A 144,179-nucleotide genomic window follows, 5' to 3' on the forward strand; every position below is an offset into this window, starting at 1 on the left:
ATGTAAGTAGCTCAATACATTTATTTGTAAGTGTAAGAATCAAAAGCCTGATGTGTTCTTTATTAAATGTTAAATAATCAAGTAATGTATTATTTTGACTCCATATTGCACAAAGTTCTCAATAATTGGAAGAGCTTAAACAGACCTAAATAAAACAAACATTTAAAAAAATGTGACTCTATAAAAATCTATGAATTTATGATTTAGTAGGATTAGTGCTGATTAGTGCATATTTTGGAGAAAATGTCACCTTAAGTTTCCCACATCTCCTCAAGGTTCGAGATTGGAGGAAGGTTGGTTTGTGGTGTTTTATAAATAGATGCATTTCACATTTGGGTCACATTTAATGGTCAAGGGCTTCACATCTGACACTAGATGATACCCGTATTTTAATGTGTATAGACCTTGGGATAATTAATAAAAAGAAATGCTATTCTTCACTATTATTTTTACTAGGACAATTTTACTGATTCAAATATGTACATAGAGCATGTGGGACAAACAATATCAAACAGTCTAGTACATTAAACCACATTTGTAGTTTCTTAAACGTTATTTTAAGAAACCAGTCTGGTTTCCAAAGACAACACGATTAGTAAAATTACAATGTTTATCAGGTCTTTTGTTTTTAAATATTAAATCATTTAGCCATATACTGTAGTTCACATATTATAATAGTTGGCTTCTGCCCCTCAATGTTGCTGGAACTTGCTCTCTGTCAGGTTTAAGCAGGTTTCATTCAGCCTTGTGATGATAGCAAGTGAGCCTTCAAGCAAAAACAGATAAATCATCTGATTAGGAAAGCTTTGGTTAAGAGGAGTCCTGTGAGGAAAAAGAAGTACAAGGTTCCTTTAAAGTTCTGTAAAGTCAGGAGGTTTTCGGTTGGGGCTGGTCTGTATCTCTTGCGGTCATTGGACGAGAGTTAAGGTACACCCTGGACACTCATATACATCCACGTCATGCCTTTGCCTCGTCTTTCCAGAGTTTTTTTTTTTCTTTCCACTTGGTTTTAAAGGCCAAAAAGCAAGTCTACATCATTAGCTTTCTCTGCTTCAATTCAGGAGAACACAGCTATCAGCCCGGGGTAAATCCATGCTGCAGTTCCTCCCTCACAAATCAAGTATTGTATAAGTTTTCACATGCAGCAATAACTGACAATCAATCTGACATTTTATTTTTCACACTGAAAAACCTGATAAGTAAAGTAAATTCACGCCATTTATGGACACTTAAACCTTTTAAAATTTAAGATTTATAAAAAGGTGCAGTTTAAATATAATGTATTTATGGAGTTAATGTGAGGTAAACTTAACTTCACTGATATATAAAATATATGACCTATTTAACAGAGCAATTAACAGAGAAGCAGACTGCTGGTTTTCTGGTGGTTCCTTGAGTTTCTAAACTTACAAGTTATCAGGGTCCTCTCCCAGCTGCCAGTTTTTGTCAGTGAGACAGATACCCTGTCTACTCTTAAGACACGGATCCGGTATTTTTTCCTACTACTCTCCCATTATGCATTCTCTGCGTTAACTTTCGGTTCTTTACTGGGGGTTTTCTCTTCGTAAAAGTTAGACTTGGCCTTGCCTTTCTGCTTAACTGTGACACCTTTCTGGATGGGAGCCATTGACTGAGCTATTGTTGCCAATAATCTCTTTCTATAGATGATGCACTTGACCCTGTCTTTCTGTGTTAAATTCTGTCTCTCTCCTAGACGCAGCAATTGAAGAAGTTATTGCTGCGACCAACTCTATTTTCTAATCTGTGTATTCTATTTTTTATGGTATAAATTTTACTTCAGGCTCAGTGCCTATATGTTTAGTTGTGTTACTCCACGAAAGCAGTTACTGCTGCCATTAACTATTAACTTGTTTTTTAACATAGAAAGTGCACATGGACCATTACTTCTGTGTTTTTTTTGTGTGCCTACTCTGTCTTCTCAAACCACCAGTCATTTGAGGCAGATGGTCACTCACACTCAGCAAAGTTTTTGCTGGAGATTTTATTCATTGAAAGCTAGTTTTCCTTTTCACTGTTTCCAAATGCATGGTCTGCTGGTATTGCTACAAATTTATAGACTTTATGCAATTAAATGTCTCTTGTTGCTACATGCTTGTTCAGGAGGAGGGAAGTCAATGTGTCAATGCAATCAGCTGGGTTTTCTTAGAAAATGTTTTAACCAAAAGGAATATCAAACCGAACTCCATGAAAGTGAATCAAATTGGAATGTATGCAATTTATTTTGAATGTGACTATATGATTCGATTTAATTGACTGTATATTTCTGTATATAAACTGGATTTATTTGGATTTAATGGTTTAAATTATACCTGATGTTGCTAATTGGCATTATGCCTGATTATATGTCTGTTGTGTTACCAATCTCAAGTTGATGCCTGACAGAAAAAGAAAACTGTATTTTTTGTATTTAATTTTAAATAAATTCACTCAGTAAGTGATTAATCTTCGAAATAAATACAAAGCCGTCATTTTGAGATTATAATATTTTTTTTCTGTCTCTCCAAGCACAAATGTTTATTAGCTAAACTGTAGTCAAGATGTTTTAAGAATACACTGCAAAAATTTAACATCTTAAATAAACAATGTGTAACTAAACAATTTTAAAGGTTTCATTTAGAAGATGATTGCATTGCATGAGATGAAATAATTCAATAAATCCAGTTAGGATAGATTTAGTAACGTATAAAAACAAACTTAAAAGAAGCAAAGGCAGAAAAGTGATCAACATGAAGAAGTGAATGCCTCTGCTCCAACAGGTTCCTAGTGCTGAAAATGAACAAGGGGGGGTCTATGTGACATCTGAGTGAGGGTGGTGACTGAAAGGGAGAGCTCAGTTTAAGATTCTTGTGAAGTCAAAGATGTGTTAATAAACAGTTATGGAGAGCCTTGGGGGTGGTAGGGGGTGCTTTGGGGGTCTTAAGGGTTAAAGCAAGCAAGCTAGAAGGAAGGGTGGGGGGGCTTTGGGTGAGCTAGCCCAAAGGGGTGGAGGGACACTGGATGTGTTTGGAAGTGGGGGGTCAGGATCATGGTAGTCAAATCGTTGTTTCCTTCCAGGGAGAAGAAAGGAGTTAATGACACCCTAGAGCTTCCCACCCCATTCTGCCGCTCCACCCTCTCCTTTATTGAGGGTGATCGGCACTCACACAGTCATTTCAGAGGGGAAGAGGCCGGGGAGACAGCAATCCCTCCGCCCCATTGGGAAGAGGCTTTCACAAAAAGGGAGGAGGAGTCGCGATAGCTGTGATTATTATTACTAAATATAATATAAAACAGTCAGAGTGGGAGCACGGGAAAAGAGATCCACCCATCCGCCCACATGCTCGCTGTTTAAAACTCTGCCGAGGATGCAGGGATAGGTTTAAAGACAGCGCCTTTTCAATGTAGGGGGAAGAGGGAGGGGTTAATGAGGGGCTTGGTGAAGGAGCTTATGGCAGGGTGAGGGGTGAGAGAAGCAAGAGGTGAGCGGGGTGGCAGGGAGGGATGCCTGGCTGCTATGGTGTCAGTGAAGGAGATGGTGGAAGCAGACCTGGAGAGAAAGCTGAGACAGACCCCACTGTGAGCGTTTCTTCTCACCCACAAACGAGGGACAATCAGTAACAAATATGTCACACCATTTTGAGCTGTAATTGTAGCTTCCTCTTTTCGGGAAGGAAGTGTGACTTTTGAAAAGGTGAGGCACATCATTTCGGATTCTGTCAAAACACAAGAGAGAGGTGAAAAAAGAAATGAAATCACATGATGGAGAATTGAAAAGATACCCAAGTGTCATTTAAATAATACCAGAGTGCAGTTGATGTGCATGTGTGATGTTTTCACTGTTCACTCCTCTGAAACTTGATACTAAATTTTCCTAGGTTTTGTGAAAGTGGAACACTTATGACAAACCAGTGACCAAACAAATAAACTGACACAGAGGTCTTCCTTGAGTCACAGAAGAAAGAAACTGTTCATCTTCTTTTCTCATCTGCTTTCAATAAAAAAACAACCTCCTGACACTGACTGAGGACGCGTTGGCCAGTGGCAAGTGAACCTCAGACCACGCAGCTCTATGTTTTAGCTGTATTGAACCTGAAAAATTGTGGATTGTAAAATCCTGCTTCGTCTTTTAAATAAGAGTAATCTGGATTCCCTATGATAAGATTTATCTATTAATTCAGCCTACATCCATTTGACTGTCAGGCACATTGCTGCTCATTAAAAATGCAGCTGCCAGAGTTTTGCAACCAACACCTAAAAATGTATCACATATCACACCCATCCCTAAATCACTGCACTGGATTCCTCTTTGTAAATGGACAGAGTTTCAAAACTTTTCTGTTGGTCTATGAACCACTGAATGGTCTTAGGCCAAAACACATTTCATTACTGTTAACTAGCTATGAACCACGAGGACCCCCTCAGGATATCAGCGACCTGTTACTAGGACCAGAACTAAACAAGGGTGTGCAGCATTTAGTTTCAATGCTCTTCAGCTGTGAACCAGCTCCCTGAAAGCTAGAGTTATACGAAAACTGCTTTAAATCTGTAAAACCTTACTGTTTCCACTAGCTTTCCTATAAAGGTTGAAGGTTTTGTTATCAGTTCATTTTCTCGTGTCTTAATTATTTTTTTAAACCTGCCTTTTCATTTGTCTCTATATGTGAAGCTTAGATTTAATAATATTCTTTATTGTGTTGGTTTTTCTTAACCATGTCCCTTTATTTTCCTATAAAGTACTTTGAATAACCTTGTGTAAGAATAGTGTGACACAAATAAACTTGCCTTAGATTGAAGGTGTGCATCATGGTCACAGCAAATCAGAAAAGAGGCCACAGTTTTGCCTTTATGTGCTGAACACAAAAACACTACATGTGTGAACCTCCAGTAAGGGATCTTAGGGCTATAAACTGTCTTTTATCTGTGCAGAGTCATTAACAGTCACACAATGTGGCCAGTGAAAGCAGAAGTAGGGTAAAAATGAAAGGGCATTAGTTGTGAGCATTGGTAGACTGTGGAAAAGGTGGGCTGGTGGGTGGTGGGGATTTATGCCTATTTTTCGGATAGAAGTCCAGGGATATGGGATAACTGGTTCTACTCCATTGTAGTGTGAAATTATAAAGCGTTACCTGCTTTAATTTTCCAAATACAAATTAAATCCTCAGTAAGCTGACTTTAAATCAATAGTTTCATTTAAGAGGCCACGCGATTTAACAAAAATGAAAACTAGCTGGTCCGGTCTATGGAGCCAGGTCATAAATCAAAGGGCTTTGGGAGGCAAAAAGCCAATTTGACTTGTATATGGAGCAGCTGGTGGCCAGGGGGGAGCGCAGCAGGGAAATGAACTCACGCTTTATTAGGACTCATATTGACCTGCGTCTCCTCTACCAGCACCGCCGCCCCTCTCTGGTATCATAGCGTCATGCCGTATACACCCCTATTAAAAACCAAGAGGTGTTCAAGTGGAAAACAGTTATTCAAATGGAACCCAGAGTAAAATTTCTGTTTTTTTGCTCTACCATGCAATTAGCTTTCTTGCACAAGAAGAATAGGGCGGGGGAGAAAAAGCAAGAATAAAACAATACAAACTTTTAAAAAGGTGGGAAAAGCTAAGACTTGAATCGAATCTGAGAAAAACAACAAAAACAACAAATGTATTGTCAAAATGCTGGAAACAAAAAATTATGTCTCACCGGTGAGGATTTTATTTGTACATCAGTTGAGTATGCCAACATCAAACATTTAATGTCAGCCGTTCTTCAGAGACGGAGACGAAAGGCAGCGAGATGCAAGGCTCACATTGTCATCAAACAATCAAACAGTCATCCGCTTCTCCAAACAGCTTGCAGCTCTGCTCAGCTGGCACCAGACACTCACATTACAATAAACATTTCTCCTAATATGGTGCTCACACAACGCCATGCTTTCACACACACACACATAAAAATATAATACTCTGTTTAATAAGGCAGCCTGACAGCTGGAAAATGGAAGTCAGAGGAAGACGTGCGCAAACCCAAACACGAACATGTTACGATCGGCACCGAGTTGGGGCCGCAGCATTGTGCTTGCTTGTGAATGAATAGTTCAGACTGCCACAGTAAATCCATTATCAAGTTGTTATGTCATACTTAAATTCTCCTCCAAAGTGTTCCCATATATCTTGTCAGTGGTTCATTAGCCATTTGGAAAGGTAGAGTTTTCTGTTCGGCCCACAGCTGACCCCACATTCTGCCTCTGTGTTCCACTTAAAATAATGGACATCCCCTGTCTCATATCCATCAATCACCCCCCAACCCCCCCCCAGGAAATACTTTGGAGGGGTTAGGAATCCCACTTACAGCAGCATTCTGACTCGGGATAGATTAGCCAGACATTAGCGGTGTTTCATTAACCTTGCGTTAAGTGACATCCTCGCATGATTAATGGACATTATTAACAAAAGGGAGATTGTATTTCCGAAAATTAACCTTTTGTGAAATGTCCGCCGCAGCCTTAATAGGTTTGTTTACTAATCATTGGTAGCAGAGCCCCTTCATTTTTGAGCTAGTGATACATGGAATGGCTACGATGGAGACTGACAGTAGCTCTCATTGAGCTCCACACAGATTGCAAGCATTTATCTTCAAGTGCACACTTGCATTCCAAGTGTTTTCACTGCTTCCTTCGGGCAAAGGCTCATTTGAAAGTACATGAGGGCGACGACTTAAAGGGACAGTTCAAGATTTTTGAAGTGAGGTTTTGTTAGAAGGTTATAAGTGTAGATAACTCGCGTTGTTGTTCCTGCAGACTGAAGCTAACATCTTGTAAAAGAGGACCAAAGCGTACTTCTATTGTCTAAAAACAACTCCAATCTCTAAATTGCTACAGTGCAGAATGCAAACACTCTTATTACTGACCTTCAAACAGTCTTGTTTGCATTGGCTGCTTATTTATAGAAAAGCTGATTAATATTTAAGTTGTAAATGGAGATAGGAGACAGTGCTCCACCAATGATGTTCCATACTGTCAATGAAGCATGTAAAGTGACTAACAGCAAAGGTAGTTTAAACCAAATCTATAAAATGTTCCTCACTTAAACATCGAGACCATTTTTGCTTTTTACACAACTTCACTTTTAAATCAGTCACTCTGATCTGAATACTCCACATGTTCCTCTCAACACGGGTTTCACTCAGGAAGATTACTGGTGGTGCACCAACTCCTACCTCCATTTCCACATAGCCATCTACTTTTCAGTATAGAAGCACCAAATGCAAGCATGACAACTGTTTAATGTTTAAGTAAAAAGGATTTGCTTTGACTGTTATGACATGTTTTAGATTAGAGTTGTTTGAAGGGAATAGAAGTCCAGTTTGGTATCAGCTCAGGTCAGAAGAACTGTTAGCTTCAGTATCTTTGATCAACTAATCTGGATTCATGCTAAATAAAGATGCCAAGGCAGTTATGTAATACTGTTCTATTTGATAATCAAGCAGTAAATGTAAATATGTGATTATTTTGAATTCATTTAATAATTTTTACCGTAAAGGCTGAGTCCGGCCTCGACAGAGGAAGCTTAGTTCATTTGCTTATATCTGGGATCTTTGCATCATGATTCATATGTCATGAGGAGAGGGTTGGAACGTTGATAAATCACAAATCTGTAAATGTTTCATCATAATAGACTAGAGCAGTTCTTACAGTAGTATTTTTAAACATCCAAAATAGAAAAACAGCAGAGCAAAACAACAAATATTAAAATGAAAATAAAACATTCTGCTTGCATAATAATATGCCATACTGATAGGTAAACATTTAAAAAGTCTTTTTTATTGAAACAAGATTTCTTTCTATCAACTGAAAAAATAAGTCAACATATAAAAATTTATTTAAAAGTTATTCCAAAGCATAAATCAGTCTAGATCTAAAAATCTAGTTTAGTTTGCTGTATTTTGAATATTCCTGGCATATCTTTTTTTTTATTTTAAAGAAATAGAATAGTTCTATATTTTTAGCAGGCAACCCAGCGCATCCATTTGGCTCGGGAAGGAAATGTCAACAGACCATATGAAGTACATCCAATATATGTATATATAGATATATAAAACTTTGCTGTCTTTGCATGTCTTTCCATGACGTCAGCCAGAGAGGGCAATGGGCTCACACCAGAGACAGCCTGTCCATCACCTCTCATCCTGCCCAGACTCTTCTGAGGCCTCCTGTCCTGGGCGGTGAGGAGCGAGCGCTGGGTGAGGCTGAAAGTGAAGAAAGAGGTAAGACTCAAGTGGAGTGGTGGGGGGTGAGGGGAAGGGGGTTTGAGGTGGATGGCGCGAGACGAGGTAGGGCTCAAAGGTGCTGCTGTCCACGCCCGCTGTCCTGCTGTCTTGAAACCCACTGGCCACATGGGAGCTCAAGGTGCTGTCAGATGACCTGACAAACTGGGCTGCCGTCAACATCTTCTGTGGACATTGGAGGCATGAGGTGCAGCTTGGTTTGACTGTGCACCTGTGTATCCCCCTCTTTCTATGTGTGTGTGTGTCCTTAACTGTCATATATGATTGTTAGCAGGCAGCTTTTTTCTGTGCTCCTTCTGGTCTGACATTCTTCTCTCTCCTTGCTTCTTAAAGCAGCAAGAAATTAGATAAAAATGCAATTCTGAGCAAGAGGTCTGACAAAAAAAGGAGCTCCGTCATCATGGTGCCACCTGTCGAACATGCAAACCAGTCAGAAGGACACCTGCAGGGATAATACAGGGGTTTAGAAAAGGTCCTTTTAAATGGAGAGCCGTTTCATTCAAAATTAAATAAATACTGCTATTGATAAATTATTAATAAATATTGTATGAAATAAATAAATATACCCATGAAATAAAACAAAATAATTATGCTAAAAGAAATTTTTATCTTGTTTTATTTAATTAATTTCAAGATTTATTTAATTTACTTAAGGATTTATTTAATTTAACTTAAAGATTTATTTATTTCATCATGCAGTTTTATTTTGTAACACTTTTATTTTGTAAAGCTACTTTACGTATTTCAGTGACTTTTGCTTTTTAAACCCCGTTTTTTATTTTAAGGTCTTTTTATTTCATGTTCTTATATCCAAATGAGGGGGCAGAGTTTTATCTTTGGGGCTCAGTTCGTGGCTGTGGCCGGCAGAAGACATGCCGCTGCCTGCCAGAAGACAGCATGCAGGAGGGAGCCAGGCTCCCCTGGTGCCAGACTGGCCGTAGAAGCCTGCCACTGTGGAAGCTGTTTGTGCAATAAGTCTTCATCATCATTTCAGCACGTCATACACACATATATTGAACGTAACTAAAACAAAGGAGATGATTGTAGATTTAAGAGAAACAAGAATAAGTCAAAAACTATTTCTATCATGGGAGAAGAAGTGGAGGTGGTGGAGGAGTATAAATACCTCGGTGTTCACCTGGACAACAGACTAGAGTGGAGATGTAACTGTGAAGCCATCTACAAGAGGGGACAGAGCAGACTGTACTTCTTGAGGAAGCTTAGGTCCTTTGGTGTTTGCAGCAAGATGCTGCATATCTTCTATAAGTCTGTTGTGGAAAGTGTGATCTCTTCTACCATCATCTGCTGGGGAAGCAGCATCAGAGCCAGGGACTTAAAAAAGCTCAACAAGCTGATAAAGAAGGCTGGCTCTGTTCTTGGGAATCCTCTGGAACCTCTGGAGATCATTGTGGAAAAACGGATTCTTCATAAAATGAAGAACATTATGGAGAACCCTGAGCATCCTCTTCATGAGACTGTCCTACAACAACAGTGTCTTCAGTCAGAGGCTTCTTCAGATCTGCTGTAAGACGGACCGCTACAGGAGATCCTTCCTGCCCACAGCTATCAGCATCTACAACGGCTCTTTGAAGAAACCTTCATAATGAGCTACAACAACATTTAATTTCCCTTTGGGATTAATAAAGTATTTTTGAATTGAATTGAATTGAATGTAGTGCTCTTTATTATCCATCTCAAGTAAATACAGCCACCTTATGTTATGGGTCTAACGCAGTTTATTAAATAAAAACCAATAAAGACGTCATCATTTAAAAGTAACAATAATGACATCCCATTTGTGACAGGCTTTTACGGCCGGTCTGGCACCAGGGGAGCCAGGCGCACTGGCGACACTGGCGGCAGCAGCTCCGGCATGCTGTCGAACTGAGCTCGGCCCTGCTGTCCCAGCGCCACCCAGCAGATAAAACTCCGCCCCCTCATTTGGATATAAGAACGTGAAATAAAAAGAGCTTAAAATGAAAAACAGGGTTAAAAAATAAAAGTCACTGAAATACGTAAAGTAGCTTTACAAAATAAAATTGCATTATGAAATAAATAAATCTTTAAGTAAATTAAATAAATCTTGAAATTAATTAAATAAAATAAGATGAAAATTTATTTTAACATAATTATTTTGTTTTATTTCATGGGGATATTTATTTATTTCATGGAATATTTATTAATAATTTTCCTATAGCAGTATTTATTTATTTATTTTTTGAATGAAACGGCTCTCCATAGTTCAAATTTGCTTTCTTTTGAAAAGTAGAAAAGGTCAAACTTTTCTTCTTTTGCATAGTCTAAATCTTTAAAATATAATTTCTTGCTCAGATTTTTTTTAACTAGGTTGTGTAATGTTGGGTATAACATTTATTTATTATTTATATATAACTTAATAAGCAAAACTTCCACTGTGCTTCCAAAGTGCTTCTTCACAGAATATTACACATTATTGTCATTCTGCTTTGTATAGGGTAACAATGGGTCTAAAAAGCTAACAAGCTGGCAAACCAGTGGGGCTACTTGCTCCAGTTAGCCAGCCTGCAGGCAACTGATTTACAGACATGCAGCTTATATGTTGCTAACTCTAGTTGTCAAACAATGTTAATACGAGTGATCGGTGGAGCTCCTTCCGTTTCCATGCCATAACCATCTATGTTTTTTAAACCTGGAAATAGTTCCAAACACCCAAATTAGTTTTTTTTTTTTTTTTTTAATGTGCCCAGGGGTGAGTAGCATACTTTAAGACAGCTGGCTGACAGTGCACAGCAACAGATGGGGGAGTGTTCTGTCACTCGATGCTCCATACAAGCCAGGTAACTAGCAGTGTCCCTGTCTTCTCATTAAAAGGACTTTTAACTGTAGAACATTTTGATGGAACATTTGTTTTTGTTTTGAAACTGTAACTTTTCAGGTTAATGGCCCATGCCCATACCAGAAGGAAATACACCCCTGACGGGGTATTGTAGGGCATTAGAAAGCCACTAGAGGTTGCCTTGAGGTGTTCAGATTGGAGGAAGTCTGTATGAATGTGAAACTTTTTTTTTCGTCTTTGTCTGAATTGTTGGAACCATATCATCCAACGCAGCACATCTGGTGGGGTTGCACAGAATCCTGTCACTCTCCCCTATAAGAGCAAGACTCTGGTGATCAAAGTCCACCCCTCTCTCCTCCCTGCTCCTCTTCCTCTTCCTCATCGTCCCACCACCCGCTGGGAATGACTGACGCTGTCAGAACGTCTGGCACTCAAACAGACCGGCTTCTGACGGGTGGCGGCAAACGCGATGTGACACAGCCAGCAGTATCTGGTTTCTCCTGCACCGACTCCATTTCTTATGGCTCAGAGGGGCTTAGAGCGGCCACGGGGAGTGAGTGTGTGTGAGTGTGTGTGTTTGGCTGTGGGAGGTAATCGAGCAGATGTCAGGAGAGACTCTGAGAGGGGCTGTGTACACTGAGGGACGACTGAAACCTGTCACATTGATTTTCAGTGCTCTTGTAGCATCCGGGGTGTGCTCGCATGTTTGCCTTTGAGAAGTGTGTGTGATGTTTAGAGTCTATGTGTGTGTGTGTGTGTGTGTATATCTGTTTGTATGTGCTGACATACACTTACATCCACCTCCACGGTGTGTGCAGACAGTATGAAAACAGAGAGCGAATAATACATAGGAATAATAAAAAAAACTTTTTAAAATATTCATATCAGCTTGTCCTCATTACATGTGTGAATATAAACTGTAATATTGGCACATCACAGATCATAATCTATTCAAAGCGAGCCTATTTCACATTTTTAGACTTGTTTTTGTTTTTTTTATTGTGATGATGATAATGTAATAACTCCCAATTAACCCAGCCCAAAAAAGGCATTTCAGTTTGTTTAGACTGGGAGAGAAAATAGGTTTTATACAGGCATAAAACTGCTTCACAGGTGTAAAAAAAAAGAAAGATTAAACAAAACCAGAAAGAGACAATTCAGTGTGGATTAATGAGGATCTTTCCTGGCAGTTTTCTTTAAAGATGATGTATGAAATGATCTTTTCCACTCCTCCTCCTCTTTTTCTTCTATTTTAACCACAGGAATATTAACACACAGTATAACGTGCCATCTGGTTAGTCAGAGCATTTGTTTCCTCTGCAAGACGTTAAACATAAGAATAACCATTACTTCTATCCGTGTTCACAGATTGCTCTGCAGCTCCACATGTTCTTCCAACACAGTGAACCCGGGGCTGTGAGATAAAATGTCACAGCTATATATCCTGAGGCTTGCTTAAGTGTAAAAAACAAAAAGATGAAGAAGGTAGTCACGGCATGGCTTGTTGAGCAACATGAGCAGAAGCGTGACATCCGTTCACCTACCTGGCTTCTTCTTCTTCTTCTCCATCCTTGACTCCGAAAAGAAGCAGAAGATTCCCAACAGAGGAGACACAGGATGCTCTTCAGGTTCTAGGTTAAATACAGACAGCCACGGCCGCCTCGATGCTCATCACAACCTTTCTCCTGCCATACAGAGTGTGCCATCTTTTGGCTGCTTTTAGAACTGCCGCATTCATTTTTCTTTTCTTTTCTTTCTTTCTTTCTTTTTTTATTTATTTATCTACCACTCTGTGCAGGGAAAGATCATAAAATCAGTGAAATAAAGTGAAATGGTTGTCTAGGGATGGATATGTCCCTTGCAACGTGAAGTGGAACTTGAGGAAATCGCCGGATCTCCTGCAGCTTTGCGGAGGACGATTTCTGCGGGGGCTACTTTTTTTTTTCCAAACCTGTGCAATTTATGCTGGCTCTCCAGCCATAAAAAAACAAGAAACAGAAATGTTCTGCCTTCTGATGTCGTTCCTGATGAGAGGACTGGATGAATGAATGAGCCCAGAGCTCAAAACTAATTATGGCAGTTAGAAACAATTAAAGATAAATATCACAAGTTTTTGTAAATGCACAAGTACTTGCGTGCATATATATTTAAAAGTCCATGTGTGCCTGCATTCATTCTCATGTGCAAAAACACACACACACACACACAAAAGAAAAACAGAGATATTCACCTTCGAAGGGTCACTCTCCCCTTCCTGGCTCATTAAAAACAGCCCCATTAGCGCTGTTCCTTCAGAGGCTGACAGTTATGTGAGTGAACGTGCATGCACGCGTGCGTGAGCGTGTGTACGTTAGCAGTAAAGACGTGCAACGTTTTGGAGGCCTCTGGGTTGCAGAAGAATACATTAAAAAGCAAAGAGCCCCTCTCTTCCTGACTGACTCCTGCTGGGACTACTTAGCATTTCTGTGGTGAAAACTTCTGCAGCAAGGTTGTCAGACACTATATACAAATTACGGCAGCGCTAAATTGCTCCTGTATGTAGTTATTTAACATTTGTGTGTGTTTTGTGTGCATGTGTTTGCCTTGGCCTGATGAATGCCGTATTCCCTCGATAGATGACGGGCAACACTGTCGCTGCGAGGGAGGAGAGAGCGAGGGAGAAAGAGAGATCACTAAAATGATTAAAAAGAGAGAGAGATTCGGAGCTACAAATCCCTCAAGAATCCAAAACAACTTCACAGTCGTTAGCTCATGAAAATTCTAGTGGTTTTAATGTGTTTTTAGGTCACAGATGGTAAGAGGAAGTAAAAACATCTCTCTCTTCTGCACTTATTTTATCATGATCCATTGAGAATTAGGCAGAAAACCTTTTAAATTAGATTAAATGCTAATTACAGTCAGACCACATGTAGGTTTCACCCCAAAAAAGTTAACTGAAGGCCTCAGATCAGGGCAAATATTGCAACAAAATGTGTCTATTTTTTTTAAATGTTTTTTTCTTTTCCTCTCCACTTGACCTTTTTTTTTTTGTGCAGTTGAAGAACATCTCAGGGAAGTTTTCATATGTGTGTTTGTGTGTGGGTGGTTCATACTTTCTTGTAGATGAGAGCGACACAATATATCGAATCGCAATATCAATGTGTGCAATGTCGCAACGACAAAGGTCTGCTGTGATTACTGATGTACTCTGGGTATTAATAATATCTTTTGGGCTGGTACCGGGCTGGCGGATGCAAGCATTTTTGTATCGTTTGACATTAGACCCCTGCAGGCTTGGCCCTGACAACAAAAACCTTTCACTCGAGATGAAGTTGGTTTTCTGTCCTTTAAGAGAAATTGAATTTTTTCAATATGAATTATAATTTCCAACCTTACTCATAATCAGTTGCAGCACCACTGTAACTTTGATGATAACTCAGTCACCTTCATAGCACATTGCTATCTCTGCATCACAATGTGACATATGACATACTTTAGAAAGTCTAAATTCATTCCGTTCTATAGAAATACCAATAAAACTATGACCTGAGCACACTTGACCTAAGTTGACTACGATCACATTTGACCTATATGTCAAATGCGCACCGGTTTTTGTGCACCTGTATAGCTTATTTATAAAAAGCAAATTTGGTCACATCCCAATCTGCCCTTTTTTTTTTTGCTTGTAAATCTGAGATAAAACATGTTCACATTTAGACCCTAATAGACAAATAACCCCTGTTGTGTTTTTCTGACACTTTGGTTTTTAGAATTTTATCCCAATTTTTATCTTTAGATGTTAATTTAGACATTGTTATTTAGACAAAATTTAGACAAAATTAACTTGGTTAATAATGAAAAAGGAGGGTTTTCAGACCCAAATCTGAATCACAACACATAAACTTTATAAGATATTTACATCACTTATACTGAAATATAATCCAGATGAGACCTGAAAGAATTTTTAGAATTCATTTTAGATTAAAACTCTTCCCATTTTATGTTATAAACAGTGAATTAAACAATTATTCTTGTTCAGGATGGGGATGGAGCGTTCCTGGGGTGAGTATCCATGGATGGGGTCATGAACAAAAGTATGTGCGGTTGGACCTGTCTCATAGGGGTGATAACAAGTCGTCCGGCTGCTCACCGCCACCAGCCATCCATTTAAAGTGAATTAGGATTCAAATACTCGACCCATCAGAGGTGCCAATAACGAGCAGCACCGTTGAAAATTACAGGGGGAATTTAAGTCTGCTGGCTAATGGCATTGGCACCGACACTTTGCCAATACACATTTAGCTGTGTGCGGGTGCGCCTGGCCCGGGGTGCCGGCAGAGACTGACACATCTCTCTTGAGCCTGTCCAGACGGAAGATTGGCCTGTCTGTCAGCGGCCAGGCCACTGCCATTACCCCATGATCACCCCCAGCTCCTCTTCAACCTTCTAACCCACACCACCTCCACCCCACTCCTACGGTGAAATATTCTCTCCTTTTTCTTTTTCCTGTATATATTTTACTGGCAATGCTTTTTTTTTTCTATTCTGGTACTAAACCCATGTTTTAGAGGTAAACAAACCTAAAAAAGGTTGCTTCACTCTACCCTCAAGTCGATGACCTTAATGAGACAAAACAACTGACTTAAAGATCAGTTAAGCCAGCAGAAAAAGCTTTAATTAGTGGGCTTTTGTGTATGTGATTAGGGGTTATTGTTATTAAAATTTTAGTTGCCCTCAGATCACAAGTAGCACTGCTGGTTTACACTTAATAATGAATGAACCTAAGCACAAGTTCTCAAACTTTTTTCCTTTCAGACACTGGAAAATGTGAAGGTCCAAATTTTACCAACAGTAAGTTACCTGTAACTGATGGTTGTTGAGGAAACTAATTTATGCGCTCACCATAAGTGATTTTAACTTGTCTCACTGTAAAACCTTGAGTTCCTGACACTTATTAAAACGTGACAAATGTCTGCTTCCAAATTTCCTATCTTAATTCTCATGTTTTCTGCAAGTTCCAACTTTTGATACCGTTTTCAGAACTTTTTGATGACTTTAAAAAACTTAAGCAAGTCAAGTATAACTGTAACCAATGTTACCTTCAATGTCTTTTAATTGTATACAGTTTGCTGTATAATAGTTTTTGATAGTTAGTGAAAAAGCTGGTACTGAATAACCAAAGAATGTTTGGATTTGAATTCCCTAAAATACTACAATAAGTATAACCATATTTAATACAGTTTGGGCCTGATCTTCAAAGATACCAAATAGCGCGTGCTAATTTGTGTGTACTATAAATAAATTGCACGTGCAATAAGTGAGCGTGTTGCGTGCGATCTTCAAAGATTGCTCGTGTAATGGATATTACATGCAAAACAGGTGCAGACCGCCCAATTTAAATGAGCAAATTGCGTGTGCTACTGGCTGGCTACTACTGGCCGGAACAAGAGGAAAAGCAAACAGATCCTCTGTTGTGTTGCTGGAAATATGCAGGGATTAATCCAGTTGCTAATTTTTTTCCTTCCATTCCGTTCGGCCCTTGCTTTTCTGGACTATTACACTTAACTTTGGTTGTCGTGACAAGATATTTCTCCTATCTTGCTTGACGTAACTTGCAACAAATTGCCAATCAATATTAACAATATAACATACAACCATGTCTGTTAATTAATTTATTACAGGTTTGCCTCCCTTGATCTTTTAAATGTTTTCGGAGACTCACCGGCTTCTTATGTTTCTTTGAGAGTCTGTGTTTGAAGAGTTCAGAGGTAATGATAAACAGCCACAATATTTAAGCCCGAACGTATTATTAGCAACATAAAAATAGGTTGTTGTAGGAGTTGGCAATCTGTATGTTATAGCTCTGCTAATTTTAAAACATAACATTATAACTGTCCTGCAAATAATTTAAATTGAACATTTATGTACATAAAAATTTATTATTTTTGATTGATTTTACTGAATTTGTTTTGTTTGTTTTGCCAATATTTTAACGATATACAACGTGTTTGATTGTTTAAATTGTTTTTTGGTGACACAAAATAATTTTTTTACGGTGTAAACAAAACCTTCCCCTGGCATAAGTTCACATTTAAACAACGTAATCAAACCAGCTCCGATTGCAATGACACAATGTTACTGTCAATAATGCAATGTGTTTAGTTTAGTGACAAGGTTAAACCATACAGTCTTTTTCACCACGTGGAAACGGTGTCTTTAAATGATGATTTTTCAGCTGCTAAGAAATGATTTTAGCATCTAGTTTGCAAATGAAGGATTTAATCTGCCCTATAATGTCTTTATTTATTTCCTATTAATTATATTATCAACATCAAAGCACAGTGGGACTTTTGCATGATGTGTGATTACAGTTAACAGGCTGTGCGCGCTTGATTATTAATGTTCATATTTGCCATTATCTTTGTGCGCATTCAGCAGATGATCTCACTGACAGCGACGTTACGCTGGAATGATCAAGACGCAAGAAAAAAGCGTTTCGAGGAGTTTCTATATCATGGCTTTTGTTTGTGATTGGCTCCAAATCAGAGTTTAGATAATCCTATATAGAATCCTCTATTCTCATCTAACCCAACTCTGTTGGCACATTTACAGAAGATTTTTTTCTCCACATTATCTGCCATTCTATCTGCGCCTCCTTCTGACCAAAGACAGCAGACATTTTTGCATCAACTCCTCCCATAAATTTGTGCGTTTTGGGTCATAATCATGTGTTTTGCATATTCATGAAGGCAGACACACTAAGAGGTTTGCGCCCGCAGTTATGCTAATTTTGTACACGCAATCCGGATACCACGTCATTTGTAGATCAGCTTTGCGTACACAAACAGGTTTGCGTGTGGTTTAGTACACATAAACATTTTAAAGATCAGGCCCTAAGTTTTAGAATCAGAATATTTTGAGGTTTGCTAAATAATCTGGATGAATTCATACCCTTTAAGGCTTTAAGACCTGTACATACTTCTCAAGAACTAAGAAATTGGTTTACCTGAAGTGGCAAGAACAAGTTTGTTCTGCCCAGGACACTGACAAACCCAAGAGCAGAACCCCGGGAAATCCATGGAAACAGAAAAGTGTTGATAACTCAGTAACTTTGAGGCCAAATCACCTGTTATCAACTCTTTTTCCTGATGTTGTTTAAAATTGACGTGAAAGCACATATTGTTACTCTACTCAGCCTACTGCCACCAGTCCCTCCAACACTCACAAGTTACCCGGTCCTCACGGAAAAGTCCTGTCTTGCTGCATTTAGAGTTCAAATTCTCACATTCAGGATGCTCATGAACTGCATTTGTATGAAGCTGCCATTTGTTTAAGGAGCAATACACACTGGCGGTGTCAGACATTCCTAAAACCTGGTAAACAACACATACCAGAAGTGTCTGGTTGGTGGCCAACCTTCCAACTTGTTCTATTCAGAAGCATTGATGCTTTTCTTAAAACTATCTGCAATTAAAGCATAGTATTTTTTTTTTTTTGTCTCAATGCACTCCAGCAGGATATACCCAAGGTTTAAAGGCACCAGCTGATGCATTTCTATGAACATGGCACACTGTGATGCTACTAATGTGCATTCGCCTTTCTCTTTGAGGACACAAGATTTTCTTTGACTAAAATAAAACAATGCACTGTAGTAAATTAATGCATTTCTACTGTCTGCTGGCTCTGGTAAACCACACAAGAAAAAAGTCCTGACCAGATTATGTGCTGAGAACAAGCTATGAGAACTTCTACACCAGGCCATGTTTTGTGCCCCAGCCACGGGATGAAACATGGACTGAACAAAAAGGCTGGTAGGAAACTGTGCATCTTTGATTACACACATTAACCTACTCTTAATACAGCCCAAGAAGGTGCAATCACAGCTGGAATCCCCATGATGTCATGGAATCCCTGAACATAAATCTTCTCAAGCCAATCCTCTTTCTATCCTGCTGTCTAGCAGCTAGACGGAGAGGTACCGCACATCTGCTCCAGGTCTCTGAAACTCGCTGGCAGGCAGTACTTCAAAGTATCCTTGGATCCATAGTTGACTACAATCTGGTGTTTGAGTACCTGCCGATTGAGGACAACAAAAGTTAAGTAAGGCTGTTTGAGCATCTAGTGTTCATGCTAAAAAGAGGTAATTAAGAAAAGCTTGTCTTGAACTTTTCTTTCTGAGCTTCTCTAAAAAACAAGTCTGAGCCAGAGATTTCCTCAGATGAGATGGTGTCTCTAATCATGTCGAGTGAAGCAGTTTTCCCTCTGCCTGAAAGAAAACAGCATAGAAACCGCCAGCATCGCACGCCTTCCTACGTGCCGGTCCGGGTAGCAGGGGATTATATTTCGGCAAATAATATTTCCTTAAATATTATCTTTACTAAAATAATGGTGGCTAATTAAAACAACATTAAGAATCAATTATCCAAAAAGGCTATTGACTTCTAGTTAGGCAAATTATTCTTTAAAATGCTATTTTATTAAAATAATGTTTTACTAATTTGCATTGTGACAGGTTGTTCCAACACATACCAATTTTCCTTAATTAGTTTTAAATCTAATTTGTCCTCATTTCCAAATTCCTCTAAATAAACCTTGGTTCTTAAACATAAATATCCACATTGAACTGAAAACTTGAAGTTGAAATGTTTTTGTTAATAAATTCTTATATTTTGGAGAGAAGTTGTGAGTTTATTCCATCTGTGTGCAGAGTTTGCTGTTTTGAGAATGCCAGTCCTCGAATCACTTTTTTACCTATTGTTCTAATACCACTGCCATATTAGGCTGGTATTTACAGGACAATACTCAACAGACTGAAAGTTATTTATTTAAATATTAAATAACTTAAGCATGTTATTGCAGCTGTAAGAGCAGCCTAAGAAGACTGAATACATTTGCAGACAATTAAGTTTAATTTGAGACAATTAAACTTAAGGATTTCTAAGAACTCGCAGAACGTGTTTAAACTCTTTTTTACACATTACAGGGAAAACAAATCAGAAGTTAATTCTAGTCAGAAAGTGAGTTTTTCTGTTACGTGAACCACTTGTTTAATTTAACTCACAATTTTATTATATTTGGTGAAAAACAGGCAGAATAATAATTCCACACACCTTAGACTGGAGTCAATAGTTGAGCAGGTAACCATGCAGCCATTATATAACAAGGATTCACACATTAAATTAATAAAATATGGTTATGAAAAATATGCTACATTAGTTTAAAACTGTCCAACCCTTTTATTTCAACCCCTATTTCAGCAACATTTCTTACCATTAAATTGCAGTCGCACCGTAAAACCTTGGAATGCTCATTTTGAATCCCTGTAGCTGCTGAAAGAATTTGGTGACCTCCCTTAAGAAACACATGAGAAAAGCCCACCGCCCTTGAACAAGGTTGCAGACCATCACTAATTACAGGAGAGGAGGGCCTCCCCGGCTGGTTGAGCTTGTTGTTTGGTAGAAACACAATGTTCATCTTTCACACAATAATATCCTCTCTTCTCAATGTACAGATCAGAGGAAAATATATAAATACCTTAGACAGCGCTTGTTTCAACAAGAGGGGCTCGGGATGACAGAATGGGTGTTGAGCGAGAAACTGCTTAATCTCCTGCAATGCTCGTGTCAATTGGTGCAAAGGGTGTGACCGATAGAATAGATTTCCAACTTAAAACGCTTTATTACACTGCCCTTCCTCCTTCTACTGAGATTCTTTAATTCTTGTTGTGTGTTTGTAAGGGGGCAGTGAAAAGTGAAGATTGAAAGAAAAAAGGGCGACTGAAAGATTCCTGGCAGAAGTGTAACGTGATATTTAAGCTGCAAGGAGAAGGCGCCCGACATTAGCTGCTTAACTAGCAGCAGAAGAGAAGGAGTAATGAATGTAGAAAGGGGGAGACATATGAAATGTCATTAACGTTAATTCTAATCACTTTTTGGCTATTAAGCACAAATTAGTGAAGGCGATGTTAAATGTCATGCTCTGTCCTGGGATTCACTTGAGAGAGGGTGGGGGCCACCGAAGAGGTTCTCATTTACATTCTTAAGATCCAACTTAATTCTCAAAAGGGGTGATTGGAAATGAGGCCGAGCCGTGAACCAATAGCGATGACACGCGGCGTCGGGGAGGAACACAAACGTTTTCTGCCAACTGATTCCTTATTGTTCCTGCTCAAGGTTATTTTCTTGAGCCCGTCGCCGAATGTAATTCTCTTAGATAATTCTGCTCAGGCTTTTTTGCTCCCTCAGGCTTTAAAGGTTTGTGCTATTTAGGAGCAATCATGTCAATGTGGAGAAGAATTTATCCTGTTTAAAAATATGTAACACGACTACAATGCATGTTAACAGCAGAATCTGTCGCTAGATAAAGACTTTTAGCTTGGTGGTGCTGAAAGTAGTTGAAATAATAACTGTGTGGGCTAGATCTCAAGAGGAACTCATTGTCAAGTTCAGTTCCAAACTCACTGGCGCTTGTTTTCATGTAGTTAATCAGTATCTGTCAAGCCCTCAAAACCCTGGAAGAGAATGTAGGCAGTGAACAATACACCAAGTCGAGCTAAAGCCCCACAAAAACCATGTCATTTAATTCATTGTGATAGATAGATTAACCTCAGAGCACCACAGAGGCCTTTGCATTCTTGTCCACATTGTTCTAAAGGCAGCCCACAGTCTTTGGAATTATCCCAGTTTTATTTATTTTTTTGTTCTGTCTGTGTTTTTTTTTTTTTTTTTTGCTCCTCTCTTTCTGTCCTCTGTGGCTACAGTTGACTGTGGGAGAGTAAATAACATTTGATATGCATAAACAGCTCCTTCCTATTCATTACTGTCAGAGCGTTGGAGTGCAGGAGGCGGAGGTCAGCATGTGAAGGTCCTCCTCAGGCAGGAGTAACGCCTGTGGTAGCTGTCACTCCTCCTCCCTCCCACCTCTACCACAGCTCAACCCCCAGCCCTCCCTGCCTCCCACCTCCTCCTCTCTCTTCTCCTCTCCTCTCCCTCCCTCACCCCCTCCCCTATTAGCACAGGCTCCAGGTCATAACCTTTCCGTGGCATTTTGCGATTCCACAACCCTTTGATTAGTGCAATATTTACATATCTCACAGTGGAGAGGGCGTTCTTGTGTCGCAGACACTTGAAGTGTTGTAAATGTGTTTGGCCTTTTGCCTGAGAAATGCGGAGGAGTCAGACTCTCTGGTGGTAGCTGTAGTCAGGGCTTCTGCGCTGATATGTGCCCTAGTGTGTTTTAAGTATATTTACTCCAAACTGCCATCCTGCATGTACAAGTGCCATTTGGTCCTTGACGTGGACCCAGACCCTTTCTGAAATGGACCGTTTAGAAGCCATTAGAGAGGAATAGTGCTCCCTGGTGGCAGATTGAGATCAGGCCCTCTGACTTGGACAGTGCAGTGAACTACAGAGCTGAAAAGTAGCTGAAAAGTAGCAGTCACGTTTAGACTGGAGTTCATTTGACCAGACTCTTTAAGAAACAATAGATTTTACCAGCTATAAGAAAGATCCTAAACTTATAGCTCAAGATTTTTTTTTATCCAGGTCTGTTAAAAGGTTATGAGCATTTAATATCTTACCTTGAGTAAAACCTGCCTTGCTAACCTTTGTTGTGTAACAATCGTGTGGTTTGGCTATTAATAAGTCTCAAGGCAATTATTAATAAAGTTAGTGATTTTTAACCAAAATTACAAAGTCAGGGCACCACCTGATTATTAGGAAATAATAGCCAAACAGTTCTCAGTCTATGTCAAGAATAATAAAACTGAAACACTAATGACTAATAAAATAACAATGTGTTAATATCACAGTTCGGCATGAATATGTATGTATCAGAACCAAAGGTGTGCTATGATGAATTGGGAATGAGGACAATTTAGCTCTGAGGCTAACCAAGAACAACTGTTGTAAGGTGTTTAAAAAACAGTTCACAATGCAAAGAAGAAGAGAAAATAAAACAAATGATTCTTAATTTTCTATTAATCAGCCGTCACGGTGACAGGTTGAAGGGAGCTAGGGTCTACCAAGATTGTGGACAGTGGTGATGTCTTAGTCGGACTTAGCAGCTCAGTTAACACAGGGGAACCAATGGCGGTTGCCACATTGGCATTAGTATTAACAGCTGGGATAAACAACTACAATCTCGCCCGTCTCTAAGGACTATGCTGACATACATTTATGTGGGTTAGTAAGATGAGAGGAAGAGAAAATTAAGACAAAAAGAGAACAAGCTCACAAGACTCAAATGACTAATAAACATAGTATGTAGCATTTGAAAGATTCAATTCGATCTTGCTCTGGGGCTTGCTCTGGCACGAACAGTTTAAGCATCAAAACAAAGTGAAATACAATGAAATAAGCAATATCGAAATTAAGTATCTTAATCTTAATTAATTATGCTGCTCAGACATAACCTCTTAATTGATGCAGTTCTGACTAACATCAAAGCACTTCTGGCATGGTTCTGGAAGGGTTCTGGAATGTCCAATAGGGCCACAGAAACATAGCAGCTGCTCTCGGTTGCTCAAGGCTGGTCGCTCACAGTCAACAAACAGATCTATGCTTTGGTCTCTTCCTGCAGGGGTTCCAACTGCCAGGTTCAGGTGGCTAGTCTCAGTTTCTCAGCTGGTACGGTCACTGGATACACAGGCAAATTTCATAATGGTTCATGCTAACCTTATTCTATGAACCTTTAACATGTTGTTAAAACACTGTCAAAGTACGTTTGTAAAGGATTTCCACTAAGAGTACCTCTGATGAGGATTATGAAAAGTATAATAATATTAACAGCAAAAACATCATTGCATGTCAAATGAATGCTATTTTAATGCTTTTTGCAAGGCCTTTTCTCCAATTAGGTAGTTAATCTAACTAGAAACATGTTCCGTTGTTAGTACGTGTTTGACATAGGAAGATCATTGGTGGCGTACCACCTCCTACAGGTTTCCAGTGTAAATACTGACTAGCTTCTGTAACCGTCCAACGCTTATTGCATTACGGATTTGTTTTTTGACACAATTGTTTCCTGTTAATTTTAGGTCTTTCTGAAGGTCCTCACAAGTAGTCCTTGGCTCTTGGGGAACTTTTCGGATTATTTTTTAGACTCTTCTGTCTGCAGCACCTGGTTGTTGCCTTTTCACATTGTGTAATGATTTTCTTTCTACAAATGGGTTATGGCCCCTATGGTGCTCACTGGAACCTTCAGTATATTAGAAATTCCTCGACAAGCAATGCAATGAGAAACCTTTTTATAGGTCGTCAGTTGGGAATCAACCAGCTAAAATGAATTTGCTGATGGCAGAATTGACAGAACCCACGGATAAATGCACACCTATTCAAAATTAGCAAATTGGACAGTTTTGTCCAGTTTTGGTGCTAAGAAAATCTTTAAAAAAGTGTCTTTACTTTTGGGGCATTTTCAAAATATCTAAATCCAAAGCTATCACATCATACACTAATATATAGTAAAAGTTTTAAATATAGGCTAAACAATTCCAGATGTTTAGTGGTGATTTTTTTCTATCTATTTTGTAGCACTAGTAGCTTGACAGAAAGAAGGGCAGAGCGAGGAGGGAAAGACAGTAACTAACTCAAGCTGGGAATCGAACCCCAGACAGCTGCTTTGAGGGCTTTGGCCTCCATATAAGTTGTGTCCATTCTACCAACTGAGTCATGTGGCACGTCATGTAGTTAAAGCATATTTTAGCTTTGGGTTGTTTTATTTAAAATAATAAAAAAAGTCTGACATACTGCATCAAGCAGGGAGCTTTGGGATCCTGTATTTCTTAACGTTTTAAAGTTCTTTAGTTTGTTCAAGTAATTTAGATCAAACTTTGCTATCTGAAATATTGCATCACAAGACTGGCAGTGTTAACTGAGAAATAATTCCTAAATTTATTTATACTAGTTATTTGATACAAACTCTAAACATATTTTAAAACAAAAGTCTTTAAAAGTCTTTAAAATTATCTTTGCTTTAGGAAAACTGTCTAGATCCTCCTGAGGTTATACATGCAAAACAAGGTTTCCTATAAGAGCAGCAGCTTTCTTTTATGGCACATAAAGATGTGACATTAAAAAAAATCACATTATACTGTGTTCTCTAACGTACCTGTCCATCAACCTGGAGTTTGGCGTATTTTTCCACCTCAGTCAGTCATTCAGTCAGTCAGCGTCTCTCTACTGTGTGACAGAAAGAAGAGATGTCAGCGAACAGGTTTTTCAGGGAGCTCAGGGCCTTCACGTCTGCCTTTGCAGTGACTGATGAGGTCGGGAAGAGTGACGGGCAGCTGCAGTCTTTTCTCAGCCCACAGGGCCTGCCTGGCATTAACACGGAGTGCCATGTTCTCAGAGGGAACCTGTCATTCAGCCGTCACTCAAACCGACAGACATGCGCTGCACACAGAGACAGAACATGAAAGGGACTGGCAAAGTAGCAGCTGATCCCCAGGTGGTCCCTAAGAGCTGAAGGTTGTGAGTTTCTCATCAATGTTGCTGGGCAGCTTGACTTCAGCTGCAGGGCCACACACGGACATGAAGGTGGCGACGAGGCCTGGACAAACATCAAAGTCAGGATCCATCAGTTGTGTCACATGATATGAAAGGGAGCAGCTTGCAGTGTGGTTCAGGTTTGATCTGTTTTCAACTCATCTGCATTGATCAGCATCACTTGCGCTGTCTTCTGCAAGTAGTAATTATCAAAGTTACACTGTGCTGATAAAGACATCAGAACATATTCCTGAAGCAGGTCAGTGTAGTAGAGTTTAATGAAGAATACACTATTGATGTTCCTTAAATGTTTTGTGACGGTACAACCACAAACTCTGTTTATTTTATTAAGAATCTTTGTCAGACTGAAACATTTGTTTTTATAAAGTTGTGTGCATTTGTGTTCAGTCCCCCTGAATTAGTCTTTGTAGAATCCCCTTTGCTGCAGTTACAGCTGTAAATCCTTCTGGGTGTGTCACTATCAGCTTAGATAGAAATATTTGCCTATTATATGTATACATCAATTTCCAAGTCTTGCCTAAATTTGGATTTAGGTCTGGGCCATTCTAACACGTGGATATACACTAATCTAAACTATTCCATTGTAGCTCTGGCTATAGTATCAAGTCCTTTAAAGCCAATAACAGGTTTTCTTCCAGGTTTACCCTGTACATAGTTATATCCATCTTCCCATGAACTTTGACTAACTCCCTGTGCCTGCTGAAGGATACCACTCCAACACTATGATGCTGCCAGCACCATGTTTCACTGTGGAGACGGTGTGTTCAGAGTGATGTGCAGTGTTAGTTTTCCTGCTCATGTAGCCTCTTGTGTGTTTGGTCTTATCTATCTTGCAAAGTTGATCTTTTACAGCTTTTCATAGAAGAATAGCGAAGAATAGATTCTGTTGGAATCTCAGAAAAAGTATGAAGTTTGTGGTTGCAATGCTGCTAAATGGGGGGAAGGTTCAAGGCATATAAATACTACTACACAACAATGTAAATCAGAAATCAGAAACTTTTAAAACTGGGCATTGTTTTCCTCTTGACTATGATGTAAATGGGTCAAAACATTAGGAATCTCACACTAATAATAATATGTTACAAATGCACTGCTGTCTTGGCCAGGATTCCCTTGCAAAAGAGATTCTGAATCTCAATTGGATTATTCCCGGTGAAATAACTTTACCTTTTTTTAAGCATCTGGAATAAAACTTCTGTTCTAGAAAAATTTGCTTTGCTGTGCATTTGCAGATTCTGTGTTTGTTTTGCAGAATTCATCCCACTGATGGTAACTGCAAACACAATTCAACCAGTGAGACTACTAAACATCTGTTTGTAAGAGGAGATACTGGCTTTGGTATGTCCCAGTCCACCAAAGGCCGTCTGTCAAAGGTTACATTTGTCATGCCATAGCATGGAAATACAAACAGAACAGAGAAAACCACTTTTTTAAAATGTATATATTTAATTTTAAACATAACGATAATCTAAAGTTGCCATTCTTTAAATATGCAGTATTTGGATAATTTAAATTGGCCTTGTGATAGAGTAGCAACCTGTAAAGACCCATTGACCAATGGAAATGGACATCAACCCCAATTTCCCCACAGCAACACTGGACAGATTACGCAGGTATGGAAAATGTTGAAATGAAAATGTAAAAAGTTATTTTGTGTGTTTTGGCCTTGTATGTGTTGTTTTCATTCTATTTCGAATGGAAATCATTTGAAAAATACTTGTAATTGCCTAATTTCTGACTTTACATTTGCAAATTGTAATTTTTGGAACTACGCTTGCTGATATGTTTGCCATTATGTCACTTTTAAGGCACATTTTAGGGTTAAGAAACTTGAAATAACACTTGTACCATGCACTCACAAAATATTTGTTGAGAATCCCATAAAGAAGGAAATTCAGTCAAGTCATAAAGGGGATGAATATTGAAGTACACAATGCTGTTACATACACAAGAAAATGCTGGTTTATATTTTAAAAGTTTGACAACTGGTTTAAACTTACCATTTCTGTCTCATGACCGAAACGTTGCAGTGTTTGTGGTGCCGTCTTCTGTTGTTTCAGCCAGTCATGCACATACATGACGGGAAATTAAATTATTTTTACTGACTCGAGTTATTGTGTGTCACTCACCATTCTGAATATGGTTTATGAATCATTTGAGTCACAGAGTCAGTGATCCTGGGTATCACAAAAGTTCCATCCAATGCCTGTTGCTACTGCTTAATACTGCTAAACCATGGATAAAAGGAAAATAATTATTTTTTTTGTGAAGAAAGTGAAGGATCAACAACCCCTAAAGGGAAAACCTTTATTTGTTTTTCTTTCTGAATGACAAAAAGTAAAGTATCCAAAAAACAGTAATATTGGTGCATATCTCTTGTGATAATGGTTTTAGTACATCTAGCAAATAAAAAACAAATCTCAATTAATAAGGGAATCAAAGGGCAGAACCCAGATGCAATTCATGAGGACACTGAAACAGAACTGGCTAAATATTTTTTATTTAGTCTACACTAGTCTCACATAATTGGTAAATCATTAATTGCTATGTTGCCATGGGGAAATTACAGCGTTAACTGGCGTAATATCAGCTCAGGTAAGCGAAGCGGCTAACATCCTTAGAAGTGGAAAAGTGAGTGAGTTTCTGTACTGGAAATGAGTTAGAAATTTGTTGTGCTGGACTGAGTTACCAACTCAGTGATTCTTAAGGTTTGGGAGTGGTGCTAAGTTACTGAGCTAATGAGTCACAGAATCTGTCAGTCTTCCATTCTGAGTGATTATTTTCTTCACAGCTCATTGCAGGGATGGAAACAGTGAGTTTAGTTGTTTCATCCAAAGGGCTAATACGGCAATTAAGTTGAGATATTAATATAAATACAGTTACAAAAATAGTTTCCTGAGTTACATGTTATCTTCTTTGTAGTTGGCTAGCTAGCAATAACAGAGAAGAGTCATGGAGTTAGTTAATAGATACAATGAATCATAATTTCCAAGTCAGTCCAAGTGACTCAGGAGTTTTGAACAATTCAATCAGAGAGCGCACATTACTAGTGCATGTCGCTATTTCTGTGACAGTCCGAACACAGCGTGGGTTGAAATCGAGCAACAGAAGTAGCAGCAAGGTGGAGTCTGAAAGGATGTTTGCTTTTCCAAGAATATGCAAGGTTGAATATAAACACAAAGCAAATAATTATTGCACAATGGTACACACACTTCTAAAAATGGCCAAAAAGTAAGATATCCAGCCAAACCTTGTATTCAGAGTTGTATTAAGAATGCATTTTCTCTATAGACTCTTCTTCTGCTACCAGTTGTTGAATACAGATATTATCTGCAGTGCCATCTAGTTTAAAATACGAACTGCAGTGAAAGTTGTGGTCCTTAAGCAAAGGTATAAAAGCTAAACAGGCATTCTTCATGTCCTGTGTCAAATAAAACTGTTTCTATAAGGAGGTTCAATGAGTAGAACAACAGCTAGATTTGGACAAAGCAAGGTTACTTATACGTCTATTGGGGCATGCTCTAATGTAAGAAGCTAACAAAGAAACGGTGCCTCTGAAACTCTAAATCCCCATTTCCTTTTTTTCCCTATACCCTTTCCATTTTTTAAACCTCAGAGAGACTGAAAAACGTTTGATTAAAGTAAGACCTTTCATCAGCTTAAATACACCATTCACAAAAAGTGATGGACTTTCAGCCTTTGGGTGAAATATCAGGGTGGTCCTAAAATACACCATAACCTTTACAGGTGAAGTGACCTTCTCTAAACGTTTGAATGTTTTAGAACTCTAACATGGCGCTTAACAGCAAAATTCACAACTTGTGTTTCATTAATGAATCGACTAAATTCCCTTGTCCAACAGTCTTGTTGTTGACATTTTGATATCATTAGACCAAGACGACACCTAACAATTTTTTTTTACCTTCAGGCCGCCGCTACAGAGCACTGTTTACTAAAACCAGCCGCCACAAAAACAGTTTCTTCCCCCAGGCTGTTTCTCTGATGAACATTCAATGGAGTACAGAACAACAGCATACAGATGTTGCAAATGCACCTTTTTTATTAGATATGTGTATATTGTACATTGTAAATTGTACATTTGTATATTCTGTAATGCTAAAACAGAACAAAAGAGCAAAGTGTACCGGAGTCAAATTCCTTGTTTGTATGCACGAACTTGGCAATAAAGCTGATTCTGATTCTGAACAATTGATCAACAGTACCTCGTTGCTCAGACCGAAGTTGCCACTGAGCTTAGAGAGTCACAGAGTGTCATCAGCAGGTTGCAACAGAGATATAGAGAGACTGGAATAGTCACAGAAAGGCACAGAGGTGGACGTCCTTTGGCCACATCCCACACATATGACTGCTTCATTGTGAACGGTGCCCTGCAGAATCGGATGATGAATGCCACTCAACTCTGGACACATTTAATCAAGGTGAGAGGCACCCAAGTGTCATGTCAGACCATTCAAAACTGTTTACATCGTCATGGTCTGCATGCTAGATGACCTGCAAGGGTACCATACCACACCACCAGTCACAGACATAATTTTCTTGCATGGGCCAGGGAGCATATATGCTGGACGAGGGACCAGTGGGCCTCAGTGCTGTTCTCTGATGGAAGAAGATTCATGTTGAGCAGGAATGATGGCCGCCAACGTTATTGGAACACTGATATTTTGTGTTGTGGTATAACTACTACTGTGGTTGGCTTATGTTTAAATAGTTTGAGATGAAGGAATTGACATTGCATTCTTTTACTAAAATGCCCTATTTTTATGGTCTAACATCACTTTATTGTGGACTTTTTCAATATTCCACAAATTTCACCTAAAAGCGAAAAAACTTTTTGTGGAACATTCAATCTCAGTCACAGAAATCTGTTTTATAGTTAATGTTATTATTCTGTTTTATTAGATCATTAGGAAATATATTAGTGTAATCACTAATAAGACAATTCTCGATTCCATTAGTTGCTCACTCCAAAAAGCCTTCCAGGTTAATTGAATAGTTAACAATGTTAATTCTATTGTAAGTCCTATTTTTAAAAAAATATATAAAATCTCATCATTGGTCCTTAAAATTATATGATGAGAAAATAATTAACTCTTCGTACCTATTTTTAATAGGCGTGAGACTGATTATGTTTTTCTCACTAATAAACTTTAACATCAATAAATGTAACCATCAATTCCACAACATAACCTAGTCGTGTAATAGAACCAAGAACTACAATCATGAAGGCTTCTAAATATAATGAAGGCAGTGAGACTGTCTAATATTGGACGCTCCCTCAAAGTCGCAGATTTAAAAAAAAAAAAGGCAAACAGCTGCCATTTTTTGTGTAATGAGCTTTATTGTGGACATGGCGTTACATCTTTCTGAAATGATGTACTAAAGTGTAACAGAACTGAGAATGGCTCAGACGAGGTAGAGCTTTCACAACGGCTTGCTGGCTTCAAAAACAAAACGAAAAAACCCTACATGGTAGAAAAACCAACCCGGCAAAATCAAATGAAAACAAACGCTCCCGTCTTGCTGATGTCCTCTCATCTTTTTTGAAGTGATAATAAATACAGATCTCAACCAAGTACATGTGGAATAATAATGTTTCCTAGGGTAAATTAATCATTGAATAAAACAAATAAAAAACAGCAATACAGACAGGAATAATACAGTACAAGAGGCATGAAAAAAACCCAACCAAAGAGAAACAACTGCCAGTCTCTTTGGGATGGCTGATTTCGATGACTAGCTACTGAACGCATCCTACAGTTTAGAGAAAACAAGCTCAAAAAAAAAGAAATCACTCACAATTTTATTTAAAAAAAGCACAGCTGTGGCTAGCAATATCCAACATTTCATGAGGAGAACGCACTAAAAGGCTGTGCTGTAAAGCCTTCACATGGTAAATCTTTATTTAGTTATGTTTTTTTTTTAATCATTCAAATATCTGGAATCATTCTAACAAAACCAAAAAAGCATCTATAGCAAGAATGACACTGAAGTTTGTTAGACGGCACCAATAAAAAAAGAGACAGTCTCAAAGAAACCTTAGATAAGAGTGGAGAAAAATGAAACTGGTTAAAGCACTAACCTAGTCTAAGTGCACTAGTAATGCCATTTGGTTTCTACTGCTGCTTATAAAGGGTTTGGTAAAAGTGGGTTACAGATATACACTTTGTGTTTTTACACACACGCACTCCTGCTTTACAGTTTTCTAAGTCACACTTCGGAGTACAAATTCTGAGGAGTTAATCATAATGGGAAATTTGTACAACATTGGTATTAGTACTATACTACCCCAAAGGCTAGAGTATCCATTTCAAGTATTTTAACTACCCCATGCCTTTCACACACACTTACACACACACACGTGTGTGTATAAATTAGGCAACTTCAAGCACATGGCATTGAAAGCATCACTATAAACAACCTACAAGCACGTAAAAAGTACTGACGTCTCAAAACAAGTAGAGTAGAGCACTCCTTCGTTAGCTTTAAATATTAAGTCTCGGAAGTCGACTGTTCGGCTCTTAAAGTCTGTAGCTGCTTTAACTTCGTCTTTTCCTCATTTTGTCATCAACATTTCATCCAGGCATGCCTGATTCAAGTTTGGGATTTTTTTAAGGGTGAATAGCGAGCAAAGCTCAACAGTTCTGCTTCATTTCAATAAACTTTAACAGGCTGTCATTGCAAAGGAGGTAGGATAGTATAAAGAACATCTAGACAGAGATATAGAAAATAAGGTTAGGAAAGGTAAAAATCTAAACTCACACCAACCGCTGTTAAGGCTGTGACAGCTCTATGACTCAAAGTGTTTTTAAATAGGCCCCACCCCCCAATGTTTTTATCCTGAAAGTCCTTGGAAATCTGATCTCCTGACCTCCATCCCCTTTGAATGCAGATCCAGAGGTCATTTTTCACACAACTGGACCAAGAGCATTGGAGAGTGGTTCAGTTGTCTGTTTAGATCTTCAGTACATGGTTATGGAATGACATGTTTATATAAGTGCTCATTTCTCATGTTGATCATACCTAAAACAACTTTTTTGTTTATATTTTACAATTGAGGAATGGCTAAAAATAAGTGGAAAAAGGCACAGCTGTTTTTAGGTTTGAATGGTAGTTTTAGTACTTTTTCAATTCCTTCCTGTAATATAAATTCATTGTTCTAAAGCACCCAGGACTGATATGTAGTTTTTTTAAGCTGCATATAATCATATGCAGCTTAAAAAAACTACATATCAGTCCTGGGTTCTAACTAGAGATGCACTGATGTTTAATAGTCAGGGTTTAAAGCTTTTAAAGGAAGATACATTTTCAGGCTGCCACAACAGGAGGAGAAGCTAGAACAGATAACAGGAAGGCTGAAAATATGACAGCAAAGTTGCTCTGTTCTGTCTTTTATAAGTTTTTTTAACTCTGCCGAGAAACATGCTGGATTTGGAGAGTGAATGCATGGATTATCATTCTCTTTCAAATTTACACAGAGGATACGTTTACAGATAGCAACTCTAACAGACTAATTGATAATATGAGATGCTGAATAACTGTGGAGTCATTGGTCTTTGTTTTAGGATAAGAGTAATACCCTGTTTTAAAGTGACTCCAAAACACACAGTGTGACGTCGCCTCTGTTCCTTATATGAGTAATCAATAACAGCTTTTGCCGGGAAGGATAAAAATATTTTGAATGTTTTACATATGAAATTATATAAATTGAAAGTCTATATCTCCACTCTTCTGATTGCTGCACCTCAAGTTTAATCACTTCAACAGAGAAACTGACTATGTGGCCGAAAATAAGCAACATTGTTAACTAACTGATAGCTTGAACATTGCAATTATCATTGAACATTAAGAATTTTACGGCTGGTTTTTCATGGCTGTAGATTGTTCTCCTTTATATTCTTTATTAGTTAGGTATAATCTGGCCAGTGCCTTTAATGTTCACATTACTTTGTTACCAGAGGCTGCTATTTGTCACCTTTCCAGTATAACCACAGAGGTTATACAGGACAGCAATCCATAACCAGCATGTAAGTTAACACTGTTTCCTCAAACTGATGGCACTAATCAGCAGATGAAACATGATTTGTTTTGAACCCAGCATAAGTGGATTATTTCCATGATTTCATTATGTAGGTTTTTTTGGAGATCAATATGCAGAAAGCTCACAAGTTATCTTGTGTTAGGTATTTCTTCCAAAAGTACCAAGTTCTTTTTTCCAAGTGCACAAGTTGCAATAAAATCTGGAGCCACCTTCCTGCCACTCCCTTATGTTAGAGCATATAACTAATTTAGAGCCAGAAATATTTTATGATCAGGTTATGGAGGAAAACTCTCTTTAAAATGGACAATTGAATGTCCATAAAAATTAGATGCTCATTTATATTGACTATTAAAAACACATATTTTTTTAATGAGCGCGTAAGCACACATTACCATTAGAATTTTCTTTTTCTTTCTTATCCCACCCCTCTCTTTTAAGTCATCAGCTTTGCAGCTTCTGAGCAACTTGTGCTCCCACTGCAGCTCAGCACTGAGCTATAAGGTTGTGGGGAGCGGGTTGCAATTTTTCCTCCTCTGAATTAGAATCCAGACTCGCTGTGCATCAGATGTCAAAGGAACTGAAGGGCATCTTCTTCTGCTGTGAAGCTAGCCATCCTTACGCATGACGAAGTCAAATTAAAGTGATAAAGGGACAACAGTAGTAGTCAAGTACTTTCAGTTTTTGATTAAACCAGCTCCATATGAGTGGATTTTTCCTTCTTTATAGAGACTTGACTTTTTCTCTAAGGCTGCACTTGGCAACTTTACAACTCAAACACAAAAGCAAGAGGAAAATCTAAATTCTGAAAGCTACAAAACTCAGAAATCCTTAAAATGATCCAAGCATTTATGTCAAAGATGACCAAACAGATGCAAAATATTAAATTTGGTGAGTCCAGCTTTCTTGCAGAGAAGACACTTAGATTTTTCAATCTTCATTTCCTCACAGTCACCTTTCACCAGTACATCTGTTCATTTTCTTATCAGACATTCTTATCTGATTCACTTTTGTTTTTGTAATTTAACATTTCTTGGCAGGCTTCTTCACAAAAACATTAAGAAAAACTAAAAGAGCCTCCATTCCTCTAGAATCGTGAGTCAATCAAGAGTCTAAGTTTAGATTTTGGGTTCAAGAATTTATGCCAAGGCTGGTCCATTAATCACAGTAAAATCTATTGTCGGCGTCCATGTGGATTTGGTATGTGTTTGGCAGCCGCTGCTTTCTGCTCCTCCTGGCTCAGGGACAAACATCTCGCATCAAGATACTGGCTGTTATCGAAAGGCATGTGGTGGACGCTCTGGACGTGGGTCTTTAGGTTCCCTTTCTGAGAGGCCCGGTATGGGCAGAGCTGGCAGCAGAATGGCCTTTCCCCTGGATAACAAACGCATGCAGATCACAGGTCAGATACAAGCCAGATGTGACACTGTAAACAGGATTGAAAAAACTTTAATGTGAAGAGTAGCAGACAAAGCATAGCGACGTAAGTCATAAATGAGGTGATGGTATATGACAAGGAGAAGGGAAAAAAACAAAACAAACACAAGAAACACAAGATGGCATTCAGCCAGAAGCTGGAAAAGATTTTGCACATAAAGTAAAGCTTTCAAACATGTTTTCATCTTGACCGAGACTGGCTGTACGAGACTCTCACAGTATGATAACCATAAGTAAGAAAAGCACTGGTTTACAGTATTAACAAAAAGATTTAAAAGAAAAATCTATAACATGTTCTAATTGTTTTTATTTAAAACAGCACGCAAACTGCTCTGTTGCCTGACAGCTGTGGGTTTAAAACAGTGCTGCCTTAATTAGGGTGGGACTACTTTAGTTTTAACGCCATGACTTTCTGTGCTCCGTAAATACTTTCCAACCGAAGGATTGGCCTTTTCTGCAGGCACGAGAAAAATGTAGTAGTCTTCTTTCAGTCCGCTGACTTAGAGTACGCAGCAACGGGTGGGGGAGGGGCAGCATTGCAAACAAGTATGTATCTATGCTCTTTACAGCCAGAGAAAACTCCAGTCACTCCAGCATCTAATTAAAAGGACTTTCAATCATAGTATTTCTATGATGGAAAATGTTAGTGGTTTTGATATTGTAATTTCTTGAAACCATGATATATCTTGAGACCTGTAACTGGCCAATGCACACATCCCTCATTTGCACGAAGAGATGCAAGACAATATTGGATATTGACTTGAATGACCCAGTTCTATTCTGCCCTAGTCAGAAATTCAAAAGTCATACCTAAGTGCTAACATGTGGTAGACTGCCAAAATTAATCAAATTATTCTTAAAATTTTCATTTTGCCCTCAAGAGATCAAAAAAGAACAAAATTGTCAAGAAAAAGGTTTTATTTTTACTTAGTTTTTATTTTATTTCTTTTGGAATATTGTGCTCGGCAAATCTGCCCTTATTTTGTACTGTTTCTGGACTGATGTGTGCCTCTGCTCCTTTCAGAGGCTGAACCCTCATGCCTTGTGCGGTCTTTTTTAGATGAGTCAGTGCAGAGAGGGACATGTCACCATTTACCAGAACTGCTAAGGTACAAAATGTCAAATGACCATCACTACTATGACAAACAGCACACAACAAATCTATCCAGGCATCAGAAGTTTAGACACAGTGATCTATGAGCTATACTATACAGAAAGTGGCTGGATTGTATTCAATATCTGTTGCCTAAATTTTGTTTGTTTGGTCACAAAGACCGTGTCCTATTTTATTTCCAGTTGTGATAAAATCACTCTTCAGTGCCTGAGTTGTTACTGTGGGAAGAAGACTCAAAGTTAGTGGAGACAGACTAACACTTCTGCCTGAACGGCTATTCTTTTGTCTTCTTTCTATTTCTCTCATTCATTGGCGACAATGCATGCACCTTCTTCCTACTGATAAACACACACACACACACACACACACACACTCTTGTTTTGCTATATGTAGTGAGGACCATGTGTTGACTTCCATTGATTTTCAGTCATTTTCAACCCTTTCTATGCCCTAACCCTGACAATAACCCTAAACCTAACTATTACCAGTGCATGCCTAACCCTAACCTTAACCTAAACTCAATTCACACCTTAGTCCTAAACCTAACCGTTAGCAAAATAGGTCATGAGGACCAGCAAAATGTCCTCACTTTGGTACAAACGGTCCTCAATTTGATGGTGAAATTGGGAAAATGGTTCTCACTGTGATGCCAAAACAGGAACACACATACACACACACACACACACACACACACACCTGTACTCTTTCTACTAATTAGACTGACCTACAATGGCACAGACACCTCTGCAAGAAAGCAAAAAAAGGCAACACACATGTGAGCAAAACAAATGAGAATGCCATTTAATTGCACCTAATTATCATTTTGATAAATGGAAGAATATCAAAGTGGGAAAACAAATGGCTCCCACTACCCCTCCCGCACCTTTCTCCCTGAAGAAGAAACAAGAAAATATGGCTGTTATCATATATCATCAGAAATGCAACAGAAAGAAAAGATATACAGGAAGGTGGGTGTGAGGGAAAGAGAGGGATAAAAACAAAAAAGGTGTAATTAATCACAAAAAAAAAAGGTGGAAAAAATGGTGAGGCAGACTGTGAGGGGAAAGCGAGAACCTAAACCACATCGTCCTGAGAGGAAACATGGCTGACGGGACCAGTGCACTACATTATGCTAAAGGTTATCGTCGTCGTAAAGCAGCGTCAACAGTACATCTAATTGGACCCCTCTGCTGCGCCTGTTCTTATCACTCAGAGTTTGAGGTAAATCTGAATCTGCGTGTGATCTGTGTGATAAATTATGACGGAGGCACAGAGCTTAGAATCCAGCTCTGAGTGAATGCAAAAAGCAGAACAGATGTAGTCCTCTGCTATAGATCTTTACCTATATGATTAACTCCAAAAACATTCAGAACATCTAAGTGCTATGCTACCTTTCTACAAAATGTTTTGTTGTACTTACACACATACTTATTGGGGCATTTTTTGAGCTTGTAACAGGAAGCAGAGAAAATCTGTAAAACATCTCGTCTTGGAAAGGTTTTATTTTTCTGTAAACAAGTTGGTTTTCTATAATGTCTCATGGACCAAAACAGTATGACCATAAAACGTTTCAAATGTCATTTGACCAGGCAAGAAACTGCTGATTTTCTCAGTATCTGTTGCAGCTTGTTGTGCTGCAGTTTTAACTGTACAGGTCCTTCTCAAAATATTAGCATATTGTGATAAAGTTCATTATTTTCCATAATGTCATGATGAAAATTTTACATTAATATATTTTAGATTTATTGCACACTAACTGAAATATTTCAGGTATTTTATTGTCCTAATACGGATGATTTTGGCATACAGCTCATGAAAACCCAAAATTCCTATCTCACAAAATTAGCATATCATTAAAAGGGTCTCTAAACGAGCTATGAACCTAATCATCTGAATCAACGAGTTAACTCTAAACACCTGCAAAAGATTCCTGAGGCCTTTAAAACTCCCAGCCTGGTTCATCACTCAAAACCCCAATCATGGGTAAGACTGCCGACCTGACTGCTGTCCAGAAGGCCACTATTGACACCCTCAAGCAAGAGGGTAAGACACAGAAAGAAATTTCTGAACGAATAGGCTGTTCCCAGAGTGCTGTATCAAGGCACCTCAGTGGGAAGTCCGTGGGAAGGAAAAAGTGTGGCAGAAAACGCTGCACAACGAGAAGAGGTGACCGGACCCGGACTGAGTCTGGAGTAGAAACATCCAGAGCCACCGTGCACAGGCGTGTGCAGGAAATGGGCTACAGGTGCCGCATTCCCCAGGTCAAGCCACTTTTGAACCAGAAACAGCGGCAGAAGTGCCTGACCTGGGCTACAGAGAAGCAGCACTGGACTGTTGCTCAGTGGTCCAAAGTACTTTTTTCAGATGAAAGTAAATTCTGCATGTCATTCAGAAATCAAGGTGCCAGAGTCTGGAGGAAGACTGGGGAGAAGGAAATGCCAAAATGCCAGAAGTCCAGTGTCAAGTACCCACAGTCAGTGATGGTCTGGGGTGCCGTGTCAGCTGCTGGTGTTGGTCCACTGTGTTTTATCAAGGGCAGGGTCAATGCAGCTAGCTATCAGGAGATTTTGGAGCACTTCATGCTTCCATCTGCTGAAAAGCTTTATGGAGATGAAGATTTCATTTTTCAGCATGACCTGGCACCTGCTCACAGTGCCAAAACCACTGGTAAATGGTTTACTGACCATGGTATTACTGTGCTCAATTGGCCTGCCAACTCTCCTGACCTGAACCCCATAGAGAATCTGTGGGATATTGTGAAGAGAACTTTGAGAGACTCAAGACCCAATGAGCTAAAGGCCGCTATCGAAGCATCCTGGGCCTCCATAAGACCTCAGCAGTGCCACAGGCTGATTGCCTCTATGCCACGCCGCATTGAAGCAGTCATTTCTGCAAAAGGATTCCCGACCAAGTATTGAGTGCATAACTGTACATGATTATTTGAAGGTTGATGTTTTTTGTATGAAAAACACTTTTCTTTTATTGGTCGGATGAAATATGCTAATTTTGTGAGATAGGAATTTTGGGTTTTCATGAGCTGTATGTCAAAATCATCCGTATTAAGACAATAAAAGACCTGAAATATTTCAGTTAGTGTGCAATGAATCTAAAATATATGAATGTTAAATTTTCATCATGACATTATAGAAAATAATGAACTTTATCACAATATGCTAATATTTTGAGAAGGACCTGTAGCTCGATCATAAACAGGAAGGGGAGATCTGGTTATTTTAACTTTTTGGTTTTTACTTTTTTTCGGATATAACAGCACTACACCTAATACTAGTCTATGGAATCTTCTCTTTAAAAAATGTAAGTTCTTTGCTGCTGCGATATTTTTAAAAACAATTTGTGCACTATTGCTGCAAATCCGCCTCAAACTGGTTTGGGTTTTTTATGCAGCTGAGGACCATATTGGAAGCACTTTGCCGCCAGCTATTGACCAGAGTGTGAACTACACTCTGTTGCTGTTTTGCCATCTTAAGCTGATGTCGGGCCAGTAATGATTGCACAGGCAGAAACGTTCCACTTCTGCTTCAGCGTTGGCGACATCAATGAAATAATTAATACATTCCTGTGACTAGAAATTTTGTTTAGTTACTATTATGCCCAATGATGATTACTGTATTTAATTTGACTCAATTCATATCTACTGTACGAGCTAAACTTTATGATTCAGCATCTTGACAGCAAAAGCACAAACCTGTATGTAATGGTGAATAAATTTAGGCAGTAAGAAGTCAAGAGTAAACGTCCTGATGGAACAAGCAGCCATTTCTTTCAACCACCACAAGGAGGCTTTAACACATTACATTTTCTACCTCCAGTTCCAATGAAACTAAATGCATACTCCTAATTGTGATTTTGGTTCTAATTTTTAACCATGCCATCCACAATAACAGTGAATGAGCAAATAATTTAAACATAGTTTGTATCAAACCAAAATAGTAACAATAAATGTACCAATGTACCAACTATTATTTCATTACAATCACCTGATTCATGAGGGATGAATTTTGGTTGATGGATCTATGGAACCACAGCAGCCTCAGCTCTAACTGCCACCCCTGGTAAAAATGTGTAAAAAGCAAGAAGGGTTGTAGACCCACAAGTTAAGCCAGTATATCGGGATTAGAGCAAGGCAATGCCCAGTTAGTTGGATGAAACCTGGCTCTACACCACCCCACACGGTCAGCAGGTCCCTCGTATAAAATGCCTTAAAATATAATAATCTGTTGGGCTTTTTCTTGGCACTCAGACAACAATTCTGAGTGCTTCACTGCCGGACAGGACACGGTAAAATAGATAAATATCAATTTTATATTGGGGGTGGTACACCACCGGCACTGTTTACAGTGGGGAGGGTGTGCTGTTGACCTCAACTTGGGACGTTGTGGGTCGGTGGGCGGAGTACTTCGAAGACCTCCTCAATCCCACTGGCACGTCTTCCACTGAGGAAGCAGAGCCTGGGGACCTTGGGGCGGGCTCTCCATCCTCTAGTGCTGAGGTCACCAAGGTAAGGCCCCGGTGGATGAGATTCGCCCAGAGTTCCTTAAAGCTCTGGATGTTGTAGGGTTGCGTTGGTTAACGCGACTCTGCAGCATCACGTGGACATCGGGGGCAGTTCCCCTGGATTGGCAGACCAGGGTGGTGGTCCCCCTACTCAAAAACGGGTCCTCAGCAGGGTCCTCGAAGGTGCATGGGAGTTCGCCCAACCAGTCTACATGTGCTTTGTGGACTTGGAGAAGGCATTTGACCGTGTCCCTCGGGGAATCCTGTGGGGGGTACTCCGGGAGTATGGGGTACCAGGCGCTTTGATACGGGCTGTTAGGTCCCTGTACGACCGGTGTCAGAGCTTGGTCCGCATTGCCGGCACTCATTTCTGGTGAGGGCTGGACTGCGCCAAGGTTGCCCTTTGTCACCGATTCTGTTCATAACTTTTATGGACAGAATTTCTAGGCACAGCCAAGGTGTCGAGGTGATCCATTTTGGTGGCCGTAGGATTGCATCTCTGCTTTTTGCAGATGATATGGTCCTATTGGCTTCATCACCTCATGATCTACAGCTCTCAATGGAGCAGTTTGCAGCCAAGTGTAAAGCGGCCAGGATGAGAATCAGTGCCTCCGGTCCGAGGCCACGGTCTTGAGCCGGAAAAGTGTAGAGTGCCTTCTCCAGGTCGGGGGGGAGGACCTGCCTCAAGAGGAGGAGTTCAAGTATCTTGGGGTTTTATTCACAAATGAGGGAAAAATGGAGCGGGAGATCGATAGGCAGATTGGTAATTCCCCGGGATGAGCTGGCCCGAATGGCTGGGGAGAGGGAAGTCTGGGTCTTTCTGCTTAGGCTGCTGCCCCTGCGACCGACCCCGGATAAGCGGATGACAGTGGATGGATGGATGTATGTAACTGAAGCATTTTTTTTTTATCCTTCACTGTTTTATTTGATCAAAGTACCTACGCACGTTGCAGACCCCTGACGTAGGGTTTATTTTTATTTTTTATTTTCTTGGCTTTCAAGAAAACATTATTGGTATGCATTAAATAACACTTTCTAATTAGCAAATATTTGATCTGCTATTTTTAAATAATTTCTATTAATAAATTAAAGAGATAGAATGTAACATATTGGAACAGTTTAAATTAGGCATTACATTGGTCATTGTGCCTACAAATAAATTAACTGAAAAGTACGTATTTACATTAGTAAGTGTATTTGGAAGCAAAGCTCTTGCCCCTTTATTTCAAACGTTGCCACTGAAAAGTCTGCCTTTTTAAGGGCTACAAGCCATTTCCATTCCCCTGTTCCAAATGGGTCTCCTACCTCTTAGAAATATAGGGTTAAGAGTCTACGAGTGAGAGATAAGGGGTGAAACTGGATTCAACCTAAGACTGAGCTTATTGACAATAAACATTCCAAGTGGGTTGTTGTGAAACAAAGGATTAATATGTAAAAAAAAAATAACTCAGGACCATTGTTATGTATGGTGGAGGATCTGTGATGCTGTGGGTCTGTTTATCTTCCAGGACCCATATTTATTCTGCCACAACACATATAGTGAGCTGGAAGGTAAGAGAGACAAAACAAAATCTCCAAAGCTGTTAGAGAACTGCAGTGAAAAGTTGCATCTCTGGGAAACAGAATCTCCATGACAACCATATTTTAAGGTATTTGCAAATATATGTGAGGGGAGCTATAAGAGAAAGAGATTATTCTGGTACAGGCAGAGGTTTTATTGTTATTGTTCTTGCAGTATTGCTGTGACCATTGACTGAAATGACTAAAGCTGGCTACAGAATAAATTTCAAGCAGTAATATTATCTCAATGTACTGCAGAAAGATGCAAGCACAGAACGAGCTTATAGTGCCAAATACAACGTATATGGAAACACATGAAGACGTTATTGTACAAATGGCAACTTATTGTTTCAATCTTCATTATAATGTTGTTATATTAGCTTTAGGCCTAACTATGTTAGGCTGTTTCCATATGTGTGCTGCGTACACACATACTAATGTCAGGCGTGGTCCTGCTGTATGTGAGAATGCGAGGGATTAATGCAGGGCAGAGAGGCCACCACATGTGTTGGTCACACACGAGCAAAAAGGACAAACTTGCACAGCACGTGAGGCTGCTCATTGGACACACACACACACACACACACACCCACATATCACACACACACACACATGCAGGCATGCATGCATGAAGTGAGAGCAATAATGAAAGACATGCAGAGGCCATGAGAGAGCCTAGTGATTAGCTGTAGTGCCACATACTTGTTTGGGAGCTTCAGAAGCGGTGGTGTGAGCGTCAGTACCTCGGTGGAGTCCATTATAATCAAACCCAACTGTGAGGGGGAGAAGGAAAGAGGAAGAGGAGGAAGAGGAGACGGAGGAGGAAAGGGAGGGAGGGAGGGAGGAAGGAGGAGGGCATTTGGTTAAACGCTCTACCAGATCCATACAAGCATTTATTTGTCTTTCTTTTCCTCTCTATGTTCTGCCACCACCCACATAACACAACAGCCTTTGCCACCAGCGCCCCTCGTTAGTAGAGGGGATCTGGCAGTGACAATGATGATGATGGTGATGATGGTGATGATGGTGGCGAAGACGGTGACGGAACCTGGTGGAGGCAAGTCGGTGATTTAATGTGACGCATGTTAATCGAGGCCTCGGGGTGGCTGGCCTTTTCTGCACGTGCACGTCCATGCTCAAGACGACTATGGGTGACAACATTAATTACAGCCTCTGCGAGTGTTTACAGACCCTCTGCATGGCTGTGAGTGTGTGTGTGTGTGTGTGTGTGTGTGTGTGTTTACAATGGGACTGGAGGGGAAGCTCAGCACTGCATCGCTTACCATTTGGCCTCTGTCACTTAGAATCACTGGCTGTGCCACATATCATTCACACTCTCTATAAAGAAGCTACTTATCTCCATGTCGACTGTGATCACGGCCAGCCCGGCTGATAGACATGACAGGACAGGAGAGAGTCAGAGAAGAAGAGAAGGAAGAAGGAGGGAGACATGAGGAGGTAGGGAAACAGTCAAGCGGTGGAAAGAAGAACAAAACGGGGGAACATAAGGAAAGGAAAGGGAGAAAAGGAGATAGTGTGCACAGAGCAGGAATGAGGAAACATATAGGAAAGGATAGTAAAAGGAATACAGCGCCATGGAAAAGTATTCATTCAATACCCTTTAAACTGCTTCTCTTTTGTCTCCACAAGCTTTGCACATCTAGAGACCAAAATCTTTGCCACCTTTGTTTGGAAAACAGCTCAAGCTCAGTCAGATTGGATGGTGAGCATCACTAAACAGCAATTTCAAGTCTTGCTTCAAATTTCTCCATTAGATTTAGGTTTGGACTTTGACTGTCATTCTAACAGATGAATAGAGTTTAATCATAATCTTTCCACTGTAGCTCTGGGTGTATCGTTATGGTCACGATCCTGCTGGAAGGTGAACCTCTGCCCCAGCCTCAAGTCTTTTGCAGCCTGTTATGTGTTTTCTTGCATGATTGCCCTGACCAGCTGCCATGTTCCCGTTGAAGAAAAGCATTCCCACACTATGATGCCTCCACCACTGTGTTTCACTGTGGAGTGGGTGTGTTCAAGGTGTCAGTTTTCAACCCTACATGGAGTGTTGTCATGTATGGCGGTCAGATTAAACCAGAAAGTTACGTTTATCTGACTGGAGAATCTTCTTCCACATGCTTGTTGCGTACGCCACAAGGCTTGTGGTAAACTGCAACAGGGACTTCAGTTGTTTTCCTCTTGCCGTTCTGACATAAAGCCTAGATTTGTGGAGCGTGCGTCTTATAGTTATCCCAGACTGTTTCCCCTGAGCAGTGGATCTCTGCAGCTCCTCCAGAGTTACAGTGGTCCTCCTGGTGGCTTCTACTACTAATGCTCTCCTTGCCCAGCCTGTCAGTTTAGGTGGCCAGCCATGTCTTTGTGGGTTAGATGTCCGTCAGCTGTTAAAAGCTTGGATATAGGTTTAGAACCTAATCCTGCTATAAACTCCATAATTGTATTCCTGATTCCTAGTCTGATGTATTACTCGGCCCTGGTGATGCTGTTTCTTCACTAATGTTCTCCAACAAACCTCTGAGGTTGTCACAGCACATCTAGATTTACACTGAGATTAAATCACACACAGCTGGACTATTTAATAATTAGGTGACTTCTGAAGACAAATTGTTGCACTGGATTTTATTAACGGGTATCGGTGTACAGAAACACCAAACTTTTTTTGCTTCAACATCATTTTCCTTCAACGTATTTATGTACAGCTTTGTATTGGTCTATTGCAAAATCTTAATGATAGACATTGAAGCTTATGATTTTTCTGAACATTTTCTGTGGTATGAATATTATAGCAGAGCAAGAGAAAGAAAAGTGAAATGAAGCAAACAAAATCAAGAAAAGAGGTCATGAATCATGAGAAGACATAAGCAGGACAAAAGGGAAAAGCCAGGTTGTCTGAATCAAGCTGTTTGTAGTGAGTGGCACTCAGATTCATGCAAATCTGTTCCCAAAGTTGGCGTGGACAAATGCTGTTCCGCTTCATTAGAATGCACAATTCCATCTCTCTAATTGACACGCAATTAATAATGTATACAATTTGTCACAGGTCAGCTGTCTGTGGCGAATCGCATCTCCGTTTAAAAAATAGAGACAGCTGCCTGGCCCAGGGCAGGAAGGACTCACAGATCGGCTGTCACGCCCAGCCTGAACAAAAAGAAGACAGGTCTTGATTTATTTCGCTGAACGCAGGGACGGAACGTGGCGTCGGACAATGAAGAATTGTCGGGAATGTGAATTCCCGTGCATATATTCTCCATATCTCATGCCGTAGGTTGGTGGGTGGAGCTGTGGGGGTGGCAATGTGCATGCAGAGGTGAGTGACTGATGAAAGAGTGGCCAAAGAGCTAGGAACTTTGCAAAGTCCATTAATAACAAGTAAAGCAGGTTGCTGGAGTTCTCAAATGTACAGAACATCATATGGGACTGTTGGTCATTAATATTCTTCCTACTGTCAATGTGATTTGTTTTAGAACCTGATTAGCAACCAAACCCTCATCTAGCTGCTGTATATGACTTCATAAACTAATATAACAGAACTTAATAGCAGACTTTTTTAATATCAGTGTTGTGTTTCCTGGAGGTGCAACGTTTTCTCAAGTTCAGCATCTCAATAGTCTAATAAAGATGTAAGCATAGAAGAAATACTGAATGGGCCTAACTCAGACTGAATTCTCATAACCTTAAAAAATGTCATTGCAGATTTGATCAAATACATTAAACAAACACATTTTAAAGACCAACAACTCAGGAAGGGGCACCTTAATTATATTGTAATATGAAAAGTGGGGTATTGTTACTATGTAAGATATGAAGAAATTACTGTGCATTTGCAGAGAACTTTGCAGCAAACATTGTGGGATTATCTTTTCTGGCTGTTTATACATTGTGCCACAAGTAGCAAATGTACAGGTCCTTCTCAAAATATTAGCATATTGTGATAAAGTTCATTATTTTCCATAATGTCATGATGAAAATTTAACATTCATATATTTTAGATTCATTGCACACTAACTGAAATATTTCAGGTCTTTTATTGTCTTAATACGGATGATTTTGGCATACAGCTCATGAAAACCCAAAATTCCTATCTCACAAAATTAGCATATTTCATCCGACCAATAAAAGAAAAGTGTTTTTAATACAAAAAACGTCAACCTTCAAATAATCATGTACAGTTATGCACTCAATACTTGGTCGGGAATCCTTTTGCAGAAATGACTGCTTCAATGCGGCGTGGCATGGAGGCAATCAGCCTGTGGCACTGCTGAGGTCTTATGGAGGCCCAGGATGCTTCGATAGCGGCCTTTAGCTCATCCAGAGTGTTGGGTCTTGAGTCTCTCAACGTTCTCTTCACAATATCCCACAGATTCTCTATGGGGTTCAGGTCAGGAGAGTTGGCAGGCCAATTGAGCACAGTGATACCATGGTCAGTAAACCATTTACCAGTGGTTTTGGCACTGTGAGCAGGTGCCAGGTCGTGCTGAAAAATGAAATCTTCATCTCCATAAAGCTTTTCAGCAGATGGAAGCATGAAGTGCTCCAAAATCTCCTGATAGCTAGCTGCATTGACCCTGCCCTTGATAAAACACAGTGGACCAACACCAGCAGCTGACACGGCACCCCAGACCATCACTGACTGTGGGTACTTGACACTGGACTTCTGGCATTTTGGCATTTCCTTCTCCCCAGTCTTCCTCCAGACTCTGGCACCTTGATTTCCGAATGACATGCAGAATTTGCTTCCATCCGAAAAAAGTACTTTGGACCACTGAGCAACAGTCCAGTGCTGCTTCTCTGTAGCCCAGGTCAGGCGCTTCTGCCGCTGTTTCTGGTTCAAAAGTGGCTTGACCTGGGGAATGCGGCACCTGTAGCCCATTTCCTGCACACGCCTGTGGACGGTGGCTCTGGATGTTTCTACTCCAGACTCAGTCCACTGCTTCCGCAGGTCCCCCAAGGTCTGGAATCGGCCCTTCTCCACAATCTTCCTCAGGGTCCGGTCACCTCTTCTCGTTGTGCAGCGTTTCTGCCACACTTTTTCCTTCCCACAGACTTCCCACTGAGGTGCCTTGATACAGCACTCTGGGAACAGCCTATTCATTCAGAAACTTCTTTCTGTGTCTTACCCTCTTGCTTGAGGGTGTCAATAGTGGCCTTCTGGACAGCAGTCAGGTCGGCAGTCTTACCCATGATTGGGGTTTTGAGTGATGAACCAGGCTGGGAGTTTTAAAGGCCTCAGTAATCTTTTGCAGGTGTTTAGAGTTAACTCGTTGATTCAGATGATTAGGTTCATAGCTCGTTTAGAGACCCTTTTAATGATATGCTAATTTTGTGAGATAGGAATTTTGGGTTTTCATGAGCTGTATGCCAAAATCATCCGTATTAAGACAATAAAAAACCTGAAATATTTCAGTTAGTGTGCAATGAATCTAAAATATATAAATGTTAAATTTTCATCATGACATTATGGAAAATAATGAACTTTATCACAATATGCTAATATTTTGAGAAGGACCTGTATTTAATGAGCATCCTCTTTTAATGACTAACAAAAAGTGAGATCACCGCAAAGTTTTGCTGATTTCCCAGATAAAATGGAAGTACTTTTGTGTTGCTTTGACTGCACTGATAGTGGGTGAGTCTGCATCGTCGCTGTGCCTACCTGTGTGGGACCTCATATGTGTGCGCAGGTGGCTCGGCTGACTGAAGCTCTTCCCGCACTCATGGCAGAAGTACTGCCCCTGCCTGAAAGACCTCAGCATCCCTGATCATGGACACAAACAGGAAGGAAGGAACAAAACGCACAATCAAACTGTGATCAATGACAACTCGGAAAAACATAACAGTCACAGGTTCACTTGAAGTTTATCCACAGTGAACCTTTTCACATTTACAACCACGAACTTTAATGTAGCTTACTGGGACTTTATGTGATAGATCAACACAAAGTAGCAAATAATTGTAAAGTGAAAAGAAAGCGGAATGCGGTTTTCCCTCACAAAAATCTGAAAAGTCTGGTATGCATTTAAATTCAGCCCCTTTGAGTTTTATACCCTAATTAAAATATAATACAGTCTAACCCGGTGCCTTCCGAAGTCACCTGATTAGTTAATAGAGTCCAGCTGTGTGTAATTTAATCTCAGTGTAACTACAGCTGCTCTGGGAAGGAATCAGAGATTTGTTGGAGTACATTAGAAAACAAACAGCATCTTGAAGATCAAGGAACACAACAGACAGGTCTGAAGCAGGGCTAGGTTATAAAACAGTCCCAAGTCCCAACCTCAAACATCTCATGGAGCATTTGTTCAATCCATCATCTAAAAATAGATAGAGTATGGCAAAACTGCAAATCTACCAAGACATGGCCGTCCATCTAAACTGACAAACTGAGCAAGGGAAGTATTAATCAGAGAAGTTGCCAAGATGCCCACTGTAACTTTAAAAGGAGCTACAGAGATCCATAGCTCAGGTGGCAGAATCTGTTGAGACAACTATTAGTTTTGCACACTAAAAATGCAGCCTTTATGAAAGAGTGACAAGAAGAAATCATAGTTAAAAATGCCAGAAGTCCTGTTTGCAGCTTATACACCATGTAGGGGACACAGCAAACATGTGGAACAAGATGCTCTGGTCAGATGAGAAGAAATTCAAACTTTTCAGCTTATATTCAAAATGACATATATGGAGAAAAACTGCACATCAAATTGGAATTGAGAATCTTTCTGTTCACAGACTCTGCCCATCCAAATCTGAGCTGTTTAACAAAGGAGAATGTGCAATAATTCAGTTTTTAAATGTGCAAAGCTGGTTAAAGCTATACCCCCAAAGACTTGCATCTGTAACTGCAGCAAAACATGTTGACTGGGGGAAGCTGAATTAGGAAGCATGCTACATTTTCATTTTGTAGTTTTTGTGAATTCCAAAGCTGAGTTTAAGATATTATCTTTTATTCAAGAATATAAAATATGTTTATGTGTTAGAATTGTATAACCTGGTGTTTTGCTAAATTCTGTTGTTAAATGCTTTTTAGAATTTCTGAATCCATTCATTTTTTTGAACAATAAATGTTGGAAAAAAAAACAGCTTGTTTACCAACTTACAACTGATCTGAATGCTGCTACAAGTGGGAAGACATTTTCACATGGATGTGTTTAAGGGAACTGAATGAAGACATAAAGGTCAGTAATGGACTGAAGGTGTGTGTGAGCGTGTGTAAGCCTGGGTGATGCAGTGTAGCTAGGTAGCATCAGCAGTGGACTCGCGGAGGCATCATTAGTATGTCTAATGTGTCATTATGAGCGGCTCGCTCCAGGGGCTGGACTGCAGCTGTCACACAGCATCATCTCAGAGGCTGACAGCCAGACACACACACGTACACACACACACTGCATAAATTACAGCCAATTAAAACGCCCCGGCTGTGATGTGCCCGCTCCGCTGCCCGCGTGTCACATGTCAGGTGTGTGTGCGTCGGTATGCGTACGTGTTTCAAGAACTGAGCGTGTGCATGCTCGTGTGTTTAGTAGAGGGTAAGGCACGTGGTTGGCTGCACTAGCGCTCACACACACTCACAGATCATAACACTGACGCGGCATGGACATGTTAATAGACTTAAGCAGCAAGGAATAAGGAACTTAACTTCAGAGAGAAACTTTTTACCAAACGCAAAGTAAGAGAGGCTGTGTGCAATTTGTAGGGCTCACAATATTTGCCTCCAGCTTCAACTTGTTTGAGTAAATTTAGGTCAATAGTGAAAACCTAAAATAAGCAAAAGTTAAGCTAAGGGTATTTATTGTGGATTTATATAAACGTTTTCATGTACCTGCTGAAGAAGAGCACTCCCACAGCATGATGCTGCCACCACTGCCATGTTTATTGCAGGGATGGTGTGTTTGGGGTGAAGTGGCAAACAGTATTTTTTGCATGTAAGCCAAATCAGACCAGAATACTTTCTTCTACATGCTTCTTTATTTCCCTATGTGTGTGGCTAATTTCTGATAGGTATTTTATGTCTTTCTTTCAACAATAGCTTCCTTCTTGAAATTTTGAATAAAGGCCAGATTTATGGAGTGCATAAATGATAAATTCAGTCCAGTCAAAACATTCCCCTACCTGAGCTGCAGATCTCTGCAACTCCTCCATATTTGCTTTCCTTGCCCAGCCTGTCAGCTTAGGTGGACACCCACAGTAGGTTTGCAGTTGTGCTATAACCTTTCCAGTTTTGGATGATGGATTGAACATTCCTCTGTGAGATTTACAACGCTCTAGATGTTGTTTTATAACCTACCCCAGCTTTAAACTTATCCGCACCTTGACCTGCCAGCAGTGTTTTTTGGTCCTGATGATGCTGTTTGTTCTCATAAAATTTTCTGGCAAACCTCTGAGGCCTTCACAAAACGTCTATGTTTACGGTGCGACTAAATTACACACAGTTGGATAATGTTTTCTAATTCGATTTCATGTGAAGGGAAACGGTTGCACTTTATTTTATTTAGGGTTTCAGAGTAAAGGGAGCTGAACATACATGTACTTTTCACATTTTCATCATTGTCCTTCTACTTTGCAGTTATGCACAAATTTGTGTTGATCTGCAAAAGAAAATCCTAAAAGAAATGTTTGTATTTGTAACGTGGAAAAACGTGCAGGTTAAAAGTGAATTAATACTTTTGCACGGCAATGAACAGACAGGCTTCAGGAGTATGAAGCAGGTCATTTTTTGCATTATAAAAAACTTTTTGATGCTTTTTGTGTAACAATCAGCATTTTTGTTAGATTCTTATTTCCAGTCTGCATTTGAATGTTCGAAACATAGGCGGCATTTGCATGAGGCATTTTGAAATTCTTGCATTCTTCTAATGACATTCTGGACGTAACAGACATACATGTACACTCCTTTGACCTCTCTTGCTGACAGATAACAACCCTGAGGGTTCGTGGTGCTTAATGTCTCCAAAATCCCAACAGAACCAGGATCACCCTGTGCACAAAGGCCGGCCTATACCGGTGCAGCACCGGTGCAGTTGTTTATGAATGTTTGTCTGTGTGCAGGGAGGTGGGGGGCACAGCAGGAACAAGGAGGACAGAGAGCTGGAAGAGGTGAAAGAGAGTGTCTCTGGCAGCCCGACTGCTGGCCTCTGGATACTACACTTCCACTCTGGGCCGCCAGCCCTTCTCACTGACGCACTAATGAAAGACAAGACAGAGCTGGACAGAAAACACAAGCGCACCAACACACACAGACACACACGTCGGCACGTACTACTGAGGGAAACAGGAGAAAGATTCAGTTGCTCAAAAAAGGTCACTTTATAGCATGTGACTCAAAGGGCTAAGGCAGATGGTGACGATATGCGCCTGGACGGGTGACAGCAATGTCATGCATGTGCTCTGGGGCTGTTGTCTCTGACCCCTGGCTCCATGCAGCCCCGCTTGACCTCGGAGACACAACCCAAACTGGGCCAATATTACGGATGTTCAGTAAGGACCATTTACAAAGCAGCTGGTGGGGTAATTATTCTGTCTCAACTCTCTCTTGTTTTTGCCTTTCTGTTTTCGCTTCCCTCTTCATTCGCATCTGCGCGAGCCTCTTCGTCAAGCGGAGCACCATGACCCAAACAGTTTGTGACAGCTTTCTGGGACAGTGGAGCAGGGGTCCGGGCATGCCTCGCAGACCTGAGAGCAGCAAAGGTTCTCCCACATCTTTCATGGTTAAAAAAAGACAAATGCTTATCTACACACACCACTTAGACCAAAGCACATCCAGCTTCCCCAGATCCAACCACAAACTTTAATGCATTTTATGGGAATTTCATTTGACACACCAACACAAAGAAATGTTTATTTCCCCCCATTTGTACAAAGACGAACATATTGGGGGAAATAAAAGGATATATGATTTTCAATGAAGCAGCCTAAGATCTCCATAGTATCTCTAGAGGAGATGCAGAGATCGGCCGCTCATGTGGCAGAATCTGTTGACAGAATAGCTATTAGCTTAGCGCTCCATGGCCTCATAGGAATAATGGCTAAAAATAAAGCCATTTTTGAAGGAAAGCCAGGAGGATTCCAGTTTAAACTTTTGCCACAAGCCATGTAGGAGACAGTGAACATGTAGGAGAAAGTGATTCAGATGGTCAGATGGGACCATAATTTCATTCTTTGGCTTACATGCAAATCATTCGGTCACCCTGTGCATACCATCCTAACATAAAACATGTTGATGGAAGCATTATGTTGTGGGGAAGCGTATGTTCAGGGACAGACAAGCTGGTTACAAGTTTGTTGTCTGTATTGTTACACATATCCGACATTTATGTCATGAAAAGAGTCATACGACAGAAACACAAACGCCTGAAAGGTCTGCAGGGAGGTTGCTCTGTCGTTTCAGCCGGTCATGCACATCCTCCCAACAGTCTATGCACAGCGTGGGTGGCTCTCGTCAGAAGGGGAGAGGAGCAAGGATCGTGCGCTTTGTTATTAGATTTTTCTTCTGCCACCAATTGTTGAATACAAACAGGAACTGCAGTGATGCCAAGTGCGACAAGCTAGAATATAAAAGTCAAAAGGAAGTTCTTCACGTCTAAATTCTCTTGAGACATCTGGTGTGCAAATGAGGCTTAATTGTTCATCAAAGAAAATGCAGTTGTATTCTTCTCCGTGTGCAGTTTTCTCAGTTCTACTCTAAGGGCTCATAAACAGGCTTCCTAGTCCAAAACAGTTCTCTACTCCTTCTGACATTTGACATTTTATCTTGAGCTCAGATGCTTTAAGAAATTTGCATGTGAGCTGATGATGTGGAACTTTACGCGAGAAGGCATTTCTTGTTTTTTTAAACTATAAACCAAATAAAACCTTTGAGGAAAATATTCTAACTTAATGTTTAAATGTATGAATAGAATGTGGGTAATGGTTAACTGCTACCTGTGGGGTCCATCAGAGTGTTGGCTGCACCCCAGCGGTGATAGAGAGCAGCCAGCTCATGCGGGCTGTAGTTCTTGAGGCAGCTTAGGACGTCAGTTGGCATCTCAGGCGTTTCTGCAATTTTCTCTTGCTTCACATCCCTACGGCTCTCTGAAGGTATTGAGGAAGAAGATGAGGAGGGGCAGGAGGAGGAGGAAGTCTGCGCCACAGCTCCTTGTGTCTGAGAGATGCTGTAGATGTGCGCTGTGGGCGAACAGTGGTTGATGGCACTCGGCCTTGAAGGGCTTGGCCGACTATGGCTTTGGGAATTGGGAAGCGGCTGATTAGGGGAGCGCCGAGCTCGGTTGTAGTCTGCTAGGCTGTGTTTGTTGGATAGCATGAAACCCAGACCCTCCTGGGGCATCATGTAGCGATCGGCCATCCTGGACGCTGCAGAGGAACTGAGGCCTTGGGCAGGAGGACGAGAGCGGCTCCTGTTGTTCTTCTCCAAACAGCCAGAAGATGCCTGAGCACTGACATGAGGGTAGATGTCCACCTTGGGTCTGAAGCGGTGAGTCTGGTCCTCTGTGTGTTTAGTGGTGCTGCTGCTGCTACTGCTGGTTGGCCGTACAGGGACTCTTCCAGCCTGGTTGCCTGACGATGATGAAGAGATTCTTGAGGATGGTGTGCAGGGTAAAGAACATGATGATGGGGTGGTTGCATGACTAACTGGCCTGCTTTTTACAACCTCGCTGGAGCAGGTTGGAGGCCGTGTGCGCTGGCTGCGCATCAGTGGAGGCAATGCTTGACATTCCCTCCCTTCCAGGACAGGTGGGGGTCCAGTGCGTCTCTTTGAGGACAAAGAGCCGTCCCTGGAACTCTTGGAGTTGTTTTTAAGAGCCCATTTGGGAGCCAAAGTGGAGCTACTGCTGTTGATGCGGTGAGCCACAGTCTGATGCATCCAGAGCACCTCTGGGTAGCGAGTGGAGTGAGAGCAGAAGGAGCACTTATGGCTTGGGAGGTTCTTTCTATCTAAAGTTAAAGAGGCCATGCCCCTGATCGCCTTGGCTCTCACACATAAATCCATAGGAATCATGGTAGGATCAGTTGGAGAGGGGCGAGCGGAGAGGTAAGCATTAGGAGAGGTTTTCAGCCCAGGATTGAGGGTTTTCTTGAGTTTGGGATAATTGCTGAGGGTCCCCCTGTCTAAGCTGGTGCTGGGACTGGGAACGGGGCTAGGTCTGTCTTTGGAGGCAGTCGGGTGTTGGACACGAACATGAGTGACATAGGACTGTGACTCTGCAGTGACAAAGTCACACAGGCTGCAGATATACGGCTTTTCATCTGTAAAGAAAAAAAGTTACAAATATCAGGAACTGCAAACTGAACAATGCTGAATATACCAACCTGTGCTACTCACTAACTCCTGCAGCAAACCTCCAGTCATCTTTTATCTGGATGTTTGTTCAGAGAATAGCCAGCAGAGGGCAGTGTAGGGTAATATAAAATCAGATCTAAAGGTTGCCTCAAGAGTAGTTTTTAAGTTCAACACCACACAAAATCATATAATGAACAATTCGTTTTTAGGTTTCTTGTAATGTGGTGAGAAATGGTGATAGTTCTGACCTGAGTTTTGTTGTAAGATGATTAAGATAATATATAAAGCATTTGGGAAGAAATTAACCAAGAGCTGCAATGAGAAATGCAATATTGGAGTAAATAATGACCCTCTATAATAATAATAATAATAATAATAATAATAATCAATTCAGTATTATTATTATTGTTTTTATTGCTGCTGTCGTTATGGTTATTATGATTTTTCAATACCTTTTATTACTGCTAACTGAAAATATATTACAATTTTTACCAATTGTTTCTATATACAATTGTTTTAACTCCTGCTTTTGGCCCACGTGCCTGATTGGCTTCCATCGCCTGATTGTGGCACAGACTGTGCTGTAGTTTCTGGCTGCATTTACAGACTCTGTGCTTTCCTCTCAGGAGTTTTGCCATTAAGGAGATCTTGATCAGATCCTGAATAATTTTAATACTGTTTGGACGGATATTTTGGATGTGATCGCTCCTCTGCAAACCGGTTAAAGAGCCCTGACTCAATGAGTACACCCGCACACTCAGACGGCGCATGGAGAGAAAGTGGAAGAAGGACGGACTTCATGTTTTATTAGTGATTTTGAGAAACTGTTTAACTATCAGGCCACTGCGAAAAGTGCTAAGACTCCGTTTTATTCAGATTTTATGTCTGCTGACAGCGATAAGCCTCGGGTTCTTTTTAACTCTCTTAAGTATCTTTCTTGTGATTCCTCTTATCTAGTTCTTTCTTTTTCACTCTGTGAAACAAGTTCTTTATTGATAAACTGTGTGCTGTCAGGTCCTCGCCCTCTTCATCCACTCCTGACCCTACCATAAACCCTGACTCCCCAGCTATTTTAGATCAGTTTGAACTTTTGTCCGTTTCTCAGATTTCTAAGGCTGTCCAGCACCTGTGGCCTTCTGATTGGTCATGTGGTGGTATCCCACCCAGACTGCTTAAGAAGGTCTTCAATGCTGTATGTATCTTCTTTAGGCTGTGTCCCAGCTGCATTTAAACATGCTGTGGTACAGCCTCTTCTTAAAAAGAGTGACTTAGATCTAAATCTGCTGTCAAATTTTAGGCCAATTTCTAAGATGCCTTTTCTCTCCAAAGTATTAGTCAAGGTGGTTTACCACCAACTACAGGAATTGTGAGAAATGTCCAAATGTATGTCCCGCTAAAAGCAAGTGGAAGCCGGTCAGTAAGAAACCTGTTAAATTGTTTAAGCGATATTAAAACCTGGATGGAGCTGAACTTCTTTTACCTGAGTGGAAACAAAACTGGGGTCACAGTTTATGGGAAAACAGACTTTTTAACTGAGTGTAGCAGTGCAACAATTTTAGTTGTACTGCTGTCAGGAATCTTTTTTGCTAATGATTTTTTATTTAATAAACAGGTTCATAGAGTAATCCAGTCTAGCTTTTATCATCTGAGGTGGATTCCTAAAATCAAACCCTAACTTCCTTATAGTGTTCTTGAAAGGGTGGTTTATCATTTTGTTACACCTAGACTGAACTACTGCAATTCTCTCTATACTTGGATGGACAACTGTCTTCTGTGTTGGCTGCAGCTTGTCCAAAACCCTGCTGCCCGTCTGAGGACTGGAAAAAGGTGACATGAGCACATTACTCTTATTTTTTCCTCCCTGCACTGTCTGTACGTTTTAGGATTGTTTTTAAGATATTTCTTTTGGTTTTTAAATGTTTAAGGGTGAGGCACGTCCTCACTTATCAGAGCTCTCAAACAAGCATGTTCCCAGTAGAACACTGAGGTCAGGTAACCTGCTGCTTGTTGATGCTCCTAGCACTCGTCGAGCCGAGGAGACAGAGCTTTCTCTGCTGTGGCTCCCAAACTGTGGAATGATCTTCCACTCACTCTAAGGATGCCCAATATGACAATTTTAAATCTCTTCTAAAGACTTATCTTTTTAATTTGGCTTTTATATTCCAGTTGACCATGAAGACCATGAGGCTGGTTTTAATCAATAGTTTTTTTTATTTTTAGTTTTACTGTAGAAATTGTATTTATTGCTTATTTTTAATTTTTTGTTTTCTATAGCACTTCACAGACTTTGGGTGATATATATAGTTAATATACTCGTAAGATCTTGTTCAGAAATTCATTTTGTGCATTTGTTGGTATTTGTTTCCTTGAACCAACAATATTTGGTCACTGACGTGCAGGTCCCACAACTGTCCACAAGGTGGCGCTCATAGCTTTGCAATTGGAAAAGTGGCTTCCCAAATAAATCAGTCTAATCAAGTCAGGAAACAAGTTCCTTTTGGAACTATACCTTTACTTCAAGAGCAAGTACGCAATTTAAGAAATGTCCCACATCAAAATACAAACAAATAGCAGAAATAAACTGAGAAGAAGACATTTTTACACTTTAACTTATTACTAGAAAGGAGATGTCCCTGCCTGGGACAGCTCAAGTGCAACAATGCCCTTTGATTGTTTCCCTTTATGCTGATAACTGTCTCTCATGCCATACTGTTTTAACATTAACATGAAAGCATATGTAAGTAGCTAAAATATATATATATGTGAGTGAAAAGCATATTCACACTCAGATCTGAGGGGGGAGGGGTTTCCTGACACAGGAAGACCTGAAATAGCACACAGCTCAATCGGGCCTGAAGAATTGTTGCAGCTATTCTTGAATGTCAGCACCAGCCGGGAAGAACAGAGAATATCACTTTGTTTCTTTGCTGTACATTTTACTAACAAATATATCAGGTTATGCTGAAACATAAAGGGAATAAAACGGGGTAACTATCAAGTTATGCATACATGAAAATACCTCATTCAGCATATTTCAAGGTTATGGTTAAGGTTATGTTTGCCATCGTCTTTGATTGTTTATTTTTCTATTTATGTTGCTTTGTCACTGTGTTACATAGAGAAAAAAATGGTTGGCATTCGAAAAATGCTTTTTGTTCTGCTGACAGCATCAGAAAGAAGAGGTTAAATTAAACAGTTAACTTTGCAGCTGTATCATATTACATAATAATGTCACTGAGGTCTACAAACTCTTCAGCAGAACTGGAGGCTCTGAGATATATTTGATAGTATGTTTATGCAGCGCTTGTTTTAATAATGTAACGCACACTGATGCAGTTTGGACGTTTTGCCACATGGGGGCTCCAGTTCCCACTCCAAAGAGACTGATAAGTGGAGCATTCTTCATCAACAGTTGTTTACATCAAAGTGACAGAGCTATTGAGTGGGGGACTTAATAAGGTCTACACACTCTCTTCTGCAACTAAAACTGCTGACAGAGTGGGTTCCTGTTTTAACCTGTTTTAAAGATAACATAAGGCAAATACTAATTAGCAAATCCTTTGTTTTTTATCTCCAATTACACAGTCTTACTTTCTCATTAATATTTTAAACATCTAATATGTAGAGGATTTTTGTTATGTACATGGGAAAGGAAATAAATGCCAAACGTTGCTGACTAACCAACAATCTCTCCAGAGTTTGAGGTTCCCATCTCAGAAGCCTGGTCTCCAAGCGTCAGTGCAGGTGGAGAGTCTCCATACCCTGGGGTGCTGGGTCTGCTAGGGGAGCCGGACTCCGGATCACTGGCGAGGCCCCACTGATCATCTCTTGTATTTCTTTCCTTGTCTCCCACTGGGGCCCTGCCTCCATCCTTTCTGTGGACCCGCTGGTGGACGATCATCTGATGGCGGCTGCGGAACATCTTGCCACACTCAAAGCACTCCTTGCCCTTGGAGGAAGAGGCTTGCGACTGGGATGGTCGCCGTCTGTCCTGTCGACTTGATGGGCGGTACTCGGAGTCGCTGAAGCTCTCAGGTGTCCTGTCTCCTGAAGATGTGTGGCTTCCCAACCCTGAGCTGCTGCGTCTCGCTGAGCTGCGTTTTACTTGCCCTTGCAGGACATAACGGCTGTTCTCCTTCTCATAAACCACTGCGGCCTCCGTGAGGGCTTCATCCTCCATGCTTCCTCCCCCATATAAGGCTTTGTAACTTGGCTCCACAGGCTCCACAACCCTTCCTTTTGTGGCTAATTGCCAAGCTTGGTAACTACAAACTGGATCTAATTGTGGAATTCTTTGACCAAGAGTCCTTTTCTCACTGTCCTCCTCTTCATCCAGCATGTTCCCCTCAACACATTGTAGGTTAAGGTATTCGAGCAACAGTCTCTTAGCAGCTGGTGAATCTTCATCATCAGTAGACCTGCAGTGCACTGGGGATTTTCTGCCACAGTTAGGACTGTGAACTTTATCGTGGGCTCTTAGGCTCTCTTTGCTGTGGAAAATGTTTCCACATTTGGAGCACATCTGATAAGCAGATGTAACAGAAGGCGTCACAGCATCAGGATCCTGGGCTACATCATTTATAGTGGCGGGAGGCTCTGCTGAATCTGCTTTGGAGCGAGACCTGGATCTGGTATTGTGGGTTTTCATATGAGACTTGAGGAACCAAGCTTCGCGGAACCTTCTTCCACATATTCGGCAGCAATGGTCAAGGATTCCAGCGTGTTTCTTCATGTGAGACTTCAGAAACCAGGCCTGGCTGAACACTTGGCCACAGGTCTCGCAGGGGAATGTCCCATCGCTTTGTGGTTGGGTGGTATCAGGCTCAGTTATGACCTCTTCCTTAACCGTGACTGTATCCTCTTCTGCGTCCGCTGTTATGTGTACTTTCTCAATGTGGCTAAGGAGCTGGTCTTCCCGCTGGGCCTCGTACCCACACAAGCGGCAACAGTATGGCCGCTGGTTGCTGACAGACTTTTCCCTTTTCATGCTCCGGGCCGGCATTTTCCTTCGACTTTCCTCACTGGCGTCTCCGTTGATCATCTTGTTACAGGCAGAGCTGCTTTTTGTCGGACTGGTACCTCCATCGAGACCCTCAGAAACCTTCATCTCCTCCTCCTCTGCCCCGCCCTCTTCGTCCTCATTAGAGTGGTGGCTGGACAGCGTACCTAGTTTGTGGCTGCGGATATGGACTTTGAGGTTGCCCTTCTGAGAGGCCCTGTGGTCGCAGTAGGGGCATTTATATGGGCGCGCACCTGTATGTCGTCTCATGTGCTGAGAGAACGAGCTCAGGAATGGGAAGCTGCGTCCACAGATGTTGCAGTTGTAAGCCTCTGGGATTTTGTCATCCTCGCCCTCAAACTCCTTTCCAGAATTGGCTTTTTCGCCAATCAGCTTCTCCTGTGTCTCCATGATTTCTACACTGTCTCTAGGATTCATAGTATGGATGACACCGCCTTTTGTGCCTGGTCATTCACAAGCTCAGTAACATAGGAAATCACTGCTATCTTGAGAAGTACATCTAGGAATGTCTTTCTGTATTTGTTGTCAGTTAAAATTCCACACTCAGCTCTCAAGGTACTGATAACGTCAATGAACTGGGTACTTCACTGCTCAAGTAAAAACTCAACATATCAGTTTCTGTTTTAGATCCTGATCATCACTGTCGGCTAGGGGGATTTTCCATAGGTTCTGCTAATCCACAACATTTTTGGTACTCATTGTGCTGGCTTAGTTAGCCTTGGTTCTAGAGTATTTCCAAACATATGTTGTAGTGAGCGTTCTATCACAGGACCTGTAGGGATGAAAGGAGACAAGAGGAGAAACATACAGGGGAAAATGTTAATAAATCTGCACCATTTTAGCTTTAAAGTTCATAATGCAAATCCGATATTTTTATATACAGGCAGGTGGACCAAAAATGTATTGTAAGGTAGATCTGCAAGATAATTTTAGGGTTATTTAAAAGCTGGAATCAAGTCAAAGGTTAATAATTCTTGTAGAGCAAACCACATTCACATTTCTGAAAACATATATTTGCAGGAGTAAAGTTAAAGATGGCAAATAAAAAACAAAACATGTAAAGTCACTAAAACCAAGTTTATATGCACTAATCTAAGGCTTGGATTGTGCACCACTGCTATTCAGGTCTGCATGGATCCCTCTGCAATTGTGCCTTAGTTGTGCACAGCCTGGTGGGGGGGGGGGTCTTGATGCCACAGCAGCTGAGTCGACACTTTACACAATCAGGGTGATGGCTGAGGTGAGTGGGGGTGGGGGGAGGGTGGCAGTTGTGTGCACATCAGCAAGATCAGCAGCAGTGCCACCCTATTCCCTCCCCACGCTTGCTTCGCACATGCCTGCCTCAACTGACGCTATCACATGACAGGGATCTTAAGTACACAACAGGAAGTGGCTCTTCAGACAGTTTGCTTTGCTCTGTTTCTCAAATGGGAGTCTGAAAGGGGTTGGGGCACAAGTCAAACAGAAAGAGAAACAGAGATAGGCTATGAGACTACAGCACCATTGACTAATATCACGCCATCTTATTTTTTAAATCAGGGAAGTACAGTTTCTCAGTAGATGGTGTGAATACTCAACATCATTTTGTGATTTGTACATTTTTCAGTCCTCTGAAAAGTGTTAGATTAAATGTAAATCTCCCTGTACTTCTTCACTTAGAAATCATTAGGATGATCAAAATCACAAATTTTACTACTAAAGTCAGCACTTTTATCACAAAACACTGGAAACATTAAAATAAATTTCCATGGAAAGCCTTCTTGTGTGTGTGGACTATATGAAATGTGACTGACAACATTATTACAGGCTATTACGCAGTGTCAGAGCCCATAAGCTCCGTTACTGCCAGGCTCTAATTACAAGTGGATAATTGATCATAATCACAAGAGGATAAGGTGGGGGAGGAGAACAATCATATGTCTTAAATTCTTGCAATGAAAATGGCTACCTCTCATCTATCTAGACTGATTCAGGGTGCTGAAAACTTCCCGAATGCTATACTGGGATTGTTCCCAGGAAGCTGGCTTCCAGCTAGTGAGAAGCACCCCAGCCAGGAGTGCAGATGTGGCTGACATTCTTTAGAAACAAAGTATGTTATCACATCCAGATATTTTAGTAACTGAAAAAGATCTAAAAAGAAAAGAGGATTCTTATTCCTTTAAACTGACAGTGATTCCTAAAAACGAGCCTGCATGAATAGCCATGGCTTTATGTGGGAGCTTCAGTCTTTCACTTTCATCCAAACTGATTTCTCAACTACTATCAGATGTTTGCTTTCACTTTTTCTACCTAAATTATTTGCCCTCAGAAGATTAATTCATGTCATGATGAAACTCAGATGTCCTACAATATAAAGGAGTATGAAGGGATAGCTTGGGATTTTTTAAGTGAGGTTCTTTTAAAAGGGTCCAAGCAGTTGATACTTACAGTACCTGCAGTAGATCCTTTTCTTGGAGTCTTCGTTTAGTTTAGTTTAAATCTAAATCAGTTGGTCCCAGAGGGTGAAGCTAACAACTAGTCACACAGGAACCAAGACTAATGCACATTTCTTCCATCCTAAAATACCAATTTAAAAATGTTCATGTGTTTCATGGTGAGGCTATATCAGCAAACCTGATAAGAATAGATTTTAATAACTCTGTTAATTGCTCAACTTATTTATCAACATGACGGGGTCAATTTCAATGTATCACCTTAAAGGAAAAAGACTTGCTGCCATATCGATTTATAGAGATAATTAGCGAATGTTAGAATGTTACATTAAGTATTGACATATCCGCTGGTATGTCAAAGAAATGAATAATTTCTTTACATACCGGATATTTTCCGCACTTGCAACCTGGACTTTTTTTTCATAAGTTACAGGTGAACATTGTGTGAACTGCATTCTTTGTGTTTATCAGGAAAACAGGCAAAAGACAGACAGGAGTAGGCCAGTGCCATGTCGTGACTGATAAGCCATTCAGATCAATTCATGGAGGCTGATCCAGCCAAAACATCCGCCTTCAAATGATGGCGGATGGAAAAGAATGAGTGGATCTATCTATGTTTTTAACACGGTGAATGAATATTCTAGGAAGGTAAATTGTTTGTTGCTGACTATTTGCATATAGGAGAACTTATGGTCGACATTCTGTTTACTTGTGTATAAAAATGATCAAAAATAAATAATACCCTGCTATATTTTATATTGTATATTTTATTGAAGTAGCATAATCTCACCTTGAAACCTTAAGGAAAAATATTTATGAAAATGGGCTAAAAACATTCTTCTGCCAATACGGCTACACTTCATCTTTTAAACCATCTCACAGCACTGAAACATCTCTCTAAATCATCCTGGAGCCTCTCTTATGCTTTCTTCCTTTTCTTTCACCTCACAGGTTTTCTTTAGGATTCAAGTCTGGTGACTCAGATGGTTTTAGAAGAATGATTTTATGCCTGGTAAACGTTGGATACTTACACTTTTGAAAGACTTTTTAGTTTTCCCATCAAGGCCATCAGAATTTCATTGAAATGTGCTGGTAATTTGAAAGAGCCCCAGGTTTTCATGACCATTTGAAGAGCCACTAGCCCACAACATCATATATTCCCCACTATACTTAATAGTGGGCATTAGGTGTTTTTCCACATCCCAGACCCAACTGGAGTTTTTGTTCCTGAAAAACTCAATCTTAGTCTCACCTGTCCAAAACACAATCTTACAGAGAAATTCCCAGCAGTGTTTGGCAAACTTTACAGGTTTAGATTGTAATAGCAGGACAGAAAAGCTTTTTCTCTCCAAAACGTAGAATTGTTCCATAAAAGTGAGATTTAGAGATTTGCTTTACTTCGCTTACCATTCAGCTCACTTTGGGTGGTGGCAAGATAAACATGGATCCTTGTCGATCCTTATGTTTCACAGTTCCAGTTGTTTTCAACTTTTTAATCATTGCTCTGGCTGCAGACACATGTGAGTTTTTTTTCTAATAATCAATTCCTGAATTCTGAAGATCAACCTTGTGCCTTACTCTTGAATGGTATGTTTTCTTGTGTTTCCCATTTTGAAGAGTACCTAAGGCCTCTGTGTCACGTCAACGTTCTAACCCATGGAAGCAGGGAGTCATTGGTTACCAACTTAAAAAAGTTACATTAAAATTAGGATTATTTATAAAAGAAAAATTATCCTATAGATTTTCTGAGTTACATTATGCTCGTTCGTTCGTTCGTCGTCTTCCGCTTATCCAGGACCGGGTCGCGGGGGCAGCAGACTCAGCAGAGACGCCCAGACGTCCCTCTCTCCAGACACCTCCTCCAGTTCCTCCAGGGGGAGCCCAAGGCGTTCCCAGGCCAGCCGAGAGACATAGTCCCTCCAGCGTGTCCTGGGCCGTCCCCTGGGCCTCCTCCCGGTGGGACGTGCCTGGAACACCTCCCGAGGAAGGCGTCCAGGAGGCATCCGGTATAGATGCCCGAGCCACCTCAACTGGCTCCTCTCGATGTGGAGGAGCAGCGGCTCTACTCCGAGCCCCTCCCGGATGGCCGAGCTCCTCACCCTATCTCTAAGGGAGTGCCCGGCCACCCTACGGAGGAAGCTCATTTCAGCCGCTTGTATCCGTGATCTCGTTCTTTCGGTCATGACCCAAAGTTCATGGCCATAGGTGAGGGTAGGAACGTAGACCGACCAGTAAATTGAGAGCTTTGCTTTTCGGCTCAGCTCTCTCTTCACCACAATGGACCGGCACAGCGCCCCCATTACTGTGGCAGCTGCACCGATCCGTCTGTCGATCTCCCGCTCCATTCTTCCCTCACTCGTGAACAAGACCCCGAGATACTTAAACTCCTCCACTTGAGGCAGGAACTCCCCTCCAACCTGAAGAGGACAAGCCACCCTTTTCCGGTCGAGTACCATGGCCTCGGACTTGGAGGAGCTGATCCTCATCCCAGCCGCTTCACACTCGGCTGCGAACCGCCACAGCGCATGCTGTAGGTCTTGGCTAGAGGGGGCCAGCAGGACCACGTCATCCACAAAAAGAAGAGACGAAATCCACTGGTCCCCAAACCAGACCCCCTCCGGCCCTTGGCTGCGTCTAGAAATCCTGTCCATAAAAGTTATGAACAGGACCGGCGACAAAGGGCAGCCCTGCCGGAGTCCAACATGCACTGGGAACAGGTCCGACTTAGTGCCGGCAATGCGGACCAAACTCCTGCTCCGCTCGTACAGGGACCGGATGGCCCCTAATAAAGGGCCCCCGATTCCATACTCCTGGAGCACCCCCCACAGGGCATCACGAGGGACACAGTCGAATGCCTTCTCCAGGTCCACAAAACACATGTGAACCGGTTGGGCAAACTCCCATGAACCCTCGAGCACCCTGTAGAGGGTATAGAGCTGGTCCAGTGTTCCACGGCTGGGACGAAAACCACACTGTTCCTCCTGAAGCCGAGGTTCGACTATCGGTCGGACTCTCCTCTCCAATACCCTGGCGTAGGCCTTACCAGGGAGGCTGAGGAGTGTGATCCCCCTGTAGTTGGAACACACCCTCCGGTCCCCCTTCTTATAAAGGGGGACCACCACCCCAGTCTGCCAGTCCAGAGGCACTGTCCCCGACCGCCACGCAATGTTGAAGAGGCGTGTCAACCATGACACCCCTACAACATCCAGAGACTTGAGGTACTCAGGGCGGATCTCATCCACCCCCGAAGCCTTGCCACCGCGGAGCTTTTTAACCACCTCGGTGACTTCAGCCTGGGTGATGAAAGAGTCCAACCCTGAGTCCCCAGCCTCTGTTTCCACCACGGAATGCGTGATGGCAGGATTGAGGAGATCCTCGAAGTACTCCTTCCACCGCCCGATAATGTCCTCAGTCGAGGTCAGCAGTCTCCCGCCCCCACTATAAACAGTGTTGGCAGAGCACTGCTTCCCCCTCCTGAGGCGTCGGACGGTTTGCCAGAATCGCTTCGAGGCCAACCGGTAGTCCTTCTCCATGGCCTCACCGAACTCTTCCCAGGCCCGAGTTTTTGCCTCTGCCACAGCCCGGGCCGCAGCACGCTTGGCCTCACGGTACCCGTCAGCCACCTCAGGAGTCCCACAAGCCAACCACAGCCGATAGGACTCCTTCTTCAGCTTAACAGCATCCCTTACTGCCGGTGTCCACCACCGGGTTCTGGGATTGCCGCCACGACAGGCACCGCAGACCTTACGGCCGCAGCTATGGGCAGCAGCATCGACAATAGATGCAGAGAACATGGTCCACTCTGAGTCTATGTCTCCAACATCCCCCGGGATCTGGTCGAAGCTCTTCCGGAGGTGGGAGTTGAATACATCCCTGGCCGAGGACTCCGCCAGGCGTTCCCAGCAGACCCTCACTATGCGCTTGGGCCTGCCGAGTCTGTCCGGCTTTCTCCTCCTCCAGCGGATCCAACTCACTACCAGGTGATGATCAGTGGACAGCTCAGCCCCTCTCTTCACCCGAGTGTCCAAAACATGCGGCCGAAGGTCTGATGATACGACAACAAAGTCGATCATCGACCTCCTGCCTAGGGTGTCCTGGTGCCAAGTGCACTGATGGACACCCTTATGTTTGAACATGGTGTTCGTTATGGACAATCCGTGACTAGCGCAGAAGTCCAATAACAAAACACCACTCGGATTCAGATCGGGGAGGCCATTCCTCCCGATCACGCCTCTCCAGGTGTCACTGTCGTTCCCCACGTGGGCGTTGAAGTCCCCCAGCAGAATAATGGAGTCCCCGGGAGGGGCACTATCCAGCACCCCCGACAGGGACGCCAAGAAGGCAGGGTACTCTGCACTACCACCCGGCCCGTAGGCTTAAATGATAGTCAGAGACCTCTCCCCAACCCGAAGGCGCAGGGATACAACCCTCTCATCCACTGGGGTAAACCCCAACACGAGACGGCTGAGCTGGGGGGCAACAAGCAAACCCACACCAGCCCGCCGCCTCTCCCCGTGGGCCACTCCAGAGTAGAAGAGAGTCCAACCCCTCTCAAGGAGATGGGTTCCAGAGCCCACGCTGTGCGTGGAGGCGAGCCCGACTATTTCTAGTCGATATCTCTCGACCTCCCGCACAAGCTCAGACTCCTTCCCCCCCAGCGAGGTGACATTCCACGTCCCTAGAGCCAGCCTAAGCATCCGGGGATCGGGCCGTTGAGGTCTCCACCTTCGTCCGCCACCCAATCCTCTTTGCACCGGTCCCTCACGGTTCCCCCTGCAGGTGGTGGGCCCACTGGAGGATGGCCTCGCGTCTCTCGTTCGGGCTTGGCCCTGCCGGGTCCCGCGAGGAGCAACCCGGCCACCAGGCGCTCTCCGACGAGTCCCGACCCCAGGCCTGGCTCCAGGGTGGGACCCCGGCTCCGCCGTACCGGGCGACGTCACGTGCCTCGATATTGTGTTCTTCATGAGGGGTTCTTGAACCATTCTTTGTCTGACCCATCACCTAGAACCTGTTTGCCATGGGAGACCCTACCAGGGGCATTTAGGCCCCAGACAACATAGCCTCTAGGATCATTTGAGCACTCAAACCCCTCCACCACGTTAAGGTGACGGTTCAAGGACGGTTCAAGTACATTATGCTACTTCAATAAATAATGAATTTATTTTAAGGAGTGCCGCAAAGTATGGAGGGTGCTGTAAGTGACTTAGAATATACTCATGTAATGATCTATGAAACAGTAAAAGAAAAAACAAAACAAAAAAACAAATCTGCCCAACCCAACCATTTATTCCCTGTTCCATCTGCTCCATCTCCACATCTTAATGTTACTCATTAATACAAACTAATTTCTTATGGTTCTGGTGCTAATATCAGGGGATGATTATCTTATTTCTCTTTAAATAGCCTCGCTGACCAGCGTTCAGACGATGCAGCAGTAAGCCTGTCCTCCACCAGACAGTCACATGTGCAAATTGAAATGTAATCAGATTATCCACCAGAGGGGAAACAATGTGGGGCCCTGAAACACTGTGGCTAAAGGCAAAAGAAAGATAAGTTGGCTTACAGAGGGAGAAACTGTCTAGAAGAGATTAACAAGATTACTAATAACTGGAATCATCAAACAGAGAAGATGTTTCAAAAGATTCACAAAAAATTACAGGAAAACCTGCGTTCCTCTTTTAAAATTAATTATCCTTGTAAGCTTTCGACACAGAGACAGACTGAAAAAGAAGGTGGAAAAGACGAAAATGTGTAAATCCAACTGTAGTATAAATGCTCTACACATCCCAACATTTAACACCTGTTTCTCTGAGCCTGCAGGAAGATAATCACTGTGACCTCTCGAACATTAGTTGAGCACCTTGCCACTAATGGACACTTGAGCAGGCCTATTATGAGTCACTGGGAATGAATGAAGCTAACGCTCAGTTGATGATGACTGCTGTCAAACAAAAACAAACTGCAACCCCGACCCCATCGCTTCCCCTCCCACCCCCGTCCGAACAAGTTCAATCTCTTCTCTTCTGCTAACCAAGCACTGAGCCGTAGTGGGCGGAGAACGGGCAGGAGCAGGAAATCCGCTCGTATTTTCCCATCCATACACAGACTTTACAAAGCTGCCTGGCTATTTCTGTTTCAGTAGGACTTGTGAGGTTTACATCTGCAGTGAATCTTAAAATAAACAGCATTAAATTGTCCATTAAGCCCAGAAGAGGGCCTGTTCACAGTGTTCAGTTTGTGTTTGTTTTTACCTACTTCAAATGCTCCAGGTCAGTTTGCCCCTTCGCCAGTTCATACCTACCCAGCACTTTGTTCTCTCCTACATCCATGCCAATAAATAAATAAAACCTTTTATACACAACTACTTAAAACATTGCTTATTAGACTGTTTTTCTGCTTGAATCATACACTAATTGTATTTAATTATTTTATATTTTGTGAAAACCTTAAATTACACACTGTTCCCATTTATTTTGGTTCTGATCTCTTGTTTGAACCAACTCTTAGGAAACATTAAATTAGACCGGTTATCTAACGGTTGTATGTTTTGTTGACCAGAAATTAGTCAGAACCTGTTGCAACCTGCCCTGCTGACTCTAGTCTATGAACACAGAAAATATGATGTAACATTTTCAAAAACACTGATATTGAACAGGGCTGCTGCTGAATACATTTGCATGGACCATATCCTTGTTTACACTGTGGAAAACCTACTTCCATCAAGAATACTTGTAGCAAATGTTTTTGTTTGTTTGTTTGTTTGTTTTGTTTACATATATGGGTGCTGAACTGTCTATTATTTAATGGTTTTCTTTTTTTAGAAATTCCGACAATAAAAACATGGTCGTACTGTTCCAGATATTTTTCGGATCTTTAACCCACTGCCTGAAAAAAATCTCTGCAGTATCAAAAATGCTATGGAATATCAAGTGTTTTTCTTATTTTTTGTATTGTGACAATTTCATTTGTGAAAAAAAAAAAAAAGCATTTCTAATGTTTGTTTTTACTTTGACCACCTTAGATTAGCATGAAATCAACTTTTACCAATAAAGTGTAACATTATGACCAACTGCCTGATAGTGCGTTGGTTTCCCTTGCCCATTTTCCTCCAGGCATGAGCTTCACTAGGCCCCCGGATATCCGCTGTTGTATCTGGCACCACGGAGTTAGCAGCAAATTTTTGAAGTCCTGTAAATCGTGAGGTGGGGCCTCAATGAATCCGACTTGCTTGTCCAACACATAATGTTAAGCCTGATCAGTCTATAATGCTAGTCAAACCTAGACTGAATGATTTCATATTGAGTACAGCTTCTTTAAAACAGTTTGGGATACGTGTACAAATAACATTTGCTTACTCAACAGGTCTTTCCACAGCTCCCTCTAGAGGCCAAAGATTTTGCTTACAGAACACATGCTGCAGGAAGTTGCAAGAGGATATTCAAGTTGTTTTGTTTAGTAGGTTTTTCTATAATAAAAACACTGTCATCCAGCCTTGTCGGTCCTTCATCATGGTAATCATCTCAGAGGCAGCCCTGGCACAAATCACCTGCACCCAGGTTGGGGGGTGAGAGGTGGAGATTGGCTCTCATAACACACTCACTCACTCACTCACTCTGTCACCTTATCATTGGTAATGGCCTAGGTTGTTCTTGTGGGGGACATCCTTTAGCCATGATGGGATCTGTCTTCCTCCCACACATGAGCAGAGTATGAGGAGCATAAAAAAATATGCAATTGGAAAAAACTAAAGACTGAACCCTCAGTTGGAACAGCCACACAAACGCATGCATACATGCAAGGGAACTGAGAAATCAAGATGCAAAACAGAGGGGGCTTTTAATTTTCACAGCACTCGTCTTTTCAAAGTCCACATACCCACACTGTGGGCTTTTACACTGTTTCATACAGGCAGCATCGAAAGCTTGGCGAGCTGTACAAAGAGGTGCTCACACACACTAACACACACGTACATTGCTTCATGAAAAATACAGAGTGCTTTACAAAAAAAAACTTGCGTTCCTCTATACAGTTGCTCATAAAGTGACGACATTCACAAAGACAGAGGGGATCTATGGAGTATGAAACATGCACACATACACCCATTCAACACAGTGCATAGGCAGTGTATTCTCAGACCAATCAATAATCCATTATGAACAAACTGCTCTTCACCTCCCGCCCTGCTCAAAACCAGCAGACAAAGAGCTCTGCTGTATGTGCTACGATGAGGAGAGAAGTAAAGCCCCGCTGGAAAGATCCAACAAACATAAATACACACCTACAGGCTGTTGGCAAAAACACACACATTGAAAACTTTTTTTTCAGACAGACAAATGTGTCAGCCATGGAAGAAAACAAAATAAAGGAAGGCAATCTGAAAATACTGTGGCTTCTTTGCATCTTTGTCATTTATTCACATAGATCTTCAACCTTGAGCCACTAAGGAATCAGCTGGTAGCCAGAATTGTCTGATTGTCAGCTTGACCAGCCCTGACTGGGAACAGGCCAGTTAGAAACTAAAAAATACTCTCTTTTTACGTACTTGAGAAGACTATCCTACTATACCCGGTAACAGCAACACTCCTCAGTGTGGAAGTTGCTACTGACAGAGAAAGATTCAAAGTTAGCTATTTTCAGTATGAGGGACGGGGTTTAAAAATGAGGTAATAGGAAGGACATGGATGTAAGAAGCTATCTAAGAGCAAACTCCATTTTTAATGTGACGACTGCATTTAATGGAGGGTGTAGGAAAGCGAGAGGGAGCCAGACTTTCCACAGATAACAGGAAGACTTTCTCGGGCACGGCGGTGGCGCAGGGGTAAAGCACGCGCCCCATGTACAGAAGCTACGTTCCTTGACGCAGCCAAGTCCCGGCTTGTTGACCTTTGCTTCATGTCTTGCCCTCTCTCCACCATTTCCTGATGGTCAACTTACAAAATAAAAGCCACTGTTGTCACAAAAAAAATAAAACTAAAACAAAAACAGGAAGGCTAACTGTATTTTGTCAAAGTTGCTTGGGTTTACCCTTTAGAGCTTGCAACTTCTATCTCTCATGCCAGATTTTAGATCTGGAAATGTTAGAAGCATTTTGTTAATCACAGAGTTAAGGTATTTAGGGGGCAGCATGTGGCGTAGCAACAGAGCCACCATCCCATTGATACTATTGAAACTATTATTTCTTGACAAAGCTGTCCAAGTTTAATTCCTAACCTTCCCTCTTCTCTCCCTCAACTCTCCTGTCTCATTACTGTGGAAAAAAACACTTGTGTTATAAAATGTTTAAATAAAGTACTTTCTTAATCTTTTTGTCTTTGGTTTAAAACAACAATGAAAGCCTGTTTTACAGCAATTTCTCCCCTACACCGCTGCTCATATAAATAATTAATGACTGCTCAATGCAGGAAGGCATTTCTAAGTCTTCTTATAATTCCTAAACAGAAATCAGAATCAGTTCAAATCTATACCGCCAGGTCAAAGCTTTACAAAAATCAGAGAATGGAAATCGGCCACAAACTTCACATCGATGCGTCTCTATTTTCATACAGGTTGATATATAAACTCTGGTGAATTTCACAAAAGCAGATTTTGCAGAAACATGTATTTAAGTAAACAAGTGCTGAGATAAAAATTGTAAATTGCGAACCCCGTCTTTTATGTAGACAAAACAATCCAACATAACAATATCTGGTTTTATCTGGTGTCTAGAGCAGGAGACCAAGGGCACCACATCTATGAGGAAATTAGCCATGATCTGACTGTGGTTGTTTATTTCTAGTTGAATCATAGAACCATGGTTCTGTTAATATAAAACTTGACTAGAATCCAATCTTGAACCTGATCTTTGATCATTTTGGGTCCACTTTCAGAGTTTTAGGATAGTTTTTTTTCCCTTCTTACTCCCTGCTGTGTCAGAGCAGGTCATTCTCATAAGCAGGAAGAGCAGTGGGGGGGCTCTGTGGCATTGTTAGGGTCTCCATTCCCCATCCCTATGGCTGGTCTCGTCTCTGCCTACCCCCATCCCTTAAACCGGGCCAGAACAATAGAGTGAGTCCATGCTGTCTGCCCCCCACCCCTGATAAATAGGCTGAGTGGGGATCCTGCTTGTCTGTTCTGTTTGCGTGAGAAGAGCTTCTGGGTAGAGAAAGAGTCCACCCGGTCTGTGTTTATGCGTGTGTGTGTGTGTGTGTGTGCGTGTGTGTGTGTGCGTGCGTGCGTGTGTGTGTGTGTGTGTGTGTGTGTAGAAGATGGCAGGTGTTTTAGTCAACACTGTCCTGTTATATGCTGGTGGGATTACTGGCTGGCTTAGTAGGAGGGGTGGATGATTCTTGTATGTAAAAAGTATTCTACTTAATACCATAAAACACTGTAGTAGGTAAAAGAGAATAGATGGGAGAAGCCAAACACATCAAACTGTCAAAAATACACACATAAATAATGATTTCTTTTTTCTTCAGATGAGAAAGTAAAAAGAAATACCATTCATGTTCTATTTCTCAAACCATTTTCTGATCAAGCCTTAGCGATACCTGCCGGTAAAATTCAGCCTCATTTTCAGCCGACGAGCAGTGCCTTTTCTCAGGGGGCGAACCATCTTCAGCTTCTTCTGGGATTCACGGTGTGTTTGCATATGTGTGTGTGTGTGTGTGTGTGTGTGTGCGCGCGTGCGCGTGTGTGTGTGTTTCCCTCCTCCCTCCTTCTCAAACTCTGCCTGTTTCTCTCACACTGCTCGTTAACCTCTGGGTGCTCCTGCCCAAAAAGACTCGCTGCAACACTCCACCCACCCCACTCATGAGCCACAGCGGTGTTCTGCTTGCACACTATGTATTTTCGAAGCTGCATAAAATTAGAGTAATTTTAATCATTTGAAGTCTTTACATGAAATGGCAACAAAACACCACAACCTTTATCTAACCAGCCACAAACCCTAAATCCAAAATCTTAATCCTAAAACGTTAGGGTGGATGTTCCTAAGCAACTGTGTCTTTTAAAATGATGTTTAATTGTTTAATGGAAGAAAGGCTTTCCAATAATGCACTTGCGACCCTTAATAATCTGTCTTTTGCATCGCCTTGGAGTAATTTTGGCCCACTCTTCTTTACGGAATCATTTAAATTCAGGAAACATTGGGGGTTTTTTTGAGCATAAAAGGTTGTACCCAAGTTTCTCAGTCTGACAGAATTTGACTAGGCCACCTCATTTCCTTCATTTTATTTTTTTAACCCATTCAGATGTGAACTTGCTGGTGCATCTGAGATCATGGTCCTGCTGCATGGGCTTAAGGTCACAAACTTATGGCTGCACATTGTCCTACAGGATTTTTGGCTAGAGGGCAAAATTCATGGTTCTATCAATTAGCAGCAAAGCAGCCCCCGACCATCATATGTTTGACTGTTGGTAAGATGTTATTTTCTTCAAATGATGTTTTAGTTTTATAGTAGATGTATTTTCCAATGATCTCCACTTTTGGTCACATCACAGGATCCCTTCCAACAAGTCTGAGGGATCGTCAAGGTGATTGGTAAATGTCAGACAGATATATTGTGCTCTTTATAGTAGGCAGTGGTTTTAAGCTTAAAACTCTCATTAATGCTATTTTCTGCCCATTCTGTTGAATCCTGAACACTGACTTTAACTGGGGAAAGTAAGCGGGCAATGATTTAGATGATGTTCTAGGGTTTTTGTGACCTCCCAGATAAATTGTCAATGATGTCTTGGAGCAATTGTGGGAGGGTAGCCACTCCTAGAAAGGTTTACCACTTAAGCTGCAAGATAATAAAAAATCTTGTGATGGCTATAATATTAGTAAATATTGCGATCACAATATCAGCTATGATATATGCCTATTTTCTTCTTTCCTCTCTTTCTTATCTGGGCATCCTTTACTCTGTGACTTTAAGCATTCTGGCCAATGCCATTCATGTCCAAGAGCATCTGCTGCTGTGAGACATTGTCCAACTGGCTTAATATTAAATTAGCATGAAAAATGTAAGTTCACAACACTTGCAATATACAGGGGTTGGACAATGAAACTGAAACACCTGTCATTTTAGTGTTGGAGGTTTCATGGCTAAATTGGACCAGCCTGGTAGCCAGTCTTCATTGATTGCACATTGCACCAGTAAGAGCAGAGTGTGAAGGTTCAATTAGCAGGGTAAGAGCAAAGTTTTGCTCAAAATATTGAAATGCACAAAACATTATGGGTGACATACCAGTTCAAAAGAGGACAAACTGTTGGTGCACGTCTTGCTGGTGCATCTGTGACCAAGACAGCAAGTATTTGTGATGTATCAAGAGCCACGGTATCCAGGGTAATGTCAGCATACCACCAAGAAGGACGAACCACATCCAACAGGATTAACTGTGGACGCAAGAGGAAGCTGTCTGAAAGGGATGTTCGGGTGCTAACCTGGATTGTATCCAAAAAACATAAAACCACGGCTGCCCAAATCACGGCAGAATTAAATGTGCACCTCAACTCTCCTCTTTACACCAGAACTGTCCGTCAGGAGCTCCACAGGGTCAATATACACGGCCAGGCTGCTATAGCCAAACCTTTGGTCACTCATGCCAATGGCAAACGTCGGTTTCAATGGTGCAAGGAGCGCAAATCTTGGGCTGTGGACAATGTGAAACATGTATTGTTCTCTGATGAGTCCACCTTTACTGTTTTCCCCACATCCGGGAGGGTTATGGTGTGAAGCTCCAAAGAAGCGTACCACCCAGACTGTTGCATGCCCAGAGTGAAGCATGGGGGTCGATCAGTGATGGTTTGGCTGCCATATCATGGCATTCCCTTGGCCCAATACTTGTGCTAGATGGGCGCGTCACTGCCAAGGACTACCGAACCATTCTTGAGGACCATGTGCATCCAATGGTTCAAACATTGTATCCTGAAGGCAGTGCCGTGTATCAGGATGACAATGCACCAATACACACAGCAAGACTGGTGAAAGATTGGTTTGATGAACATGAAAGTGAAGTTGAACATCTCCCATGGCCTGCACAGTCACCAGATCTAAATAATATTCAGCCACTTTGGGGTGTTTTGGAGGAGCGAGTCAGGAAACGTTTTCCTCCACCAGTATCACGTAGTGACCTGGCCACTATCCTGCAAGAAGAATGGCTTAAAATCCCTCTGACCACTGTGCAGGACTTGTATATGTCATTCCCGAGACGAATTGACGCTGTATTGGCCGCAAAAGGAGGCCCTACACCATACTAATAAATGATTGTGGTCTAAAACCAGGTGTTTCAGTTTCATTGTCCAACCCCTGTATTAGCCAACAATTGCTGCGCTGTAAACCGTGCTTTGCGATAATATTGCACACACTGATACTGTGATGACGATAAAGTCGCAATATATTGTGCAGCCTTATTCAACACTGTTCAATGTTTTTTACATTTGTGGATAATGGCAGTCACTGAGGTTCCAAGGAGTCCCAGAACCATTAGTAATGTTGTTGCAACCTTTTTTCAGACTTTGTTTCCAATCTATACATTAATTTCTTTAGATTTGGGCATTATATGTTGCTTCATGAGATCTTTTAGCCTACTTCATGTTGTTAGTGATTGATCAAGTAAGTTCTTGATTCTTCAGATCATGCAGGCCTGGTTAAAGCCAGTGAAACAGCATCTAAAAAAAATATTGCACAGTTAACTAATGATATAACAAAAGGAGGATTACATTTTACAAAAGGACCAAGTTGGTGTGGATATCTCTTTTCCCTTTAGAAAATTGCATAACTGTTTAAAAGTTTAATTTTGTATTTGCTTATATCTTCACAGCACTGTAACTGTAACGAAAAATAAACGTTTCCATTTTTTTAATTTTACATTAAAATTGAAGGCGGTGCAGACTGTAGGAAGATGGAGCAAGAACAAGATTGCAATTGCCAGCAGTTAGTAGAAAGGCAGCTCCTAGTAATAGCTTTTGATTTAAATCTAAATTGAAACACCTCCATCTGTTCTCACATCACTCCCCCGCTGTCCACTTTAGTTTCTGCTGAACTTCCTCCTCTTCTTCCTCAGGGCTCCAGCTCATCTGTCTCCTACTCTGAATGGTCCCTGCAGCTAAGCCTAAATCAGTCTTTCTGAAGTGTAATTAGACCAAAGACCTCAATCCTGGCCACCGGTCTGTCAAACTGTCACGCGTTTGGATGAAACTGCTTTATTTTGTTGCTTTCTGAGGCAGGATGGCAAAGTTGTGAACAGAGTTTACACAAGTTACGCGTCCCATGGGCACCGTGTTAGTGACAAAACAGCACAACAATGAAAAGCCAATGGAATTGTAATTTCATTGGCGCATCCAGTTAACATAAATGTTACAGCTGATTGAACTACGCTTGTCATTTGAAAGAGAGACACCAATGTGTGATATAGGGGTGTAACAATAAATCCAGCCCAAACAAGAATATATTGGATTAATGGGAATGAGAGTTAGCATCATTAGCAATAGAAATACTGAAAATACCCATTTTTTTATTCACAAATCCCAAACTGTGTTTTAAAGAATCTATATGTGCAAAACAATTCAGTCCAGGAGTATTGAGTATTCCACAAATTGTGTTTTTTTATGCTTGTCTCATTATAAGGTGGCCCTAATGCCAGAAAAGCATTAAAAAATCCTCCCTCTTTGTGCTTTCAGAAATTCAATTTCAATTTAATTCAATTTAGTTTATCTATACAGTTCCAAATCACAGTTCATCTCAAGGTACTTTACAAAGTCAATTTGATTAAATAAAGGTCTCATCAAACTCAAACGTTGTTTTTAAGAATCTCTGTTGATTATAACATTTTGCAGTTCAGTTTAAATGGTAAAAGGTGTTTCAGATTTTAATACTGCAGATGTTTAAATGTAGTCCTGAGTCACAAAGAAAAACTTGAGTTTACCGCTGATAAAAAGCCCTAAAGTGGAAGCTCATCGTTAGCGGGTCACATTTAACCAATCATGGAATTGTCACTCTGCTTTCAAATAACCTGTTTTTGTATGTCACCATTTCCTTTTGCTTCCTAGTACCCAAAATGTTAGTTTTGTTGGACAATACAAGCCATCGTAGTTAGCCAACTCTGTCAACACATTTGGGCAACTGTAGAACTACTTCCTTTTAAACGTCAAAAGAAGAGTCTTAATAATACATTCAACACTTTCAAGCTTAAAGCATTCATCTTCATATCCTGGGCTCACGATTTATTACACTTTGCCTACTTTACCAGACAAAGTCACATGTTGACACCAACTTGGTTCAGGTCTAAACAAGACAGACTTTACCTTGATTAAAACTTTCAATATTGTTAGTGTTTACACACCTACTGAGATATCATTCAGTCAATTAGGTGGCAATAGAAAGTTTCCGGTTTTGCCGCTTACAAAAAGCATATTTAACATATTTCCAAATATATAAACTAGGTCAAATGCTTCCTTCCAAAGAATGTTGATTTGAAGACGCATGAACACTATTCTTAGAAAAGCCAAAATTCTTTCTGCTAAAACTGAACATACCATCAGCACATGCATCTCCAAACAGGCTGTGCATTGATTTGCTCCCAGCTTTTTATCGCTCATGGAGAATAAAAGCTATGAGTAAAAATATTCTTTGCCTGCCCATTCACTGGAAAGCCATGCTGCGTGTCTCATTTTCAAACCTGCCTTTACCTGAAGAACACATACTATAAGAGCTGTCAAGATCAGATAAGAGAACACAGGTCTGCTTCTGAGTGTTTCTTGCTGCCTGCTCACCATACCCGCACACACACACACACACACACACACACACACACACATACTGAAAACACAGCCAGGCAGGATGGAAGAGTTTCCAGTGAAATCTCCCGGTGACTACTACAGAAAGAGTGTGTGGGCATGAACAAGCAGTTGTTGAGAGATGTTCACACAGATTTTTTGTACATACATAGAGCAAAACTTAATAAAAGGACAAAATTGGAAAATGCATACATAACAGTGGCATAATGGTACACACTGATCCACATAGTTTAAAGGGTTTGCAGTTTGGCATGGCTTTAGTTCAAAAGAAATAAAGAAAAAACAAATGGAAAGTATCTTTTCATTTGTTTCATTTGAAGACATAAAAGAGATTTATGTCTTCTTATGAAAGTAGTACATATCACTGTTTCAGTTAATCAACTTCTGTTCACATGCAAACAGCCAAGGAACGTTTCCACCACTGGAAGCTTTTCTAGAACCACAATAGTTTTCTGGGGACATTATTACCCTCCTGTATTTTTACTGCATTTAAAGGACTAAAGAAACAAATATCCAGTTAGAACTTTACCCCAGAAAAACGCCCTGGTAGGGAGGTAGCGCTTTAATGGACCGGGAACCTTTGGATAGAAAACTGTGGAGGAAGAGTCCTAAGCATGTCCAGCTGGTCGTTTTTGATTCAGAATCAGTTAAACCTTGGTTACAGCTTGTAAATCCTTCCTTTGAATTAATTACTTTAGGGTTTCAGACCATAATCTTAGGCACAATTATTTATTATTGTGGAAAATCACGGTTTTTAAGTCTGTGATGAAAGCATCTCTCCCATTTTCAGCATCCGAGCGAGACCTTGGTTGGCACGGCTGCAGTAGCAGTATTTACCGCTCAACCTCTGCTGACTTAATGGCCCTATTCCACAGTGGAAGCAATCACAAGCAATCATTATGACCCTTCTTGTTTACCATATATCAACCATTAATCTACTCCTCCATCTCTGCTGCTGCTGTAAAACCCACTTTGTCACACCATTGATTAAAACCATCATGTACATCATCATTACCAGTCATCCTTGCATTGCACTGGTGTGGAGTGCTTCCGATGGTATCTTCATGTACTGATTTTATGTCATGAGACTTCACAAAAACCTAAAAGACACTTTCCTCATCTGACTGTATGTACCTATCAGGGAAGTCTGTACAGTCTTGAATGGAGATGACAGAGCTCAAAGTCTACCCAAACAATTTTAACTCAATGACTGGGAGCTAAAGGTCAATTCACCCCTTCATAAATTCATACCTCCAATTCATACCAATGATTTTCATCTCTTCCTTCATTCCCATAAACAAACAATTTTGTCCCAGTGTACTTTAAGCATTGCATGTCATTTTATTTTTTCTTGAATTATGAAGATAATGCCCAAATCAAACTTTTAATTTGAATCAGATTCTCCATAGTTTTCTAAACACTTTGTAGTACACCCCATTTCCATGTATTATGGCTCTTACCCTTGTTTGGCCGAGTTATCTTTTTACGAAATATACCAGGACTCCCGTTCAAACCATGGAGTCATAAAAGATCACATTTCCTTACAGAAAATTGTGACTAGATCATAGAAAATGTCTTTCAGTCATCTACTGTCAAAGCTGTTATGAAACATCCCCCGCGGTTCGAAAAATCCCATTGCAAACGATTTAATTTCTTACCAGAAAAAACTAGTAAGTAACATCCAAACCTACAGAGGTCCAGAATAGCAAAGTGGTCAAAAGGACAGCTACCTGGGATGATTTATCACACAGGACAAAGATGTCATAAACTCAAAAAGCGAAAGCAGTTTTTCAAGACCGCTTGGTTTGAGAAATCGGTCAAGAATTGCTTTATCAGATCAGTAAAGCAGAACCATTTAGGAAAATAAAGTCTTTGCCACAGAGAATATGCTTCTGTTGTTTCAACCCCTTTTATTTATGACTTTGAACATTAACAGTAACATTAGACCTAAAACCTTCTCAGACATAGTGGGAGTTTAACTTCAGGAGCTGCAGACTGGTTTCCCCTGTTGAGGTCAATGCTGTAAAGTGAATGTTTAGTCTTATCTTATCATTTTGCATCATAATAATATGCGCTGATAACAAAGGTCTGAATGTTTAACGTATAATTTACTGAATATATCTTGCAAAGAAAGAGTAACATTCAACAGGAAACATCTGATATATTTATTTGCCTGGAAAGTCATTTTTATGTCATAAAAACATACTTTTAGTCCCTACAGAAAGATAATGATCAGAATCAGCTTGATTGCCAACTTTGTGCACATAAACAAGGAATTTGACTCTGGTAGACTTTGCTCTTAGTAAAGATTTTTTCTTTTAAACTAGCGGAAGTGCAAAATACGAAGGTTTACCAAGGGTAAAACAAAATTATAGCTGACCATTACAGGTCCCTAAAGAAATACTCAAGTTGTGTACAAGCTGCACATCTGTCCAGACGTTTACAGCCAATAATAATAATAATAAAAAGAAACAAACAATAAACTAGGGCTGCTCAATAAGGAAAACAAGCGGTAGTACTCTGAGAGTTTTTTGGGCGATTGCATAGAAGCCGCATGACACATTTTCTTAAACCTTGAGCGGGAGCTTATGTGGCTCGTTGTTGTGATGGACGGCTGTGTAAAGAGATGAAGATCCCATCTGGGTCACGTTTTATCAGGCCAACTTACTCATATTGATGAAATCATAGCGGCTTGTTAACCCACCCAGTGAAAAGAAAAAAACAACCTTAAACGAATCAACGGAGCAAAGCAAGGCAGCATCAGAACAAGAAGGGAACAGATGTATGTCAAGGATTGTAAAATAGGCAGCACAAATAATGAGGAGGAGAGCAGCAAGGCGAAAATAAGTGGCAAATAGTCATGTAAAGTCAGCAGGAGATGGATAGAGATAATAGGAGCTGACTGAGAGGGATAAAGAAAGGGAGATGAGGCTATTTACCATTTACCATTTTATTTATACCAGAATTAGGTTTAAAGTAAACTTTCACCTTGATCAACTTGTTTCTTCTGACTGGAAGTTATGTGTTGGAGTGGCCCAGCCACAGTCTTGACTTGAATCTGATAGAAAATCTGTGCAGGGAGCAATATTTATGAGACTAATTTTATATCTGCTATAGTTGTTTTTCTAAAACAGACAGTTTTATTATTATTTTGCTAAAAACCAGATGCTTTTTGATTTTACATCGATAGTTTACTTGGAGACTCCTAGTTTATTCTTGTTTAATTTTTTTCTTAGGTGTTCATATGTGTTCATGGTTATGAAAGCAAATGTGTCCTAATATTCAAATTAATATGTATTAATAAAATGCTTTATCATTTTCAAAATGAAGCTGCATTTTTTGACTCATAAATAAAATTTAAAATAAATAATTCAAACCGCATTTTCATTTCGCTGAATATTGGACCATTTGCACATTGCTGGACGCCACTATGCCTTTCCAATGTCATCGGCCATTTTGTACCGCAGAATAGTCTGTCCTACAAATCCCAGCGGGCACCGCGGCTGATAGGATGGGGGCATCGCACCCCTGAGGCCACAGTCAACTATATAACAGAGGATGAGACGGCCCACCATTGCTTTTCACGCTGGAAACCAGACCAGCAACTGAAGCGCATCATTCTGGAAAAGAGGTCCCACGTGGATTACATTTATTCTCCTCGTTGGCCAACGAAAAAGAAAAATTAATGAAAGAGGTTTCTTGAATAAGAAGGCCAGAAATTTCACTTTGCCAATCGAAGACGTGAGTTTAACACGTAACAGAAGAAAAAACCCTCACAGAGGTTTCAAGGAGATGGATCGCCACCTTGTTTTGTTCCAGTCGACTGCTGACGGTCAGATCATATTTTCCCCTTTCGCCAAAGGAGGCCAGAGAACGGAGATTGACCGCTCTTCTTGGAGTTTAACTGCGGACGGGCAGTAACTCCCTCCCCCTTTTCCTCACTCGCTGCCCCAGAAGGAAGACTCCACCAAGTAAATCCGTTCTGTTTATTATTTTATTTCTAGTAAAGTAGTCTGGGCAGGGTAGAGATAGGATTATAGTGCGATTAGATCCGCCACTTATAGTCTGATGTGTTCTGAATTGTATGTGCATGCCATTGTTTTGAAACTTGCTGTTGGTCTCTGAAGCCGCCGCGCTTCTCAAGTTGTGTTTTTACCGTGCGAACACCTGAGCGTAGGTGCACCGTAAGACTGACTGCTATAATAACCTCATGGTGAAATTCACCATGTTCTTTGTCTCCAACTTCGGGTTTTATGAGTTGCCAACAAAAGTTTTATTCCCCCAGCGGTGGGGAAGTTTTATGACTCACCCTAACTAAGCTACACGTTGGGGGGGGCTACGCTCCCAAAACTCCGTTCAACACCGTATTCCTGTGTCAGATTATCACTTTTGCCATAACTGCTGGTTGATTCCATACACACCCACTGCTGTTTTGTTTTATTTAGTTAGATATTTTACCCTTCTGTGTAGAACTTTGCATGTTTGATTAGGTGAAGATTATTGAATCGGAGAGCGGATTGTATCAGGACTGTTGATTTAATAAATATTCACGTAGATAAAGAGAAGTCGTTTGTGTTTATTTTGTGCAAGAGTGATTTGTCAGTCAAAATAAGATCAAAGTTCCCCACGTTTCGGCAGAAACGGTTGATTAAACAGTGACATCTAGTAATAGTTGTCAATTATTACTGAGTATTTAACGGTTGTAATTATCAAGGGCTATAGGCTACAATTACAATTACACCAGAGGACATCTCTGGCTTCAATTCTTAAATAAGGATTTTGGTTAAGAAATTAATTTTCTCAAATTATGATTTTAAATGATAATTCTTGATAAATATTAATTAATCAATAATCATAATCATAACACTGCTCAATTTGTAAATTAATTAAAATGATAAATAAAATAACATTTAACATTTCATTTTCAAAAGATGTATCAGCAACAAGTGACCAAAATTCATTTTGAAATGTCAAATTTGAAAATTAAAATGTATTAACAGAAATGCTTTTTCATTTTAAAGTCATAGCTGCATTTTTGACTCATAAATAAAATTGCTAATAGATCTTTCAAACTGCATTTTTATTTTCTTCTTCAAGACTGATTATTCTGTTACTTAATTAAAATAGTAAACAAAATAACATTTAACATTTCATTTTCAAAGGATGTGTCAGCAAACAGTGAACAAAATTCATTTTGAAATGTCAAATTTGAAAATTAAAATGTATTAACAGAAAGGCTTTTTCACTTTAAAGTCATAGCTGCATTTGTTCGACTCATAAAGTAAATTGCTAATAAATCTTTCAAACTGCATTTTCTTCTTCAAGACTGCTCATTGTGTGACACAACTAAAGAGCAAACTAAGAAGAAAATGCTTTTTCGTTTTCATGCCCGTCAAAAAAATGCAGCTTCATTTTGAAAATAAAAAAGCATTTTACTAATAAATTTTAATTTGAATATTGGGATTCATTTGCTTCCATACATGGTATATTATTTCAGTTATTATGCAATGCCCCCATCACACTATTGTGTATCACGTTCGAAAACATGATATGAATGAAGTTGTCTAAATTGTCATTCTACGAATATGACACTGCAGCATACACTGTCAAACCAAAGAAAGATTTTTTTGGAGATGGTGAGAAGTTGTTCCATGAGCTTTCACACATCATTTACAATAAACATGAAATACAGACAGTTTAGTCAACACGGAAACATGGATGTCATTAAAGAAAAAAGTTAAATCTATGCCATTACTTACTGTCTGATTAACTGAGCTAATGAATATCTGATCACCTGTGGTTTCTCATGAAATTTCATTACCAGACAGTAGATAATAGGAAAGAAATAAATACATTTGGACATTGACACAAAAGAAAAGTAATATACTAGGTTATGATGCAGCAGAACACTATGAATTCCAACCCACGAATATACACACAGTATTCAGTGGCATATCGACAGCGACACATACTTTAAAAACAGGACAGGACTTGTATAAAAAAAAAAGTCAATTTTATTGACTCGCATTTAAACCTATTTAACATGTATTTCAGAATGTCAGCATACATGGCAAGGTAGAAATCAGTGTGACAGCAGCTTCTCCTCTTGATGTAGCATTTGCTTTGCTATATTAAATCCATCTATCAATTTCCCCTACCACTTTATTAATTTCAGTGTCGCAGCGGGATGGATGTTTTACAGGCTTCCAGAGGACAAGGTTCAGGTACATCTTGGACAGCTTATAAGTCCATCACAGGGTCAAACATAGACATATGCAAGACAAACACAGCATGGTCACAGTCACTTTTAAAGTCTCCTATAATGTATGCCAATTATTTTCCTTGAAACACATAGCATTTGCAAAAAAGGTATGCTAGTGGTTAGCACATGACCAGTTCAGTTCCAAGAGATCTATGTCCTATGTCATTCCTTCCATCCATTAAGTTTTCCACTTAAGTGACTTCAGGGTCATGGGGAGGAGGCTGCTACCCATCTACAGCAGTAAACGAGTAATATTCAGGGTATACCCTTGACAGATCACCAGTCCATCACTGGGACACCATATAGACACAAGAGACAAGAAACCATTTAGGAACACTACTCAAACCTAAGGGGAATTTAGAATCCAGTTGATCTATCATCTGTTATGCTTTTTCAGTGTGGGAGGAAACCATATAATGCCCAGAAAACCAAAACTGTATTTGAATGAATAGTTTGACATAGCAGCGTCTTAGTTGAAAAATATGGCCAAATAAATAAATCCAACTTCTAAAAAATATTAACTATTTAAAGGAAGTAGTACTATCTGTTTACCAGTAATCTATTCCTTTCCTGTAATAGCAGAGTGCTTTGCATTATGAAACAAGCCACTACATCAGAGATCAAGTAGTTGCAACAGCTTGATTCTGGACTCTACTCAATGTTGAGCTGTAAATTCAGAACAGAAGGTAGGGGGCAAGAGGGAAGGCAAATGGAGCATCGACCAGCCATACCTGTGCAGCTTTCCCTGGAGGTATAAGACGGTTCCAGTGGGAGTTGCCTTCATCAGCCACTGCTAGAAACCAACGGGTCTGTTAGTCCAGGAATCAGCAAAAAAAGATTTGGAATTACTTGCAGCCGTTCCCTCTGCACTCTGACTTTACACCGTTTTAAACAACGAGTGCCAAGCAAAGACTAGGGGTTGGGTTAATAAAACAGAGATGAGTCAGTTCTAAAGACAAAAATATACACATGAGGTCAAAGACAATGCTGGTTCACTTGCATGAATTTGTATGACGCCAAGATAAGCAAATCAAACAGCTGTAAGTTTGTACTACAGTACCCATGGATTTGGCCTTAAATGGTAAGACAGAGAGGTAGTTGTAATAACAAATACGACTAGATATAATAACAGAATTGTTAAAAATATCAGTTGAAGTGTTTACTACATAACTGGAAGTAATTATGAGTTTCAGTGTTTTCAAACTTTACAATATGAGCAAGAGATTGATTTATCACATCATGGAAAGTTACTGCAGACTAGGAAGTCAACGTGCTGTCCTGAAAGTGATATTGTTAAAATGCTGCCTGATAGTTCTGCATACTCTGAGTTGGATCTTGTTTTAAAATAGTAGCATCAGAAGCCTTTTGTTGCTCCATTTGGTATTCCATGAAAGATAAAAAGGAAGATGACAATTGGCTCTAAAAAAAAAAGGGAAAGAAAAAAACAGAAAATTGGCACTGACTGATCCGATGCTCGCTGCTGGCAGGAAAAGTTTTCACAAATCCTAACAGGTACAAGAATATCACACAGATCTATTTGGGACAACGGTGCCTGCAGTGCCTGCTGCCCAGGTACCTAAATCCAAGCATCCCGAGTCAATCTCACATTCAAAGTTAGTTGCCAAAAACGATGTGCTTTTACAAGAGAGTCCCATCTGCATATGTACAATGGGCAAACAAAGATGACATAGTGCAAACTTCTGTATTCTAGGCCCAGCTACAGATCCTTGCTGCTTCTCTGATTGTGACTAAGCATTAGATTTGGGATACAGAATCGGGTCTAATTTTTTTACGTGAATTTTCTGTATTTTCCTCTTTTCACAGTAAGATAGGCTTTTTGTGTTTTCTTGCTATTAATTGGGTGATTGTGTTGACTTGGTCAGGTATAATCTGATTGGATTAACGGCTATGCTCTTTAAATAGAGTTCCACGGCCAGGGATTAGATGATCACAGGCAGTTGCACTTAAGAGCAACAGATTTTCATCTATATGAAGTGAGAATAAAACACACTGGTTGTCACTAAGATGGGAGACGTACATATATTACTGTGCATATTTTTTGTTGATGATAAAAGTGACATAATCAACACAAAATTCCACCTTAAAGCATTATTAAGATATACCACAAGTATGATGTTAGTTGTGCAATGACAAGTCTGAAGAGAGTACTTCCTGTTAACTCAACATCTGCAACCATTCTTTCTTTATAGTGGTATTGTTTTTCTTAACAGCGACATCTTGTGTTTACCAGAGTTACTGCAACAACTCTAAACCACAGTTAAAAACAGTCTCTCCGCTAATGACACAGCCTTTTTCACAAAACAGTTCCATCAAAAACCCATAAAGACAAGCACCTCTGCAAGTTGCTTCTAATCATTCATAAATCAGAAATCCAGCTCAAGATAACAGGCATACATGCGAGCCATCAAAAATCAAGCCAACAAACGTGGAACCAAAGGAGGTGCTGAGTGGAAATTAGTGGGGTTATTTTAAAATGGTATACACCTAAATATTTATTCAGGGGGCCCTAATAGCACTGGAAATGGTTATTGCCTGACCCTAAATTAATATATAGATCAGACTTAAGCATTTTCCTCAATAGTGGAAGCTAAATACACTAGATGCGGTTTGTTAGTTTTGTCTCCTTAGGGCTGGAGGTGGTACCACCTTTTTTTCCCAAAGCACCCGAAGTGTGGGTGTGTGGGAGTGCATGTGTGTTTGCGTGTGTGTATGTGTGTGTGGGGGGGTTCTTTGCAAAACATCAAGAGTGCTGCTGTGCTGTGAGTAGAGGTGGAAGTTTGGGCAGTTGGATTGAGTCTGTTGTGAAGGAGGGAAGGTGATGGGGGAGTTTCCCCCCTGTGTAGTTGACTACAAGGCCCCCGAGCAACAGATGGACAAAGAGGCAGGTGGGAACTGAGGTTAGCAGCTGACTGCAGCCCTGGAAACACAATAACGGGCATAAACCCAGATGAAGTAAAGGAAATCAACTGTTTCTATACCAGGTTAAATCCACTGGATTTAACTAGATAATACTCAACCAGAAATAGACAATGGTTCATCTAACTCCACACATACCACCGTCTTGTTGTGTCATACCTTTATTGCCCGGTTTAACAAGCAGTTAAGACTAAAGAATCAAGTGTAACGCGGTGCATTCCTTGACTATCAGACCTAAAGGTAAAACAGTCTACAAAGGCTAGAAGACTTCTTGTACTTTTTACCTAAAACTGATGCTGACTTAAAAGGCAAAGTTAAAGCATGATTTTACACGATATGTGCAGAATTTGTTAAATATCACGCATATTGAAGATGACAGCAGTTATTTTTTTTTTCTCCGTGAGCTACGATTACACAGGCATAAAAAAGATCTCTGAAAATAAGGAAAACAATAAGTGTCTTTTATAGAAGGTATCCCGAGGAATACATGATGGACACTCACTACAACATGCTCCTGCATCTCTCCTGCTTGCTGTTGAACTGAGTCTCTGATACATCTGTTTATTTTGAGTGAGCTTGGTAGCCCCTGGGCGAGCATACTCCTCCTCACCTCTGTACTCAGTGACCCTGCAACCTGCTTGACCCCAAAAGAATGCCTCCAGTTGCTACTTCCCCCGAGACCAGTTAATTCCCTCAACTAGAGGAGTGCAGGAATACATACAATAAAAACTCAAAAATTGTTGGTAAAAACAAATGGTCGCTTGATTCTTTGTTAATTTCTATTCATATTCAAAAAGAAAAACTTTTAGGCAAAAAAAGGAAAATCCCAAACACCCTCCAAGCTTCCATACAAATTAATCTACCCTTCAAGACAGAGGCATTTTCCCCTTTCCCAAAGCAAAACGTCCTGTCAATATAGGTTTTGCTTATCTAAATAATATCACAATCATGTAGTTTGGCACAAAACAACTCTTTCTAGAAATGCACCTAGAAATTGGCACTGTTGGAATTTCAAGAATAAAATGTTTTTCCAATCAGAGAATGCATCATACCTATGCTCTACCTGGTCACACTTACCACAACACTCTTTGGTATGGAAATTGTTACCAAGGGAAGAAGACAGTGTTTTCAGTATTAGTGAAGTGTTACAAATGAAGTCAGAAGAAGCACAAAAGCTGTAAGAAACTTTCCATGGATGCTGGGTGGTCATTTACTCATACTACAACAACAGGCCGCTAGGTTATGGTGGCTCCTTCTTATTTTGTACTTTTGCAGTTTTGTTTATTTTGTAACTGGAAACGTTACGCATGAAATGAGGTAACTGTCTGCCAAAGTATGTAAAATTGTACTTATTTGTTGTGTATTATTCAAGGGGAAAATATTATTCAAGGGGAAAATGGGCCTGGAAACAACTTAAAACATTTTGAAATGTAGCAGGTTTTTGGCAATCTCAAGTAGAGGTCTACATTATCATGGTAGCACACACAGAGACTGATGATTACACTTAGCTATGCTAATCATGCTAATTGTGCTAATTTCTAATATCTGCTGCTAACGAAAGCCTAAAATGTTGAATAGTTTATCTTAACTATGTTTTATATTAGTAAAACCTTGTTTTACATTGACTGCTCACTAACACACAGAGTGACCTCATCTTTGCAATTGATAAAAATAATTATTAAATCATTCCAGTAAGAGGACTAGAAAAAAATGCAGCCTGAATAATGTCAGCGTTTTTAATTAGAATTTGGCTTAAATTGGTATCAGCAGATAAAAGCTGTGCAAAAACTGGAGATTGGAAATTGGTCTAACACCTCGTAATGATGTATACCTCATTCATGTACTAAATAGTGTAGTTTTATGCTATATTCTTTTATGAAGAGGAACAGGTGTTTATCCCTTATTCTGATCTGCCATCCGTTTTGACAGCATACAGTCCATCTATTTCTATTTATATGTATCCCTATCTCCCTCATCCATGCACACACCAACACAGACACAACTCACTAAAACACACAGTGGCAAGGTTAGGCTGACATCAGCGGCTAACGATCAGTTCCTGAATGATTAGCTGCAGTAGCCTGGAGACATTTCCAGTATGTTTCCCTAAGTTAGTCAGACATGCAACATCACTGGCCTTCAGTCAGAATTAACTACATCCACCCCCCCACCCCTCTCTTATTCAGCACGACACATTGGAGTAAGCAGTAATAAAAGACATGCTTGAATATGTAGTGAATCTGGAACAGTTGGGATACATAAAGTGGAATAGGGAAGGAGAGAAGTTTGTTGTATTGTAAGCTATTTTCATATTAAAATGGAGTAAGATCAATAAATCGCTGTGGGAGATTGGGCGGCGCTGTTTGTGTCTTTGTAGTTAATGTGTCCATTTGAGAGGATAGTTCTGTGGCAGAAAGGTTTTAGCATCAAAGTGAAACTTAAGTTGAGATGACAGATTTCTTTGAATGCACAATCCCGGACTTCCTCTTTGATTTTTGATAACCTTTTGAGCAAGAACAACCGTTTTCCGTTTTCCATTTAAGTTATTAATATTCACTTTAGTCATACTTCTGTTCCATCAGGTTCCCAAAATCACTTAAATGAATGTCATTTTATGTCTTACAGTTCTCTTCTAACAAGATTCATTTGATTCATTTTCTTTTCTCAAAATTATTAAAGAAAAATGTGTGGGCCCTTTAGTGGGTGTTAATAAACAGGAACAGAATGTTAAAAAGGAGCCTCTCTACTTAGGAAACAAATCACCCAACCCCCACTCACCCTTAATGCCCTCTGGGCTGCTGTGAGGTTGGATTAAGTTTGGGTGCTGTGCCCCCTCCCTGCCGAGCCTTGCGAGCGCACACAGACACCTACATGCTAAAGTTTGTGCGTGATCTTGGCCTGTCGCACCTAAACAAGGCCGTCAACAAGGCCACCTTGCTGATAAAGCTGATATATATGACTGTGCCAAACAGTTGTATTAGGCACAGAGAAGCATTTTGTCTATTCTGTTTAAAAGAATAATGTACGTTTTGTGATTTAGAAAGAAAATGGAGTCATAAAAAGTGTTTATGTAACCAAACTGACAGCATATTATCTTCAGTTGCTGTTTTACGGCCAACTAATTAAGGCACCAGCGTGTGCAGTGTGTGCTGACTGTATGTGTGCAAGCAGCGGATCGATAATGATAGTCCACCACAGTGACATCTGGGCTGGACAAAAGTGTAGCTCCTTCCCCTGGCAGCTCTCCCCTTCCCTCCCTGTCCCTCACTCAGTCCCTGAGCGCAGCCACGTGTTTCTCCAGGACTGTTTCTTCCAGCTAAGCTTATTTCTCCTCTTTAATCCCGCAGCAATCACAGCAACAATGCAACGCGAGGGTTTATAGAAACAGGCTGACATCTTTTAACCATGATCACTATGTCAAACTCCAAACCTGATAAGCACCGCTAATGAATCCTTTTCAGCTTTCAGTTTCATTGGCTCATCAATAAAGTGGGAAATCAGTGGAAAATCAACATGTGGGACAATGATGGAAATTGCTGCTTGCAAGTAAACACGCTTGACCTAAAGTGAAACTTAATTCAATTAATTGAATGAATGAGCGCACAAAAAAATCCTAGATTACTTTTTTAACTCATATGCTGGGGTAATGCAGACAGAAGTTGTTTATTTTTATGGGTGGGAAGTGCTATTTTAGTTTCCAACGCATGACTGTCTGTGTTTGTTTGTGATGGCAAATATTTCTAGAAATTAATTAGCTTTTCTTGTATAAGCAAAGGAAAAGTGCCAAAATTTTCTTTCAGACAGCTGACTGTAATGCACAGCACCAGGTGGAAGGAGTGGCGCAGTGGCTCTACTCTTTACTCCATTCAACTCGGGTCACTCTGGCACTTGTTGTGGCGCCTGATAGAAATGACTTTAAACCATAATATTGTTAATTGGTTCTTATCTATTCAACATGATTTAAAGCAATCTGCTGCATGAAATTTGGCAACTTGCATGAAGGAATGTATTTTAAAACACAGTTTGAACTAATGTTTAGTTTAAACATTGAGTACAAGTGTGACCCGGTTTGTTGGCTTGGAGAAGACACTAGAAGGAGCCTCATCCTTCTTCCTGGAGTATACAACAATAAAACCACTGGATCAGACTTCACTGAACCTCTTCTACAGGATGAAGTAAGGAATTTTAAGATGGTATTACAATGCTTCAAACACAGTTAAGGTTAGTGGGTTGTGTTAAAGACTAGTTTACACTAGAGAAAAAGCTTTTCACCTAAGCCAACAATAGTTGGTGACCTGTTAAGTAGCTACTGTAACACAAGCCAGTCATGGCTATGTTCAGCTTTCACAGTTTCAACAATACAGTCGATATAAACCGCCGAAGAAGTTATACTTCTTTGTACTTGAAGTTTCTTACAATTATGTTTCAGCATTGCAATTTGTTTTACCTGTGTGAATGTAATAATTACCGGTAATTTATTTTTGGAGTTTTAAGCAAAGATGCACTTGAACTCACACTGGAGAAAACGTTTGTTTACTTAAGATAGACATTGCACTTGCTATGTAGTTAGTGCAAGCTAGTGCTAAGCAATATTTTAAACAGTGTTTTGGGACCTTTTTTTTTTTACCCAAATCCATTTGTTTTATTAGAGGTCATGGGGTTATCTTTATGTTTTCAATCTCATCACGTTTTAATGCAGAATTGAACTAAAATAATAATAAAAACCACTGATTGAAAATACTGGTTTGGTAATCCAAATAATGTTTTCTTCTGTACTCTTATTATTAGACATTAATCACTTTAACACCGTTTTTTGGTTAAAAACCTAACCCAGTAAGATTGAAAAAAACTCTTATTTTAACCATAGCCAGGTTAGAAAATAACACCAGTTGGATAGTTTTTCACCAGCCATCAAATGAAGGAGCTCTAAGGTAACGTGGACATCTTAACTACACTGTTAACATTCTCTGTTACAACCCTGGTTATTAGATTATTAGCCTCTCAATAAAACTCACCACTGATTAAAGAGGTGATTCCCAGTATTGCCATGACAGGTTAACCTCTTATTAGGTAGCACAACTATATCAGCTTTATTCTAAATGGCAGAATTGAGATGTGTGCAAAGTGCAAAATCTGCACGTACAATGACTTCATGGTCCTGTTTTAGTGTTACTAAAAAAAAGTTAATTTACATATCTTATATAAATATCATATATTTACATAAGAAATAGGGGATTTCATCATTTTTCTTGAAAAATCTGCAGTCTCAAAATGACTGTTGTAGGCAATGTAGGCAGTCAAAAATGAATGTAGTTAAAATGTGTTGTCAGTTATCCAATAACAGTACTGAAGCCAGGTTATTTAGAAGGATTTCCAAACATTTATGTTGCTAGTTTTGCAGTTTTGTAGGGTAAATTTAACAAAACATGGGATCCTCTCTTACTACTACTAATATTGTGGATTGTTTCCAAAGACACCCAGTTCTCTCCAATCACTGTGACTAAGGTCAGGGCCCGTCCTCTGCTTTATCAGTAACCCTGAAACAAAACAGGAAATTTGAATAGGATCAACTTTAGGTATATAAATAATATGCACACTGTGTCACGGATATTTCTGTGGGTATTTTCTTGAATTTCAAAGGGGTTTTCCACCACAATAGCAATGCACTTTCAGGGGAAAACAATTATTTTGTCTTTACAACATTGGAAATAAGAATTTCCTGATATCAATTTCAATTTAAGAAAGAAGAGCAACAACCCTATGCAAGAGCACAACCTTTTCTCCACAATAGGTAATGGCTAAGCTGGCCTTTTACCCCAAATCCTCTGACCCCCACCAACCAATTGACCCCTCTCCTATCTTAATCCTGTGATTATCACATCATATTCTTGGCTCTAATTTAGACAGCTATCCGGCTTCAAGTCTCGGGGTATGGACAGTCTTGGCTTGGCTTGTATTGATCCATATGGATGCAGACGGTGCAGATGTGACCCATATACAGGGATTAAATATCCACCTGTTACCAAAACTTTTTAGCAATAAATACTAAAAATCTAAAGAATGCTGTCCTCTTGAATCTAAATTCCAGCTTATTATCCAAGGTTGGTAAGCAATACGCTTCCCATGGAGGGCTCATTTATAATTTAATCCAGGAGCGTGGTGTTTCAAGGCTAACCCAGAGAGATTGCCCTTTCAGAGTGAAAACCCCCACCATGCAGCATAGGGAATCAATGCCATCAACCAATGCCAGAACAGACATGAGACTCTGGATGAAAACGATAGAAATGTCTGGACTATCAGTTAAGGGAGATTGACTTTACTCTTTTTGTTGTCTATTTTCATGGTTTGTTTCATAGGAACAAAATGAAACAGCTGTTTAAATAGATTCTTGCCCTTGCTGTTTCCTACCTCTGTTCCTAACCCAACCTCAATATGCCACACATAGTTATTTAAGCTTCTGAAGGCAGAAACATTTTTTTTTGCTTTCATGCAGAAAGGACTGATACAACCTCAAGCATAACAAAGAAGATACAAGAGACAAAAGAAAAAGCAACAAGGACTCTACCTGGTAGGAAAGCATTTGACTCGAAGTCTTCATTTTTTGTCACATCAGTCAAGGTTTAAAGGTCTTATAGACAAAACAGCTTACCATCAAATGTATACAATGAAACTATCAAGCCTTAGAATCTCATCAGCAATTCAGCAAAGTGTGGGATACCACTCACAAAGAATTTGGTCCATGATAATGCTCATCAGGGAGACTGATCACATCACCTCTTAATCGGTTTGTGCTTTTGCAGCTTTGGTCGTTTTGTGCCAAACATTTTTGGGTACAACAAGGATCCGCTTCGGACTGACCACGACTCAATTCATACCCACCTTGGAGAAGTTTTGTACCTGCATTAACAGATGATGATTATTTTACTACAATATGCTCATAGTGTAGTGTAAGGTAATATGATAAAGGGATTCCGATTATATATCAACAGGAGGTTGCTAAGAGTTATTTTGCTTTGATCAGGGGTCAAAATGTCTCATTTTTTATGAACCATCTGGCCCAAAAGATCAGAACCACAGTCTTTGAAAATAGAGTGTAATATAAAGTCTAACGAAAATATTGTACCATTAAATTACAATTCTAGCATTTGAGAAGTATTTGCAAAATTCAATAAAACTGGGTAATTAACAAGAAAAATTGACTGATATACATTGGTTAAGTACTGTACATAACTAGGAAAGGGTTTGTTTATGGGTACAAATTTAAAGTTTTAGAAACTGTCCAAAGGTTGAATTGATTTAAAGCCAATCCTTAGTACCCTGAGAAAATAAACAGGTCTCTAAGGATCTCCACTAAAGCCACTAATTGTCATGTTGTGGGGGAGTTTTGTAACACCAACATGCAGACAGGAACGTGGGAGTTGCATGGTGAATTGAAGTATTTAATAACAGAATGGATAACTTACAGCAGTGAAAACAGGACACAGAGCATGGGCAGAACAAACAGTAGGCTCCAGTGGCAAGCAATGAAAACCAAAGAGTTTACACACAGAGGCAAAGTGGAGAAATGGCCAATGAACTAGAAGAGCTAATCAGATAAAATGTGGAGCAGCTGGTGGCAGCAAGAATGCAGAGCAACTGAAGGAGGGAGTCTAATTAACACAGGGGGAGTAGGAATACAGAGAAGGACATAACAGGAATGCCTAAACACAAAAATGAACCAACAACCTCATCGACAATGAATGAACTAAAATAACAGCAACCAGAAAAACGAGACAACAGGGAGGAAACAGATGAATAAAGAAACTTAAACTCAAACACGGACAGATCATGACACTAATATCATTCAAGAATTAAAAAAATGAAAAAAGTAAAAAATATTCAATCTTTTAGTTTTTCTTTTAATTACTTTCCACCTATGATCAACATTTACCCTCAGTCATCTGACTGAGTGAAGACACACAGAATGTGGTTTGCTTGTAGACAGAGAAAGGGTTATAGACCCACTAGCCAAGGATGACTTAGAGCTGACCTCTAGCATCTTAGCCATTGTGGTGGTGATAGTTGTGACAAATCCACATTTTGCTGAAAGTAGGAAAGACTACCACTACAAATTCACCAGTACAGCTGGTTACTATAGAGACTAAATGCAAACTGGTGGATGGACATTATTGCTGACCAAGGAGTTGCACTGACAGTAAAAACTTGTTACTCACAGTTTTTAATTCACAAAACCTAACACAGCAGAAATTTAAATGTTAGGGTAGGACATATTAGGTGATAATCTGCTGCAAGTTCACAAGTAATAAGATCTTTACATTACACACTGTAATTTGAACTTTTCGTTAATGATAACTTGAATAAAGACTTGTGAGTAATACAAAATGCTGCTGAAATAACAGCTTACAAATAATAAAAGCATGAGTCAAAAAAAAACAAAAAAAAAACACGCCACTAAATCCCTGTATTAGTAGGTAAAGGTAAATGACTAAGTCCATGGTGAAAAGGCACAGGGCAGTAATGAGTAATGAAAACAGCCGTGTTAGTGCTGCCATTCAGTCGAGGGCCTGGTGCTGTGGAATGTGAGGCACCATTCATTCACATGGGTTAAAAATGCATTTCTGCCACCACAAAGCCCTGCCTTGTCCTCATTGTTTCTCACCACACCAAGAAAACACTTCCCCATTCTGGAAGGACGAGAGAAAAAAAAATGGAATTGCTCATTTTACACCCACATATATGGTGAAAAAAAGAGATAAACGAGAGAGCAAATCATTGGAAGAGATAAAAAGTCATGAAAGAGTAGAAAGTTTGATCACGATAAGCACATGGATGGAGAAACAAGCACACAAGCTGCATACAAAAGACAAACAGTCCTATTGACAAAAGCCAAATGTATGCAGCGGTTCATCAGTGTATGAAAAGTCAGACAATGGTAGAAGGCGATCAAGTAGAAAAACAAGTCTGCTTCACTTGGATCATGTTTAAATTCTAGACTTGGATCTTATGCTGTGCAAAAGTAGGAGCATGTATCACATCTAGATTAGGAAACCTAAAAAACACTATTACAAATAGTGTAAGAGTGCCCTTGTTGCTGCACTTTACAAAACGCAACAAGTGGCTCACAGAGACGAAAAGAGCTAATCTGGAGAAACATATTTGACACATTTATGCTACGACAACTTTTAACCAAGAGCTAATCTGTGTGGTGTCAATGTAGCGTAGTAGTAGCCTTAAGGTGACACTGCTGGTGGCTGTAATAAAATAGGCACCCAACTAGAAGAAAATCAACTGGTTTTCCAAAGCATTTCCACAATCCAGAAGAATGACATTATTACAGTCAGATACCGCATTTCATGTTTTCACTGGGAAGACAGCAATAAGTCATAAGAACATAATGTGCGCTACCTCCGTTAGATAAAACTGGTCAAAATTGGTTTCCATCCCATGTTTAATTTGTATTGAAGCAGCCTCAAAACCATCAACATAAGAAAAATTTAACTGAGAGTAACTCAGTGTATATATTCACTTTTTTTCTAGAAACAAAAACTTCACTCAAATCTTAGAGGGAAGAAAAAATGTTTTACTCATAACCAAAACGTTTGCAACGATTTCATCTCTAAATCAATTCCTGATACTAATCAGCCCATTTTTCCAACTCAATAACCACTTTGAACAAGGTCGTTATGTTACGCTTAATGGATGCAAAACTGCTGTAACCACAGAAGGAGCGCTTTGCAGGCTGAAGAAGAAATGTTTAACATAATGTCTGCAAACTGACACGGGGGAGACAATGTAATCCTGTCTGCAAAACAACGTGCTGTCTCTTCTCACTCCCTGTGCTATCTGTTTCTTTCTCTTTCTAACTGCAAGTTAGTGTGACATCACAGCGAGGAAAAAAAAATGCTGTGTTGTGTACATCCATGACACTAACACTCAGAAAGTAAATCTCCAATGAGGAAGAGAAGAAAAAAAAAAGCACAACCAAGTAGAAAAAAAAAGTTGCAGCTGATGATCTCACACACACTGTCAGTTTGAGACAGATAATAACTGGAGTACAAACGGCAAACACAACCCTACTATCACAGTGCTTTACTGCTGTGTATGTGTAAGTTGATGTGTGTGTGTGTCTGTGTGTGTAAAGCCAAATACGATAGACTACTGTTGGAAATTAAAAGTCTGATACCTACTGATAAGGCATTTCCTTCTTTTTATTTTCCTCAAATTACAGAAAAGAAGTTATACACACACACACACCTACATTCACTGCTACTTTTACTTAACTGTCTTTTGTGGTAAGCATTGTAGCCAGCTCCTGAAGGAGGAACACTATGAAGGCAATCCTAATAATGTTTCCACAAGTACAATTTAATAGATCCATTTGATTTCTAATGACTTTTGCAGTGACTTAAAACTTTAAAAATATATTTTTTTTACGGTTTCAAACACTTTGGGCTGTATACTAGTATCAAGATATACCTAGGTTTAAAAAAGTTACAGTTTCAGAACCACTAAGATTTTCGCTCATGCCTTTCCTTTAAATAAGACGCCAGAAAAAGGGCTCGATCGACCAGAACTGTTGGATGGTATGGACCGTATATTAACAAAGCACTGCACCTCCCCTCCCCCACGTGTTGCTGTGCGCTGCCAGTCTTTTACTTTTCCCATGGTGACAAATTTGGCAGGTTGTAAAAAAAGTTGGATCTTCTAACTTTTTCAGTGCCACATGATTTTACTGCATTGGATTAATTAATCATTCTTTTTAAAGCAGTTCACTCCTCTGTACCAAGCGAGAGAATTAGGCACCAACGGGTTCACGCCATCAAAGTGTACTGAGGTTTTTTTTTTTTTAAAGTGCTGTTTCAAAACCACTAAGAAACAATTTAAAGCACTTTTAAGGAATCCCCAGAAAAAGTGTAAGAGTGAAAGAAGTATGGCGTAAGGCAGCACTGCCCTTCCCCCACCTGCTGCTGCACACTGCTGGGCAGCTGGCTAAATATGGGCTTCTACATTTTTTCCTTGTTTACAAGAAGGACTAAATCTAAAATTTTTCATGTGAGGGAAAAATGGCACCACCTAAAGGAGCACCACCTATCACCAGAACTGCAACTGGCAGCACTTTTTAATACAGTTTTGGTCACAATTTAGTCATTAACGGCCTTTTAGTTTCATTTGTTGCAGTCAATGTAGATTCCTACATCTTTAAAAAAGAGTAAGAGAAATATTTCGACATGATGAAAAGGATCTAAAGTTATATTTTGTTCTGCGTTGTTTGAAATAGCTTCAGACTACACCTTGTTGGCTGTTTTCCCCCAACTCGTGTTTTAATATCATGATACTCTGGTAGTTTTACTCATGGTTATCCTACCATGATAAACTAATATCAGCTCATGCCCACACATACTAATGATTAGTTAGGGATTCCAGATGTTTACAGCACTATTCTGCTGTTTTATGGCATTATGTCATTGGCTGTTATATAGCCATACTTTGACATTCCTCTAATGTAAATCTATTTATGATTACTAGCCTTATTTCTACTAAAACAAGGACCAACACTCTCATCAGTCAAAAGTTCCTCTGGAAAATCCTTATCTCTGTTACTATATCTAAACATTTTTGTTACATGCTTTTTCTCTCTCTCTTTTTTTTTTTTTTTTTTAATTAGCCATTTCTGTTTAACTTCATGGAAATGTCTGACTTTGTGAAAAGAATCCGTATTGGACAAAAGATTGCACAACACACCCACAAAACAGCCAACAATAATAAATACACACAGCCACTTCCTTACCAGTAAAGGCAACACTCAGCTCAAAACCCTCGCAGGAAAAAACAAACCGGTGCAGTTCTCCAAAAGCAAACTGTATACAGCTACAGAGGTGAAGATCCAGTACACAAACACAGAGACATAGATGGGGAGTCCACTCTGTCTGCAGACTGACAGCAGAAAAACAAAATAAAAACTAAGTTTGTGCAAAACGGAACAAGAAATTGTTATCTGGTAAATTCCTTGTGTTATAGAGCAGTACAGGTTCCTCTCTCCTCTTTCTGTTTCTGTCTCTCTCTCTACGTGTTTCTCCTCTCCTATCTTTTCCCTGATGCTGCCTTTGGGTGCGGTGGGATATTTCGTCGCTCAGAAATAGATCGACACAATAGGAGATAGGCTTTGTTTGTTTTGCCTCCGAATTAGCCGATACTTTTTAAGCCTTTTGTAGCAGGAAATGGCTACTCTCAAACGTTTCGCTTTAAAAATTACGCTATTTTTTATTTTTTTGTTTCAGGAAAACAACAAAGTTTATCTGTTTACTTTGCAAACAAATGTAGCAGTTGCATATCTTTAACAACGTTTCACCCGCTTATTACGCAGGCAGTATCTTCATAATACACACGTGACGGAGCACAAAGTCGCCCCCACTTCACCCCTTAGGTAAAAAATAAAATCCACAAACTTTGAAATAACACAGTTGTTCATAAAGAGATGGAATGGTGGAGTTTCTGGGAGCACCTGAATACGCCATGAATGGAAATGTGCCCAGTGTGTGTGTGTGTGTGTGAGAGAGAGAAACACTGAGAACAAGATCGAGGGCGAAAAAGAGAGAGAAGGGGGCAAGCTGGCGGATCAGCTGGCGCGTGCTAGTTTGCGTGCGCGTCTGCGTGATTAAAAAGTGTCCAGAGAAGTGACGCTGAACAATTGCGCCCTATAGCTAGACCAGCTTTATCCCAGTGTACGCAAATAGTTCCCCTGCGTGAAATGGAATTTGGGTAAATAGCTACCGACAACATCTGTGATCAGACACATGCACGCACCTGTAAGCTTGCAAGTGTGCATTGAAACGCACAGTATACATTTGCGCGCGCGCACAGATCGCCCGACCTGCGCGCGAGTGAATCATCAAAATGTATTCGTCAGAGAGAAAAGTTTGAAGCCATAAGCCAACATCAAGCACACGTGCACGCGCACGCGATCACCAGTCACTCCACATGTTTCCGCAGCCCCCAACACCACCCTCCTCCTCCACCACCACACGACATGCACGCGCGTACTCCCCCGGTCGCAAGCGCAGAGATTGAAAGAAGAAGAAATGCGACACAACAAAGAGCTTCCAGCGGTTTCAGATCCTCATATTGACAAGTGAAAGAAAAGCGACTACGGGCACCTGTGCCCTATTCAGTGGCGGTTGTGCCACGTCTATTATGTAGGACACGACTTCCTAATATGGATACCCCCCCCCCCCATCCCTTTACCCCTCCCTGACGTCCACCTATCTCCCTGTATGCATGCTGCTGAGTGAATAAAATAATCGCTTTAAAAAAAGAACAGTTATCCCCTCCTCTTCGGTGATTCCTGGCTTTTTTGTACACCATTTATAGCTCCGTAGGTATATCTGCCATCTGTGTGTTTGAGGGGATTACAGTGTGTTTTCCAAAAAGAAATAAAAATAATAACTGAGATGAGCTGGTGGAAAGTTTGCTTTACCGCAAGGTTGTCAGAGAAGCTGTTCTCCTCGTGTTTCTTTTCACTCCAACTTCACTCGGACTTTTAAAGGCTGATTTCCTTTAAGAAGATCTGCATAAATATTGAAGTTGATAAAACTACCCATAAAGTAGTCTTAAAACTAGAAAATAATCTACAAACACAATTGTGCTTCATTTTGATTCAGTTGGACAGTAGATAAGCATCGATTTATCTCATGCTTAATATTTATATGTTATTTGTTTCATCAACCAAAACACCTCGAGCTGCCTATAACCTATTTGTATATCAAGATCAGACAGTAGCCTTCCTCACACAGCCCATTGAAAAAACACTCGGGAACATCTCTGAGCTCCGTGCGTGGATCAAAGAGAAGGAAAAAGTAAGGTCAGTCTTACCTGATTATCCACGAGAGAAGTCCAGTGTGACTTCAAAAAGCAGAGACAATCCTTAAGGTGAAAGCATGCTCTTTGCAGTGTATGCTGAAGTGCATGATTGAGTAGGTCGAGTCCATTCTGACCAATAGGGGAGAATAAGAGAAGGGAAGCATCTCCCCAATAAATTTGCATACCACCTTCGTGCTGAGTCCACGCGTTAAAAAAAAACCCAGCAAAAGCGCTATACGTCAGAAGACGTCACGCGCTACAGTAGAGTTGGTCGATATTGAGCTTGCGGGAGAACTTTGACGATTTCCTGACTCCCCTTTGCACGAGCTCAATGGCTGCTCCCGCATTAAATGGAACTATCTGCTATTGTCTCATCAGCGAAAAGTTGTTGATACCGCTGGGAGGACTCTGAAAAGTACCCCAAAACAATGCGACACTGTTAGTACACAGATATCTTGATAGGGATGTTGGATTTATAAAATATGCTTTGAAATTAAAGTTGAAAAATACATCGGGGGTTATTTAATACAACGCTTTGTCAATCGAATGACGTTATTTTGACAGCATGTGAACACCTGAACTGCCTGCTTTGGTCAAAAAATCTAACTTTTTTTTTTTTTAACATAATACCAAGTAAATGTTTCTCTTATCAAATCTCTTAACATATAGGCAAGTATAAAGTAATGAGGGCAAGGCCGGCCTTAGGTACAAACGACCTTTGCGGTTGCCTAGCAGGGACATTGACATGTGCACTAGTTGTAAACATATACAGGTGCATTTAATTAAATTAGAATGTATATGAAAAAAAAATAGTTCATTTCAGTAATTCAATTCAAAAAGTGAAACCTATGTATTCATTACAGGTGCACAAGCAACGGGGGTGACCAGTCGTTTTTGGTCTCATGTAAAAATTCTTATTTTCCAAAAAACGGAAATTTGAGTTTTCATTAACGGTGTCAATGACTTCCTGCTGGACAAATGTTACCTCAGTCTTACCAATGATTGGGAAGGACAAACATGTTTCTGTAATAACATTTATGACGTCTTGTGATATTCACATTTTCTGAGAAACTGGAATTTAGGCTCTCATTGGCTGCTAGACATATACACCACAACTCTTGAATTATATCACTTTGTTTGTAGTGGATCTATGTGAGTTTCACGTTGTAAATTGGAAACGGGCCCGAAGATGAAATTATTATTTGGGCCTCTCAATACCTTGGGTTTGCTGTGAATGAATGTATGAAAAAGAGAGACTCTTCCTGTAGTCTGTCAGTCTCCTGGTTCTCAAACTGTGGTACAAGTGCCACTTGGCATACTTAAGATGTGTTCAATACTCAGAAGAATACTCGGAAGAAATTTTGGTAAACATGTTTCAAATGAATAATTGTACCCCGAACAGTGGTGTAAAACTAATAAGCCCAAGCAGCTACAAATATCAACAATTCGAGCACGTTTATTGTTAATGCAATTAAAAACTACCAGAGACTCAAGTATGTGTCAGCAGACTTGGAACAGGTGCTTGTGGCTATTTATGCATCATTCCATTTATGTCTGACTGATTTGAAAATTATATTTTTGCAAAATGTTGTGCTCAGGGACCGTGCCAACTACTGTTAGCACTACTGTACTCTAGCAGCATTCACACACTGTGGCTACACCTTCTCCATGAAATAATTTGTACAGGACAATGAATGGTGAATGATCTAATAAGATATGAACTGAGAGAAGCACAAACAAACTACAGCTATTACTACACTTTCGTTGTTTGCCAGATATATTGGATTTTGAGTTTCGGTGGTGTTGTTTTTATTTTCTCCCTTAGAACTTGACTTTTGAATAGAAAATTAATTAATAGCATAAATCAAACATGGGGTTACAATGAACGGCAATGTGTCTTTTGTGCTTCTTTTGTTTGTTTTTGTGACTTTTATGACAACAAAGTGCGTCTTATTGTATGCCTGTTGGCTTTTATGGCTTTTATTTTTTGGTCCAGCAACTTCTTATACCTGTTCCACGTATGCGAGATGGAATGTCAACCAACAGAAAAATATTAACATTTAAAAGTCTTTAGATAAGTACTGTGACTCACGTAGACAATAACTGCTGCTAGTTTCGGCTCTAAAATCAGCTTGCTCAAAACTAATGTTAAATTACATTAAACTGACTGACTAATCAGGTAATTTTTGACACACCCAGAAAATGTCAGCAGACTTGTGTTTATAAAGCCTCCAATGCAGGACCTGAAAATCAAGAAACGCTTAATAAAGTTACCTTTTGATTACATCATAAACATACAAACAAGGGTGCATATTTGGTTCCATTAATGCCGATTACACATATAGTACTGTATATTTAGATCACAGGAGTCTAGTCAGAAGCATAGTTGTTCAGCTCTCATCGACACCCAGTTGTTCAAATATTTTGAGGGTGAAACATTCTGATGGGATTCGGATCTACCCGCAGTGTTGACAAAATGAGCTCCAGCTCTCTGTGCATTAAGTCATGTGTAGTTTCTGTCACTTGGCTTTGTTGTGGTGGGTGCTATGCAGAGGTCAGAGTTGTTTGCTAAGCCTGACAGCGGTAACAAGGAGCTTTGTAGCTGGCTGCAGATGTACTGGTGACTCAAGCCATGGATGTCTTGTCAGGGACGGACCCTCGAATCGCAGAAGCAGGGACGGCTCTGTGTGTCTGCAGCCCTCAGAGCTTCAGAGTGGCTTCCTATGCTTTTACACACTCGGTGACCCACGTGAGGAAATAGGAGCAGACGCTGGGTTGTTTTATTCAGAACTTGGGTCAAAAGTTATGACCTAGTTTGTTGAGTTGATCAAACATCGCTCAATAAAATTAGTAAGTACAAACCCTTACTTTTTATTTACTTTGTATTTTGGGAAAGCTTGTACTGGAAATACGCATTTCATTATTCAGCTGTCTTTTTACTGTCTGTGTATATTTGTTAGTGAAATAACAAATGGGTAGTACCTTCAGGATAAATTAGCCTTTTGAGTAACTATTAACTATAATAAAGCTAATGTAGAATGGTCAAGAAGTAATATTTGTTTCTACTTTGAGCTTTCTTGCATTCCTGTTTCAATATTATTTATTTGCGTTGTTTTTATTAAATTTTTTGTGCTGTTTTAACCAGCTCAGTAAAAGTCTTATGAGACATTATGAGTTGGTTACCAATTTGGTTTTGCTTTTAAATACAGAATTTAACTAAAAAAGAATAATGTTACTCGTCATAATCCAGATTATGGGTTCACATTTTTTCTCTGCTCTTTTGGTAGCCACATGATAGACGTAATGTATACCCTAATCCCTAACCCTCTTGAGTCATATTTTAACCAGTATTTGTTTAACAAAATAACATACACTGCAAAGCATTGCTTAATATGTGAATTGCCTTCTAAAAACACTTAAATTTTTGATTTGTAAATGTGGAAGACCTCCACAAAATAAATTGTCTTCACTGATATTATTGTAACATGCACGCAAAGAGATCCACCCCTAGTTATAGGTAAAATAAAGTATCATCTAAGTGATGTGTACAGTAGTTAAACACTAAACAGAGCCTAAACATTCTTTCAGTCTGTCCCTGTAATGTGTGTGAGTCACTGTTCAGATACTTCCTGTTATAAGAGAGCCATCTTTCAGTCTCCCTTCCTCTCTATTCTTGCTTCGCCTGGTCTGAGGGAATGTCAAGCCAAACACACGCCAAGGTGTCCTTTCCCTCTGAGTCCCCCCCCACCTCCCTCTGTCTCTGTCTCTGTCTCTTTTTCTCTCTGAACCAGAGCCTCTCTGTCGTTTGCTGAGCGCCCTTCAGCCTGCACCCACTCAGCAATTTAAAGCACCTCAGTAAACCCTCACCTCAAAAAAGGGTTGAGGGGGGGTGTGTTAAAATCCTCTGCCACGTATTGTGCTCATGGTGCATGTAGATAGACAATGTGATGTGCATTTGTGTGCACATGCTGCTTTTGCATACATGGTGGACATGTGCATGGACCTCAGGGTAGCTCTTATAATAGCTACCCCTGGTATCAACACACAAATATGGAGTTTTCCAGCCAGTGTGCTATTTCTGCTGTCTGTGCACAGTATCTCACCTCAATTTACTGTTCCTTATGAAGGTATCCATTCCCCTTGGATTTTTACAATTAAAAACCTGAAAAAAGAGGTTTGCTTTTTCATAGAGCTCTTCGAAGACAATATTTTGTGAAACTACCTGCCCCTGCAATCACAGCTGCAAGCATTTTTGGCCATTTCTCTACCTGCTTTGTGCATCGTGAGATTGATTTATCACCTGTTTGCAAAATAGCTCAAGCACAGTTACACTGGATTCAAGGTGTCTGTGAAAAGCAGTTATGAAGTCTTGCCACAGATTCTAAATTGGATTTAAGTCTGAACTTTGACTGGGCCATTCTAACACATACATATGTTTTGATATAACCCATTCCATTGTAGCCCAGGTGGTATGTTTAGAGTTGTTGCTCCTGGAAGGTTAACGTTCGCCCCTACCTCAAGTCTTTTGCAGACTCTACCAGGTTTACTTCCAGGATTACTCTGCATTTAGCCCTATCTATCTCATCAACTCTAATCAGCCTCCTTGTCCCTTTTGAAGAAATGCATCCCCACAGGATGATGCTGCCACTGTTTCATCATTGGGATGGTATGTTCAATTTTCCACCACTCACAACATTTTGCATGGTTTGGTGGTTGTACGTGTAAAAATAAGGTTGAAATGGTGTAAATACTTTTGAAATGCACTTATATGAGAAGATGTTCGCTAGAGAGCCATCACATTTATTGTAACATCTGTTTAATGTCTGCTCTGTGGTGGAAACATTTTCACTTCACATTCACTTTGTTTGTGATCTACTTTCTTCTCCGAAGATGCTCCCCTGCAATCTTAAGATGGCACTCCTGCTCTGTGCCAGGATAAGCCGCTATCACGAACCATCTCTGCTGACTGACACCTTCAGCCCCCTTGTGCTCAATTAGCTTGCAGTGCATTAGCAGCCGCATCCTAATTGTCAGCTGGCAAAAGGAGCACTAGGGGGAATCCTCAAGGAGATACCTCAGGGAGGGATGAAGTGTTTGTGATGAGGTTTAGGGTGGGGTGGGGGGTGAATGGGGGTTGGGGGGGGGGTGTTCCTTTGTTGCCTCACCAGCCTATGAGCACATGTCTCTGAGCGGCATTGCCATACAACGTGAAATATTCACGGGGACATTTCGCGTTGCCTAGTTTGTATTAGACAAATACAGTAACAATAACTAGCCTTTTTTGGTCCCTGAAGGCATGCCTTGTTCGTGTCTACAGAGGATAAGAGTCAAAATCAAACGTCCTCTGTTGGCATGAAATACATGCATGAAATTAGCATTGAATCCTATAATCTGCCACACAGCTTTAGCTTTTTGCACACATCTCTTCCCCATGCCCTCTGCAGGGCCCAAATGTTTCCTGAAAGGCCACACTTTGAATTTAGGAAAGCTCTGTTGTCTTACTTCTTCATTACTGTACTGTAGGAGGAAGTGCTGTACTCCCTTCTCTCTCTCTCTCTCTCTCTTTCGTTTTCTATCTTGTTGACTCAATCTCAAACAGCTTTTTGGATCTAATCTATTTCCTGGTTACACTCCTCCCCTCCCTTCCTCTACCTTTTAGAACATTTCACATCTTTCTCATTTAAAGCCCCCCCCCATCTCTGTCTCTTTCTCTCTGTCTGTTCCTCCTCTTCTCTTATAGTTGACCACCTTTCTCTTCTCAACTTATCAAATTCCATAGGGTGGGGAGGGGAAGTGAGGGTGGATCCACCCACGGGTGATCATTCACTGCTGTTTTAGCAGTTGTTCTTAGCTGGGGCCACAACATTCACCTGCGTAAAAAAGGGAGAAAAAAGGAAAAAAATACTCTTGAAAAGACACTGCTCTTTTGGTATCACTGGATAAATATCAAGGCTTAAAAATAGAAGTTCATCGCAGCTCACAAATATTGACAAACCATTCTTACAATGGCTAATCTGCCAGCAGCGGCAGCAGGAAGGATAAATATGTAAATATGTACTATTGTTCTTAGTCCTGGTGTGTGCATGTGTGTGAATGCATATGTGAGTGTATGTGTCAGGCAGGGAGTGGCCATTGAAAAGGCCCCTTATTATTATTATTATTATCATTTGTCTTATTATTAAGGGAAGGTGACTGATTGAGGAGTCTCAGGTTGTGCTCTGTTGCAAACAAAGTTATGTGGTGTAATAGCGCAATAATAACATCATAATCCCATCTGGAATGAGAAACTATGGATGGCGTTCTACTGTGATTGAGGCCATTTCCTGTGTTTGTGTGTGTGTGTGTGTGTGCGTGTGACAGTGCATTTTAAGCAGCGGAGACTGCAGGAGGCTGCCTGATGGATACAGGATCATACTGCAGAGCTGACATTGTCTTCAGTCCTCTTTTTACTCCTCCTTCTCCCCCACCCTCCCCTTCTGTCTACCTACCTCTCAGCAGAATTATCACTCTAAAAACACACACACATATACACACATCAATCCTGAACACAAGCAGCTGCAAGATGCAAGAGCAAGTGCAGCCGTGCAAATAAACATTACACAGCTGATTACAAGGGAGCCAGTGACCTAAAGTGCAGACTTTACATGCACTCTGAAGGTAGCTACATGTCCCCTACAGCAAAACTGCTGCCCACCCCTCCCTGCATGTGCAACACACACTCCAAAAAGCTTCATTCAAAGGCAGCCATGCATGTTCAGAGGCGAGGTCCCCGAGAGCACAAACAATAAGGCCATAGCAGCCATCAGGGTATACACAGAGAGTATTAGAGTCATGGGTTTCATCATTAAGTCTTATGTCACCCTGCAAGTGAATTGCAGAGCCCACATGAGGATCCCAGGCCTAACTTACACAACAAGGCAAACAGGAAGTCAGGCAGGGAGCTGCCTCTGCTGTCATCAACATGCATGAGTGGTTTATTTTATAGATGACAGCCATCCTGTCACGTAGAGCCTGACACAGAAGAAAGGGAAGCGTTCGCTCCTGTCATGGGCCCTTTAATCGGAAAACAGAACCGGCTCTGTCTGTAGCCACCAGGTTCAACTAAACTAGGAGGAAAGCGAGTGTTTTGGTAATATCTGTGTATTGGGGGCAGGAAAAGGTGACTATAGCTCGCAGATGCTGTGGATATAAATGCTTTAAAGCATTTATATCCCTAAACCCCCTAAATTGATCACCTTACAGCCACAGACTTTATTTAATTTTATTGTTTTTTTTTAATGCAAAGTAGTGCATAAGTAGAAGAAAAAGGATACATGTTTTCCATAGTTGCTTGACCTAAACCATTCCATTCTAACCCTGGCTGTGCGTTTATGGTTGTTTTCCCCCTGTTTAACCTCCAACCCAGTTTCTTCTCTAGTTCCTTCTGTATCCCTGTCGGAAAACCAGCAAGAATGCCCCCTGCCGTCAGAATTCCAACTGGAAAAGTCAGAGCTCATCAAGAAACTCTTAGTTCAATACCAAATACGGCTGCGAGAACATAAGGATTAATGTTACCCTTAAAGGCAACGTTTAACAGACTTTCCAGGGTTTGTATTAATTTAAACCAGTGGCACACACAGTGCTGTTAAATATATTTTACACAAACGTATTTTGTGGTTGAACGCAGAAATGTAGAAAAAAAGATTATTTGCTTGCATTTCTAAAAATAACAAAAACGTTCTTAACTTAGTTATGACGTCACTCCCTGCTTTGTGCTCTGAGTTTCAGCATTTGTGTCATATTTGGCTGGGGTTTAGCAGGACCAACATGCAAGCTGGAGCGTGGGAGTCACATGGTGAGTTGAATCGTTCAATTATATGAACAGCTAAACTTAACCAGAGACATAGGACACGAAACACGGGCAGAGTTATAGGCATGGAGCAGGCAGGCAAACAGTGGTGGACAGGCTTGGCATGAGTTCGTACATACAAACAAGGAATTTGACTCCGGTACACTTTGCTCTTTGGTTTTGTTTTTGTATTACAGACTATACATATTTACAATGTACAATATACACATATATAATAAAAAGGTGCATTTGCAACATCTGTATGTTGTTGTTTGGTACTCTATTGAATGTTCATCAGAGAAACAGCCTGGGGGAAGAAACTGTCTCTGTGGCGGCTGGTTTTAGTGAACAGTGCTCTGTAGCGGCGGCCTGAAGGTAAAGCTCTGAACAGTTTATGTGCAGGGTGTGTGGGGTCTGCAGAAATTTTAGCAGCTGGAGGCAACAGACATGGAGCAGAGTATAAATGCAGAGGTGGTGTGGGAAACAACCAATAAATTACAAGAGCTCTTTAGGTGAAATGTGGAGCAGCTGGTGGCAGGGACAATGCAGAGCGACTGAAGGAGGGAGGATAATTAACACTGATGAGCAGAAATACAGACAAATCAAGGGAAGTAACATAAATATCTAAACACAAGAATGAACCATGAACCTTATCTAAAAAGAATAACAGGGATCACAGCAACTAAACAGGGAAGTGCAGAGAAACAGACAAGAAACTCACAGGAGAATCATGACTATTAGCTCTATTCTTTTCATTCATCGTTGTTTTGCTTTTGGGCCATAGATGATAGATGTAAAAGTGCTCTGTGAAATATTCAAAGCATTGGAGGTTTAATAACAGAACCCTGCTTTAAACCTATACACGACGTCCTTCCTTGCCTGTCTGCTGTGACTCTTGGTCTTTGTTATGATGTTTTTCTTTAAGGTTTTGCAACAAACCTCCGAGACCTTCACAGAACAGCTGGATTTATGCTGAGATTACACACAGGTGGGATTCTATTTACTAATCAGGCTACTTCTGATTTCATTTATTCTTCTGTGCTGGTCTTTGTGTAAAATCAAAAAATACATCAGAGTTTGTGGTTGTAACGTGGCAGATAAAGGTCATGAAATCCTTTGAGCGGCTGGTGTTGAAGCACCTGAAAGACATCACAGGCCCCCTGCTGGACCCCCTGCAATTTGCTTACCGACCAAACAGGTCGGCAGATGATGCTGTTAACTTAGGTCTACACTTCATCCTGCAACACCTCGACCACCCAGGGACGTACGCCAGGATCCTGTTTGTAGACTTCAGCTCGGCCTTCAACATTATACCAGACATCCTCCACCAGAAGCTCACACAGCTCAACGTCCCAGCCTCCACCTGTCAGTGGATCAACAGCTTCCTGACAGACCGACTGCAGCAGGTGAGACTGGGGAGCATCTTCTCCCAATCCAGATCAATAAGTACTGGTGCCCCCCAGGGGTGTGTTCTATCCCCACTCCTTTTCTCCCTGTACACAAATGACTGCACCTCATCGGACTCGTCCGTGAAACTCCTGAAGTTTGCAGATGACACCAATGTCATTGGACTGATCCAGGACGGTGATGAGTCTGCATACAGACAGCAGGTGGATCGGCTGGTACACTGGTGCGGTCAGAACTACCTTGAACTGAACCCACTCAAGACTGTGGAAATGGTGGTGGACTTTCGGAGAACACCACCCCCATACACCCCCCCTCACCATCCTCAACAACACTGTATCGGCCGTGGACCACTTCAGGTTCTTAGGAACCACCATCTCTGAGGACCTGAGATGGTCTTCACACATAGACACTGTTCGAAAGAAGGCCCAGCAGAGACTGTACTTCCTGAGGCAACTCAAGAAGTTCAACCTTCCACAGGAGCTGTTGGTCATCTTCTACACTGCCATCATTCAGTCTGTCCTGTCTTCATCCATCTCAGTGTGGTTTGGCTCATCCACAAAACAGGACAGGTCCAGACTGCAACGAATAATCAGGACTGCAGAGAGAATAATCAGAGCTGACCTTCCCTCCATCCAGGACTTATACAGGTCTAGGGTCAAGAAAAGAGCTGCCAAAATCTCTGCAGACCCCACACACCCTGCACATAAACTGTTTAGAGTTTTACCTTCAGGCCGCCGCTACAGAGCACTGTTCACTAAAACCAGCCGCCACAAAGACAGTTTCTTCCCCCAGACTGTTTCTCTGTTGAACATTCAATAGAGTACAAAACAACAGCATACAGATGTTGCAAATGCACCTTTTCTGTTAGATATGTGTATATTGTACATTGTAAATTGTACATTGTATATTCTGTAATGCAAAAACAGAACAAAAGAGCAAAGTGTACCGGAGTCAAATTCCTTGTTTGTATGCACGAACTTGGCAATAAAGCTGATTCTGATTCTGATAATGAAAAAGTAGTGGGGTAGGAATAGTTTAACAGAATGCTGTATTTGCTACAAATCAAGTAAGTGTTGAAATCCCATCTTTTTATTCAACTAGGCTGGACTCTGAATGTTTTGGTTTCTAACATATTACCTGTGAGTTGAAGGCTGCCACATTACCCCCCCCCTTTTTATTTTTATTTGCATGGTTATGTTGTAATTAACACATCGGCCCAGACGTGTTGGCTGTTTGACATTGTGTCTGACATTGAATCTGGTGGTAGACCGCTCAGAGGCATGTGATGGGTATGCCGGCAAGAGGCTGGAGTCTAGACTCCAGGCAACACACCATATGATATTGATTATCTTTTGTTTGGCTATCTCTGTAGCCCCTTGCCCTGAAGGACTTAACTCACGTTATTGTCTGACATGAAGGCTGAGTTATTTCAATTCAGCAAGCCTTCCAATAGGTGTTCACTGCAATACTGTTCGAATGTGTCTATGAAATTCCATAAAGAGAAAGCAAACAATACAACTTCAGTTTATTTGCAAGGTTTCATAAAACAAACTTTTCTGGCAGCAGAGTTTATGCATGCACATTTATAAAAGTACAAAACATGTCTACTGAATTTATTTTTAGCTTAGTCTACAATTGACTATTGCCTATGCTTTGATGTACATCACTTTCAGTTTCAGAGGCATTAAATTTTTTTTCTTAAAGACACTTATTTGCAAAAGCATTGGCTCCAATTCCTTTTTTATTTGGTTGTATACTCTAACTTGCCTGTTTTTAACTTGTCTGTTTTCCTGTATGTTTTTCTTTTATATATGTATATACTGCACTTTGTGAACTTTGGTTTGTTTTAAAGTGTGTTATATATAAATATAGTATGGTATGGTACTTGGTCTGCTTGGCCCAAATATCAGACACTCTTCATAATGTGTCATAAAGCATACTTGAACGTGGCTGTCGGTACATGTTTATATGTGAATCTGCCATGATGACAGTGAGACGGAAGCGTTGCTAAAACCCGTTGTTTTTAGGTGACCCATTTTCTGTGAAATGCACCTTGCTGGGGACTGATCTCTAAATGTCTTAGAATGTTGTTTAAAGAATGCCACTACAACTCGAAACCCTGTAGAAAGAACTGTTGGGCTGTAGTAAAGCATTTCAAGTTAGTGACACTCACTACTTCTTCTAGGAAAAAAACTTTAAACTATAGGGTAACAGTAAGGGATGAAGTCCAAAGAGTTTAGTTTTGGACATTACTTTCCAGTTGTGTCTTGTAAAATGCCTCGAGAAGGCATACGTTGAGAAAAAGTGTGATATAAATAAACTGAACCGAATTTACACACAATTTGATTCTAATTACTAAGGAGGCGAATTCCAAAGGCAACTGGCTGGACTGTATATTATTTAGGGATATCAGAGTAAATTGGGTAGATAAATAAAAAATGCAAGCCACATGCAATAGAATTATATTTTTAAACAGTTTTGAAAAACCTTTATGTGCTTTTTTGGTGTACATAAAATACAAACAAAATACATTGTAGCTTGATGCTGTATGTAGGTAAAGATGGCAAAAACAAATCCTATACAGATAAGCTCTTAACAAGTTTGAAAGGGATTAAATGTATTGTTGTTGTTTTGTAACACTAGGACACTACAGTTATGGAAAATCAAAACACATTTGTTCATTAGCTTCCAGTGTTCTGCCTAATACCCCCAGCAACTTATTTATACAGCTTGTGTGTGAGAACAAATTGGATTGAAACTAATTGATAAGAACTTGCTCAAAATTCCTGTTTACCTAAATACTAATGTCTGCTTCACTGTTTTTGTATTGCTCCTACACAGCACCAATAATTCTTTCCAGACAAGCTATGATACGCTTAGAAACTGGGTTCACAATTGCAAAACACCCAGAAGCAAAAAAAAAAGTACAACAAAACCCTTAACTTTTTTTCTGAACCTATTGGAAACTCATGTTCAATAGCTGGTGATTGACAATCTGCCCCAGAATTGCAGTTAAGGTAAGCTTCAGCCAACCTTGAACTTGTAACAGTGAGCCATTGATGCTCTTGTTTTGTTGTTAAGGTGCTGTGTTGGGATGCAAAATCCCCCTACAGACAGTTGGATGAGGAATAACTGGGAAAACATCCAGATATTAGAGAAGAACTAGAGGATGTATGATTTACAAACTGCAGGGGTTAGAATACAATCTAATTTAGGGTATTTTGCCAACCCAGTCAAATGGCAACCAATCCTGCTGTGGATGGATTTAACACAGGATTGGTTTATGGATTTGATCTGGCATACTGGTTTAGATGTTTACCCCCCACAATTGGTTAAATGCAATCCCTAAAACTAAGACCAGCAAGAAATGTACTGTAAAGAATAACAAAACCTTAATTAGTAAACAAGTAATATTAGGGGTAAAATAAATTATGTATAGGTTTAGTTTAATTCTGCAGGAAGAATAACAATACAAAAATAACGACAACATCAAAACATTTTTTATTAGGAAGACTTATTTACATAATTGTTTGGAAGCCCAACGTATACCAAATAAAGTAAAGCCCATAAATATATATACCCCTAGCATATTTAGATTTAAAATTATTTTCATTTAACGCAGAAGTTTGTTTCTGTTAGGAAATAGGACAGGAATCTGTTGAATGATAGGAAAACATTGTAAAAAAAAAAAAGTATTTATCTGTTTTTATAGTTACATTTTTTTTTTTAAATGGCATATTGAAAATTATTCATACCTTTATCAATAATCTAAAGAAAAATTTCCTCCGGCACTGCAGAAATCAAACCCTGCTTATAACTGCTGACTGGTTTTTCCATGTTTCCACCGGTATTTTAACAATTTCCTGTATCTTTATTGATAAACTGCAAGAAAATTTTGGACTTAACTATTTATAACCCAGTATAAAATACAGTCTGTACACACTTAATGAATAATTCTTTAGACAAAAAGGGAATGATGATGGGGCGTGGCACTGGTGTTGTAGGGGTTAAGCGCACGACCATGTGCAGAGGCTATAATCCTCAATGCGGCTGTCCCAGACCCGGCGACCTTTGCCGAATGTCTCCTTCTCTCTTTGCCCCCTTTCATGTCTACCTACTGTCGAAAAATGACAAATAAAAGGCATCCAGTGCCACAAACAAATATATGAAAAAAACAAAACGGAATGATGAATGCAGCTAGTACTAGATTGCTTTGCAGGGAAAAGGCTAATGATATCTTCACCAAACAAAGCTGATCTTAAGTGTCAAAAAGGGATTTTGGGTCAAAACATTGTTAAATGAATGTAATTAAACAAAATATACTTTCAAAACACAAATACAAGAAAGTAAAGCCTGTTTAGACTGTACAATATTGAACCTAGCTAGCACTAGCTTGCACTAACTACTTAGCAGATAAAAGGTTAATGTTATCCTAAATAAGCAAACTCCTTTTCTAATGTGACATAGAGCCATTTACACAACCCCTGTATGATTTACTATGTTGTTTCTTATTTCTTATTTGTTGTACAGACTGTTTTTTATTCCTCATCTTTAACCTAACAAACCCAATGTTTGGTTTAAAAATGTCCAACTTCTGTTCCAGTACCATAAAACTTAGCATTTGGGTTGAAGTAAAAAAAAAATATCAGCAGTTATTTGTATTTACAGAACTAGAGGTTTGATCATTTTACGTTGTTTCACCCAAGTTTGACATATTTAATTTTCTATTTGGCCAGGCAACAAAACTACTTATGTTTAGAAAAAAAAAAACAGTTTTGGTTTAAATTTCTAATTTTGTAATGTTATCCATGTTTTGCACAATTCTTACTTCTACAATAAGCTGCCTTGTACATGGTATTATGCACATTGTTAATGCTGACAAACTTGAAGTCTACTCAGCACTTTTAAAAAGTAATATTTGAGAGGTCCCATGGCACTCAAATCCACTTTTAGGGGTTTTGGATGTTTTCTGAGACTAGATTGTCTAGTGACTGATCAAACAGGACTGTGACCAATGTCAAGGGGAAAAACAGGGTCATCGGCAGGGTATCCTACTTACAACAGCTGCTTTGTTTGTTCATCTGTTTGTGTGATTTAAACTGATTCCTTCATAGTTTTCCTTCGTCTAGGTTTTGCTGTGACTTTTTGAAAATCTAGGAGGAAACACCTTTTGTCAAAGACAATGACATGAGGGAACTCATGTCCCAGGTTCCAAAATCTGAAGGACTGTAGCTGAAGTTCTATCTAAAAAAAATGCTCAAACATCCACTGAGCAAACCATCTCATCCATGCTCATACACTCACCACAATTACCACTTCTACACACGTACCCATCATTATCCTTGCTGAAAGGTTAAAATCTTCTTTGCCTTTTAATATTCTGCACACAATTTGTATTTGTTCAAGGTACAGTTCCTTGTAAAAGATGTCATACCCTCTGATCTTTTGTTACATTCAGCCATAACCTTTAACGTATTTTAATGGGATTTTCTGATAGACGACCCTTTCCCAAAGTCCAGACTTTTTTAGCACATTAAAAGCCAGGGTTGAAGATTGGAAGTGTTCAGAAACTTCATGGTGATAATAAATAAATAAATAAATAAATTTGTTGCTGTCCAAATAATCAAAACATCCTGAACACCATTTTTTGGTTCGAAGACAATCACCCTAAATACATTGCATATGCAATATATCTACAGCTTGAAGTATATCTGACCACAAGCTGAGCAGCAACCTGATTTATTCCTATGACAGACTATTGATTGTGATTGATGTCTCCTGCTTAGATCCCAGTTGGTCCCAACAGCTAGAATTTTTTGTTGAACTGCCAAAAGTTTATAGAAGTAACTAAGGGCCGGACAGGTTATCGAGCCTACTAGACATTTTGGGCTAATGCATTTTTTTTATGTTAACCTTATAGCACTTGAATGTCTCATTTGATTCTCAGGGCCCAATGCCCTTCATATTTTAGTGTCTCTGCTCCAGCACACTTGATTCAAATGATTGCATTTCCTTCTCAGCATACCACCAGATGCTGCTGAAGCCTGTTAATCAACCTTTTATTTAAGTCAGGTGTGCAGCAGCAGTGAAACACCTAAAAGATGCAGGACTGTGAACCAGGATTAAGAAACACTGTCTTAACCTGCCATACTCACCATCAAACACTTTCTTCCGGTCCTCTCCCTGCCTTGTCTCCTACTTCTTCTTGGTTTAGTCAAATCAGTAGACATGAACACTTGGTTAACACAAGAATAATATTCGCCATTTCTGTCCTCGCTCCAGATGCACACTGATGCAGGCTGTTTATGGGCGGCACGCACATCCCCATTTTTGTAACAGTCTGCGGGCAGCATGAGTGGAGCTTGCCAAACAGGAAGGACAGCAAGGTAGAGCCTGAAAGCACAACTGTTTTTACAAGCATATGCATGATTCAATATAAATACAGAGGGAATAATTATGGCTAAATGTTTTATAGACTTGCAGAAAAGGCTAAAACTAACACCTATGAAGCTAAACTTTGAAGTTGGAGTTGTATTAGCAATGCACCTCCTTTTTAGATTCTTCTTCTGCTACCAGTTGTTGAATACAGCCAGATTTTTTCTGCAGGTCCATCTACTGTTTACGATAAGAGCCACGAATTTGGAACAACAGTAAAAATCTCCAGGCAGATATTGTGAAATGTGCAAAAATGATTCTGTGCCTATGCTGTAGCAACAGCTGTTAATCAGCAACATGAAGTATGGGGAAAAGAGAAAGAGTGAAGGTCAACACTGTAAATAGGGAGTAGTTGACAACTTGGTGAGTATTAACATTAAACGGACTGAATTTATATAGTGATTTCCCAGTCACACCAGCCACTCAAAGCACTTTACACCACTATCACAGTCACCTAATCACACTTACAAAACACGTACAGAATTTACATGCTGAGAAGCAGATCGTCAGACAGCTTGAGGTTAAGTGCCTTGCCCAGGGGTACATCAATGTGTGGCAGGAGGAATCAGAAATTGAACCCACAACTTTCATGTGTCAAGACGACTACTCTTCCCACTGAGCCACAGTCACCATTTGTAAAACAGTGAGCGAGGCAGTGAATGTGTGAAAAGACAACAGTCTAAACCTTTCAGTCAGCATCATCACTAAGCCGAATTGAGTGTTTTCTATCTCCGCTGTAATTTTTTGGTTTTTAGGTCTAAAGGAGCATTACAACATTATTGTGTCAAAATCTATACAAAAGTAGTATAGCCTGCTGAGTGAAAAATATTGGACCTAATGCTAATTAATACTCATAATATAACAGAGACATAAACTGTGGCACAAACTAAGTACTTCTTGTACTAACAATACTTTACTATTAACAATGATATACAACAAAAACAGAATTGTAGTGAAATCATTGTCTGGTATTTAGCATCAGTATTTATCAGTAATACAACCAACTTTAAACCTATATAGCACTAAAAAGCTATCAAAACACGCTAAATGCCGTTTGTGAAAACTAAAACAAATAGTACATTTCTCATCTCTTTGGAAAGGGAGTTTCCCCAAATGTATATATAAAACATTTACTATTTATAATTCAGTTTTAATAAATTTTAAGAGTTATAGAACTCTTCTTAAATTGTTTTATCAATTCTTTGCCATCTTCATATTGGTATTTACACATGTTTTTATGAGAATCATCTGCAAAGACAATGTCTGACCCCTCATGATGTACCGTACCGGACTGGCCTGGACCAAATTGTCGTCCCAGTCCAGGCCGGGCATTAATCATATAATTAAACACACTTTAAGGTTCAAGATTGTTTATTTTGTTAGTTTAGACAAATAAATGGAATTTGGGGTGAAAAAAGCGGTATTAGGTAAAAATAAAACCACTGATTGTTTTGAGATTTCAACATTAGGCTGCCATGTATTTATAAAGTAACTCTCTGGCTTTGAGTTGTGAATTTTCCTCAATTGTTTTGATTCTACATTGTCTTGTTTTACTTTAAGATCAGATTATTTAGTAAGGCATTTTTTGGTTGAGATGTAAAAATTAAAACTTTAATACTTTTGACCTTCAACCTCTAAAATATACATTTGAAGAACCCCTGTAATAAACCAACACAAGCTAAAGCATAATTGTAAAGTTGATGTAAAATGATACATGGTTTTCAAAGAGTGAAATCTGAAAACTGTGGTGTGTATTTGTAGAAAGCCCACTTCACTCCGATACCCCTTTACATATTGTTCTGCCTCTCTGCTTGCTTGGACACTTGCTTCTCTTGCTCTGTTTGCTTGGTTTCTGTTACTCTAACCATCTTATCTCTCAGTCAAACAGAAAAGTTGGACTAAACTACTTTAAATCAGTGCGACTCAAGGATTGTTTAAAGGATTTTTGTTTTAATTTTGTTTTTTGAGAGAAGGACCAGATGACGCAAGGAGCAACTGCTTAAGTACACTTAAGTACAAGATGCTTCCCTTTCCACAGATGACTGGGACAAACGTTTCCACAAAATAACAGTGATGGAAATGAAAATTCAATTTTTTAGCAAATGTGGAGGTAAATGCCATGTATGGAAATGAAACGACCCTACTGATGATTCTTAACAGCGATAAGACTGACAGACATCTAACTACCAAGAAATAGAATGCTGCATTAAATGGAGATAAACCTATAAATTTCTCTCACAACAATTTATGGGAGGAAACCAACTGAAAACACAGGAATTCTTCTAGAAAACAGGTTTGCTCCACTTCAGCAAGGCTCTGAGTTCCCAAAGGAAAGCTCTTCTTTCACCAGTGAGAGGTATGCAAATAGATTACGCTGTAAATTATTTCCTCTTAAACAGCTTTAGAAAGAACCAGTCACCAGGCCACAAACCCTAATAGTTCAAGGTCTCAATAGCAAGGTGTCTTTGAGTGGACCTCTACAGTTTGGGGTATACATTCAGTAAACAGCTGATATTGAAACGGCTTTAAAAAAAAGAAAAAAAACAAAAACGTGCTGCAAAATCTGTGAACTTTGACAACTTCAATATTTTCATGGAAAGGCATCTTTTCAAGAAAGATGGATTTTGTCTTAAGTCTGGAGTACCACTCTTCACTTACAACATTGTTTATTCTGTGAATAAAACTATTCTGTGAAATACCAGCTGCCACGTCCACAATCTGTCAATTTGAAGAACCATACAACTCTAGTGCAAGCAACAATTACAGAGACTGGGTTAGAGTTTAACAAGGTTTATTGATAAACAGGAAACGGTACTGCGGTTGTTCTGGAATCCAGGTCTTGGTGGTCGGGACACTGAGGAAGAGAGCTGGATAATGGATGGTTATGAAATGCGATTTGAAGTGTTTGATAGTTGGTGTTACTTGTGAGGCCGAAGTGAAGCTGCCGGGAGGAGAGGAATAATGCCACGGGACTGAGTTTGACAAGACCGGTTGTCGTGAGGTAGTTGAGGTGGATGATCCAGAGGAGAATCTGTAGGACTTTCTGTGTGTGTTGTTGGGGTCATCCATTTTGGTCGGGCAGTTTGACGCGCGCAGCTCATCAGATGTCACAGTTCTGAAGTCACCTGGGATTAAAAAACCTGCGGAAAATAATCGTTTGTTGCCATTTGCAGCGTCTCATGGGACGAGGCGCATATCTGGAGAAACAAAAGCTCGCAGGCGAACTTTTCCTCCCAGAAGAGCTTGAAAGCTGGGAATTCTGTCTGATACAAGAAAGTCAGAAGATTCATATATAGATGGAAGACCACGCCGGTGCAGGTGTAAAACCCACAGTTTATTTCCAAGGAGAGGTGTTTCCGGTTCATCCTAAGTAATTTTTATATATTTTTTATATTAAATCGGATAGGTGTATTTAGAGGTCTGGGCAGGGTGAGGCATAGTTAAGGTGATTTAGAATAACCAGTAGTTAATCCAAGGTATATGCAATACTGATTTAAGTGTTTTATGCTGAGCAATTTTGATTTGCTGTGCAAGTGTGCTGAATGGCGCAGCGCAGATGCGGTCAGCAAGGTGCATGTTTTTGTTTTGAGTCAGAAGTTGGACTTCTAAAGTTTTTCCATTCAAAGCAACTGCGGTCTGAGCCGCGTGGCCTCACCACTTCTTTTTGTCCCAGTTTTGTTACTGGAGTTTTTCCACTGAGTTTCCGCCCCACAGTTTTATGACTCTTTGTTCGAGATTTGGGGCAATCAGCAGCTAGTGGCTAAGGGCGAAGCCCACCGTTTACCAGCTGATTGCCGCTATCGACACGTCGGCACACCAGGAGGGCTTCTCTTTCCAAGTTAACCCAAATTGCAAATTTTGTCCATAAAACTGCTGGTTTGATCTTTATAGACACTCAATGGGCATACATTTTCTTTTTTTTATTATTGTTAGGTAGTCATTTTTATCCCCTTTGTGTAGAATAGTGCTTGTTAGTTAGATGAAGGTTTTTGGACCATAATGTTGGTACATCAGAATTATATGGCTTCAATAAATCTTCACATATATATTTAAGAGAAGCGTTTGTGTTTATTTTGTGCAAGAAAGGTCAAAGTTCCCCCACCTTCAGTGCAGCGGTTGAATAAAAAGTGACATTTAGTGGTTTTGGTTAATAATGATCAATTATTAATGTTAAATAACTAATTGGAATTATTAAGAGCTTTGAGCCCATAACACAACACCAGAGGACATCTCTGATTTCTATTGGAAAGTAATGATTTTTCTTTAAGAAATTATTTTCCTGAATTATGATTTTTTATTTTAAGTAATCAATAATCAAAATCCTTACAGTGTGCAGATTCCAGGAAGCTGATGGAGGCTCTTGGTCAGGCAAGCACAGTGAAGTACTTTCAGCCAAACAAGGATTCAGACAATATAATTCAGACCATAGGCTGGGGAAAATCTAGGTCTGGTTCTCCAGGGAGAATTTCACTCTGGGAGAGAAGAGCACAAACAACTTAGGTAAGAGACTAGCCGGAAAAAACAAGAGAAACAGAACTACGTCTGCTGGTCTGATTACCACTCAGGTGAGTTAACAATTTGATGCTTGCCTCCTTCAGGGTTCCAGCTGCTTGAGAAGGGTCCTTCTGATTAGTCCCAATAATCTTCAGCTGGGCTGCACTTGCCTGTCTCACCCTGTAGGAGGAGGTGAGAGGAAACTGCACACACAACAACACAACCTCTGCTCAGCCCCGTGACACAATCAGGAGACAAGAGAGTACAAAACAACTGATAGAACAGCATTCTGAGGGGGGAGGGGTGGCCACCTTGTTTCATAAGTCACTGAAGTGTTAAATGGTGTTCCTGGACAAATTAAAATTTATCAAAGTTTGACAAATTTTACTCTTTTGAATATCTGGCTGTCATGGCAAAGGGCCCTGCTTGAGCTATGTTTTAAGTGTTTGCAGGCCTCTGAAATCCATAGCAAACGTTTTCAATGATTTCAATTACCTTCAATGTGTGATATTTGTTGATTTCGACTGTTTAATAGTTGTGGGAGACTTCAACATCCATTGGCACCACATGTTAAACAGCCAACACACAAAAAGGGACATGTTTTATAATTAGTGATCAGCAACTGTCTGAACCTTTACAAGGTCTTTGTAACTGATTATTTCCATTGACTGAACTAGCCAAAGAGATATTAAGAAGTTGAAATGCTTTTTCAAGGACAGTTCAACTGAACTCTTTAACCAGGCAGGTTTACTCTTCCTCCTCCACTTTGTCCTTTAACTCAGTAATCGAGTTGGTAGATAACTCCCATTCTAAAATCATTGATTCCATTGCGCCCGTTAAGGTGAAGGTTGTCTCTGGTAAGAAGAAATCTCCATGGACAAATGCTTTTTACAGAAGGGAGTGTCGAAAAGCCCACTGTTACCCACCCTATTAAGACAGTGTCTCGCCCACGGCCAAAACTGAATAAATCAAAAAATAATCTAAAAGGAGGAAATCGTGAAAATCTCATAAAAATAAATACAACTCAGACTGAAAAAAAATAATAATAATAAATGTGGCTTATTGAACACAAGATCTCTCTCTTCAAAGACTTTGCTAGTTAGTGACCTGATTTGTGACAATCAGATTGATTTATTTTGCCTCACAGAAACCTGGCTACAGCAAGAGGATTATGTTACTATAAATGAGTCAACTCCTACTAATTATTAAAATTTTCACATACCTCGAAATAATGGGCGAGGAGGAGGAGTAGCAAAGAATCTTTCAGTCCGATTTATTGATTAGTCCCGGACCAATTAATAGCTACAACTCTTTTGAATATTTAATCCTTAGATTTCCTCATCCAAATTGCAAAGCACTAAAACCACTTCTGTTTGTTGTTTTGTACTGTCCACCAGGCCCTTACTCTCAATTTTTAGATCAGTTTTCAGACTTTTTATCTGATTTAGTGTTAAATACAGATACGGTTATTATAGTAGGGAATTTTAACATTCATGTTGACACTGAAAGTGATAGCCTAAATATAGCCTTTAATGCTATCTTAGACTCAATTAGCTTTGCTCAAAACATTAACAAACCTACCCACCTTTGTCTTCATTCTCTGGACCTTGTGCTCACATATGGCATTGAGTGTAAATAAATAACAATATTTCCTCATAACCCTGTCCTGTCTGACCATTTTTTAATAACCTTTGAGTATAATTTAACCGAGTACTCCACACTTGAAAGAAAATTTCATTATAGTAAATTATTATCAGACAATGGTGTAACAACCTTTAAAGAGTCTGTTCCACTTTTGATTTCCTCATTATCACAGAAAAATACAGTGGAGGAGAATAATTTTGTTTCTTTCCCTTCACAAATTAATTATCTTGGTCATAGTGTTAATTCCTCACTGTGTGGTGCAATAGACAATGCAGCCCCCTTGAAAAATAAAGGTAATTATTCATAGGAGACTGACTCCCTCGTTTAATTCAGAGTTGCGTACTTTAAAGATCAATGTTAAAAAATTGGAGAGAAAATTGTGCTCTACACACCTAGAAGATTCCTACTTAATCTGGAAAAATAGCCTACTGTTGTATAAAAAGACCCTTCGCCAAGCTAGAACAGCTTATTTTTCCTCATTAATAGAAGAGAATAAGAATAATCCTAGGTTTCTCTTTAGTACAGTTGCTAAACTTACACAGAGTCATATCTCTGTTGAGCCATCCATTCCCTTCACTCTCAGCAGTCATGACTTTATGGGATTTTTTAAAAATAAAATTGATTCTATTAAAAATAAAATCTTTCACATACTCCCGAAGACGATTACTTCATCCGCAGTAAGCGAGACAACATTGGAAGTAACTGTAGAACCTGATCTGTGTTTGGACTGTTTTGATGCTGTTGAGCTACCTGAGTTAGCAAAAAATATTATCTTCTTCTAAACCTTCAACTTGTATGTTAAACCCAATCCAACCAAATTATTTAGGGAGGTGTTCCCTCTGATTACCAGCCCCGTTTTAGATATGATTAATCTATCCTTAGTAAATGGATATGTACAGTATATGCTTCCAATAGGTACATTTATCAGGCAGCATGGGATACATTTCACTGCTATACAGATACTACTCACCTTTACTTATCCATAAATCCTGATGAGCCCAACCAGTTAGATAGAATACAAGCATGTCTTGAAGACATAAGAACTTGGGTGACTTTGAATTTTCTATGTCTAAATTCAGACAAGACAGAAGTTGTGGTCTTTGGACCGGAGTCTTTGAAAAGGAAACTGCTTAGTCAATCACTTCACCTGGATGGCATTAAATTGACCTCCGGTAATAAAGTAAAAAACCTTGGTGTTATTTTTGACCAGGACATGTCATTTAAATTCTTTGATTCCCTTCTTTCACCTCTGGAACATTGCCAAAATTGGAAATATCCTATCCAGGAGTGATGCTGAAAAACTAGTCCATGCATTTGTTACTTCAAGGCTGGACTATTGTAATTCTTTACTATCAGGATGTCCACAAAATGCAGTTAAAAGCCTTCAGCTGATCTTAATGCTGCAGCAAAAGTTCAGATGAAAATTAAAAAGAGAGATCATATTTCTCCTACTTTAGCTTCCCTTCATTGGCTCCGCTAAATCCAGAATAGAATTTAAAATTATCCGTCTCACATATAAAGCTCTTAATGATCTAGCTCCATCATACATCAGAGATCTGATTGTTCCATATGTTCCTAACAGAGCACTTCGTTCTCAGACTGCAGGTTTACTGGTGGTTCCTAGAGTCTCTAGAAGTAGAATGGGAGGCAGATCCTTTAGTTATCAGACTCCTCTCCTGTGGAACCAGCTCCCAGTTTTAGTCCGTGAGGCAGACACCCTGTCTACTTTTAAGGCTAGGCTTAAAACTTTCCTTTTTGATAAAGCTTATAGTTAGAGTGGCTTAGGTTATCCTGAGCTATTTCTGTAGTTATGCTGCTGTGGTCTTAGGCTGCTGAAGGACATAATGACCACTTTAACTCTCTCTGCTACATTCTCATACTACTCTCCAATTTTGCATTATTTATTATTTCAGTTTTTAACTTTATGTCCTCTCTCTTTTCTCTTCCTAGAATCTACACCTGGCCTGACTCTGTGTCTACCCGTGACACCTTGCTGGAGGGGGGCATCGTCCAAACTTTTGCTGTCAAGATCTTAATGCTCACCTTCTACTGATGATACAATTGGCCCTGTGTTTCAGTGTTTAACCCTATTTTTCTCCTAGACATAGCCACTGACTGAGCTCTTATTGTGACTAACTGTATGTGCTCTCTTTCATACTCTAAACTTGAAAACTGGCTTAGAGTTTATCTGTTTTTTTTTTCCTAGATGAAGCCACCAAAAAAGCTACATCCATTTACATTTTACTTTTCCTTCCCATTGAAAGTACTCCTGTATCAGTGCTTCTGTGTTATTTTTCTGTCTCTGCTCTGTTTTCTCAAACCCCCAGTCGGTCGTGGCAGATGGCCGCTCACACTGAGCCTGGTTCTGTTGGAGGTTTCTTCCTGTTAAAAGGGAGTTTTTCCTCTCCACTGTCGGTACATGCAGGATCAGTATGAGGGATTGCTGCAAAGTCAACGCCAGTGACTGTCCACTGTTGCTACATGCTCAACTACGAGGAGTGACTGCTACAAGTCACTGACTTGATGCAATCTGATGGATTTCCCTGGATAGAATTACTTTTTAACCAATTTGAATAAATAACTGAATCTGACTGTAGTGTTCGATAGTTAGGATTAATTGGAATGTATGTACCTGACTTGAAATCTGTAGGATTAGATTGAATTGACTTGAGATGACATGTGTTGTGAATTGGCACTATATAAATAAAACTCAATTAAATTTAACTGAATCACCTTATATTACTGGTGCAACTAAAGAACTGTGTTGGTCTTTCTGGTACAGCACTTGGCTGGTTTGAGTCTTTCTTGAAGTACAGAGACTTCTTTGTGTCACTGGGTAACTTTACATCAGAGTTGACAAAAATCACATGCAGGGTTCCACAAGGTTCCATCCTGGCTTGTTCCTGTTCCCGAACAGGATTTCGAACCGGTGACGTGTTTCCACCAACGACAAGAAGTTCCACAGCATGAACTCTGGTTCAACTTGATCACTGCAGAATACAATGTTTTTCTATGTGAACCATAACATAATCCGTGAGCAGGACAAAGCATGTGACAAGAGACAAGTACAGGGGTGAAAATGAAGAACGTACCATATAAACTTTATTTATATGTTTGCAAAAACATACTAAACACTCAATGAACATATGCAAATGAAAACATTGTACATTCAATTGTTCTTGCACGGAGTCACCATCTCGCTTTCTGTATTAACTGTAGTTTATGGATGCTCTCTGTTTGGATTAAAAGGAACATCGCACGCTGCTCAGCAAGCTTTGCTGTCTCAATCCCAGAGCTACAATCAAATTGAAATTATTAGTTGGTTTGCTATAAACTATAAGCCTGACTGTTTAAAGCATACCACAGTTTGTCCAGGCCCACATTACAATACATCCTGTGTTTCTTTGTCAAACTATATAAGGATGTGATTATACTTAACCCTGTCAAAACCAGCTAAATTTATGTTTTTCATTTATTTCAATTCAGTTTATTTTTAAAGCGCCAATTCATGACACATGTTGTCTCAAGGCACTTCACAAAAGTCAGGTACATACATTCCAATTAATCCTAATCTTTGAACAGTGCAGTCAGATTCAGGTATTTATTCAAATTAGATAAAAAGTTTTTCTATCTAAGGAAACCCAGCAGATTGCATCGAGTCAAATTTGTAGCATTCACTCCTCCTGGATGAGCATGTAGAGACAGTGGACAGTCACTGGCGTTGACTTTGCAGCAATCCCTCATACTGAGCATGCATGTACCGACAGTGGAGAGGAAAAACTCCCTTTTAACAGGAAGAAACCTCCAGCAGAACCAGGCTCAGTGTGAGCGGCCATCTGCCACGACCGACTGGGGGTTTGAGAGAACAGAGCAGAGACACAAAAAGAACACAGAAGCACTGATCCAGGAGTACTTTCTATGGGAAGGAAAAGTAAATGTTAGCGGATGTAGCTCCTTTAGTCGTTTCACCTAGAAAGAAAGAACAGATCAACTTTGAACCAGTTTTCAAGGTTAGAGTCTGAAAGAGAGCACATATAATTAGTTACAGTAAAAGCTCAGTCAATTGCTATATCTAGGAGAGAGAAAGGGTTAAACACTGAAAGACAGGGCCAAGTGGATCATCTGTAGAAGGTGAGCATTAAGTTGCAGAAGCTTGGACGATGCCCCTCTCCAGAAAGGTGTCACAGGTAGACACAGAGTCAGGCCAGGTGTAGCTTCTAGGAAGAGAAAAGAGAGAGAACATAAAGTTAAAAACTGAAATAACAGCAAATAATGCAAAATTGGAGAGTAGTGTGAGAATGTAGTGAAGAGGGTGAAAGTGTTCATTATGTCCTCCAACATCCTAAGCCTATAGCAGCAAAACTACAGAGATAGTTTCAGTTTATTTATTTATATAGCGCTTGTTTACAACAATGTCGTCTCAAGGCACCCCACAAAGGGTCCGGAACAGTGCGGGGCCGCTGGGGAGGCCAGACGAAACCTTCAAGTGCCAGAGCCCGGCCAGCCCAAAACAGGCCACGTGTAGGGGCCCTAAGTAAAATAATAAACTGATAAAGTTTGTCCATCTAGAGCCCACTGGTGGCCATTGTTATACTAAAAACCACAAGGATTGGGATACCTCTCTCTGTCAGACTGATTATAACCATTGGAAAAGAGAAGGGGTCACACAGGTAGCAGAAATGGAGGGTGTGTTTGCACCTCAACCATAACTGAGCCGGTTTAGGCTAAACCTGACTCCCCCTTACTCCATCCAACAGGGAGGGAGGAAGGCGGAAATAACAAATAAGGAAGATAGCCCAGGATAACCTAAGTCACTATATAGGCTTTATCAAAAAGGTAAAGTTTTAAGCCTAGCCTCACGAGAGGGTGTCTGCAATTCAATTTATTTCAAAAATACTTTATTCATCCCAAAGGGAAATTAATGTTGTTGTAGCTCATATTATGCAAGTTTCTTCAAAGAGCTGTTGTAGATGCTGATGGCTATGGGCAGGAAGGATCTCCTGTAGCGGTCTATCTTACAGCAGATCTGAAGAAGCCTCTGACTGAAGACACTCTGTTGTTGTACAACAGTCTCATGAAGAGGATGCTCAGGGTTCTTTATAATTTGCATCATTTTATGAAGAATCCTTCTTATTCTTCTTCTTAGTCTTGTTATTATCATTATTCATCATTTAATTGAATATTCAAAAAGTCAACATTCCCATCAGTAATGTGAAAGGTTGTAATTGTTTAGCTGAACTTGCAGCATTTCACGTTGTTTCAACAGGGCTGAAATGATCCCCTGAGCAGTCCTAGATATACTATACATGGTCAAAACTCCTATTTTGCCGTATGTCACATACAGTCATTATTAATAAATCAGAATATTTTTGAAAAGTTTATTTATTTCAGTAATTCACTTCGCCTAGTGAAATACTTTATATAAATTAATTACACACAGACTGATGTTTTTAACCCTTCATTTTGGTTAATTATGATGATGTTCTGTTTGCAGCCTAATGAAAAGGTGATTTTTAAGATTAAACAATTACATCAGACCAATAAAAAAGTTTTTAATACAACATGGGCTTAATGTATAAAATGTTAAACCACTGCTTAAAGGTTATTTTTAAAAGGTAATTTTAATCTGACAAATGAGGTTCATTGGAATAGATATTCCAATTTATTGAATATCACTGTATATCTCGTATTTGAACACATTTTAAGTAAAGCCAATTAAAGGAAATGCAAAAATTAAAAACCACAGAAGATTCTGTTCAAATTATGTAAGTTAAAGTTAAGAATGTGCGGACTATGATGGGTCTATGTAGCAAAAACTTACTTGAAATGAATTAAAGGTGGGAAATACGGAACATGGTCAAATTGAGTGCCGTAAAAACCAACATGTGATAAATTTCGCCTCTGTGAAAATTAGTATCTGTGAATTAAAAGGTCATTAAAGTTATAACATGGTAAATATTAATGTTATAAATATTAAGGTTATCAAATTTAACATTGCCTGTTTTCATTCACTGCCTTGATTTTAGCAACATATAAGTGACCATTATTGTCATTTTAGCTGAATTTAGCTAGAATCCGTGAATTTGGAGGTCAATAAATGGTAACATGGTTAACGTTAAAGTTGTAAATATTAAGGTTATCAAATTTAACATTGCCTGTTTTCATTCACTGCCTTGATTTTAGCACCTCCATTTTTACCACTTCAGTTTTATCATTCATCGCGTTGACAGCGTAATTTTTGTTACTTCCGGTAGATCTGAATACGGCAACAGCCCCGGCGTGACAGCATAGTACTTGTAGTCCATAGCCATTCGCATGCATTTTCAACACTACATCAGTGATATCGTTGGCCACAGGGTGGAGCCGCGGGAAGTCACAAGAGAAGAGCACCCAGATTGTCTCCAGACTCTCTACCTCAGTCTCTCTCTAACACGATGAGCTGGGAATCAGGCGCCTTCTCCGGAAGAGGGAGGGAACACTGCTCGATGGGTCGACAGCTGCTAAAGCGAGCTGGCACCAAGAAACACCGAACCTCTTTTTTTAAATTAAGTGGAATCTTAATAAACCAAGTAGATATTTGACTTCAACAAACCTACATTCTTGCATAAAAGCATCTTAAACATTAATTTGGGGTCACAAAAAGGGTATTATTTACATTTATTCACAATTTTTGCCACCATTGTCTGCCATTGCTGCCTGAGCTCAACCAATAACATTCGACCCACAATGAATCATGGGAAATTGTGGGTCACAGACTACAATACTCCGCTGTTGCGCCGGGACTGCTGCCGTATTCCGATCTCCCGGAAGTAACAAAAATTACACTGTGAACGCAATGAATGATAAAACTGAAGTGGTAAAAATGGAGGCACTAAAATCAAGGCAGAGAATGAAAACAGGCAACGTTAAATTTGATAAACTTAATATTTACAACTTTAACGTTAACCATGTTACCATTTATTGACCTCCAAATTCACGGATTCTAGCTAAATTCAGCTAAAATGACAATAATGGTCACTTATATGTTGTTTTTTTTTACATTATTTAAGTTTGTCCAGTTTTATTTGGAAAATTAAAGTGAATATAAACAAACAAAAGAAAAAAGAATACCCCAAATATTTACAATTCCAGAATTCTAGTAACAAGGTTTGGTAGATCAAATATCCAGTAGTTCACAACTAGCCCAAGAAAATCCCATTAATACATAGTGCTGGTTGGCACAAGTAGCAACTGAGACACAAATGTAATCCATTGTCCATAATTTTTGAAGGGAGTATTTCCATATGCGCAATTGTCCGTTATCAAGGAAGAATATGTGGTGTGTTGTGTGAATCAGTATGGTAGGACTGAAGGGAACACAGCACGGCTGTGCCAGTCTCCTACCAGACCCGTAAGAAAAGATTTGAAGGTTCTTCTGGTCCTGGTTGCATTTCAGTAGCTCGCCATCATTTAACCCAGAAACAGGGTCACCTGGCCAATTCCGCTCAATTCGATGCACAACGAACCCACACTGCACCAGACTCTCTGGCAATTGACATCTGTAGCACGCCATCTCTCTAACTTTTCCCCTCACACCTCACTCAGGAAAGCTGGAGCAGGCTTGTATTAGGCTTCATGCAATGCAATTGGCTAACTGTGGACATGTGATCGGGATCACGTAACTGACGCACAGCAAGTTTACAATGGTGATGCGTTTAAGGTTGTTGGATATTCCTAAATAACAGTTTTTATCCTGGGTTACACCCTCCCCACTTTGAATCTATGCATGTCCCTTTGCATGTTCACATTAAACAACGTGCACCACTGAATCTTTAGAATTTGTGGTAGTCAAAGTTAAAGCATCAGACAAACTGTACAATATAGTTTGAATGACGGACATTAGTGGATTGCCTAGAGTAGCATATTGAAGTCGTTTAGGTGGAGTTCTAGGACGTGTTGAACGCCTCGGAGGGGGGTCATTGTTGACCATATTTGAGCTATCAAAGGTTGGTGATCTGCTTGGGGCCATCTCAGGAACAGACTCATCAACCAATGGAACTTCAAGGGCTACAGGGTTTGCAGGATCATGCAAGTCTGCAGTTGAGTGTTCAGGTGAACTTCCTTCCCCAAATACAACAGGTTCCTCTTCAACACTAAACTCTGGCTCATGTGGCTCTTTTTCAACAACTGACTCTGGCTCAAGTGGTTCTTCTTCAACAACTGACTGAAGATTTCTCTCTCTCAGGAGTTGATAGAATGTGAATAGCTGGTTCACTTATCGGTAAAGGTATTGGGGTAAGAGATTTCTCTTCACCTCTGTGGGATGATGTCTTTCTGAGAGCTTCCTCGACAGTAAACTTTACTGGCTGAGAGACAAATAGGCAGGGGTCCTTCCTGATGTATCCTGTTCTTCAGTCAGATAATTCTTGCCATTTTCTGGTCTGTTGACGTGTTTGGGGTTTTCTTACTGGAACTGTCTCAGCGGATGTTTCGGCTTCTGCTGCAGGGAGAAAACCACACGGGAGGAGAAGATCTCTGTGCAATGTATGGGTTGGGCCGTCTCTGCATTCTGATTTTACTGTGTAGACTGGAAGATCCCCAGCACATTTCACAACCTCAAAAACATCTTGTTCCCATTTATGATAGAGTTTGTGTTTACCTCTGAGTCGCACATTTCGCACCAACACTCTGTCTCCAACTTCCAGTTTGGATGGTACAATACGCTGATCAAATCGAATCTTGTTTCGTTCAGCACTTCTTGCGGCATTCTTTGAGGCCAGCTGATAGCTCTCTCTTAATTGTGATTTCAGGCTTTGTACGTACTGCGAATGTGGTTCACATTTCTCTGTACACACAGGGATTCCAAAGGCAAGATCAATTGGGAGACGAGGACAGCGACCAAACATAAGTTCATAAGGAGTATATCCAGTCACTTCGTTTTTGGTACAGTTGTATGCTTGAACGAGTGGCTTAACATACTCTTTCCATTTTGATTTCTGTTTCAATTCCAGAGTTCCCAACGTTGCCAATAGTGTGCGATTAAATCTTTCAACAGGGTTTCCTCTGGGGTGATATGGTATTGTGTGACACTTTTGGATTCCAGTCATAACACACAGCTCTTTAATCAGTTTGGACTCAAAGTCCGACCCTTGATCTGAATGTAGTCTTTCCGGAATTCCGTAATACACCTTAAAAGTATCCCAAAGACATTTCGGTACTATTCTTGCCTTTTGATTTGGTGTGGGGATGGCAATGGCAAACTTGGTGAAATGATCTGTCAACACAAGAATGTCTTTAGTATTGCTGGCGTCAGGCTCAAGACTGAGAAGATCCGTGCAGATAAGTTCCAATGGGCGTGAGGATCGTATGTTAACAAGAGGAGCAGCTCTTTCTGGCAAGCTTTTCCGACGAACACAACGACCACAAGTTTTTATCTTTCTCTCCATATCCATGGCCATTTTGGGCCAATAAAATCGGGTCCTAATGAGGTCAAGGGTTCGCTTCATTCCCAAGTGGCCCATGTCGTTATGTAGGCTATGGAGAACAGAGGGACGCAGTTCTGCTGGAAGAACCAGCTGATATGACGACTGGTCATTTTCACACCGCTTCCTATAGAGAATGCCGTCAATCAGCTCCAATTTGTTCAATTCCCTGAGGAAGAGAGGAAGTTCAGGAAGTTCTTTTCTGGCTGTTGGAGGAACCTTTTCACCAGATTCCAACTGATAAATGACCTCCCGGATACTAGGATCTGCTCTCTGCTTTTCTTGGAGTTCAGAGTGAGATATAGCAGAAACAATGGGAAGGCCACGTAATTCTTCCGAGTAGCTCTCAGGAAGTACAGCTGTTTTGATGGAAAGGGATTCAATCAGAACATTCTCATCCTGAGTCCGAACCAGACAGCTTTGACAAATTGCATCAATGACTTCAGGTGGTAGCTCATTACTGCTGTTGTCTGAAAGATGATGTTGAGAAAAATGAGTGAGAAGTTCTCTATCTTTCTGAGCAGATTCATCCGGGGAGGTGTCTTCATAGAGATGACAGGAAAGGGCATCAGCATCCAGATTTTGTTTTTCAGCTCAAAATTGCAACTTGATGGAGAACGTGGAGAGAGCAGCCAGCTAACGATGGCTGGTAGCATCTAGTTTAGCCAAAGTCAAGATGTAAGTAAGTGGGTTACTATCTGTGACGATTATAAAGTTTGCTCCATACAAATAATCCTGAAACGTTTCAGTTACACTCCACTTCAGTGCTAAAAACTCAAGTTTATGAGCTGGATAACGACTTTCACTGGATGACAATCCTCTGCTGGCATAGGCTATCACCCTGAGTTTTCCTTCTTGTTCTTGATAGAGAGCAGCACCCAGTCCAGTGGTGCTGGCATCTGTATGGAGGATGTAAGGCAATGCAAGATCAGCAAAATCCAAGACTGGTGCGGTGGTGAGTTTGTCTATCAGGGTGGTGAAAGCCAGCTGACATGCAGGACTCCACCTGGAACCAAAACATTGCTTTGAATCAGACTTTGGGCTCTTGGAGCTTTGAGTTCTGGAGGGTTTTTGAGTTGATGAGAATCCACGAGTGAGATTATTGAGAGGCTTAGCGATGGTAGCATATCCCTTTATGAACCGTCTATAATAGCTGGCAAACCCCAGAAAATATCTCAAGGTCTTCAAGTTAGTTGGAACTGGCCAGGATTTCAGGGCAGCAACCTTTTCTGGGTCTGTCTCAACAACTTCCTCTGAAACAATGTGGCCCAAATACCGTACAGATGTCTGAAAAAACTTAAATTTTTCCAGAGAAAGTTTTAACCCAAACTCTTTCAACCGGTTTAAAACTCTCAGCAGACGATTTTCGTGCTCCTCCAAGGAGTTTGAGAATATGATCAGGTCATCCAAAAACACTAGGACCTCTTTCAAGTGTATGTCACCCATGCACTTCTCCATTAGTCTCTGAAATGTTGATGGTGCATTAGTAAATCCTTGAGGCATTCGGTTGAATTCCCAGAATCCAGAATCTTTGTAACAAAGGCAGTTTTGGCTTTATCTGCTTCATTCACTTCTATCTGATAATAACCAGATTTTAGGTCAAGCACCGCAAACCATTTTGATCCAGTGAGTGCTGTGAATGATTCCTCCAAGTTAGGCAAGGCATAGGCATCTTTAACTGTTTGTAAATTCAGTTTGCGATAATCAATACATAAACGAATGTCTCCATTCTTTTTCCGGACAACAACTATTGGTGATGAGAAGGGTGACTGATTCTCTGATAACAACTGCATCCAAAAGTTCACGGAGATGTTTACGCACAGCTTCTATGTCTTGTGGGTGAATGGGTCTTGCTCGTTGTTTAAAAGGAGTATTGTCATGAAGATTGATGTGATGTTTTACTTGTTTGGTACACCCAAAATCCAAGTCATGGCGGGAGAAAACTTCAGAAATGGCATTCAATCTTGTTATGATCCGTTCTTTCCACTCTGATGGTATTGGTGATTCACCAAAGGTGATGTTCAGAGGTACTGTTGCCATTTCCTGAGCTGTAGGGTTGATTACATGATGCTCTGAAATGATACATGCATGAGCCCCAAGCTCAGCAATAACACTTGAAACTGGTATAAAGATGTCTTTCTCTGTTTCATTAGATATGACAACTGGAACTTTATTGAATGAGCCAGCTTGAAGGGCAACAAGACAGCTACTGACACACGTGCCACCCGACAGGCCTGAAACCGGGTGCTGAATGACAGCGCACTGACTAGTTGGACTGGAAAGTTTGGCCGAGCCCTTAACCACAACTGTGCTGCCAGCTAGAACAAGCACAGGAGTTTTGCTGAGGAGGGTCACAACACCCAAATGATCACTACAGTTCTGTTGGTGTGTTAATTGGAGGGTCTGCAGAACTGCTCTGAATCTATTTGAGGAAGGATAAAATGTTGGACAGTCACTAGAGCAAAACTGTTCATACAGAGCCTCAAGTGTATTCATGCCAATAAGTACTGAAGTCTGAGATCTGGGGGTCACATCAGGAACAACAAGAGCAAGGGTTTTAACTGTAAAGTCACTCCCAAGGAAATCTTTTGGAAACATCACAGCTGTTTCAACATAACCAAGGTACGGGACACGCTGACCTGCGGCCCCCTAAACAGGAAGCAGTTCATTCAGTGGGTGGACTGACTGATCAGTGAGATGCTCATTAAAAAATGAAACTGAAATTGTGGTGACTTGAGAACCAGTATCCAGAAGACATTGACACTTGTGACCAGCAATGTTGACTTCTACTGTACATCTGGATCCGATTAATCCCTTTGGTAATCTGGTCTTTGTTTTTGACTGCAATTCAAAGATTGCTTTAGCCACTTGTGTCGTTTATCATTAAATTGCTTCAGCTTTATACCGACTAATGCTGAATTATGCTCATTGACATATTGCGGCTTAATGTGGCCATCCTCTCCACAGCACAAACAGAACCCAGGTTTAGGGCTAGAAGCAGAGGGTTTCAAATTCTTAACAGCTTTCTTTTTCTCGTAGAGTTTTTGAGTGGCAGGGACAGACAATTTAACAATGTTCTGACTTGCTGTTAAACCAGCAAGCTGCTGTTGTAAGGTGGCCATCTGTTGTGAGAACTGTTTAGTCAAAGTTGTTAGAGCAGTGCAAAGCTGAGTTTCTTCCTCAGTATGTGCAAACTGAACCTGAGAGATAACGTTTTGTTTGGTTGTTCCCAAATGCTGCTTCATCCTCAACATTTTTGCAGCTTCTCTGTCCTCTTCAGTTCGAAGTAATAGAAGAAATTCTGCAAATGTAGGTGGCTAAAATTTCTTTTCTTTCAGCTGGAGTTCAGATATTAGACTATTGTCCCAACATCCCCTGCAGAATTGAGTCAACAGTCGTTTATCCATCTCTCTCTTTGAAACACCCCCTCTTTTTACTGCATCCTGCATAGCCATATGGAGGCGTTGCAAGAAGGAAAAAGGCTTTTCTCCATTGTCCTGGTAAGTGTCCGTAAACTTAGCATAAGGCTCTTCTCCATCTTACACAGTTCCATAAGCTGAATCAAGTTGTTGCTTCTGGTGAGGTGTCAGAACTCAAATGTTTTACCATATCACATTCAGGAGGCAGCAGACTGTCCCGAATTAAGCTGGTACACTGCAAATCTGATATAGATGGATCTCACAGAACTAATTCAATGCTGGATCTCCATGTGTCATAGTCTGTCTCATGACTTGGCCTGGGCACTTTACCGGAGAATGCTCTCAGACGATGAGTAGCATGCATGTGCATAGAGCCATACCTGTCATTTTGTGTTTAAAGGATTTGACCCACATGCAGAAAGCAATTCAGGAGACGGTATTGTTCGGTAAAGTGTTTATTTACAACTGGGTGAATAATGCAGGGAACTGGAACCAGGATGCAAACTGTAGAAATAAACAAGAAGGTAAGCAGGGATAACTCTGGGGCTGAACTCATGAAAATAATAAATCTGTCTTACAAAGAATGGTGGAGGGATCCGCCAGAGGGGGAGTGGAGAAACCAAGTGGTTGTTTGCCGGTGAGACTGAAGTTGGTGGATATGGTAAGCCCGGAGAGTTTGTAATTCACGAGGTGTGATGGAGGGTGGACAGGGTTCACAGATGGAGGTCCGAGGTACGCAGGAATAAGGAGGCTGCCAGCCGGCGTGATCCAACAACTTGAGTCTTTGTTCATGGAACTGGATTGCTTCCTTCCAGAAGACGGTTTATCCAGGCAGGATTCAGGCAGGATGTGCTGGAGACAAACGGTTTGACTTGAGAGACATGAAATACAGGGAGGATGCGTAAGGTAAGGTAAGGTAAGGTAAGGTAAGATAAGGTAAGGTAAGGTAAGGTAAGTTTATTTATATGGCGCTTTTCAGCAACGAGACACTCAAAGCGCTGTACATACAATTACAATACAATCCAAAAGCAAATAAACACAGATACAGACACAGAAAAAACAAATCAAATGATAAAATCAAACAACAGAGGTAATTTAAAAAAGTAAAATAAAATAAAGAGAATAGAATGATGGACAAGAAAATGAAAGGAAAATTGGACTGAAAACGCAACTAATCATGCCTAGATGGCACAGTCAAAGGCCACTCTAAACAAATAAGTTTTTTATCTTGATTTAAAGCAACTTAGGGTTTAGGCGCTTTTGCAGTTTTCTGGCAGTTTATTCCAGATTAGTGGAGCATAAGAACTAAAAGCTGCTTCTCCATGTTTGGTTCTGGTTTTGAGTACACAGAGTAGATTTGAGCGAGAAGACCTGAGAGGTCTGGCTGGTTGATACACTGACAACAAGTCTGTAATATATTTTGGTGCTAAGCCATTCAGTGATTTATAGACTAACAGAAGTATATTAAACTCTATTCTCTGAGCTACAGGGAGCCAGTGTAGGGACTTTAGAACCGGGGTGATGTGCTCCACTTTCTTAGTTTTAGTGAGGATGCGGGCAGCAGCGTTCTGGATCAACTGCAGCTGTCTGATCGACTTTTTAGGCAGGCCTGTGAAGACACCGTTGCAGTAATCAATTCTACTAAAGATGAACGCATGAATTAGTTTTTCAAGGTCCTGCTGAGACATTAGTCCTTTAATCCTGGAGATGTTCTTTAGGTGATAGAAGGCCGACCTAGTTACTACCTTTATGTCCCTCTGAAGTGTTCAGGTCTGAGTCCATCACTACACCCAGGTTTCGAGCCTGACTGGTGGTTTCTAGCTGTATTAACTGAAGCTGTGTGCTAACTTTTAAACGCTCTTCCTTTGGTCCAAAGATTATTACTTCAGTTTTGTTTTGATTCAGCTGAAGAAAATTTAGGCCCATCCATGCATTGATTTCTTCTAAGCATTTACCCAGCGCTTGAATGGGTTCATAGTCACCTGGTGACATGGTAACATATAGCTGTGTGTCGTCTGCATAGTTATGATAACTTACCTTGTTGTTTATTAAAATCTGAGTTAGGGGGAGCATGTACATATTGAATAGGAGGAGTCCTAAGATGGACCCTTGGGGAACGCCACATGTGATTTTTGTGCTATCTGATGTAAAGTTACCTACTGACACAAAAAAGTCCCTGTCCTTCAAGTAGGATTTAAACCAGTTGAGTGCTGTACCAGAAAGGCCGACCCAGTTTTCCAGGCGCTCTAATAAAATGGAGTGATCAACAGTGTCGAATGCTGCATTAAGGTCCAATAATACCAGCACTGTGGTTCTTCCACAGTCTGCATTTATACGGATGTCATTGAACACCTTGACAAGAGCAGTCTCTGTACTGTGGTGAGCACGGAAGCCTGACTGGAAGACATTGAAGCGGTTGGTCGTTGTTAGGAAGTTGTTTAACTGCTGAAACACAGCTTTTTCAATAATCTTACTGATGAAGGGGAGGTTTGATATAGGCCTGTAGTTCTGTAGTAGCAGCTTGTCCAAGTTGCTCTTTTTCAATAGAGGTTTGATAATTGCTGTTTTTAGGGCCTGGGGGAAAACACCTGACAAAAGGGATGTGTTTATTATTTGTGTTAAATCAGATGTTATTACAGGCAAAGCGTATACTGGAAGGCAGGCGTAGGCGAAGAGCCGATGCACCGATGAGTCAATGGTGTAGGGGCCAATGAAATGAGGAGACAGTTTTTTAGACCTAGCCTTCAAGGATATGTCTCGAGAGGACAACCAAACCTTTTGGCCAGGCTGCTACGTAGGAGCTGGCCGCCGTTTGCGGTCAGCGTACTTCTTGTTCTGTTCAGCTGAAGGAGAGCTCTGGTAGCATTTGCCCAGATCCGTTTACAACGGCGTATGTGGTGCCGCACAGATGCTACGCCTATATCCTTCAAAGGAGGTTGAAAACGGAGGGAAATCTCAAATGGTGAGAGGCCAGTAGCAGATGAGGTTTGTGAATTGATAGCATACTCAACCCAGGGGAGATAAACACTCCAGTCGAGAGGTTCGGTTGCGGTCATGCATCTGAGGATGGACTCCATCTGTTGGTTCATACGTTCAGTTTGTCCATTAGATTGGGGATGGTAGCCAGAAGTCAAGGAGGCTTTGGCTCCAAGAGCCAAACAAAACTGTTTCCAAACACGAGAGATAAATTGGGGACCACGATCTGACAAGATGTCCTGGGGAATGCCATGAAGGTGAAACACATGTTGAACCAACATCTGGGCAGTCTGAAAAGCAGAAGGGAGTCTTTTTAGTGGCACAAGATGACAGGACTTAGAAAAACGGTCTACTATAGTGAGGATGACTGTATTCCCTTTGGATATAGGTAAACCTATTACAAAGTCCAGAGCAATATGAGACCAAGGTGCACTGAGCGGCTGGAGTAACCCATAGGGAGGCTGATTGCTCGACTTTTGTCTGGTACAAACCGAACAAACCTGAACATACTCAGTGATGTCCTTGTGGAGGGACGGCCACCAAAATCTTCTAGAGATGAGTGAGATGTTTCTACTGACCCCTGAGTGACCTGAGAATTTAGCTGTATGAAACCAGCGGATGAGCCTGAACCTCACGGAAGTGGGAACATACTTCTTGTTGGGGGGACCCGTACCTTGGTCCGGTTCGTTTCGTAGGGCATTATTTACAAGGTTCTCCACCTCCCAAACTAGGGCCCCAAAAGTCCGTTCTTGGCCTGTAAGAAATAGGTAGGTACAGACTCTTGGCTGACCGTAAGTAGGCCAGATTCCTATGATCGGTCCATACTAAAATAGGATGCTAAGCACCCTCCAGCCAATGTCTCCACTCGTCGAGAGCTAACTTTATAGCTAAGAGCTCTCTGTCCCCCACATCGTAGTTCTGTTCCGTGCTTGTGAGACGACGAGAGAAAAAGGCACATGGGTGGAGTTTTCCATCGGTGGTGGACTGCTGAGAAAGCACCGCTCCAACTCCTGTATCTGAGGCGTCAACCTCCAAAATGAACTGTCTGGAGGAATCAGGATGAACCAATATGGGTGTCTGAGAAAACTTCTCCTAATGTCCTCCTTAATGTCTGGAAGGCTTTGTTGGCTTCAGGTGTCCAGGAAAACACAATGTTTGTGGAGGTCAGGGCTGTGAGTGGTGTGGCTATTAGGCTAAAGTTTTTGATGAATCGATGATAGAAGTTTGCAAATCCAAGGAACCGTTGTAGCTGCTCCCCACTCCTGACAACATGTTCCACAACATAGCGTTGCACTTCAGGAGGGTTAAGATCAGCAACAGACATGGAGGTTGTCTGCCTCTCTCTTTGCCTCGAGCTTCAGCACTATAGGAGACAGGAGGAGGACTGGATGGAAAAGCAGCTGGCAATGAAGGAGGAGACACAGAGATAATGGGTTGAGGTGTAGCATTTATCTGTGGTGCCTGCACCTCAGGTTCCTTCGGTTCTGCAGATTGTTCTAATTTTGAAGTCAATGGAATAACAGCAGGATGCTCTGTAATAGACTGATGTATCTGGGACATCACTTCATTCAGGACTTCAACGTATTTTTTCCAATACATTTTGGCTATTTCTTTCAGATTTGCCAAATATATGTTTGTCTTTAAACCACCAGCCTTTGATGCATAAATTTGAGATAAACTCTTGATACTGAATTTGTTACCCCCATCAGAAGTAAATATATACGGTAACAATGGAGACAAGCGTGCGAAAGATAACCCAGAAGTGTATTTGACAACAAGCATTTGATCAAATTCAGATTCGCATGAATCTATGATACACTTCTTTTCGATATCACCATACTGCTCAAGAAAATCAATTACTTCATCCATTGAGTCTTCTGTTGCTCCATCAATTAACACCGCATTCGGGTATTTTATGGCAAAAGTGTTGAAAATTTCCATTATGGAAAAATGGATTGGTGAGAGTGAATGCAACTAGTATTTGTATTTTTTTTTATTTATTTTTTTATTAATTACCGATCAAAACACAGCTCCTGGCTAGCTTGCCAATAATGTAGCACTGTTGTGGTACTAATAATGATAAAAATTGAATGATAATAGTAAACAACAAAGTTGCTTTGCTAAATAATATACAGACTAGATACAAATAAATCAGAAGGCTAGGAACAACTATTGGAGCTGTAGGTCAGTAATTAATTAAACGGACACTGCAAACTGTTTTGGTACTGGTACCATGTATTTGGAAAATTAAAGTGAATATTAACAAACAAAAGAAAAAAGAATACCCCAAATATTTACAATTCCAGAATTCTAGTAACAAGGTTTGGTAGATCAATTATCCAGTAGTTCACAACAAGCTCAATATAATCCCATTAATATATAGTGCTGGTTGGCACAAGTAGCAACTGAGACACAAATGTAATCCATTGTCCATAATGGATTACATGGAAGAATATGTGGTGTGTTGTGTGAATCAGTATGGTAGGACTGAAGGGAACAGAGCATGGCTGTGCCAGTCTCCTACCAGACCCGTAGGAAAGGATTTGAAGGTTCTTCTGGTCCTGGTTGCATTTCAGTAGCTCGCCACCAGAAACGGTCACCTGGCCAATTCCGCTCAATTCAATGCACAACGAACCCACACTGCACCAGACTCTCTGGCAATTGACATCTGTAGCACGCCATCTCTCTAACTTTTCCCCTCACACCTCACTCAGGAAAGCTGGAGCAGGCTTGTATTAGGCTTCATGCAATGCAATTGGCTAACTGTGGACATGTGATCGGGATCACGTAACTGACGCACAGCAAGTTTACAATGGTGATGCGTTTAAGGTTGTTGGATAAAACTAAATAACAGTTTTTACCCTGGGTTACATGTGTATTAGTAGACACATCAGAAATATTTTTCCACTCTTTCTTTCTTTTCAACCCAAAATAAATGTGCTGCTAGATAGTTAATTGCTGATTATATTTGGCAGCTTTGTTATTCTGTAAACGTCTATTTGAAACTTCGTACTCAATGTATATATTTTCATGTATCATGCCCATTTAACACAAAGGTACTGTGCATTTATCTGACATCACGAAACTTAACAGAGGCTTAGTTTGACCTGAACGCTTTGTATTGCCCAACACTTATCTTGATCTAGCTAATTATATCCAATGCGTTTGTGTGCGTGTGTGTAGGTGTGTGTGTGTAGTTGTATGTCTATTTGACTTTCCTACGTATGCCACAGACATCTGTTGTTTGTGCTGCCTCCAAGCACTGTAGTTGACTTTGTAAATAGTCCTTTCTAGTTTTACTTTGCTGAAGAGATGAGTGGAGAAGGAGCTCGAAACCCCTACACAGAGATAAAGAAGAGACAAAAAACACAACCATCGGCAGCATCCAACTTTCACATTGCCCACCCCCCATCCCTGGCCTTCTCTGCAAAACAGGGGCTGGATCAGCCACTCATAGCCGGTTACAACAGCTCATAGAAACCATGTTCAACAAATCTGACACTCATACGTTTCATCTTATTCTAATCAGCAGCTACAAAAGAAGAGGAAATTAAATGTAAAGTATGTTTGAGATTAAGCTCACCAAAACATTTTCTTTCAGCAATGTACAACCTGTTTTTGCTGAGAAACCTGTTGCCAGCTGTGGGAAACTTATCTGCAACTCCGCTAAAACCACAATGACATTAAAACGCACATTGCTATGTTTTGCATTACCTCAAAGATTTACATAAGGAGAGTAAAAGTTAACAAATAATGGCAAAGCAAGCTTTTTTTACAGAGAAGGGGGGATGGGCAGCTTTTAAATTGTCCCTCCTCTTTGTCTGTCTTTTTTTCTTCCCTCTCATCTTTGTTCAAGGGCTGCCTGGCGAACAAGCTGCCTATGAACGCTGAACTGTAAGAAATGAGTCAGAGTGGTGGGAAAAAACAACCTAAGATACAGTATTGTTTTATGGTAGTGGTATGACTGTCAGTGTGCACATGGAAAAGAGTGGGTGTGGGTTCAGGGGAATTAAGGTAATGTGGATAAAATGAATGAAAAAAATCCTTTAAATTTCATAGATCTGTGACATTAATACTTTTAAATCAATATCAAAAGTGGGCATGGACAAGTTATTGGAATCAAGGTATCCCAAGGTTTTTAAAAGTTACAGATTCAAAACCGCAACTTTTTTTTTCCGTCATACTGTTCCTATGGTTTAGAGTCCACTAAATGAGATGCGGGAGAAAGTGCCGGATTGACCAAAGGTTTCTTTGGTTTTTAGGAATAAAGAGCAAAGCAGCACTGCCCCTCCCCCACCCGTTGCTGCACCCCATCAGTCAGTTGGCTAAAAAACTCTTCCAACATATGTTAATAAGACAAATGCTTGAAAAACAGACAGTGATAATGTGAAAACTAAAGAGATCCACTTATAATTTTCATTAAGGTAAAAGTTTTAAAACATTTTGCAAGATTGTTTGTTAGGCAGCTGTCTGCAGGCTGGCCATAGCAGAAAGGTCTAATTATCTGCACAAGCGCTTGAAAACTACTGTGGGGTTAATTCTACTGTTTCTTTGCTCTACAGTATAACTAAATAATTAAATTCATATTAGATCTAATTGTTGACCAGTTTTACCACAGTGCTCTTTCGGTCTCTTTTGAATATATTGACTCATACTATGATAAGAGATCATTAACACTGCAGGAAATATAACCTACCAGGCAACATTGCGGGGTAAACATTCCAATGCCAACAGACTCAACAAACTGGCTGTGGGCTCTGCAGCCATCTCCATTTAAACGTTATGTGGTTCGACATGTCAGTTTCACATTATTCACACATGATCTTTAATGTATTTTAGTGGGAATTTATGTGAGACAAACACAAACCAGTGCATAATTGTGGTGTGGAAGGAAAGGATACATGGCTTTCAAGCCTTTTTACAAGAAAAATCTTTATAATGTGACATGGCTTTGTAATGACAAGCCTTTACTCTCATGCCCCTAAATGAAATCTAGTTCACAAGTCACCTAACAGTAAATGAACTCAGAAACTGACAAAATAGACTGGCGGCAACAATAGAGGACGTGACACTGTTGACAAAAACCAATACATGGAGGCTCAGAATACTACAGATCATGACAGGGTTAGGTTTATAAAACAAAATCCCAAGCATTCAACATGTCATGGAGCACTGTTCAAAGAAATCTACAAATCTACAAGCATACTAACACAAGACACTGAAATTGACAAGGCAAAGGGAGGCCCACATATTTGTATCTAACCATCCTGAATCAAAACTTTGTGGAAAAACCTTTTACTGCAGTTGCATAGTTTTGCTCAAGTCCTCAGCCAGACTTCATAAGCTGTTTACCAGGGCAGTAGCCAAGGGGTCCTTTCGGGGCCCACTAAAATAGTCACATTAATATTTTTAGAAGTCTTTAAACAGTGGACGTTTAGCAAAGACTGTTTCCAAAGAAAACTTATAAGCCTACACTGTCATGAATTGTCAGTTGGTTTTGAGTGCCAGGTCTTTTTAAGTTACTTTTGGATTTTTTGTGGATTCTGGAGTTTTGTATTTCTGGTCATTTCTGGATTTAGTCATGTTCTGTTAGTTATAGTTTCATCTTTTCCTTGTGTTTCCTTCTGTTCTTGTTCAGTAATATTACCCTCATTTGCCTCCAGCTCTCCTGACAGCTATTTTTATCAGTCTAAACATCCATCTTTTTT

At 40.3% G+C, this 144,179-nt stretch overlaps 1 protein-coding gene and 1 long non-coding RNA gene across 5 annotated transcripts; both read right to left on the reverse strand.

The window, feature by feature from the left end:
- Positions 1-34,334: 34,334 nt before the first annotated feature.
- Positions 34,335-100,985, reverse strand: LOC124865777 (zinc finger protein 516-like). 3 transcript variants are annotated; one of them, XM_047361189.1, is made up of 6 exons: positions 98,739-99,259; positions 58,221-60,331; positions 53,183-54,505; positions 47,925-48,026; positions 42,959-43,029; positions 34,796-35,004 (listed from the first exon to the last, which is right to left on the reverse strand). In XM_047361189.1, exons 2-6 carry the CDS (start codon positions 59,974-59,976, stop codon positions 34,945-34,947), a joined length of 3,312 nt encoding a protein of 1,103 aa, XP_047217145.1. In that variant the 5' UTR covers positions 59,977-60,331; positions 98,739-99,259; the 3' UTR covers positions 34,796-34,944. The 3 variants fall into 3 exon arrangements, with proteins under 3 accessions (XP_047217144.1, XP_047217143.1, XP_047217145.1); XM_047361188.1 differs by lacking the exons at positions 42,959-43,029; positions 98,739-99,259 and adding an exon at positions 100,820-100,985 and having other exon boundaries at positions 34,335-35,004; XM_047361187.1 differs by lacking the exon at positions 42,959-43,029 and having other exon boundaries at positions 34,335-35,004; positions 98,739-99,260.
- A 12,481-nt stretch (positions 100,986-113,466) lies between these two features.
- Positions 113,467-120,994, reverse strand: LOC124866380. Of its 2 annotated transcripts, none has more exons than XR_007037790.1 (3): positions 120,805-120,994; positions 116,198-116,435; positions 113,467-114,159 (listed from the first exon to the last, which is right to left on the reverse strand). It is a non-coding gene; the product is annotated as an uncharacterized LOC124866380 (long non-coding RNA). The 2 variants fall into 2 exon arrangements; XR_007037791.1 differs by having other exon boundaries at positions 116,198-116,447.
- Positions 120,995-144,179: the final 23,185 nt, after the last annotated feature.

This window comes from Girardinichthys multiradiatus, chromosome 3, assembly GCF_021462225.1.
Source record: "Girardinichthys multiradiatus isolate DD_20200921_A chromosome 3, DD_fGirMul_XY1, whole genome shotgun sequence".
In the NCBI taxonomy this organism is placed as follows: domain Eukaryota; kingdom Metazoa; phylum Chordata; class Actinopteri; order Cyprinodontiformes; family Goodeidae; genus Girardinichthys; species Girardinichthys multiradiatus.

What these genes read in the sequence shown, in the direction of transcription:
- LOC124865777 (XM_047361188.1), bottom strand. Translation starts at nt 59,976, where the DNA reads ATGAATCCTAGAGACAGTGTAGAAATCATGGAGACACAGGAGAAGCTG. An exon ending in AAACTCTGGAGAGATTGTTG is followed by an intron (nt 54,506 to 58,220) that starts GTTAGTCAGCAA and finishes TTTTCTTTACAG; the next exon opens with ATGAAAAGCCGTATATCTGC. An exon ending in CACTCTGATGGACCCCACAG is followed by an intron (nt 48,027 to 53,182) that starts GTAGCAGTTAAC and finishes GTCCATGATCAG; the next exon opens with GGATGCTGAGGTCTTTCAGG.